This window comes from Falco peregrinus, chromosome 5 (genome assembly GCF_023634155.1).
Source record: "Falco peregrinus isolate bFalPer1 chromosome 5, bFalPer1.pri, whole genome shotgun sequence".
Lineage (NCBI taxonomy): Eukaryota > Metazoa > Chordata > Aves > Falconiformes > Falconidae > Falco > Falco peregrinus.
Window position 1 is genome coordinate 92,510,344 of NC_073725.1, and position 124,691 is coordinate 92,635,034.

The 124,691-nt window shown below is 44.3% G+C and overlaps 2 protein-coding genes and 2 long non-coding RNA genes across 5 annotated transcripts; all 4 read right to left on the reverse strand.

Annotated features, from left to right (window-relative positions):
- Positions 1-32,439: 32,439 nt before the first annotated feature.
- LOC114012901 (uncharacterized) lies at positions 32,440-35,690 on the reverse strand. Its single transcript, XR_008747479.1, has 3 exons — positions 35,554-35,690; positions 33,885-33,975; positions 32,440-33,266 (listed from the first exon to the last, which is right to left on the reverse strand). It is a non-coding gene; the product is annotated as an uncharacterized LOC114012901 (long non-coding RNA).
- Positions 35,691-59,524: 23,834 nt separating this feature from the next.
- On the reverse strand, positions 59,525-82,722 carry LOC106112674 (uncharacterized). 2 transcript variants are annotated; one of them, XR_008747606.1, is made up of 6 exons: positions 81,762-82,722; positions 67,821-77,181; positions 67,532-67,659; positions 65,566-66,141; positions 60,952-63,158; positions 59,525-60,383 (listed from the first exon to the last, which is right to left on the reverse strand). It is a non-coding gene; the product is annotated as an uncharacterized LOC106112674 (long non-coding RNA). The 2 variants fall into 2 exon arrangements; XR_008747605.1 differs by lacking the exon at positions 81,762-82,722 and having other exon boundaries at positions 67,821-81,755.
- Positions 82,723-84,535: 1,813 nt separating this feature from the next.
- Positions 84,536-99,793, reverse strand: EDEM1 (ER degradation enhancing alpha-mannosidase like protein 1). Its single transcript, XM_027790613.2, has 12 exons — positions 99,316-99,793; positions 99,112-99,184; positions 95,570-95,673; positions 94,557-94,728; positions 93,143-93,326; positions 92,454-92,628; positions 91,772-91,892; positions 91,167-91,337; positions 90,485-90,558; positions 89,361-89,457; positions 88,431-88,616; positions 84,536-87,564 (listed from the first exon to the last, which is right to left on the reverse strand). Exons 1-12 carry the CDS (start codon positions 99,690-99,692, stop codon positions 87,475-87,477), a joined length of 1,824 nt encoding a protein of 607 aa, XP_027646414.2. The 5' UTR covers positions 99,693-99,793; the 3' UTR covers positions 84,536-87,474.
- Positions 99,794-101,658: 1,865 nt separating this feature from the next.
- Positions 101,659-119,835, reverse strand: ARL8B (ADP ribosylation factor like GTPase 8B). The gene is made up of 7 exons (XM_055806758.1): positions 119,588-119,835; positions 110,218-110,298; positions 109,518-109,591; positions 108,999-109,092; positions 108,308-108,375; positions 108,014-108,084; positions 101,659-106,681 (listed from the first exon to the last, which is right to left on the reverse strand). The coding sequence occupies exons 1-7, from the start codon at positions 119,708-119,710 to the stop codon at positions 106,632-106,634; spliced, it is 561 nt and encodes a 186-aa protein (XP_055662733.1). The 5' UTR covers positions 119,711-119,835; the 3' UTR covers positions 101,659-106,631.
- Positions 119,836-124,691: the final 4,856 nt, after the last annotated feature.

Sequence of the window (124,691 nt, forward strand, 5' to 3'; positions counted from 1 at the left end):
AGATCACAGGGGATTTCAGATTGCTTTACGCTGTACCACATACAATGCTGAACCACCCTGCACTCTGAATAAAAGATTGTGCCAGGCAGGGGGACCGGGAAGCCTCCCAGAAAGAACTGCTCTGGAGAAATATGAGGAGATCCACAGGCACAGACAAAGCACATGGACATTTCAGGAAAGTCACAATTCATCACAGGCGATAACAAAGAGATGCCTTTGCATGGGAAGAAAACTTTCATTTGTTTTTAAGCAACTGAAAAAGATTTAATTGGCTCCGAACACAAGAAATTTGCAGTGAGACAGTTTATTCAAATTTCTTTGTGCATATACAGGCAAAAGCATTTTGTCTTTTCCAAGAATCATGAGACAAATGTAAGTCACTCCACAAAAGTTCATTCCATCCTCCGCAGTTTACAGGTTATCACATATATTTTCTTTCCAAAATTCTTGAAAGTACCACATACTATTTAAACATGCATAATTCAGCGATAGCTCTAGATGTTTAACAGAGCCTTTCAATTCATTCTTTACTCACAATTAGACTTTACACTTATTACTGTAGCCCTCAATTATGAACATACTTTGACTACATACCTGAAAGAATTTCAGAGACATTTTATCTCCCGATAAAAAAAATCCATAATTGTCTGTCATTCAAAGAAAATTAAAAATCATTTTGGAAGAGATATGACTTGAATTGCAACCTATCTCAATAATTATAACATATACATACACAGGGCTCCTCCTTGCAATGTCAGGGGCCTTCGCCAGACAGATGATGGACAGCACCCATCCCACGTGTCATTAGTCCCCCAGGCTAATTAACTATCTAACAGCAGCAGCAGGACTCACCTTGCTCATTGAGGAGAGGAGAAGGACCTGAAGTCTGTCCGCAGGGCACTTGACTTCACTGCAACCCAGAGCGTGGCACGCATCTACCACATCATTGGCTGGTTACATGGCTTTAGAAGTGAAATTTTACCCTCATATGACTTGTAACTAACCATGCTGCAATTCCCTACACCCATCTTTTTTTTTTTTTTTTTTTTAGTTGTTCTCACACAGCAGTAGCAGCAGCTCCAAGCCCTGGCAGCTCAGCCAGCTCAGCATTCCATCGATGCCAGGACAAAGCTGTTCTTAGCACACAGCTCCTGCAAAAACCTGGGAGGCATCAGGAAGTCACAAACAGGAATGATTTGGGACCAAAAAAATGGCACCGTGTTGGAGAACACTGACAAGGCACCAGAAACCTACATGCTCTATATAATAAAGCTGTTAGCGCTTTATGTAAAAAAGGAAAAAAATACCTGGGTAACACTTTAATCCACCCCATGTGTTTAAGATCTCCACAGCAAAGGGCAGCCTATCCTGCTGCGATCCACAGCGCAGGGCTTGGAGGGGGCCAGGCACCCCGCTAGCAGAAGGTCAGCAAAGCACGAGTACGGGCTTTTTGAACTCTAAGAGAAAAAATCTTCCTCACAGAGGGTATGGCAGGATGAAGGGCACCAATATGTCTCAGTAAGGAAACGCAAATGCAGATGAAGACCTTTCTGGCAGAAAAGGGGGTGGGAAAAAGATATTTGAAATGGCTTTGTAGAAACAGAACAGGCACATCCAAGCAATGATGTTAACTTCATGCTTAGCCTTGGAGCTGCCAAAGGAAACCCACTAAACACCACAGCTGCTCTCCAAAGGACAGAGTTATAGACTGAGCCCTGTGTACTTCTGTTCAAAAGCCTTCCATAACACACAGCTAAATTCTGTAGTCGCTCGAAAGGTTGCAGATATCACTAGACTGACATTTTAGCTGCCTTTGGACTATCTATCAACATAACTATTATCTCAGCTACAAGTCAGGAGCTGTGTAATCCAATTCACTCCAGGTTATTGCTTAGGGAGTCCCCCCCTCATGAACTCCCCGCTCTCATGAAGCGTGCAGCTGGTTTGTGTTAATGCAGCCAAACAGGTAAACAGATCACCAGAGGCTTTCTGTGCCGAGAGCATCACTGCAGCCTGGCCCAAAAGAGTGTGCTGGTGCAGGGCGGTAACACATATTTAAGGTTTTTTTTTAGTATTGCCTCTAAAACACAAAAGAACTCAAACACACGCTAGTTACATTTTCTTAAATAAGCTTCACTTCAAGCTTCCTCTCAGCCTCAGCAAACCAATATATGAGATTTCTTACAATAAAATCTAAATGAAGTTGTTACCTGCTCGTAGATGCCCTAGCAGCCAATAAAAATAATAAATTAATATATGTGGTAGCCACTCATCCCATCACCTCCTGGCTGCCAAAATCCTTCTGGAAGCCTCAGAGCACTGAATATCATTTCCCTGATGTCACTACCAACACAAAATTGTATGCACAGCAAAACTAATTCATCCTGAAGCATGTGGCTTTTCAGGCATGTCAGGGGAACTTTCTCACATTAATAAAACAAACCCACAAATTTAATGCCTGTATAAACTTCTTTTTTTCTTTAAAGGTTAAACCCAGAAGAAACTGTGTAGGTTTTCTTTATAGGCTATCTGGCCATGTAATCCATAACATATTTTCCTATCAGAAGCTACTCAGAAGTAATAAGAAAATATATTGATTCTAACAGGGAAATATTTTTCTAATTGAAGTGGTCAATGCTTTTAATGGCAGTGTTTATGTTTTACAGTCATTTTAATATACATACAGAAAAACACAGAACATCTAGTTTAAGGCACCCACAGAAATGCATTGCGTAACATTGGTCCTGCAATCTCAGCCCCACCATCGCATGCATCTTCTTTATTTATGTGTCTTATAATTATATCATCAGCATTTTCCCATGTGCTTCTGCCTCCCTGCACACATAGGATGAATCCTTTTTACTTAATGAGCGTGTATTTAATATTTTGGGTTTGCCTCATTTTTCAGTGTGTGTCTGGGGCCTTATCTCCTGCCTACTGTCCAAACACTGCTCTGAATAAAGAATTTTTCATTTCCTTTGGGCTTTTCTCTGCTGTTTGTCACTATCTGAATGCTTCACAACATTAATTAAACTGACAAGGTAACGCAGCAGTATTATCTCCATTTTACACATGGGGTACTGAGGCACAGAGAAGTTAAAGTCCAAAGTAAAGCTAGCCATAAACTTCACAAGAAATACTGTAGTTGAAATGCAAACTACAAAAGAAAGCATCGCCTTTAAATGAAAGATATTCATGAAGACCTGAACAAGAACCACAGGTTTCAGGCGAAGGAAGCAGGGAGAGTAAAAAGGCAGTCATTCCAGTCTGGAAACAGAAAATGGCATTTCCATTTAGCAAACATCTTTGAAAGTTTGAATTTAAAGTTCCAGCCTGGAAACAGAGAGTTAGGAACTTGTTCAGGTTTTGTGGTCCAATTGCAGTTTAAAATAACCGCTTTTGTTGGGTGTCCCAAGTAGGGCTCAGCTACACTATGTATTTAGAGGAATGTGAAGGGAACCAGCCCAAAGGCAAGCCTAAGGGATCTAAACTAAGGGTTCCTAAACCCCAGCGTGGATCAAGAAGCAAACTTCACGCTGTAAATTCAGCTAAGGGATTAATTCAGCATACGTGTCTCTGCAGGTGCCTCTGGAGCAGTGCAGACAGCTCCATCCTGGAGCACCGATGCTGTGATGGGACCTCCACCCTTTGCTCCGCTGTTCAGCTCCTCAATATTTTTCATTACCAGAATAAGAAGTCTGATGTAACCTTTGTAGCCCTGGAGCAATTGAGAGAATGGCAGATGTATTGTCTGACAGGTCTGTGACAGACCCCAACATCACTGGCAAAGTAAAAGCAATTTTATGAGCAAATGACAAATGTTCAGAAGCTTGCATCTTCACTTGATGTTGGCAAGGACTCAGAAATTAACCTGTAGGACCTAGAAAAATCAAGCCAAGCATGACTACTGAGGAGGGGTTGCATTTTTTTCAGCTACAATCAGCCACTGAGTATTATTGCAAATCACTGGGTCCGTTGCCAAATATGACCGTTCCTTCTTGATGCAGCGAGTGTCTACTCACATAAAAATTAATTGAAACAAATGAATCTAGTCGAAGTCACCCAAAGGAGGGGTAAGCGGAGGTGTCTGATTGTGCTTATGCAAGTAACAGTGATATTTCCAGACGCTCAGTAACTGCGGTCTCCCCCTGACAAGGCAGAGCTACACCACCTTGGCCCAGTATGTGACAGGGTCTGGTCTTCTGAAAATACAGTTTCTTAAGGTAATTTCAGACTTCAAAAGCCAACGTTTTCAAAAATAAATTACAAAATATAAAGGCAAAATCCTTCAAATGCTTGCTGACAGTGATGGCTTAATGACTCAAATTGCCAAAGAAATGTTATCAAAATTTCTCTGAATATATTTTTCACCTTACTACCCATAACCTTCTAATCTGTTCCAGAATCCTCTACTACTTTGCCTCTCTACAAAGTGCTATTAAAAAGTAGCAAGTTACTCATTACAAGAGTACACCTCAACCAAATCCCTTAGCAGCATGCCAAGTGCACAAATATTTTAACAGCTAATGGCAAATTCCAAATCAATACTTATATATTTATTAATTTCAATCATTCAGGCCAGGAAGGTATGAATAAGGACACTATCATTTAGGTGTGTAATTAATCATCCTGGACACTTCATTGTCAGTGAACATAAATCAAGAAGCAAGTGTTTCTCCTACCCGAGTGATGTGTAACCAGCATTAACACAGTGACAAAATCTAATGCTTGTCAGTAACTAATACATATTTTATCTACTTTTGACACCAATGATGCAGGGCTGTTTCACACAAGTGCCCTCCACCTCTGAATTTATTTTCTGGATGTGGAGCACATATTTTAAAAATATTAACAGAGTGTAACAAGGCTGAAGAAAGAAGTTGTCAAACACCAAGATATAAAGTAAAAGAAAAAATCTTACATGTCGATATAAGCCATAACAAACACATGCTAAAATAAGATGGGACAAATGACCACCTGCAGGACAGTGTAAGGCAATTACTAAATTGTAAAACAGTTGTAAGCCAGCCACTGGTTTAGCTCCATGTATGCCTTTGCTAGACATCCAGTGGGTCATTAAGAGTTTGCAAGTACAAACTAGGCTTAAAGCACTGCTAGCAAAAGGAGGAAAACATGAAGAACTAAAGCTTGCTTTCAAAAACATTTCTATGAACCTGCAGAACATCCCCATGGCCAGGACATTCCAGGTGCCAGTATAACTGGGCACATGAATCTGGAAGCAGAGGCGCAAAGATTTTCAACTCAGTGTGGTCAAGTTTTCCCAGTTCCTGAGATTCTTTAAACTGCAGTAATTCCCCCTTTTCAAAATTGTATTTCACAGAGACAATTAACCCAAAGAACGCCACGAGGCTACGTTCAGGTTGGCACTATTTTTCACCTGAGTTCACAGCATTCACTACAGGTGGACCTGGACCAGAAGGTGACCACCACAGAGATGAGCGAGCTCCTCCAGCACAGCAAACTGCTATAATATCTGTGCAGCTCACAACCCACTGCAGTAAGCTGCCACCCCACCTCTCACTCCCTCTTTAGCCAAGGCAGCTATATCCACCTGGCAGTGGGAGGCAAAAGCCCCAAACCTCCCCAGGACAGGTAGGAGGATGAAGCATCATAACACTGCCCCGGAGCCATCCTACATACATCTTGGAACTGCTGAACTGAATTCAATTTACTGGCTGAAGAAAGACTTAAAATTGTTGAAATACAATGAAGTATTTAATTAAATAAAGCAGAGAAGAATACAATTAGCATACAATGTTTTCTTTCAAAAAAACTCTCAAGCCTGACAACTCCTACTCTGAGCTGCAGTACTGGTACTCTAGTTCATGGCAGAGGTCACCACCATTCCCCTGGTACAGCATTGCCTATGTCCCACTCTCAGTCACATGAGAAACGTGAAATATGAACTACTAAAACTTCAGATTTTTATTTCTTTAAAATATTATTTGAAAATCTAGATATACAGGAGCATTTATCATCTTTAATACTTGCTTGGAGCTACCACAAGCATTGTAGAAGACACCTCCCCAAAACATCCACATACAACCGGGCTCATGAGAGATCAGCGTTTGAAGAGATGCAAGTCTTGCACAAACAGCTTATCTGAAACTCATTCAAAAGCTTGAACTACTGAACAAAATCTTGTTAGATTCTGGAAATAACTGTCTATGTCATTTTATTTGAAAAGGCCTTCCACCTCCAGCTAACACAACACGCTTCAGGCAACATTCAGAGCATCTCCTACCAGCGATACCAACATTCATCAAAACACAAATTACCGGGGCAATACTCTTATCTACAGTTAGGAGCTGGACTAGGTTTAGGACTGTTGCTAGTGTCTAAAGCACCTGAGAGATAACTGTAGTCGCAGGCAACTCAAGTAAAACTCAGATACTTTTAAGGTGTTTTTTTTTTTGAAGGGCCAAGCTGAACACAGCCCAGTCTATCTGCTTTGAAACGATGAAACATAGTCATGAACACAGCTCATCACTCAAGATTAAAAATGGTTCAAGACTCCCAAAGACAGCATTAATCCTTTGGATTTTAAATATTTGAGATCTCTGCACTTAAATTTCGCCAGTAATGATTCAACCTGTAACCTATTTCTCAGCCTACAAATTTTATATCCAAAATCAAACACAAATCTACTGATTGCAATCTGCTACAGGAAAAACATAGTAAAATTTCTTATTTAATTACACAGTTCTATCAACAATACGTAGAACGGGAAAATATATGTACAACTGTATTACTGTCTGTACTCTAAGTGCTAAGGTGGAATTTTGCCCATAGGCAATAGCTATAAACCCAGGTCTGAGATAATCTGTTTTCAAAATACTAAGCGTAAAACACTTGCTTTCAGCTTTGATGGAAGCATTCTTCTCCAAAGCACAATTTACATTTAAATTCATATTGTAGGGAATCAAATACTAAAAATAAGTGTCAAGGTTTTCTTCTTCATTGAATTGTTTCTTAATTAGCTTCAAGTGTTTTGTCTAACCATTTCACACTCTTGTTGCCTTCCAAAAATTACAAAAATTTCTTTAATTATTCATGATATCTAAGTACTGGGAAGTGCCTCAGATTGCTTTTGTTAAGAAAATAAGAACAGGTTGTTTACACCCTGCTGCTGGGGTGCAGAACATAAAAGGAAAGCAATTCCTACCAATGCAATAAGCACCAGATAGCTCTGGTGAACCCAGCAAAACACACGTACATCCACATCATCTGCTCCCCAGGACTTCTCCCCGCTCCAGCGGAAACAGAGCACTGGGAACCCTCCTCCACAGGAATGCGGTGCTGTAGGCAGCGACCCACCTGCCTTTGGCCGCTCACATTTCCCTTAACATCAACCCTAAGAGTTACCCTGGCTTACAAACCCAGGCACTCTGGACTCCTTGCAGAGGATAACCACAACATTTAAGAAGTTTCTGGCCACCCAAATGAAAAAAGCTTCTTAGCAACGAAGTAGCATTTCCCAAAAGGGAATACCTTCCAAATAAACTATACAACGGAAGAGCCTGAAGGATGCAAATAACCCGGATAAACCTGGCAGCTGGAAAGCGCAGCACGCGAGGTGTGCATCGCTGCCAGGAGGAGCCTGGCCCCCACCTGCCCCAGGAGGAGCAGCAGAGGTGCTGCTCAGCATGCATCTCCAAGCCCTGACAGGGAACACATGCACCCAGAGCACTCGTGACCTTGAAGAACCACCACATGGTCCAAGCTGTCAGGTTTCAAACCATTTTTGCCAGGGTAGGTAGGGAACAGGCATCTATGTTATCCTTTCCTTCAAGGGCTGCTAGGACAAAGAATAGGTATTGCCACGGGCTGACATATACACACCCTGAACAAATAAATATTTTAAGTGGTACAGAAAACTGTTCACTGGTTCCCTAGCAATGTTTTGTTCTGTTCTTGCAAAAGACATGGCAAGAACAAAGTCGAGTGACTAACTTCACAGTTAACGTAGAACAACAATTAAGTAATAAGATTTCACACACAGGAGCCACACAAAGTCCCTGATGATTGCACTTGAAAATTGCTTAAGTTAACAAAGCACTTTATACCACAACCCAAACTCCTTTCATTACCGTCCCAAGTACCGCAGATGAAAAGGAATCAAAGACTGTTTGTGCTCACCAAGCTCAGCTGCAGCTCCAAGCTATTTCAAAACCAGATGTGTTAAGAGCTCCCAGACTGATCAGGTTCATTTTTAATTCAGAAAAATCTATTTCTGCACCTGGGTTTTACACCCTATTATGCTTCTGAAATAACTTAAAACTGTATAGTTTTAGCCAGCTCACTCTGCCAAGTGCATGCTGCTGTAATTCCATTCCAGTTGATAGCATTACTCAGAGAAATTTGACTTATATCTCGTTAGAGTTAAATGTGCTGCTAGTTTGTGAAGTATTTTGCCTGATCTATCATATCAACTGAATATTTTCATGCCCTTTCTTCTTTTTAGCATGATAGCTAATTCAAAGACAGTTAATCTACTCCATTAAAACCAAAAGTCTATGTGAAAAACAATAGCTGTTAGAGCTTACATTGGACCAAGGATCGCCTCCCCAATGAAGCAGCCAAATGACAACAGAAGACAGAATGCCATTTATTTCTAAATTATCACCTCCTTCCTATTGATTTATTTTTCTGATATTTTACATGTGTCTTTTCCTGTGTTTACATTTGATCTAAAATGCCCCTCTCAGCATCCCAGTGCAATGGCAAGGAGCCTCCAACAGACACCTCCACCAAATGCAGGAGGATGCTTAGCAGGAAGGAGACATCCAACCTCTCCCTGCAGAGCAGATTAAGAAACCTTATCTGCAGGACCATCAGCTGCAAACACACAACTCTGTTCAAACATAGCATACCTTAAAAGCATCCAGAGGTCGTCACAACCATGCTTCCTCAATCAGCCACTGGTCAAGAGTCACTCATTCTAATCCAAAAGCACAAAGTTATTTTCCCAAAACTTCTGACTCTCAAGAAAGAAAAGAAAAAGAACAATAACATAATGCTGACAGATTTCAAGAAAACTCAACCAACTCAGCAAATCACTAAAAACAATTCCTAAATTAAGCAGTGCAAAGGTGAAAGGAAATAAAGACACTGACTTTACTTGGCATAAGCAAAAACTTTCCCTTTAACCAAAAAGGCAACAACTAAGTGAGGGATTTTAGGGTTTTTCCTTATATTCACTAGTAAAGCTTTAATTTGGGAGACACCTGTATTTTCAGCCTAAATTCCTACCTAACAAATGTTTATCAAATTATTAAAACCCTGTTATGTAGATAACATTAGCAAGAAAGAAGAAAAATCCAGGACCTCTTTTGCTTTCTCTTCACTAAAGGGCAAAGTACAACCAGACAGCATTAAGCAGGGTGACAAAAGCAGCTAAACCTCAGGCTGTAATAGAGACAGGAGAATTTAAAGGGCAGCTAAGTTAAATGTTGTCATTCAGTTTGGGTCAGATAAAATTCATCTCTAGCACTTGGGTCACTGGTTGATGCAATATGAGCCCTTAGCAATTACCTTTGGAATCTCATGAAGACTGGTCAAGGGCCTTGGATACAAGGCAAAAGCAGCTGATATCCCAGTTCAGGAAGGTGGCAGCAAGAAGTAGGAAGCTATATATTAGCCAGCTCCACCTCCATCCTTGGAAACAGCTGGGAAGAATTAGCTAACAAGAAAAACAAGATGTGCAACAGCTGACATAGTTTTGTCAAGGACAATTCACATCAAGCCCATCTAGGTTCCTTCTGCAGCCAGGTAATGGAATCGGTGGGTAGAGAAGCCTTCGGTACCATCAGGATCTTGATCCCGTCCCACACGATGTGGCCACGGGCCGGTGGTAGAAACCCCTGTCCTCAGGACACTGCGTGCGTGTGTGACCCACCAGGAAACACGAGGGGCCATTACAGGCGGCTCGCTGTCAAACCACTCACGCACACCAAGGGAAGCCCACGGGGGATTGCCCAGCATCCACTACTACTCCGAATCATCACTAATGATTTGGGTGATGGACCAGAGAGTATGCTGATTAAATCCCCCAATGCCAGCAAGCTCAGAATGACAGCAAGAACACAGGAAGACAGGAGCAGAATTTGAAATGACCTTGCCAAGCTTGAAAAACAACCTGGAGAGGAAAAAAAAACCCAAAACGACAGCACCCAAAAATTGGAGGTAACTCAATCAAAACAAGTGCAAAACTGCAAAATCTGGGGCTTGTGCAGCCAGTACCCCCATGCTTGCCGGAGCAACCCCGAGAGCTGACCACGTACCCACTGGCTCCAACAGCCCTGAGGCTGTCCCTAGCAGTGCTCTTCCCAGGGGGACTTGTTTCCCACGGGATCTACCAGAGGCCATGCAGCAGCCTGAAACAGCAGAAATTTTCCCAGCTTCCACCTCGGTCACAAAAGCTGTTGGTTAAAATAACTTTACCTCACAGGAAATAAGCTGTGGAGCCACTGTCATTAGCATTAATGCAATCTTGATTACCAAGCCCTGCCCTGGGGGATGCCTGCTGTTTCTCAATATTTCTGTCTCGTAATGCCATCCCAGGAAAAGTTTGCCTTAATAAACACTTACTATGACAGTTAAGAATAAGAAATCATACATCTCTTCTCCCTCAGCCTCACGCATGCATTGATTAGAACCTAATGAAGTTTATAAAAATCAAGCGATGTGGTTAGAAACACCAACTAGGAAAGCTCTCTGGAGTAATGATAAATCATGCTGCTAATGTCCTCATTTGTTTGCAAAAAAGAAATTATGCCATTAGCTGGGTAGTTCAATCCTGAGCAGTCACGGCTACAGTAACAAAATCTGAAACTTGCAAAGGCAATGAAATTCTCTACTTTTTAACAGTTATGCTGGTAAAAGTGAGCTCAACCTTAGGAGATAAACGATTCATTAAAAAGTGATGTTCTGTATTTTTTCCATAGATATTTGCCAAATCATTTCTCCAAACTTTAATCCCTATGTCACAAAGCTAATAAATAGAATTGCTATTTAAATAAAGCTATATTAGGAAGGGAAGACCTGTTTCCAAATTTAATTTGTTTATTTTGTAATACACATGTTTAACTTCCAAATCAAAACATGTGTAAGCACCAGTAACTAAAATCAGTATCCTGAAGCAGAGGTACAGCCGGATCTCGGTTTGCTTGAACAGGCTCATAAACTTATGCTGGCAATATGATGCTTTTAAATTTCAGATGGCATCACAATAAAAAGAGCTAAGCATGAAGGAAAACCATCACTGCATCAGGTCTTGTTGGAGCACAGGGAATGCTGATGTTGTCTCAACTGCTGTCCCCCGGCTTGTTTTGGCTGTGAAGCTTGTGCACACTTCGCGTGTCGCTCGGATGGCTTGCAGCCGTATGGCTCATACGTGGATCACCTGGAGCCTCCGCCAGAAGGTGCTGCTCCGTGGCAAAGCTGCAAAACCAGAAATCTGTGAAACCCTGCAAGGTGTTGCTGAGAATGAGTGGAAATGAAGGAAGGCTGGCAAAGGACAAACAGCAATTTCTAAAGTGCTGGAAAAGGAGATGTTGGAAGACATGTACTAATTGAGTATTTTCCCTGGAAAAAATATGAGAATAAATAATAAATTAGTGATAAAGGCATGTTCAGAGTCAGGGAGGAGATAATAACCTCCTCATTTAAAATGTTTAAATGTTTAAAATTAAACTAGAAAGCATAATAGCAAACTTATTTTACATTAAGAATGGGAAAACCACAGATTATTGAGGACTGTGTAACTAATGATGCATTTGTACAATATGAGATTTTCTAATACTAGTTTCATCAAATATTTCAGTCAGAATTATTTGTATTTCATCAGATGATGGTCTGCTTATTTCTAGCACCCATGATAGCTGCCAACAGAGGATGTTCAGAGGAGGAAAAACATCCTTTTTGTAAAAAAAGCAAATATATTTGGGGTGGTACCAGTTTAATCTTCTGTATCAAGCGAAAAAGGAATGACGGGGTAAGCAGTGTTTCGGGGAGACAGCTGACTCCCTTCTCTCTGTCATTTCTCAGCTGAGTGGTGTCACGCAGGAGCCAGGACCCGCACCCAGCACCCTTCCCTGTGGCTGAGGGTGCCTGATACGCACGGAGCGACACAGCCTTCACAAGTCCCCCCTTCCTCCAGTGGTTCCCATGTGGTCAGACAACCCATATACACACACCTTTGGCGTTTGGCTGGGAAGGGAAAAGGGGAATAACCCCCCCATCCCCCTGCTAGACCACTGGAGAGAAAATGACACCAACCCCATGCTTCACGTGAGAGCCAGACCCACCTTCTGCTGAAGACACCTGCCTGTGCAAACCGCAGTGTGGGGGGCATGAGCAGGTGGGGAGGGCTGCTGCCCCAAGTGGCGAGTCATTCAGGTGACATCAGGAATGGTCCTGAACAATAAAATCTTTGTTATAAAAGACCACTGGAACACAGCCTACATGTTTCCCCCTCCAGGTAAGACACAGATGTCCCATGGCTACGGTCAGATTTTCCATCCCACTTTGGAGTTACATCAGTGCAGGGAATTTTCATTGACATTTACTTGGACAACTTCACAGTGGAAAAATCTTGGGAGCTTCCTCCAGTGCTTTTTCTGAAATCATCTCCCGCTGTACTCATCACAACCAATTGTGTATCACTTCCCCATGAGTAATAAAAGCAATTCACTTCAGCCAGGCTTCCAAATTATATGGGAATCATGTTTATAACAAGTTTCTATTATTTGCATGCTTTTATTAGAACAAGAATATCACCGATGAAGAACACGGTGTTCCTTTAAAATCCTGCTTTCAGAGCAGCAAACTTTGAAGGCAATGTCTGAAATATGTAATTTACAAAATTACTGTAATTGATGTAACTGTTATATTGAGAGGTGTATGAGTTCAGAAGCTTCCTATATAATGCATTTCTGCTTTAAAAATGCTATCTTCTCTTCAATAATGGAGCCTAGCTAATAACTTGTCTTTCACCAACAACCCAAGTCAAGCAAGTGGCAGGACCAAGCTGCAGAGCTTGTTGAACATGTCATTTTCCCATTTGTCAAGTAGATAGATAAAATAATTCAAATTAAATAAAAATTAGACCAAACCCTTATGCAGTCATCAACCTTTTCTGAGGTGTGAAATTTCACTTGCCTTTGGAGTAAAATGTTATGTTTCAGCTACCTGAAACACCAAATTAGTGCTACAAATGGAGAGAGGATACAGATTTAAGGAGGAAGCTCAGTGAGTTTTTCCATTATGCCTCTGGGAAGTACGAAGACCAAAGAGCCCTCAGCTGCTACTACATTACTCTTTAATGGTTAAGGTTTTACAAATGTTAGTATGTGCCAGTAAAAAAATGGCCAGTTATAGTAAAAATTGTACCAGGCATGTGGCATACACACATAACAAACATTCTTATTCCATTTTATTAGAAACTACAGTCATACCTTCAAAACATTTAGTGAACTGGCATATTTCTGCTGTCAGCGCTGTCTTCAAGATTGTTCAGAAACCTCTGCTGTTTGAAATGGCTGCTGTTCATCGACTTGCATAAAATAATTGGCACTATAATTTTATACCTGTCAAAAATCCAATATACAGCATTGACTAATTGTTATTTTGTGTGCTCAGAAAGGTATAAAATCAATTTAACCACAATGGAAATCAACAGATTATTTTGTGAAGCTGCACAACAGTAAACATAATTATGTTTACTACTGCCAGTCTTCGTTTGTAGTCTTTGGGGTGAGGCAGATTTGCTTATATCATATATAATCTTACAACAATTCAGAGACCAGTCTTGTAAAGTGCTTAAAAAACTCTTACGTTGGTGAGAGGCGTCGAAACCTACTAGCTTCTACACAAGTTTATAGTTTGCATTGACTTCTGAAATGATGCAATCTGCCTGAATCCCCAGTGATTTGCAATTTCCTCTCCTGGTCTTCTTATCTGTGTCTAAATCAGAGCTTAAAAAAACACTGTAAGATTTATAGGCTTTGTATGTATGAGAAAGTGGCAGGACACATACAAAGCGTGCGATTTGACAGGCTATTGAAAATGGTGCAAAAAACACAGGAAAACACTCCCTGTTCCTTGTGCCTCACGTTAAACTGCCTTATTCAGTCTCATCGGCTGGCACGTACAGAGCATGAAACAATATTTACTTTTTCCTGTGCCTCCTGTTACCAAGCTCTAATACTGCTCCCACTGAAACAAGTCACAAAACTTCCCCTCTGAAAACACTTTCCATTAACGCTACTTTTATCAGACCCTGGAAAGAAATGAACGAAGCCTGAAGTGCTACCATCAAATTTCATGTCTGTGTATTTCAAAAAACAATGCGTGTCCTAATTTTACCACATGTTTGGGCAGAATGTTTTCTTCTGTGACAGTAACACTCCCCGCACTGCTGGCTGTGGGCTTTACTGGCAATTGCAGTGCATTCTTGTAGATGCAAGAAATAAAGGCAAAGAAAAAATAGTTACAAACAGAAATAAAGATGTTGTTATCAACAGGTAAGAAGAGAAAGGATGCCATTCACTGCAGAAAATGGTTGCACTGAGCAACTGGGCAAGCACATATTTCCACAGCTTGCAATAATAGTTTTGCCACAAAACAAGCAAGCAAGGGCACCGACAATCTGATAGCTGAGGAAAATAAACGTTAGGTACATTCTTTAATAACTTTCTGTTTCTGATATATCAGTAAGCTATCATACATCCAGCAGAAGTTTAAGTCAGCGTAGATCATAAAAGGACTGGCACCTGGAGCATCCTGGAGGCAGAGGCTGCGGGCGGAGGGATGCAGCGCTCGGCCATCACAAGGCTCTGTGCGCGGCGCAGATGCTGAGCTATGGCAGTACTAGCAGCGCGCAGCTGCAATTGTGCAAACAAATTTTACCTTTAGCAGGGTTGTCAGATTTCGTATGATAAAAAGCCCTTGCCACTTCACTACCCAGTGCTATACCTTTTTTAATATAAAGCATTTTACTGAAATGAACTTCAACTGCAAGGGCATTAACATACCTTGGAGGCCAAATGACACAACACAGAATTGCTCTTGCCTAACATAACATCCACCTTCCTCAGCGGTCCCACTTGCTAAGAGACCTTACCTGTTCCGGAGGGATTGGTCTTCAAGCAGAAAGCCACATCCTTTTCTACTCTTTGATATAACGCAACGTAATCTCTTCTTTTTGTATTTGCTGTCTTAATACATTTAAGCAATTAATGCATAACATGATAAAGGCAGCATGAAAACAGACTTACAGCTTAGTTTTAATAAGCATTAATACGTTTATGCTGGGTTTGGCAGACCAGACTCCTACTAATACTTGGCTTCCCAGATTACATCCATGAGAATTAGCTACCTGTCACCAGACTTGCCTATCTACTAATGAAGTAGTCAAGTACGAGTAAAGTCAGGTGTAAGAAGCTGGCTCTTCCCATCTGCAATAAAACTTTTCTCACTATTTTGCTAACAAATTAAATTATTTGGGAGCAAAAATGTAATTACTGTCATGCACCATCTTCGTATTTGTGATCAAATAAGCACATCTCTGTGAGCTTTGTAGTCCCTTGCTATACTGAAATGGGACAGAAAATAAACCTCACTGAATATCAGAATAGATTTATTATTGTTTTCTCTAAACAAAAATATTCTTGGGAAAAAAAGTTTTATTCCTTTCATTTAAATAAAAAAGATTATTTTAGCAGTGTGATAGCAGCGTTGCCATTTTGCATCTAAATCAGAGGAACACAACTATATCTGCCTAATATACTGTCCCGGAGCCAGAGGGACAGCGATTTAATTAGACATCCCCTTTCCCCAGAGGTCCACCCTTGAAGGACTGCGCTGTAGGAGACTGTGGAGGATCGCAAGGGCAGTAACCTACTGCTTAACAGGGCATCAGGCAGCACCGAGAGCAAGGGGACAGCAAGGGGACAGGGTATAACACAGCAATCTTCAAAACACACCTTCTCCGTGTCTTACCCACTGCTAATCCATTCCAGTCCAAATCTGACCTGGCCTGAGGATTTATCCTAAGACAGCTTTTCACTCACCAGCTATTTCTGCCCTTCAGGATGCTCGCACCCTTTATCCCCCACCGGGCCGGGGCTGGTTTTGTGCCCCCCACCCAGTGGCCAGGCTAGAGCTCCTGCCCCTGCAACCACGGTAGCTCACGTGAAGTTGGCACTGGGAGAAGGGCTTGCATTTTCCAAGCGCAAAACATAAACCGGAGATATTTGAGTTATGCAGGAAGAGACTGAGTCTTGTTTGTGTGGGTATGACTGAGGGAAGTATGTTGGAATTAAATCTAACCACGAGCTAATATACATGTTTAAGAGTAAGAGATCTTCACAGCTCGTGCCCCAGGAGGTTTTCTGGGACATATTGAAGTGCAAGAGAAGAAGGCTTTTGGAGCACATCTGCTCAGAGCTAACACACTTAGTAACTGTCTGAGGCAGAAACCATGCAGTGAGCCTCCCGCCTGCACCGCCCCGTCCCGCCGCTGAGGACCCTTGCTGCCTGCAAGCTGACAGTGCCCTAGCTGGTTGTTGTTTGGATGTCAAAGCCAAAAAAAGCTCCCTGAGGATCAAGAGTAGCATCATGAAGGAGAAAATAATGTTCAGTCCTCTGCTTGGAAAACAAGATGGAAAAGTAAGTCTGAAAAGCACCTGAAGAGGCCATCCTGCCCATGATGGTCTCACTTGGTTCATGTCAGCTGGCAAGAAGCTCCAGCCCTAAGAGCTGGGCTTCCCCGGGACGCACGGTCGGCACTTCTCCTGCAGAAGGACATTAGCTGCGTTGCACGCTCTCACTGTTCAATTCATCCCACTTACTGCCAAGGTAATGCAACTGAAAGGGCTGGAAACTAAAACAGAAATGAAGTATTTACTGCCTAAACACAGTACTCAAGAGAAAGCTTCTAAAAATGTGTGCTTATTTGATCACAAAAATATAAATGCTTTAAACTTCTCAACAGTTCTAATACAAATCATGTACAACATTAAAATGCCAGGTGACTGGCACTCCAGCACAGCACATGGTGTATCCAAAATTCAGAATAACCTCAATACACTCTACTTATTGTACTTTAAAATACATTACACTTTTCTTTGTAATGAAGGGAGCATTTGGCACTCATTTGTGCCATTTTCTTAGCAATCTCAATTAAAAAAAATGTCCAAGCAATTCTAAAACCTTTAATTTCTTGCTCTATAATCCTGTGAAAATGTTTTCCTCAAATCTGGTTTTCAGCCATACTTCTTCAACAGTCCCTGAAATCTCAGTCAAGACTTGTTTCCTGCACTATGAGGATATATACATACCATAAACATATCCCTGCCTTGAAGACCTCATCGTTTAAACAGATGTGACAACGTATTATTAACTTCCCCGCAAGTGAAACCAGAACTGTGTAAAACTGTGCTAGAGCTAACACCAGCACCTTGCTGACAGACAGCAGCCACAAATCAGCTCATCATGTAAACACTTCGCTGCTGAATTGTTCCTGGGTGACAACGCTTCTGCATGCACATAAAAACTGTCGCGTATTAACCCTGATTCAAGAAGTGTTCTTACAAATTGTAGGAATAAATCTAAGGGCAATTCTGAGCTAAACAAACTTGTTGACCAACACAGAGTTGTAGTGACGGGCTCCACCTTTCCCCCGCAGAAAGGTGGCGGTGGGGTTTGCATCCCCTCCTGCTGCTGCTGGCAGGAACGGAGCTGTGCTGGGACCTTCCCCCCAGCTGGGTGCCACCTCCATGTAACAGCATGGCACCCCTCAAGTCCTTGTGGCTGTGCTAATACCAGCCCAAGTATGGTGATAAACTCTACCCGCTCAGCTTGTTTTATTTTGATAATCAATTTTTCAACCTGTAATACGGCAGCAAGTCTTCACCCACAGCTTTCAGGAAAAGTAGGGAAAATAAAAGGGATATCACATTACAGTTCTGATAATTGCCATCGAAGCTGCCAAGCTACCACACATGAATTAACGCAGAGTTTCTGCCTTCTCCTTGCTGTTGGCAGGAGCTCACCGACCCCGTCCCTGCAGCACGGGCACAGCCGCAGGCAGCATTCACGCCGTGTCACCGTGGGTTGACCTTGAAATGCTGGCCAGCAATGGTGACCACGCTTGGGGAGAAGGTGCCAGCAAGCCAAGATGCACAGGGAAGGCAAGGAGGGTGTCCTGCAGACCACTGACCTCTTCTAGTAACCGAGGGAGCGATGGCCTGATGGGCAGCATGGGTACGCTCCATGCTTTGAAAGCAAAACCTGCAGGACTCACAGAGATGCCACCACATCCTGCTCCGGCAACTTCCCAGCTCTCATTACGGTTAAACTTCTCATGAATTATTGGGCTATGGTCCACTGCGCTCAAAATCTAAAGCTTTTCTCTCTACCTGACTACTCCCAGTCAGATCATACATCAAATAAATCCCCAGGGACAATCCCAACCCCATAAGCCTCCAAGAAGATCTTTTTTTTTCATCTGTAATAGCAAGACATTTCTAAAAGCTGGAAAAAATTATGCAGTTCTCTGCACTTTTCCTCGCTCTGGTGTGATGGCTATCATTATGTTAATGATTTTTTTTTTCTTTTTGTTTCTTTTTTCCCCCAGTGCTGACATGTTTAGCATTTCTCAAATCCTCTGTGCAGTAGGAGGTGCCATTTGGGATGGCAGAACTCAGCTAATGTACAACAGAGGAGACGCTTGGCATGATCTATTCTGAAGCCTGGAGTTTTACTTACTTCATTGTTTGTACTGGAAAGGAAAAGGGCAGACTAGATTTGTGGGTTCTTCATATCAGTAGTAACCCAGACATCACCATCCATGTGTCTCAATAACTAAACAGCAAACAAGCTTTCCCCCTGTAAGCCCATTGGGAGTTAGGTGCAAAAGAGTTTCTTTTTCCTTAAACACTGGGTATTTTCAATACTTTACTAAAAAATGTGTTAAGAAAGTTCCTTTTTATTCCCCATCTCACATGTCTACTTACCCCTTCCTAACTCCAAGAAGCACCTAATGACTTTAGTGGGCAGCTGGCTGCACGTCAGCAACACAGCTCCGAAGCTTCTCCTCCAAGCTCTACAGTGAGTCAAACACTAAGCTTTGCAGAACTAAAATTCAAAACATGCTCTTTACTCATTGACTGAAGCTTGGACAATCCTGTTACCACTTATGTCTGCGATAATCAGCTACCTAGAGACTGAAAATCAAAGACAATTGAGTGCAGAAGAATAAGCAGATACGGAAAGTCCTGCTCCATCCCTACGGCTCAGCACCTGCTCTGGAGCTTTCTTTAAGGTACATCTTGTTCCAGCCATGCTCCAAATTAATAATTTCCCTATGGACCTTTTTCTGTGGCACCAATCACAATGTTATCTGAGTGTTTCATATGCCTTTACTACATTTATTTCCACAACCACTCAGTGTGGTAAGGTCTAAGTTCTTAACATATGATTTTTCAGAGCATTTATCATTTTATAGTACACCACAAACAGAGTGCAGCATGCAAGCATTTTAACTGAGGCTGCCATGTGGTGGAAGGACCGAGATAAATGAGCACCTTTTGCACAGACTCTCCACATCAGGGTATTTTTCATTAGGGCCAATAGTAAAAATTACAGAGAACAATTCTAAATCAGCTTCCATTTCACCAGTTCCTGGGGGAAACAAACAGTTCAAACCCATCTATTTTCTAAAAACATCTCTCCCACCTTGAACAAACATCAGTTAATCCCGACAGGACAGCAAACACTCGGTGTTTAGACAACAGCAGAAGTGAAGCAGTAGGAAAAAATGGGATTTTTTAATATTCTCCTCTACCTCCAGCAGCAAAACCACAGCAGTATATTTTTCAAAACTTCTTTGTGAATATGCATGAAACACATGTAGCAGTGTGGAACGAGCTCTTCTTTCAACGGGTAGCTCATTTTTCACACACAAAAGGAAAAAACCAGCTTTTTTTTTTTTTCAAATAGCCACAGTACATGCCATTCTCTTTTAAATTCAGGCACAGTATATTACCAAATACTAATCTTTGAAATCCTTAAATTCAGATAACCCTATCAAAGATCATACTTCCCACAAAGCCAAACAGCAATGCAGTAAACCAAAAAAAGTCATTCAGATCTAAAAATCAGGGCTTGATAATAATATAAAATACAGAACTTCAGAAGTGGAAATTTTTTCTCCCAGAATCTTCATCGTCAGGTCTTGCATGCCTGCATCCCTCTCTCAGTCCGTCTGGACCAGGCACTGGCCCTGGGTCTCTCACCCACTCAGGAGGAATGGTAGCCCAAACCAGAGAAATGGGAGAGAGAGGAACCATCTCAGATCACTGTACTGCAAATCTCAGTGTGCTATTCAGAAATTCACAGGTTAGATGACATAATTTTTTCGTAAAATGTTATACAGTTCCTTCAGGTTTTTTTGCTGTTTATAGCCACAAGACTAGAGCTGCTCGAAGAAGGTGTCCTAAATGATGCCCTGCATAAGCTGCAATCATGTCACCAGGGTGAGTGACATAATGATAGGTAACCTGTTGTTGCTTCAAGAAATATGCTTTAGTAGCTGGAGAGCAGCAGCAGCTCTGTTTCAGGCATGCGCTGGGGCTAGAAACTTTGTTCTGTGATTTATAGCAGTCATTATATCTAAAGCAAATAGTTGCCTGGATACATAAGAAAAAAAAGAAAAATCACACATCCGTCACAGTTCAATTATCTACTTTGCCTAAAGGACTCTTACTTTTTGGCATTTTTCTTGCCCCTCCTCCAGCCTTCTCCATTTAGGATTCCACAAATGGCTTATTCCTTATACATTGCCATCCTGGACCGCAGCTGGCTACATGACTTGTGGTTTTCCTTTCTCTTATTGTCCCTGCTGCTGTAAAATGGTAGGGTTTTTAAAATTATTTTAAAATAAAAGTTCATAAAAAATTGCAGGTCACCAAAAGCCAGAAACTCAGATCTGAAATCTTTCACCTATCACAGCGCTGGACTCCCTGAGGCTTTCTCCATCCCCTGCATTTGGGATTCCACGCCAATCCTTACACCCAAGGCTCCTAAATCCTACACCACTGTCGTCTCAGAGAATGGCAGCCCAGTGTTCTAATGTCTTCAACTCTTGCCTTTGCTGCTTCAGCCCCAAAGCAAGGTCTGTCCTTCAGCTGTGCCGCAGGCCAGTTCCAACCCAAACATAACTAACAGGGCACCTTCAAGGGTCCTCTGCCCTTCTCGCCATGCTCCTCCTCACCATCACCACCCTCTAACAGAAGCAGATGGTGTCCTTCAGCTCCCTGGAAGATAAAGGTGGTGGTTTCCCCCTTATCACAAGAGTTTCTGGTAAGGAAGGATTGCTCAGGAGAATAAACTCTACCAGTTTTATGAGTGTATGAGCTGTTTTCCTGAAACCTCTTTCTTTTTGTCACATACCTAAAAGAACATGCACAAATCAAGTGAAGAGGACATGAGTTTCAAGTAACATATTTTTAATGCCCTCTAATTTCAATCCCAGGTACCACATCAGGTGATTTAGCAGAAACTTACACAGTATAAAGTGCCCTTAAATATTTCACTTCACTTTCATATAGTTGAGTATATGGCCTTCATTTTCATCTGGAATTGGCATAATGAGGGCAATGAATGGTGTCTTCAGAAATCATCTCAGAAACTCTGGGAAATTACTTACTGGAAACACTTTAACCATTGTACTTTATCATATAAAGAGGTGTTCATGTGATTTTTAAAGTCCATTTCATTTAACTGGTCATCTCTGGGAGGTGCTCTGAGCCTCTGCTGTCTGCTGGGGGGTGTAGTGTGAATGTTGGCTATTCAATTTGCAGGAGCACAATCCTGGCTCCTTGCAGCACCCAGAGAGGTGCAGCGCAGGATGCCAGCCTGGTGTGCCATTCACATGATCTCAGTATTTTGGGGGGAGAGAGGGGTGCTGAGGAGGATGCTCTGAAACTGCTGTTATGCTGGAAAGTTAAGGTGAAGCACAGAACAAGCAGCATGGAAGAGAGGGGGAAGCAGAGACTTCACCCGCATCGTGCATCACACACGAAACCCAGCCATGATGCTCTGTCATGCCTCCCTGCACATGACCGTGGACTTTTTCAGTCACAGAGACTATTGATAACGTGTCACATACCTGGCATTTTGCAAACATGATGCAAAACCAAAACTTTGCCCTGATGTGGTTAAAAAATCAGGCTTGTCTGTAACCCTGCCACAGAGCTGGGGAGGATCCCCGCTGACCATCAGTGCTGGAGAAGAATCCTCCCACTCGGAACATAACTCAATCATGTTTACCATCAAAGTGATATATTTATAATCAAGACAGAACTGGTTATTCTGTAATACACACTAACCAGCATGAACACCAGTGGGGAGCAGAGTTTATTGAGATAAGAAGCTTCAGGATGAGCTCTCAGCTGGTGACAAAAACCTCCTAGATCTCCTCCGTTGTAAGAAAACTTCCACATCTGCAGAAATGAAGTTGTACTTTTGGGATCTTGTATGGCCTCCCAAATAATACAGTTTCTCAGAAGGAAACTACACTAAATTACAATGATTAGGCAACCAAATCAGAAATTTTTCAGAGGGATACTTTGACATGGTTATTTAAACTCTGTTATTCATTTGTTAAGAAAGATGTTCAGTTGCTTTATATTTTGTAGAGAACAAATATTCCACCATGGTTTCTGTTACTCAAATGGTGAAATGATGTGGCCATTGTAAAGGTTAATTTGCACTTACACGTCACTGCTGTCAGCTGCTCCTTGGGGAGGAAGGAGGGGGAGAGGCATGCAATGTGGGAAAACATCCTGAAACATTTCAGTAAATTAATTAACACAGAATGCTAAAATATAATTAAGAAGCCATCAGCCTCAAATCTCATTTATAGTATTACTTAATTCTAGTATATTAAAAGATCTTAAATGAGCGGTGCCATCCAGGATCATGCCCATAGTGTGTCCCCTCATTTAGTGACACATTTTTAGGTCCAGCCTATTATCAGGTCCTGTTGCTCTAAACTCTGACCTGCCCCTCGCAAGGCTCATCTCTCACAACAGGGATTAGTTATGGGGAAAATAAAATTAATTATTGCTAAGCAAGGCACTTTTCAGAGCATGGACCCATGTGCCGTCAAAGCTGCTGGGAGCTGGGCATCACAGCTGAACGGTACCCAAGGTGTGGTCACCGCATCCCTGTTCGGTGGCTGTGCGGCAGCCTGGCCCCTGCACCTCCTGGCCCTGCAGCCCCCAGCCACAGGGAGAAGGAAAAGGCTTTCTTTTATATTTGCAGGCACATACCACAGGGTTTGGATATCTACAGGCAATCCAAACCCAGCACCACCCTGGACCCCACTCGCACCTTTCTGATATGTCCAGTGTGCCTCCTGATTTACACCAGAATGCAGGAACAAGAATCAAGTTCAGTGACACAAATTCAAGCCAGGCAATGGTGGGATGCATGGGGTTATGGGCACACGCATTACACTGGGTTCAGCAAATCCAGAAATCCCTGTGCAAAGCTACAGACCAGCTTTTCACTGCTTCCTCTGCTCCCCATTGCTGCATTGCATTGCTCCCTCAGGTACCGATGCTTTGTATCACGTATTCCTGTCTCACACTCACTGGATTAACCCACTCCCTTTGTTAAACACTAGACAGATTGTTGACAATCTGTATTAAATTTCTGAAAGTACCTCTTCCGTATCAAAAATCTTTGGCTTACTAACACAGAAAACATTTTTTAAAAAATCCTCTTCAGTAAATCTTAAATCTCATCAAAGAGACCAGAAGTATTTACTACTGCTGGTTTCAGCACTCAGTTCCACCAGTGGTGGCCTCAAATCTCCCAAGACTTTTCAGTCTCATTCTCCTCCTTTCCAAGCAATGAGCATCGTAATTCCTTGTGTTCACTCTCCTCTCTTTCCCTGTTCCCAATGACAGGGAGGGGAATGCAAAGTAATGCAGCAGCTGTTTTTGCAAGGAATGTTAGAACATCTTAGGCCAAATGCTTCTGAGGTTTCTCAACAACATTAGTGCGTGTGGCTCATTTGGAAGAGCCTTATTCATCGCTGGGAAGTGACACCTCACCCCAGCTGGGGAGCCCTGGCAGGAGAATCACTGTTGCTCTGCAGGTGATGCCTCTGTCATGCAGCTTGCAGGGGAAGTTGTCATCCTGTTTGCATAAGGTATCTGCAAAATCAGGGTCTGAGGTTCTTGGTAATACTTATATGTAAGGGAGCATAGCTGCAGATGTGGGTATTAATAGAAGCTGACACTTGGGGGGTTTTTTGGATAACAAATAATAGATGAGAAGCACATACACAGCCCTGCTCCGGCATCAGCAGCCCCCAGGACAGGGGAGCAGAGGACATCTAGAAATGGTGAAAGCTTTATGCCAGCATTGTATGGGAAGCAGATTCATGATTAAACTCTTTTGGGGCATAGAGCGTCACTAAGCAACCAGTGTGAAATCCCTCCCTCCTCACAGCAGATTATCTACACGCTCACCTGGCACCCACCCACCCCCAACACACGGACACAGGGACACACTGCCACGTCCCCAGCTGGGACCCTGCAGCACGCCTGGCTTCGTGGCCCAAGCAACACTGTAGAGGTCAATAGTGTATACGATTAAACCACTGATACAAAAAATTACGGGTAGAACTTTTTGATACAAGGCACTGCAAAGCTGATTTATGCCTTTTAATAAAAATAAATGTGAAACCTAAGGCAGCCTACCTTAAGCACAGACTCTAGTTACTAGCTTTTTTCCCAGTAAATAAACTGACAAAATGCTGCTGAATTTGAAGTGTTTGAATTGGTCACAAGTTCCATGGAAATACAGAAAATAAGCATCAAATTTAAAAGTATATTAAAACTGGACATGACCTTTAGCCATGCCTGTACTAGCAGCACTTGGGCAAGACACCCACAGTGCCACCCTGTAGTCAAGAAGTATCAAAACATGGGTGGAAACACAGAGTAAAAAACGGTGCCCCTACATCCACACTCCTGACGGGAATTAATTAAGGTACTTGAGGCATTTCTTGACACCTCACTTCAAATCCATGACCTATATAAGATACAGTAGACAGGTTGCAGACATGTCTGAATGCACACATGAATCACAGCAATTAAGTAAATGAAATAAAATGTTGCTTTTTTATGATCAGAAGGCATGGTTAGTTAGGAACTGTTGTTTTCACTTCAATAACTATTATATGTTTTTTAATTGAAATATTCATGTCTAAGTGGTCAAATGTTAATATTTCAGTAATCTTCACATCTATTCCTACTTCCTCTGTGCTTTTTCAAGTCCACATTACTATCCCTTTGGCTTCTTATTTTTCTATTACTTATCCTAAACAGAAGTTGTTCTGAAAGATCACCAGTAATTCCCATAAAATATAGAGCTGTTACTTTTCTTTTCTTAAAAGAAGCATAACTGCAAACTGCAACTACTGGAGCTGAAAATAACTCTCCAGACAGTTGCACATGCAGAATTAGATTAAAATGAGCTCATTTTTAAAAATGACCTGATAATTTGTAGGAAAAAACCAGTAAATACCTAACTATTTTCATCAGTAGAGAACGCTACAGCCCTTAAAGCATCAGAGGAGTGCCTTATCACATGCAGATCAGGCAAATACAACCCAGAGAGGCCAGATTAACTCAACCCAGCTACAGGTTTGTAGACCATGTTGAAACAACCATAACTATCCTCCTGTGAAAAACAAGAGAGGGCCAGAGGGTGAGACATCTTGTACCACTGAGAGGAGAAAAAATTCTAGACAACCTGACACAAAATGTGAGGAGAAAAGAACCAGCGCTTGAGGGTGCAAGCTGAGATCAGTCTTTTGTTTGCTCTCATCTTGCAAAAGCCTTGCAAACACCACAGCAGCTTGTACATGGCAGGAGCAGAAGACAGAAATGTTTTCATGCCAATGGTTTTCTCCAGCCGGGAGAGCAAATATCACCAAGATTTGAATTTGTTGGCCAACTCAATCCAATTTCCCTTCATTAGCCTTCTCAGAGCTCCCGCAGGTGCTGTGAGAAATAGTTGGCCAGCTGAAGGATGGAGCCCTCACTTGTCCAGCCAATGTAAAGCACAAACAAGATTATGCAGTATCGCCATTATGTATATGAAAGTCCTGAGTACATGCAAAGTACCAAGTCACTCAGACCTGCAAAGACCTAGCTGGGACATAGCAGTCCCTAGGAAGCCAGTTTTGTGAGTCATTAACAGCTTCACTCTTCTGGAGTGCCTGGTAAACCACAACACTGTTTTGACTAAACCCCCTAAAAGTACTTTGAACGAGAACCCAGAATGAGAAAGACAGACTGTTGAAACCTCAGTTTCCAGGGATTACTATAATGAATTGCCATTGCAGCCAGGTACAACTCCTTGCAATAATTAATTCTGACTAGTTTTACGGTTGACCTGTAGTATTGACAATATTACTAAAATCCCCTTGAGTAGGCTTTGCAGGTTTATAAATATATCCAATTATCATGTATTTGATGAGATTTAATTTAAATCTAGCAAAAAAACATTCCCAAGTGAGTCATCTATTATTCATAACTTAAGATGAATTCAGCCTCCATATCACAACTTTTCCTCCTCCTCCTTTTTCAGACCCATTGCTTCTACATAAATTAAATCATTCACTACATACATCCAAGTCAGATTTCCTTTTAGAACGCCAAACTTTAGAGAAACCAATTACATTTGGTCACTGATATATCACCCAAGCTTTCAAAGCCCCCCAGAATGGAAGAGGTCTTCAGATGTTAATTTGAAAAAATTTAACACTCTGATAATAGCTTGCTGTAGAAAAGAGTCTGCAATATCAGATGAGAAAATGGAGATCGTCACTTGATGTAGCGTGATCCTTTCAAGACACAGTGATGGGAGGTTTGGGGCTGTATATTGAACAGGGCTGAGCTACAGATGGTAGCAGCTGCCACTGCTCCCCATGACTGTAATGAATCATGATAATTTATGTCAACAAAAGTTCCCATCCGAATCACGAGCGCTTGTTGCTTCACCTCCAAAGCGCCCAGGTACGTCAGGGTGAACAGGCATAGCTCCGAGGTCTTCTGCTGACATTCAGGATCCTCCATGCACCTTTCTCAGAGGTCCTATTAGAAGTACAGCTCAAGAAGCCTTTATTCCTCCGTATAAAATAATATTTCACTTTACAGCAGTAGCTCTTTGAGACAGAACTGCAACATGTACAAATAACTTACAAGAAGCATCATTACGGTACATTCGCTGCAATGCTGTGAATTAAACTGTAGCACTACAGGAAAACACAACCACATTTAATTGAGTTAGGGAAGAACGATTTATCAACTGGCTTAGAGGACACGTACATTCAAATGAAGAGAGAAACATGACTCATTTGAGAAGTTGCACAAAGCAGAAAGTGCTGTTGATCTATAGCCTAGAGGCTGATTACAGTAAATACACACTTTGCTGCACATATTTTGGGATCAAGAGGCCTGTCATAGACACAGGCTGCTTACCTACAGTCAGGCCAAAGGCAGGAGAGGGTGGTGTGTGCTCAGCAGCCTCACAAATCTGAAGGTCTGGCCTCACTCATAGAGGGGAGGGCAACAAGGAGCAAAAAAGCATTAGTTTTCAGTTAAATCCTGCAACACACCCCTGTTTTCCTCCCCAGACCTTCCCTTCTTCTCTTGCCCCTTTATTTGTTTGTGCGTTGTACATGCATTTCTCATTTTGCTGTTTCTGTGCCTTCTGTGACCTTGCTGTGGCTGCCTACATAAGCCCCCGTGGAGGCTGCAACACATCTAATTTCCTTACATTTGACTGTGGGGTTTTCTTGACTGAAGATCCCATCTGGCTTGAACACCAGCCCGGAGCAAGTTAATTAACCCCAGTGCCCCCAGTTTTGTCTCTGTGATAATGCTCACCTAAGTGGTGGGAGACGGATGGGGTGAGAGGATTTATTATTATTATTAATTAAACACTGCTGCAAATGCCTGGCCCTCAAGAAAAAAAAAAATCACTGTTGTGTTCCTGCAACCAGTGGTCACTCTGAATTTCGTGGTGATACAAGGGGGAGGAAAGGAGCAGGGGGGCGGGGGGGGCAGAGAAAGACAGAGGACAGCCCCTCATGCCCCCAAGACAGCAGCGGGCTGAGCAGGACAAGCCCTGCAGTGGGGCTGAGGGGGACGATTCACCCACAGGAGATGGGGCAAACACCTTGCTTTTAAGTTGCATTCCATTGTCTGCTTACTAATTCATTTTTCTGAGCTAGGAATCATTCTCTCCCTTTCAGATTTCCAAGTTCTTTGCTACAAAGGTCCGTGCCAAATTCTCCACCACCCCTCCGCAACAGGAGGTTCCCTGTGGCTCCCAGTTTGGCCGCCCCACCACCACAAGGGTCCCACACAGCCCCTGGGTGGACATGCAGAGCACGGTACCTTTCGGCAGGTTTATAGCCTGCACATACACACACACAGAAGCCAGCAAGGAATGACTGTAAGCAGGAGTCCCTATGGGTGCAGAACGCAGGTTCCTCCCACAGCACCCTCCAGCCCTGCTGCTGGGAGAAGGGACAAGAGGAAAACCCATCAGCAGCGGTTGCATCAAATCTCACCATTGAGCCGCTGTAGTGCTGCTTTCCCGCCCGGCTTGGTGCGGGATCCCCACGGCTCCATCCCACCGGAGCTCCAGCAGACACGTATCCAGGCACATATGTGCAGCGGAGGGTTGTTCAACACAGGGAAACCACATTTCTCACAACCCAACACAGTGACTCATCCTTTAGTTGGCTATCTAAACCCAATACATGTGTTAAACATGAGCAGCTGAAGTGATGCAGGGTAATTTCAGATGAACATCTGCACAGGGACAGATCTTACCCTGCAGCCCGGAGTGTTCAGACCACAAGGTGCTGCTCTCAGCAGACTCCAGCACTCTGGGATTTGCATGGGACATCACCGTCGGCAGAGAAACATGACCACAGTGCCCCACAGCCGAGTTCCCCTGGCTTGGATACAGCCCGACAAGCTCCATTTTTAAAACATAAGAGCAGAGGTACACATATTTCATTAACATTAAATCACAAGCCAATTAAATAAAGGCAAAAACGACATGCTTTTTGATGATCCTAAATCAGAAGTAATAATTCATTCTCAGGACCCTTAAGTGAGAATCTTTAATAACATGGTGGAAAATGAAGCCTTTTTGTACCGAGAGTGGAAACATTGCATTCTTTAGCAGTAGTTACTGAATAATTAACCTGCACCCTTGTTATTACCTAAGAGTATTTGCCATTAACTCCAATAAAAGAGAACATATGAGGCATGGATGTGAAGAAGAATAATAAAAATAATGTACTTCTTAAAGACCACAGTACTGGTATAATATTCAAATTTCTGTCTGAGCCTAATATAGGATACATAGTTTAAACCATTCAACGCAGACAGCATTTTTTTATTGCTTATTTCAGCTTTGATTCTAAAGCCAAGACGTTTGACGCACTACTGCTGCCATTAAAAAACATTGAAAACAGGTTGCACTCTACTTTTTGACCATTAAGTTCAACTCATTTGCGCCACACTTGACCAGACACATTTATTTTTTTTTTTGTATGCTGCCAAGTTTACAACCTTTCCATGGAAAGGGAAGCAAGAGCTAAGTGGAGGATGTCAAAGCAGCCAGTGATCATCACTGACGTACTGCAGCAAGAGCCCTTTGGAAGCAATCGCCTGCGGTCTGCAGCTCACAGCATCCACTTCAGCAGCTCGATGGAACAACGGTGTCCGCTTCGCTTTTTCACAAACAAAGGAGTATTTTAAAACTAGGCATGAGAGGACTTTGACTCCTCTGGCCTTTTACCCACCAGAGCCTACAAGCCAACACAAAGAGATGTCCTTTTGTCATTGGACTCATTAATCTTTACTTTCCTGATTAAAGGTAACTGAAAATCTTCATGTCCTATTTACGCATTGCCTCAGTTTCTAACAGTTTCAGGCTAAGACTTGGAGCTCAATACTACAGAACCATCTAAGAGTCAAACATTCTTAGATGTTTGCACGCTAAAGTCAGTTATTATATAGAAACATAGAAGTGATTATTCAAAATATAAATTAACACATCCCATCAGTAATTATACCTCTATTTAAAAATTTATGCCACGTATATCTTATTCTATTGTCTCATTCTGTGCAGTTAAGTGACCTTCAATACTGCTGTTTAAGGTGGCCTGATAATTATTTGATTATTATTTCACGCAAATTAAGAGCTACCTTCCCTAAAATAGCTGATTTTCAATTTCATCCTTATTTGCACACTGCATGAAACCATGACATTTCGGAGCTCTCCAGAGTCTTTTACACTGCCTGGCACTATTATATGTTGTTATCCAACTCTTTTTTTCTTCTTAATTTACTTCCTAAATCATTCTTTGTTATTACCACAGCTGAATAGGTCCATCACCTAAACGCACACTATTTCATGCAACACAACTTCAGGAGGTGAACAGCGAATGGCCCAGATGCAGCAGACTCCTGGCCATCACCTCCTCCCAACAGCAGCTGGAGGATCAAGGAACAGAAATATTCTTGTAGAAATAGCAAACCACCTTGCAATAATCACAGCTAGGAACCAGCCAGCACAGACACACTCAGTTCACACCCTTTCCTCTCTGAGAACTGCCCACAACCTGGAGCATTACAATTTACAAATCAGTTGGCAAACTTGAAGCTTATTTTTAGAAACCTTTGATAAGCTGTCTGTCCAGACCTCTCCTGTTTGCTGCAGAGCCTTCAAACATGCTTCTCACTGAACAAGATGAATACACTACCAAAGAAATATATCTGAGTTTTAATTATTTGAACATCTCCACAAGATCCTCTAGTAAAAATCACGTTTAAGTGTGTTTGGCTGCTGCACCTGACAGTAATTCAATAAGCATACAAATTCTCAAATTCTTATATCTGTATCTTTTAAGACTTCTGTCAGTTCTTATCATCTGTAATGTAAATAAAAGCTTTTCTCTGGTAATCCAGCCATGTCTCCTGATGGGTTTATTCACCATTGCCTCTCAGCAGCATTCATGGCATCACCATTTTCCATGTAGGAAAGCAGCACACCTCTGCACAAGACTCCAGAGCTGCTTGGTGGGGAAGATGCACAGTGTTTATACCAAGCTCCTTGGAGTTGTTCTTACAGAAATCACCAATCTGGAAGTTCAGGATCCACAAAGTTTTAATTAAGTAAAACAGAAAAAGTAAACTAAACTATTCTCCTCCCATAGCAGTCAGACCCACATGCAACCCTTCCCTGCAGAAGCACTGCTTCTGCCTCTGACCGTCAGCAGGGCCAGGCGCTGAGCGGGTTCTGTGCAGCGTCAGGAGCAGCTGAAGCTGAAGCAGGACTCGGAGATGTGCAGTATCTCAGTGAGACTCCAATGAGCAAGGCACTTAAACACACAATTACCACAAATATAGTACCCTTGGCTTTGCCAGCAAACCTGGAATTGTTTCGCCGGGAAGACTGGCACTATAACCTCCGTGCAGACGGGGAAACAAATGCTCAGGGAGATAGACGTGACCTGCCAAAAGTTACCCAGCAAGGCCGTGGGAGAGCAGGGACATCCCCGCCTCTGCTTTGATGCTCTAGCTTATCACCAACTTGTCCCAAAAGCCCTGTTATCTCATTTTTGAGAGAGCTAGTTGGGTGAAACGAAGGCTCACATTTGCTTTTGATAATTCTGAGAATACTACTTTTGCAGAAGCACCAAAAGCCCACACTTGTTCTTCACCAAATAAAGGCAAGGGAAAAAGCTTACCCTAAGGACTACACAGGCAGCTCTGGTATTAAAAGAGCTGGAAAGCTGCAGAAAGAAAAAGTGATGCAGGAGGTACACAGTGCTGCCCTTCGTAATACCCTTTCCCAGACACAATAATCCAAACAAAACAACACAAATGCCAAAAGGTCCATCAAGCAACACAGCACAGATCTTCAGCAGTCAAAGAACTTAAATACCATCAACATTTGTTTATGAAAATGAAAGCCTTACCTTCCTACTCTTAAAAAACAAAACAAAACAAAAAAAAACCCAAACCACCAATTAAGTGAGAGGCTGGGGGTCTCTGACAATGCAAGAAAAATCTTATTTTTCTGCACAAGGTCCCCAGAACTCAAAAGTAACATCTACTTAGGAAGTTACGTCCTCTTCCCCAGGTTATTAGTATTCGCATTTGAATAAGAATTCAAAATCAAGTAAAAGCTTCAAGGTCAACAATCTTTTTATAGAAGCAAAAGCCCATGAGAGAAATTTAAGCAATTATTCTTTGCCAAAGGAGCAGTCAGTTCAAATAAATGTATCAAAGCCTCCAAATTATCAGCAATAAAATCTTATGTCTTTTAATAACAACAGTGATGACAATAATTACTAGGACAAAGACTTAAAGCTCAGCATTTCTACAGCGCCTGATTTAAAAAGTACAGGTTACTTATTTGTGCCTTTCCAGACTAAAAATGCATTTGTCTGGGTTTGTTTATTTTCTAAGACTAGACTTCTGGAAGACAAGGAATGGCTTCTAGAAATTATCACACAAAGTTCCTGAAGGAAGAGATGCTGACGAAGGCACAATTCTAATAGGCAGAAATTTTACGGATGTCAATCTGTATTTACAAAGAAAATGGAAAAAGGAAGAGCAGAGGAGCAGCAAACTTGTGGGAAACCAAGTCAGAATTTAGAAACCAGCTTTGTTTTCAAATCAACAACCATCCAAGTGGATTTCTCATGTGGAAATTGTTCAAATCCTCTCTTAGAGGCAAAGGCAGGGAAGCCTATTTACATGTGAGTAATACCAATAAATATCTCTTGCATCAAAGGAAATTCAGCACTACAGCCCTTTTGTGGCTCTGCATGCACAAGCAGAATTCCTTCAGGGTAACAGAGGAGGAACCGTGGCTTCAAACGCAGCTCGGTTCTCCCGGCTGTGAGCGTTCCTGGAGAACAGGACGTCTCCCGCGGTAATTTCAGCATCTGAGAGATCAGCGCAGAGGAGAAAAGCACAATCCCGCCTGCCCGTGGCACCCGCACGCCCCACGGTGCCTGGTGGGCTGGGGTACCTCGGCATAGCTGGTTTAGAGCCACGCAGCCCGTTAAGGCAGCACCGATCCAATGCAGCATCTCCCACACAGCTGGACCCGACCGCAGCCTGGGGGAACAAGCAGAGCCCTGACTCGGTACCCGGCTGTGCGGTGCAGGAGCTGCGAGCAGCAGGCACGAGGCTGCGGGGGCCCAGCGCTCTGTCCTTGCACAGAGCATCCGCCAACACCCGAACCCCACTGTGCACTTTTATTCCCCGTAAGGACAAGAAGCCTTTGAGACATGGTCTGAGGTAGCCAGTCCATGCTTTGATGGCAGCAGGCACTGCACAAGCCTGCAACAGTCCCAGAATCGTGCCCAGGAAGCTTTTTTTCTCTGTTTTAATCTCAGCCACTGTTTAAATGAGCCTCACTCCACAAACGTGGAGTTGGAAAGGCTGTCCATTTTTTGGTTTGTAAGCATGAGAAATAAAACACATTACAAGCTGCAGAAATTACCTCTTACAAGTACAGATCAAAGGCAGAACATTACGTTAGACCAATCCTGAAAAGTCAGCTTTTTGAAAAATCTGGACAACACTATGCCCTCCGCATTAACCTGTAACCCGCCAAAGCATCTGGCACAAACCAGTGTCGTGTGACCCATTACTGTTGCTCAAGCAGATAACGCCATCGACCTTTTGCAGCCAAATGATGAATTACCCAACTGTTATCTTCACTTGCCTTACCCACAGAAGAGGCACACTGGGGAAGCATGTGTTCAGCTTTCCTCCAGCTGTACGGGGAAAGGGAAGACGTAGGCAGCTCTTACATAAGGTCCTAAAATATAGAACAAAATCACCTTGAATCAATGAAGTCATCCCATTCACTTCAGTAGGTTCTAAATGAGATCCCCACCACCACCCCCCGCCACCCCTTGTAATTTAACATAGTAAAAGCAATGAATGATACTGCATTTGTCTGTGCACAGGGAGTCATGCTGAAGCTCCTAGCAGCCAGCTCTAACACCATTTAATTATTATGAATTCCAAATTGTCAGCTTCACCCATTTTTAAGCGCACCAAATAAAGCAAAATGCAACTGCACGTGCACCCAGTCCTCCCTACCCCTCCTCAGTTTCACAACACATGATGTATATTGACACAGCAAACAAAAATATGAGGGTCTATAAGAAAAGCAGGAGAAAGCCCCTGTGATTAGCAGGAAACCTTACAGGAGTTTCGCCCTGCAGGCTAGTGTCGCTAACGTGTCACATCGTTGGGAGAAAAAGTCACTTCTCCACGTACACAAGGGCACTGCAATTTGCTGGCGAGGACCAGACCCTGCATACTGCCATTTCCCTACTCCATAAAGTACAGCAATTACTTGCTTATACGATCATTTGTTTTCCACAGAACAAAAAGTTCAAGATGTGCTCTCTGGCATTTCAGCTGAACTTGCAGACTCCTGTCCTCCTAAGGAATTCATAGCAACACAGACACCTCACTCACGCCAACAGAGATATTCATTTCTATGAATAATATTCACATCATAACAATTTGCAGGACAAGACCTAACCCAGCCAATTTTTCAAAATATGAAGACTGGAAAATGGAGCATGGCTCTACCGGAGATGTCAGTTCTCTTGTCTAAAGCAGGACTGCATTCAAATGGTACTGATGTGGGGTGCAATCCTATTTTATGATTTACCAAAGTAAAGGTTTACTTTTGCCCAGCAAAGCTGTAATCACTGTATAACCTGCAATGCCCATAGAGACAAACTTCTCCAACAAATTCTGTATAAATATTTGATACAATTTTTATATAAATCCACAACATGTATCTGATTGCAGGAATGAACAAATCAGCACACTGTAGCACAGCTTGAGCATTTTCAAAGCCTCAGGCTGACACCTGTATGTATATATTCAGTATGATGGCTGGACAAGGGCAGTTATTTTTCCAGCTAAGGAACTTAATAATATTAAAATTCTGTATAGGTACCCGAACAAGGTGCTGGACAAAAAGAAGCTCCTAACATGCCATTCACCTTTCCTATTTCAAGGGGGGGGGGGGGGGGGGGCGGGGAGGGAATATAATAATAAATTCAGTTCTGTGTTTATATTTTTGAAATACTTGTGAGATGTTTGCAGGCAATGGAGCCTGCAGGTCGCTCAGCATTTTTGCAGATGAGGCCGTGGTGTCATATGTGAAAGACTGAATGAGTCATACAACAACAGTACACATGCATAATTATTGTAAAGGGAGGAAATTAATCTGTCATTGGGGAATTAATGCAGCCAACAGACTTTCTTTCATGAGACCTATAAGCAATGTCCCTGTATTAAAACCTGTAGTTGCATTTGGCATTACCAAAATGCTTGCTATACCTAGTAGTTAGTCTAAACAGTAATTTACCTTTCACTCATGGCCGGTAAAATGCTGTTAGTTTTCTTTCGTCTCATGGCAGGGTTATTTCAGCAAAGAAACAGAAGCAAAGCAGGGATGCTCTCTTAACAGCTCGGTGACACGACGGTCCTTCTGGTGCGGGAGTTTTACTGAATTTCACAGCAGAGGCACGCAGCAACATGCATTCATGAAGGATAACATATACACAGGAAATTTAAAATAAAAAGTTAAATATTGTTATTACTAAAATGTAAAAAAAACCCAAACAAACAAAAATAAAACAGCAGAAACTGAGAAGAATGGCTATGAATTTCTGTAACAGTAAAAAAAGGATTTTATAGCCAGTTTTCCTCAAGCTCAAAACGTTTTACATAGGGCTATTACCCACAGAGCCGCACCAGACTTCTCCGTAGGAAAACAAAATCCAGTACAATTTCTTTCAGCGCACAATGTTAATGCAGTAAGTCTATGCGACTATCGACCAGAGATTTCTCAGAGCAGTTACTGGTAGTGGTGAAAAATGGTTTTCTAAGTTATGTCAAAACAAAACCACAGTTTTAGGCAGTTTGTGTAAGAGCCGGCGCTGATGACACCAACGAATCTGGCTGCGGCCAACGCGCTGTTTTCAAACACTGAATTGAATTGAGACTGTTACTGACACCAGATCGGTATGTTCGCCTCGACTGTGAACAAGCGCTTGGCATGTCCTGTAAACAAGCTGGCTGCAGCTTGGCAAAGCCACGCTGTTTCTGTACGGAGTCTTCCTGCTTCTTTCAGAAGGGGGCTTCTCAGCGAACGTGTTTGCGAGTTGTTTGACTGCGCAGCCCAGCCCAGCTGGCAGGATCGCACCGCTCGTTTGCACGACATTATTCTTGGAGCAAAGGCTCCTACCAATGGATGCATGTCTGCATAGCTGAGGAACCACAGAAGAAGTTCTCGCCATCAGCTGCTAAACTACAACTCTGCTGAAGATGCCCTTCGAAGCAGCACAGGTGGCTGCCGGGAGAGCAGGCGGCTCCCAGCCGGCGAGCAGTGACTGCCGTACCTCTAGCAGGGAACACCGTTTAAAGCCGTTCCTTGCTGATAAGGCAGGTGGCAGAGGCCCACTTTTCCTTAATAATAAGCTATAAATCGTTCTATGATTTAGTGGCAATGCATGGATGAAATGTTTGCAATTGCTAATGAAGCCGAGCAGCTGCACTGAGCATGTCGGCCGTGCTACATTCAAAATCTCGCAGCAAAGTTTTCTCAGTTTTGTTGTATATTCAATATTCGGTCACTGACACGCACACAGAAACTCAGTCTTCCTGGGCCATTTCCACACACACTCATTATTTCAAAGCTCGCTGTTTCTAAACACTGGCCACCAGGGGACAGAAATTACACTCAAACCTCTGCTTCCCAGTCCTCAAGAAACAACCAGCCCAACCTGGCACTGCATCCCTGCTTCAGCAAGGGTCTGCAGCAGTTCTCCTCCCACCTGACACCAAAGGCAATCCCTCAGCCCCCATTTCAGCTCATTTACATGAATTTCAGAATGCTTTGTTGAAAGCATTTTCCTCATTTGATCCGAACAGGATAAGACACTGATGTTTTTCAAAAAGATTTCAAAAAGCCTTCTGCAGCTGGGCTGGCTGGGATGTGAAGAGGAGCACTCGTAGTGCCCGAAGTCCTCCAGGCCAGCTCTGCTGTTCGCCACAGCCTTCTCTCTTCTGGCTTCACAGAGAATCACTCACATGTGTTTTATATAATGGATCTTGTTCTGCCTAAAGTTTCCACTGACAGAAAGCACACTCAAGTTTTTTCCTCCACCTCGCTCTTCAGTGGACACCCATCTTGTACCCACCCCACCGAGAACACCACACCACCACCTCCCTCACGACCACTTGCCCTGATTCATCTGCACCTCCTATTGCTACCTTGAGGCCTCATTTTCATCTCAAGGGCGTTTCTGGTCTGAGCCAGCCACATGGGCAGCCACACGCCAAGCCACAGCCCAGCTGGCTCCATCTGGCACCAAGCACCCTCCCACCCTGCGTCCTGATGGAAATTCATGATTCCAACAAGTCCTCTGGCAAACTGTGGCTTTAGTCGTGAATCATATGATGTGTTTCAAATTTTTATTTAAAATATAACCATAGCAGGTACAGCTCAGCAGAGCAGTAGCCCCAGCAGCAGAAACCAATCTCGAAGCATTCGCAGTCCAGGGGACATCTGCAAGGAAGACTAAGGATGCAGCAGCCCTGATTCCTCCTAGGAAGAAAACTAACCATTTTAACAATGGCCACTGTGCTCTGTAGTTAATAATTTATCTGAGGCTTAGCCAGCATTATTTGGGAAGGAGAAAACCTGCATAAAGGAGCATCAGAGCCAGTCTTGCAAAGGGGGATGGACACCAGAACAAAGCCCCCATGGTCAGGAGGAAAAGGGTGGCTCACATGGTGCATATCTGCACCGATGCACGTACCGCTCTCTGAAGCCACTTGCCAAGCACGGACTGACTGCAGGCTAATAAATTATTAACTTCTTACATTTAGGAGATACCATTGACATTAATCCCGGAGTGCATTTTCAATGCCTTTGGCACAACACGTCCAGGAGAGTCAGTAAAAGCGGTCAGTCACTTTCACAGCCCAGCTAGCACCCGGCAGCCACTCTTCCCCAGGCTCCACGGCACACGCAGGGCTGCAGGCACAGCCGCAGAGCACACTCCCACGCTGGGAGGGCTGGGAGCACCCTGCCCTGTATCCCTGTGTCCCGGAGGCATGATGCCCTTCACTGGATAACCTGTCACCCACGGCACGAGGGCTCCTTCATTTGGAGCATACTTTTCTTTCTTAATATTTTTCTGCTTCTCCGTAGGTTAGGATTTTTCTGATTGCTCACATTACTACTCATTAACATGAAAATATTAATTTCCGTTTGGCAGCATTGCAATGAATAAAACATCACTGGGATAATAATCTGCTTGGGGCTATAGGTGCAGACCTTCAGAAATGAGGACAGAAGAGCCTGAGTGCGATTCAGAACTGAAAAAAAGACAGTGCCTTCCAATGTTCCTCAGTCTGGAGGAGACCAGGGAAAAATTTCCATTGCTGAATATTCACATTACAGGCGTTTTTGAACTAATCATTTGCTTTCAGAGTTTTTGCACACTGACTGCCAAAAATAAATTACTATGACAATGGAATGCTGTATATAATGTATATGAGCTGGTGTAACATGCACATTTTGGAGGTCAGCGCAAGAAAAGGAAAACACAAGCAGCCAGCCCAGACGAGGCATTGGCCCAACGTCAGCCTCTGCTTTTGGGAGGCATCCAGCGCATGCAAAGGAGGTGCAAGAAGCAAGAAGCTCACAGCAGATGAGGAGGGCAGGGGCTTATGCAATCATTTAAGAGGTCTCACCTTGACTTTTTGCAGACTGGTTGAACTATGCAGCTCAATATCCTTTCTGAAATAATTATTACTGTAGGTTTTCATACCACATAATTGCAATCCTTTTTTTGAGTCCTGCCTAATAAGATCCCAACATGGGTAGGAAACGCAGCTATTTGATTACAGGCTATTTCTTATTAACGTGGCATTCTGATATTCTCCATGTGATCAGGGTCTCAGGTCCATATTGGAAAAAGCTCAATCTCTTCACATTAAATATAGCTTTGGTAGTAACTTCCCTATTGTCAGTTCAAATAGGCACATGCAATTGCTTTTGCAACTCAAGACAATGTATACAGAAGTTCACACTCTGCTCCTGGCTGTTTGCCATATTTCCCTACAGCTAATAACGTTCCGTCTAGAAACAACCAAGCTGATAATTTGCACCCATCAACCTCATGTAACATGATGTGCCAGCTATTTAGTACTGCAAAATTTATCACTCAACAAGAGTCAAGGATCTTGTACTTGTACAATACTCCCACTTCCCAGTTCCTGTCATTTCACTTGCTCTACACAATTTGCCAAAACATCTCACTCCCTAGTCCCTCTGCAGATTTAAGACCAGCATTTATATGTATTAGAGTGGTCACAGAAAGCCAACTATAAATTTATCTATAAAAGCTAGGCACGCAATGTGCAACAGAATACTGGGTCGTGAGTAATATGTACAAATGAATATAAATATTGAACTTGGATGGCAAAGCAATTAGACTTTGTCACACTAACAACACCATCTCCTCCATGCATGGGAGGGGAGGAAAGGGGAGGGGTTTCTTTCTGCATGGGACTCTGCCATTTGTCATACGAGTGGTGCAGATGACCGGTAATAAAATGTGGGAAATTCATCATCATAATGAATGGCTGTGAACGCAATTCCTTTTCATAAAATGTTATAATTGCAGTAATTAACTACCTGGTTGTTCAGTTGCGTACCATTGCTGTTGCACATAATCCATCACAGCTTCTAGTGCTAACAGCACATTAAACACATCCTCAGCTACAAAATTCAACAGCCTTACAATGGCAGCCAGTTGCCAACCTAACTGGTCAAACCATAATCTCTCCAGGAAAATCTGAGGTGGAGACGATGGTTGTGACCCAAGTGCCCCAGTGTTTAAAAGAAACAAAAGTAACTGGAAAAAGACTTCAAAGAATTTGCAAGGAGTCAAGGCCACTCATTGCCATGTGCCGCGTGCCTGCCGAGGGCTGGTGACTTCCAGGTGAGAGAGACTCACCTCTCTGGCTCTTCTGGCACCCTGCCAGAGCTGCAGTGGCACGCTGACCTCGGGCATGGTGCTAGGAAGTCCCAGTTCACATTGCGTTTCACAGCCACGCATGACAAGGGTGCCAGCCCTCTGGCATGTCAGGCTTACATCCAGGGGGACCAGGTCCTCCCAGGGACAGCAGCCGAGACGGGGCACGGAGAGGGGCCAGCCTGGGAGGCTGCAGCAGGCACAGGCTTCTTCAGCACAGCCCCAGCGGCACCAGGGTACCAGTGTGCTTCCATACCTCCAGCATCTCTGGACAGAAGGACAGCCCATGTTTATGTCCTTCACATAGGCTACATATGTACGCCGGCTGGACACTGCCTGTGGCATGCAGGGAGCTGCCACAGGAGCTGGAGGATGCCCTGCCCTGCGTGATTGCAAATACAGTCTAAATATCAAATAATAAGCCTTACCATTATAATAGAGGACTAATAAGTTTGCGTGAATGGATAGCACATTTCTGTGCCACTCCGTATCAATACAAATGTATTGCTCCAGGCAATACAAGCAATTAATCTGTAATGAGCTGCATACATCCTGATCCTGAATTTCCTAAATTAAACTGTAATGAATCATGCAAACTGAGATGGGTTAACAGGGCACAGCACAGGGGACCTGTAGACAGTTAATCCACTTGTGCTTTTTCCTTTATTTCTGGGAGATGCTGGGATGGGCAGAGGGGCTCTGGGGCTGGTGAGGAGGAGGGACATGTGTTATTGATATGACCAAACCCTACGTCTGTCCCCACACACAGCACCACAAAGCGTGCCACCGAGGGCAGGGTGTTGCCACCACACCGGGTAGGCTGGGGACTGCTGCTCACAGATCCAGCCCCTCCTTTCCTGCATCCCCATCTGTGCAGCTGTAGGCGCAGCAGTCTGCGGCATGGGAAAGCACAGGCGACTTCAGGAACTGTTTTTTTTCTTTAAATAATGGAAAGAAGGTCAATGGCTTTTCTGTCTTACAAAGCTGCTTTTTTATACTTCTACAAATATATTAATTCTTTGTTTTCCATCCTTCTCAAACAGGGGAATCTGGTCATGCAACCAGCTGCTGCTACAGCTCCCACCTCCTTTGCAGCCATGAAGCGGAGCTTCGCAGCTGATCCTTTGCCCTGATCTTATATACTACTTTGATCTCTGAGAGTATTCTCGCATTTATTCTGAGCAAAAGATTAACTTGGCAGAGTGGTTTTAAATATCCCAAGCTCATCCCCATCTGGTTCATTTTCCCTAACACATCATTCCACCTCAACAGGACGAGTTCAACCCAAAGAACTCTCCAAGTGGTAGACAACAAAAAGGTAAGGATGAGAAGAAGGTTGTATAAAAGCACACACAATACAGTTACATGATCGCCAGGAATATGAAAAGAGTTGGTCATTGCAGACAAATAAGATTAACACAGCAAGACACTGGATGATTAAAACAGTTGTCCTTATGCAAAATTCAGCAGATATTCCCAAATGTCAATGCCAGACAAATTGCACCATCTGGTCAGCGAGATAAAGTCTTTTAACAAGAACTTTGTAGACTGAAGGTTCTCATCCATAAAAACAGGTCATGCTGGTACACTATGATTTTTCAAATTGAGGGCAATCTACTCTTCCCCTTCTCTCCTACTTCGTTCCAACTTTAAAAAGCACATATGGTGTATCCTTAAAGCAATAATGTCCAAAAAAAAGGACCTAATCTTAACTCTCTCCTTTCTTACAATGATATTTCCCTATTTCACCTGATTCCAGATACCAACATCATTGTTGAACAGCTATTAGTCCTATTAGGAAGCCATCTAAATAATAAATATAAAACAAATATATTACAAATGTAGATGGTATATCTTCATCTACACACTTTAATAATATATTCTTATATGCTATTATAAAATAATTGTATATTGTTTGAATAAATGTAACATAATAGAATAAATAATTAAAATATATGTTGCTTTTCAAGATGCAAGAATGTCTTAATTACCCATGTGATTTTGACCAGAACAATTTTATGATCTATTTGGATTACCTGATACCTTGAAGGCCTTATTTGTTATGCCCATCCCACAGCTCCCCTGATGCCCCACAGTGGTGCCCTGCATGGGGCTGCGCTTGCTGCGGCTCCTGCTGTGGCTCCTGCTGCGGCACGGCTCCAGCCTGGCTCTCTGAGGTTGCTGCAGGGTTTTGTCCTGCTGCTTCGCACACAGTGTCTGACATTTGCACATGTCCTCAGTAGTATCACAATATACAAAACAGACTTCAGGGTGTCTCCAGCACTTCTGGATAAGAGCTGGTGAGTGCTGCTTAGGAAACATGTCACCCCACTGTATTTTTGTCAAGCAAGAGGCAAGCAGAACTGCCAGAGCCACTGAATGCAGACCTGTGGCTTTCCATCGGACATTACCCCTTGGGCACGGTGGGGCTGCACCAAACCCTCCGCAAAACCACCGCACGTGTGTGAAAGGCAAACAAAGCTGCCCTCCGTGAGCCAAAAACACCATGAGAAAACTTTGCTCAGCCCTCGGGACACAGAGTATCTGTGAGGCACATCACAGGCATGTGAGGGATGATTTCCAAGCCCACCCTAGCATTTCTTACATTGAACAGCATTATTCATCGGGGAGCTCTGAACACCCAGAGGTGCTGGGCACTCCCAGACCGCCAGCAGCAGGCTCTGAAGCCCTTGCAGCACTGCCTATATAACTACACATGAATTTCTCATGCCACATCTGCAAAACGAGCCCAGGAATCAGGGCATCCCCTCGCGTAAACCCAACACATGAGCCACTTCAGCACAAGGCAGAGGTAATCCTTCCATTTACCTACACAGCCAGATCAGCTGCTGATGCAAAAACCTGCTAGCCTTCCCACATCAGACACAGGTACGTTGGCCATTATTTTGGCATGCCCAGACATGGTTCATAAGTCAGCCGATTAGTGAAAAGCACAAAGCCTTTACCTGAGGGGCAACTAAAGCCAGGGTATCTTGAGGCAGTTGTTTGTAAGGGGTTAAATCTTCAACATTCGTTTTGAAGTGGTGATGAACTAACACTACATAATAATCAAAGGCTGAACGTCAGGAGCACTGCAAGAAAAAGAAACAGCTTTATATGGTGGGGGGAAGTTCTATGTCATTTTGGGTTCAGAAATCTAACAGCTTTAATTACTGTTTTATACGTAGTACTAATTCCCTTGATTGTGCTGTGAAATCAAAACACCTACTGAAGACCTTTTTCCCCTCTATAAAAAGACCTCAAAGTAAATAAATATTCATACACATCTGCCCATTTGAAATGAAAGGAGAATGAATCAATAATTTTCATAGCTTAGTAACCTCCCACCAAGTGCCTTGTTATTTGAGATTTTTATGTGGAGTTCGCCTTTATGAAATTCTGTTTAATACAAGTTTAAAAGTCAGACAAGCATGGTACACTAAATCAAAGCTGTTTTCTAGGCGACATCACATGGCAAAATACCCATCTGTTCTCTTAGCACCACATTGCTGGTATTTCAACATTCATAGCAGAGAGTTATTTTCAGATACCCAGAGTACGGCTATAGCAGCGCTGTACCCATTAAGACGTGTATATATCCTCATTTCTATATGCTGAGTAATTTACTACGCGTTGGAGGCCACCCCTGTACATGACACTGGATTTGTCACCCCATCCGAGGTACAATGGAAGAGACAATCAGATGAGGAACTCAGAGATCTGCTGCAGATGATGCAGGTGGCCTCATTTCTACTGACACGCCTCAAGATTTAGGGTGCAAAGAAGTGGTATTTAAAGAGGCATTTGAAAAGGGAAGAGAGACTACAGGTGGTGCTTGTATTTCCAGGCGCTGGAGGGATGACAGACCACAGTACATCAGGAGCGTAACTACTCCTGGAGAGGCTCCGAGAGGACGTAAGTATATTTAAAGATTAATTTGCAGTGCAAATCTAACTACTCTTTGTCACACATGTAATGGAAACTTACACACAGTACTGGGGATGAGAAGGAATAATCAGAGCGCTAAATGCCACTTGTGGCTTATTTTTTTCTTCTCGTGACATTTGCAATAGCTCATGTTCTTCCTTCTGCTCAAACATCCTGTTGGGGCAGGAGAAGCAGCTGGATATTCTGCATCTCCGTACTGCCAGAGCCTCCAAGGAATTCAGGGGGAATGGAGGCGGTGGGGGGCACTGCAGATGAGCAAAACATTAACGAAGCAAAAGGCAAAGCCCACAGAATAAGTAGGACCTGCAGATTCCAACGGGAAGCCACCTCCACGGCACCATGTGTGTCAGATGTCCTGGCACCACATCCCCGCAAAGCCTGTCTGTAAAACCGTGACTCTGCCAGCGCCTCCGGTTCCAGGAAAGGGCAACAACTCCAGGCAGCCATCAGTGAGCATGCCAATACTTGTAAAACCCAGGAGCAGAAACTCCATCTCGAGCCCAAGTTTGCAACTGGATACACTGGGAAAAGTCAGTAGTTTCATGGTCAGGTTTATGAAAGCAATGGTATGGGCGATATATACACATATTATTTTATATATATATCTTCACACATATCTATCTCAAGAAAAGGAAAATCAATCTCACTCAGAACTAGGTGCTGGACATAAATTTATTAAGATGAATGAGCCTACTTCATTTACCTTTGGCACCTGGAGGTTAAAAACTCAGGCAATCTTACTTTTCCCTTTCACCAAAGCGCTCTCTTTCTCCCCTCCTAAGTTCTCAACAGTAATTCATGTCTCTGTGTCACATTGATCAAGCCAGTCTCTGAGATCTTAATTCTTTTGTCTGCATCTTCTCTTGTAATCAGCTCCTAAGACCATGGGGAGATAAGGTTTCTCATAGCAAAGGTAAAAACTATTTATTGTGCTGACCCTTTTGATTAATAGGTGGAGTTAGGTATAAAATCATTTTTATCATGTGAACATAATGACTTGCAAGACAATAAAAGGGCATTTCAATTTTTAATCAAAACCTGTAGGGAGAGCGTAATCCCCCAAGGTGAACTTCTTCTGGGACAATCCAAGTAGCCAGGAGTGAATAAACATCTTATAACTTTGGTATTAACTGAGAATTGATTCACGAAACAGCAGGGATCATTTGAAGGAGCCAGGCATTTTTTATCCTTGACTACGGAGAGCAGTGGCTGGCATCAACCTGTGCTGCAAGCAAATTAAACCAGGAGAGAGCCCTGTTTTAAGTGGAATCCAGATCAAGGGGTGCACAGGGAGCTGCCCCCCTGCCACTAGCCCTCTCCCGCATCTCCACCCTCCCTGCCAAAACCAGCTACCTGAAGAAGTACTACGTGGATTTACAGCACATCCCAAAACCAAACAAGCAGGCGTAAGCTCAGAGCAGCAGGAGAGGCGCGAAGCATCCCTCGGGGAGGCGAGTCGGGTGCTGAGCCCAGCGGGGATGGGGTGCTGCCGGGGCGGCAGAGCCCAGCCCCTGCTCCTGGGGTGCAGGAGCCCCCTGAGCCAGGCTGGACGTGCAGCTGCTCCGTGCCAAGCTGCGAAGCCAGCGGCAGCCCCGGCAAGGCGCACCAGGAGCTGGGTCAAGGCAGGCGCCATCCAAGGGGCGCTAACCAGGCAAGGTTTCGGCTTGTTGCAAAAACTTTGGGGCAAACTCAGAAACGCCCTGGATTTTCTAAATAACAAAGTTATCAACCATACCTCCGCTGGGCTTCACATTCTGAAGTCTTTCACTTGAGCCTAATTAAGCAGACATTAATCAGATCACAGTAGTGACTGACTGTGTATTAGACTCTAAAAACACGACAGTGACCTTCCATTTTTCCTACAGTACTGCACGAAACCCACTTCCCAACTTGTACCAAGTACACAGATTACCATGAAATCACGGAATTGCTTCTATCCACTTCTATAGAAACCAAATTAAATACGTACAGATGCAATTATAGTGGACATTTAATAATCTGCTACACATAAAAGTTTGTATAAGTAAAAAAATACTTTTAAAATCACTTATTGAATTCATGAGTATTCAGTATCTATTGACAGTTCCCTAGCTGTACTGACCAGAGGGAGGGAAAGAAGGTCGAGGAGGGGAAGGCATAGCATAGAGGAGACCCAGGGAGGGCAGCCACGGGCCACAAGTGCCCTACCTTATGATACATCCACACCATTAAGCTCTGTGCTGGCACAGTCTGTATTTTGAACTGTAAAACACAGGTACAGAAGTGGTTTGCATTGCATCAGCAAGTTACAATTCTTTTGCTGACCTAAGTACATCTTTCACAGCATTTCCCTTCCACAGTGAGATCACACAGGCTGGGGCTGGACCAGAACCCCAGGCAAGGACTGGTCTGTGATGGTTTTTTACTCTGAGAGGTATTGGGCAATTATTCAGAGGTGGGTACAGCGTCATGGTCCCCAAACACAGTACTGTTCTGCACAGCAATGATGATTCTTTTAAAAAATGGGGCAACCTTGAAAGTATCCAAAACCGCACATTTTCTATCATGTTGGCTGCTATTACAGCAAATTGAAGAGGACAAAAGAAAGCATCCGAAGCACTTCTGCTGCCAATGTCCCCTGATGCCCCCATCCCTGTGTGAAGGAGCTAAAGATACATAATTCTCCAACAACAAAACCTGGAGCCGTTTTTTCTGCAGAGCCTCCCAAGCCATGGAGAGGATCCAGGTAATGGGGGAGAGGAATCGACTTGCACATTTTAACCAAATGTTAATCTCTAAGCTCCCACCAAGCCACATGAAGTCTCTCATATCCAATGAACCAACATGCTTCACCAACTAAACTCACAAGTTGTGAGCATCACCTCATCAGACACACCCCAATTAGCACATTGAGACCCAGCTTCTGACAGCTGATGCTCTGCACCAGCCCGGAGAGCGATGCTCCCCTTTGCTGCCCTGTAGCACACAACAGGCGTTTCGTCACAATTTAAAAGTTGTCCAAAATGAACATTTCTGTCCAGAGACCTACCTGAAGGAGAGATTTCTAGCTGGAGAGGGGCTGCATGTACTGAGGCACTGAATTCTCCCAGACACTGGAAAACTCTCTGCCTGGGACTTAATTACCTTCCATTTCGATGCATCATGATTATGTGAACAGAAATGCACAAATCTAACTATGCGAGGCTTTAAAAAGTGACAGTATTTTAAGGCAGAAGGGGCCTTTTAACGACATTTTTAAGCAGAGCACGGCTGAGATTCAGGCTGTCGTAAGAAAGCAAGCATTCTCTGTAAAGGGCACTGTGTCAGACAGCATTTTGTCGTCTTTGTACCCACCAGTCTTCTAAAATCAGTGAGAGCAGATGATATGGCAAGCAGATGTAAAAGGAGGGCTTGCTAGATGGTCTGTAGGTGGAGGGGGTGGAAAGAGGCCGCAGAGGATTTGGACCATGCGTGGGGGGCTCTGGCCCCCGAGGGGTTTGCTGGTTCGGGGGTGCCGGCTGTGCGGGAGCTCAGAGTGGCTCGTGGCGCCGGGAGGGAGCACATGGCCTCTCGTCCCCACCGCCTCCTGCACCCCGAGAGGTTTCCAAGTCTCGCCCACTCAGGGGCATAATTATGACAACTTTAGAAATCATTCCTCTCTGCCCGTCTCCATGCATAATTTCAAATAAGCCTCCCAGGCAACCAGCAAGAAGAGCTCCACGGAAAAGAGTGGCAAGCTTTGAAGTTTAAGTCTCTGTTCTGTTTCCAGAAAGATTGTGATTTAATGATAGATGCATACCCTGCCAGGAAAGAATTTTCTTAATGGAAAGGAAGTTATCTGGGTATAAATATAACCCAAGTGCCAGCTGCAGCGTAAAGCATCCCCGGAGAACAGGCAGGACTTTGGGTCGAGCCCAGGTGAGCTCCAGCCTGGGCTCAGCCTTCCTCAGGCTGCACCCTGGGGCTAGAAAATGTACTTCTGTCTGGTTTTCCAGCTATAAGGGTAGTAGAGATAGCAGTAACCTGAGCGCAGTGGTGAACCGAGATGCCTGTCGGAGCTGGGTGAAGCACGGGCCGGTGCCAGCAGCCATGCCGCAGCCAGCCTGCCCTGGGCACGTTACCTTGCACCGCGTTTATTCCCTGCCAGGGCTGCCTATGTACCTCGCCGGTATTCAGAACATGGAGTGCCTATAAGATGTCAGCAAATTCTTTAATGTTTATTATAAGTTACTTTTTATTACTGCTTCAATAGCTATAAATTCTGTTTGGTAACATCAGTTATATTAATATAAGCACCCTCAGTTTACTCATTATAATTAAAGCAACTCCTAAACAACTAACTTAAGAAGAAAATGCCTTTCTTATCCCAAGTAAAGCAGAGCTTGGGTTTTGCCTCTCCCTAGGCATTCAGTCTCTTTAATAAAGCCATAGAAAAGTACACAGGGCTAATTACAAAAGCAGTAGTTCTGAAAGGCACAGCTTTCCACTAATTTAAAACAGGCCAAGCAATTAGAGTCAATAGAGCCTTTGCCTCTTGTAAAGGTTTTGCAGCCTCCACCAGGCATCACAATGAAAGGTGTGAAGCTGGCCATTTGTGTAGCCATTGGCCACTGATGGCTTCAACCCAGGGCAGTGGTTTACCCCATAATTGTTTAGATCACCTTTATGTTAAGGGAGCCTTTCCGTTCCCTTTATAGGGGCAATTTGGGATGATTATCTTTTTTAAAGAACTGTTATGAAGGCAATGAGAAGTGCTGGTGGAAGCTGCAAGGTCCAAACCAATCAAAGGTTTAGCCAGGCTTCGAGTACATTTTCCACATCTGTCCTTAATTCTTCAGCTCATCTCAGTCTTGCATCACTCTGCCCCGGGGCTGGAACCAGGCTTATCGATCTTTTTAAAACTGCTTTTGCAAAGGTGAGACCACCAGTCCGTGGCCAGATTTGAATTGCAGAAGCCAGAGGCAAAAGGCTGGTGCTCCACACTCGGTGCAGGGTATGTCCCAAACACTTACCCTCTCTTTCCCACACACACGGAGAAACATTTGCCACACTCTATGACTTTCTGGTCGGGCTATTCTTGTGTCTTACCTGGGTTTCCAAACCCTCCACCCTACCCGAAGTCCCAGGGACCACAAACTCACTGAGAAACTGCTCACAGATTCCGGGGCAACTGAACATGAACAAAGCCAAGAAAATAAGCCAGTTTTTTTCCTTCTGCTTGCATGGATTTTGACATTATTAAAGCAAATTCCCAAATGATGCAGAGGGAGGAAAAAAAAAAATATCCATATTCTTCACCTGAGCATCAGTACCTCTTATTTTTAATAGCAATTGAAGGTGAAACAGTCTGTGAGATCACTCCTTTATAAAGGAATTTTTTAATACGTACTGCTATAGCACTTGTGCAGAGCCCAACAGCTGGGACAGCCAGGGACAAAGCGACGCAGGGACAAACCCCTCTGCACGAGGGCTCGTGCACCAAGGCACACAGCTGGCCAGCACCGCTGGGCACAGCACCATCCTCAGAGCCCTGCCAACCCCTCATTACCACCTCTCCCTCCACAAGCTCCCCAGCCTTTTCCTGAAGACTTCGAGAAACAGTGATCTCACCAGGTTTGCCGTGCAAGGATCCAGCGTGGCTGTGGGCTGTGTGCGCTCCCCTGCCTGCACTGCTCTGGTGGGCACCACAGCATCCGTCTCCTCAGAGGGGTGGGCCAGTCACATCTGCCACATTGAGCTTTAATCACCTTCAACTGACCGGGACTGAAAAGCTCCTTTAACCCATCTGGGGGAGAAATAGCCTAAGAAACTGAGAAACTGCTGCAAATAGGCATCACCCAGCTGGTTCACGTGAGCTGCCAGAAGCTGGCTGGGGAGGAAACTCCTCTCCCAATTCCCCACTTTTTTTCCCCATGCACAATCACATGCAGCTGTAATTCCATTTGAGATGTGCCAGTGAAAAAAACACATCCCATATCTTTAAAGATGTATCTTCCAGTTCAGGCTTGTGGTGCTGATATTTATCTTAAATAACATCAGCAAAATGAACACACCGTGACTTTTGTTTTTCAGACACAATATTCTTGTCAGCAGTAGAGAGCTTAAGTATTCTTTCCTTTCACACCTACTAGGTTGGAACAAGTTTTAAAAGCATAAATAACCTTCCCCATAGCATAATGAAAGACCTTATTACAGCCCAGGATTAATTTTTCTAATCTATTTACAAGCAAAAAAGGTCAAACTTGAATTTGACACTGAGGGAGGGAGGCAGGACTCATTATCTCCAGAAAGTCTCAAGAAAATGGATGAGCATAAACATACGATAGTTCTGGAACCTGAATCCATGTCCTAGCTTCTAATTAAAAATTATCCATCAAAGCACTGCATTGCAAACGTCATTAGCTACAGGAAAAATGAAATTCCTAATTACTAGGCAAAAATGTTTTGATCTCAACAATTTGTTTGTTTTAAAAAGTCATCTTAACTGCTCAGAAATGCCTTCCATTACTTTCCCTTCGCCATGTCAAAACTCTGCATTACCCTCTCATTACCAAAGGATCAACAGGACATAACCACGCACAGCTTTTCCCAGGTGCTGCATCATGAAGGGGTCCTGACAAACCTCAGCTCCCTGCGCATGAATCCCATCCCACCGCCCTCTTGCTGAAGTGCAGGTGTGGGCACCACAGGCACGAAGGCAAAGCCCTGCCAAGGCGTACGAGCCTGCGTGCCGGGCGAGGCTCCAGACAGTCCCGCGCAGGGGCAGAGGGATGGGATGCTGCTACATGCCTGCTGCACACCAGCTGCCTTAGGTGAGTCCCCAGAAAGGGCATTTTTGCAAAACAAATCTCACCCCAGAGATTTAGGAAAGGGTTTGCTTTCTGCATGCCACACACGACTCTGCTGTTCCTGGGCCTGTGCCTCCCTCTCCAGGCAGCCCAGGAGCTGTAATTGCTGCTGGTTGTCGTTTCATCAAACCTTGCTCCAAGCAACAGTTAATTGACATGGGCTTAAGGTAGCCAGCAGTATCTGCTGGACAGCCCACACGATGGCTGCGAGCGCTGCTTGTTTCTGTCATGGGTAACGATGCGGACAGCCTGCCAAGCGCCTCTGATGGAAATCATCTCATGGAGCATGAGAGGTGCCATGCTGAGCTCCAGCTCAGGCTGCGAAGCCGCAGAATACAAAATACAAGACCGCTACCGGTGTTTTTGTAACTGGGTATTTGTGTTCTGTGCTCATGACAGCTTTGCTCAAGTCTTCAGGATTTCACCGTGTGATGTCTCAATCCACTGCATTCCCACATTGTATTCCCCAGCCCGTGCTCTCTGGAGGGTGCAGAGCAGAGGCACAGCACCTTCCCTCGCCCTCCAGCAGCCCTCCCAAGGCCAGGGCATGAATCCAACACACACACACACCTGAATATCAGAATCCCTTCCATGTCGGCCATCCCAAAGAATTCAGTGCCCCTGTGATAGGGATCTCAGTGCTCCCTTTCCCCTCCCGTGCGACAGGGACCTCACTCAGGGACATGCACAGGGCTTTTCCCACTCATTTCTCCAAACTTTGCTTGTAGGACTTTACACCTAATTGTATTTTTGTGAGGAAGCCCAGCAGGAACTACCATTCCTAGCTGCACAGCCTTGGGGAAAACTCAGACCCAGCCAGCTCTCTGCACCCAGACAACGTGAGCAGAGCTGCCACTGCCAAGGTGTCCATGGAAAAGCAACTCTCACTGCTGGTCATGTCTGGAGAGAAGTGCTCTGCAAATGCACCAGTGAATAACACTGTTATAAACGATAACAATTAAAACAATTTTATTTGGGGTTCAATCAATTTAGGTTGAGAAACAATAAGCAAAAACAGCGCTGGGTGCGCAGAGAACTCAATTGGTTCCACCACACGCACACCTGAGTCCTAAAAGCAGCATCTTTTATGCCCGGATCTTGACCAATCCCTTCTCGCCGATGTTCGTCCTGCCCTCTCCCCACCGGGCCGTTAGGGTACGCCTTCTCCTCCTACTGGCTCTCCTTTGGCACGCTTTTCCAAATCTCAAGGTCTTGGCCTCCTTCAGCGGGCCTTCCCTGCCATGGTTTCGCTTTCCTTATCTCCCTCGGCGGGCTTTTCCAGCAGCGATTGCCTCAGGGGAAGGGGGAGCCATCACATTGTCTTAAAGGAGAACCACACGCGCCCACTCACCACGACTGCGATACAGGTCCCAGATTTACACAGGGTACAACAATTACACTTACCACAGTACATTCTATTTTTGACATGAATCATGACTGCGTTTATCACAACACTGAACAGGTATTAAAATATTCTATGAAAAAGAAAAATATAGTTTCGCAAATATTACTCATTTTCCTCAGCTGCTGGTTAATATACTGAATTTTGTCCTGCATGCAGTCTTCACTGCTACTTAAGGATAATGCACGTTCATAAATACATGAAAGAGTGCTTGCCCACTATTAGCCAACGACTGTAATAACTCTGAGATAATCCAGCAACTGAGTAAACCAAAACCCCCTCGTCATAACCCCCTCCCAAAGAGCGCGCAGGGGTATGGTCACAGCCAGAGTGGGGCTGCACCACTTGATAGAAGTATTTGCATTAATATTCCTTGAGTAGCTGACTACACTCCTGGGACATCAGAGGGAGTCAATGTACAGAGACTGTAGGTGTTTATGCAGTGTGCTAACTGTATTTGTATGTGTTCATTGCATTTAAGTGTATACGTAATAGATTTATTTAATTCTATGAAAAATGTGCCAGGAGATTTTTCAGTTTGTATCCATCTTCACCAAATGTAAATAAAACCAACCTCATTATGAACCCTGCATAGAGCATTGCTTCAATTCATACTGAAAACCGCTGCTGCCAAAATCGGTGTTATCTTATTTCTGCCACAATAATCGTATGAAATTATGTTGCTTAACAAAGCAAGAAATAAACATAGAAGAAAAACAGCGTCCAGGACTCCTGGAGTTAGCAGTACAGCCTGTGCAGATCCCAATACACCACTGCATACAATTCCTACCATAAACAATATGCAGTATACCACTTATTTTTATGAGAAATTTCTTACCAGTGTCAGGCAGCAGGATGCTGCTACTGGGAGCACGGAGGATGCAAGTGCATCTCATAGTGAGCTGCATTCTGCAAGCAAGCTAGGGAATCTTATATTAATATAAACCAGGTACTTTTTATATTCTCCTTTCTAATACAAAGAATCACTTTTTATGCATTTGAACAGCTGAGCTCTGGAAAGGATGGGAGCGGGTGGCTGGGTCTCAACTGCCTTTTGCCTGAGAAGTTGAAATAAGGACCACAAAGCAAGAAATCCTACAGCTCCAGTCACAAGAGCTTCTTTGCTCTGTCACTCAGGGGAAATCAATACCACTCTCAGCTGCAAAACGCAGCCCGTTGGCAGCAAATTGCTCATCTCCCCAGCTCCTTCCGAAACCCACACTGCTGCAGACCCTGAGCACTGGGCGGGAGCTGAACCACACAGAACAGACTCAAATGCACTAATAATCTACTAAGACAAGCAAAACCATAAAATATCAATCTTTCAGGCTATGGATATATGCTTACATGGGATGTCTCCCTCCTTCTGCACTTCTCAGGCTCTTATTCCCAGAGAATTCAAATACGTGGAAAAAGAGATGAGGAGTTCAGTACTACTTCTCTGGCAGTCATCTTGGGTTTTATTCTAAATAGCTCTTGCCATTCCTTAATGTGGAAGAAAGGAGAAGGGGAAAAAATAACAAAAAAACAGGTATAGTGAGGAGGTTTATGTCCCAGACTAAATAAACACGCAGGATTATAGACACTGCCTGAACAGAACAGGTTTCCTGCCTGGGGCAAGGAAGGAAAGGAAGGTGAAAAACCCCTTTGCTACAGCACATCCAGTGACAGACATGGAGCAGCTTTTAGGTGCAATCTGTTTTTTTCAGGCACCAGCACCTCTGGAGCACTGAGTCTGGCCCCACTGCTAATTTGCTGGGCACACAGATGGGACTAGCAAACTGCTGAGCCAGTTTTCCAGATTTACTGCAGAAATCCTACTTTTGAAAACTTCATCCCTGCTGTGGGCATAATCAAGGGATAATTAGGACTTAGGGAAGCCTACAACCTTTCTGCCTGCTCTTTCTCTGCTTTTCATGAAAGGAGACAATAAGCGCTTGCACAGCATGCCGAAATCCTTTCCTTTAGTTTTGTTATCACCTTGCTAACTACTTTGTGGTTTTCAAATCAGGCTACAGAAAAAGGCTCCCTTTCTACCTCCTCCCCACACCCTTCCCCTAGCACAGTAAAAGTCGGCAGCAGATTTCTAATGATGATCACTTTTTCAGTTTCTAACATGATTATCAGTAAATGGCTCTCAGTGACTATTTGAAAGCATTTTCAAAATTTACTTTCAAATAACATTTATAAAGCCAATAAAATTCCTTTCAAAAAATCCAGGCATCCCTTTATGAAAACAAGTCGCTTCTGAAACAGCCTATTAACATCTTCACTTTTTGCCTTCACAGCTTCACAGCTCATTTTCTGACCTCTCCCCCACCGCAGCCAAGAGGACCAAGCCCAGAAAGCGGAGCCAACTGCTGTGGGAAGCAAGAGGACCTAAAACTTCAGCCCTGAACAGATTCATCGGATCAGCAGGGCATCACTGCTTCCCAGGCAATACACCTTTCCTCTCTGTTGGGCTTACTAGCTCCGCTGGGTAAGTGAACACACATGTTGGTGATTAAAGAAATGGTGTTGGGGTGCAGGGAGCAGCCAGGACCTGGGAGCCCCCGGACACCAAGCACCCAGCCCCGGGTGAGCGCAGAGGCATCCCGGAGCAAAGGCAGAGCTCTCACCCAAGCAGATTGCACCGCCTTACACTGGTCCTTTCCAGCAATCCTCTCAGCTATTCCAGGCCATTAGGATGGCTCACAAGGTGTTTAAACAGTTTGGCTGTGTCCTCTGGATAATTATAATGAGCTACAGCTACTACCCCCCCCCCCCCCCCCCAAAAAACAAAAAAGTGATTCTACTCATGCTGACTTCTCTGACTGCAGCACTCATCCTGTATCCTGGGAATACCTAGAAGAAGTAGGGGACCTCTTACCATAATGGGGAGGGGGGGAAGATAAAAGCAGCCCATTGTCACTGTTCGCTCCCCTTTCCACGTGCCTGCCTCCCCGAGATCTCCTGCAGCCTGGGAAAAACCACTCCAAGTCACAGCCGGGCGCCCCGCAGCAACACAGATGCCATTTATTACCAATTAATTCACTGTAAAGATCCTTTTGGGCTTGCAAATATGGAATGTAAAGTGACTGTAAGTGTGAATTATTAGCCTTTTATAACCTGTCTGTGTCACAAGTCGCTTCTCCAATGGCCGCTGCCACTGGCAGGTCAGCACACAGGGAGGGGAGGGTGAGCGTTCATTTTGCCCCCCGTGCTTTTCACTGCTCCTTGGTGGCAGGGCTGGATTTCAGCTCGGGTTTGCCCGAGACGGCTGCTCCATCTGCCAGCTCTGGGGACAGGATCGCCTCCTTCCCCTCGGCAGGGAGGCTCAGAGCCGGCCGGTGCCGACAGCCGCGGGGCTCAGCCCACCGCAGGCACCAGCTGCAGCATCTCCCCAGCCCGGAAGAAAGGCGCATCTTCCTCCCACCACAGCAATAAAACAAACTTTAAAAATCCTCCTGGGTGGGTGGTTATGCTGCGGGAATGGGGCTCCGGAGACACTAGAAACAGTGTGATCCCCCACGGGGATGCGATTTCGTGAGAGCTTTGCTCCCACTCAGGCGCTGCTGCTTTGGGAGGAAATTGTTTTTATGAAACAATCACTCAACTTACATTAAGAAACATATCAGCAGGCTCTGCTGTTCCCAAGATGAATTGGACTTGAGCTTTTCCATGGCATGCCACCTGCTTTTAGCCAGGGGCCCAGAAAGGACAAGGAAACGTGGAAAACACCTCATAGAGCAGAACAGAAATAGGGAGCAACTCAGCTGGCCAGGACCAAGCAATGGCAGAAAGATCTTTCTGCACCGGCAGGAAACACCAAAGGACACGCAATGTCACAGGGCTGGTAAGCAGCACATCCTGTGCAGTGGTGTAATTCATTAGTTGTTGTTGTTATTATTAATATTAATCTTTGTCTACAGCTGTAGTCATGTCTACATTTGCTTCTAGAAAAATAAAATAATATAACATTGTTGTTTGTATAATATAACATTATTATTTGTATTTTTCTGGAAGCAAATGCAGACATGACATACAGCAGTGGATAAAGATGGCATTGTACCCAGTACAGCACCATCCTTAATGGATTTGGCTGGCAGGGCACTGCAAAACAATTTATTAGCAATCCCTATCACCATCATCCTTGGCCAGCTATAATGACTATATTACTCTAGCATAAAGAACAATACCATAGATGCTTGATATATGAAGTACAAAATGTGTTTTCCTAAACATCTGCGAAGCAGGCAAGCAACAAATTAACTTGTTGTAATTAAGTCTGATAATGCAATGATTTGAGCATGACCTTCGTAAAAAGGGCAAAAAAAAATCTACCATCACTCATTAATGTTAATAAAGCAGTTGAACCCTTTACAAACTAGATGTCCATCAACGGTACATTGCCAAATTGCTACACAGGTAGTCTTAATTAGCAACTAGCAGGGCAGGTCACACTACACATGGGCTATATAGCAAAGAGTTCAGTTTTAGGCATTAAGAACTGCATTAGAAGCAAGGCAAGAGCTTCACTGGTTTGTCACCCAAATCCAGATGGAAACAGCCAGGGTAACCCTCCGCAAACACCCCAGGACAAATCCGGAGGAGATGAGGGAAGAGCTGCAGCTCGGAGAAATGGGGAGGAACTGTGGGAGGGGAACAGTGCGGGGTTTATGGAGGTGGCACCATCTGCCAAGTGACCAAGCACAGCCAACACCCACCCTGGGCAAGCAGCTGCTGAGGTCCAACAGAAACAGCCTGTGCGGGAATTCGTTACATTTGCCTTTTTTAAAAAACAGATGGGACATTGTCTGAGCATGACACAGCATTTTAACGTGTCCAGAAATTATCTGGACCTCTCCTATCTGCTACCCACTGCGAAAGGTGCTGTGGATTCAGCACAGACCCTCCAAGCTGGCAGGGGACTGGGACCCACGAGGGGCAAGCAGACAACCTAGCAGCCTGTCACACCTGTGGGAGCCACAAGACCACCCAAAAATGGTCCAAAACACCTGAAATTAGCCAGTGAGGCACCACCTCATCACAAAGCTGGGTCTTGATACTCCTCCCTGCCCTCCTCTGCCAAGCCCTAGAACACTCCTTGTCAGCATAGCAAGAAAAACAGATGGTATTAAAAAAGCCATATCTGAAGTGCTGGATCACAGCTCAGCTTCCCAGCTTTGGTGCACCCAGGGCTGCTGGAGGATTCAGCACCAGAAGACTGAACTTTCCATTTGGCATGCAGAGCCCAGCCAGAAACCATGGACTGCAAAACATCAGGCACCAACAAGAGACATCACAGACAGGTTTAATTAGTGGCAATGTCCTCTCTACATTACTCAATTTTGCAGGACAAAGATGTGGCTTAAATCATGTTTTAATGGGTGAATAACTAAGGAGAACTACAGAGCTATTAAAAAACAATCTTAGCTGTGCCCGCTGCACCCCAGTGCCACAGAATTAGGATCTGCAGTGAGCACACCATGCTGGGGAAGCAAAAGTTGTATTGAGAAATAACAAAAAAAAGAGCACATTAAATCACGCCTGTGCTGTGGAGGGTTGCAGGGGGTTTGTAAAGCCCAGTTTCTTAAAAAGTAACTTTGGCTGATAGCGCGGATAGGTGGCTGATGCCCCCTTGATAGGAAAGTTCTCCCCTGTCAGGGTGATCTAATATTTGTCGCTTGCTATTCCTCTCATTTTCCCATGGCATTTCAGTGCAGGGCCATAGCTATAAACAATAACAGGGGGTTTATGGCCAAACTTCAGATTGCTCTCGCCTTCTCTACCGCTAACTTCCTTATTTTCTTACTGGAGAGAGAAGGAAATGAAGGTGGTGGCATTTACAACACAAACCCAGCACTAAATTCACCTGAGAACGGCACCAGTTAAGACACCAGGCTGGAGTCACAAGTGCTTTAAAGTAAGAATGAGGCAAGAAGTCAGTTTAAAAAGTAGGAAAAAAAAAATTTTCTCAAAATAAAAAGAAAGGTTCTCTGGAAATCAAATAGGTTCACATCCTCATGTGCAAAACAAAAAACACCTTTAAAAGGGTGCTTTGTAGTATAAACCACAAATACATCTAAATTATCTTTAGTTAGTAAATTTATGAATATATTTTACTGCCCTAATGCAAACAATACCTTACCCTAGACGGCCCCTTCGAGGTCTAAGCAAGCTAAATCTTACCATCCTCTGTTTTAGAACGATAACAAGCATCTGCTTTCTAATTTCCACAGCAGAAACATGACCAAGGCCATGAAACTCGCTGCCACCCGGGAAGCACCGGAGCAGCTCGAGCCCCCAGCTGCCTCCCTGAGGCCGAGCGCTGGCCCCTTCAGCACAAGGTCCCCACTCCCCCAGGGCAGGGGTGCACACAGGGTACAGACCCTTCTTTCTAATTTAAAAGCAAACCAGGCTTTGGCTGCTTTTCTGAACGCACTTTCCACCACCACGGGTATGCCCAGCTCCTGTGCCATACCCTGATGGGAGGTAAGAAGCCTGCTTGCTTTTTTGCCTTGGAAAAAATAAAGAGAATACTGCAGACTTAAATATTTTTTTTCAAGGCTGGGCTGTGCAGATTTACCCACCCCAGTGCCTGGGGAGCTACTGGCAAGGGGGTCTGGGCACAGGCGGGCTCAGCAGCTGCACCTTGGTGGGAGGATGCTCGACTGCATCACTCGACATTTAACGATGCTACGTACGGCACTGCTGCCCGCAACCAGAACAGCCCTGCTGGAGCATGCGGCAGACTCCTCACTTCGCTGGCTTTCATTACAGCAAATTCCCAGTGACAGCCCAGACCCCCAAACCACCTCATCTCTGAAACAGCCAGAGGCTAAGAGGTAAAATACAAACATTGTCAGGACAGTTCAGTATTAGCAGTCTAACATCATTATAGAGCTAAGTGCTAGGGAAGAAATCCAATGAGCCATCTGCAGAAAGAATAGGTATTACACACCCCTAACAGGCACAGCCGATAAATATATTTATCAGTTTAGAAATGTTAAATGAGTCTATGAGTCTGTTCCATTTCATTTCTCTCTCAGAATATTTCTCTAGATAAATATAAGGAGGTTGAAAGCTTTTCATCTCTGCAGCTTGTTAAGGATCTAGATTAAAAAAAAAAAAAAAAAAAAAAAACTGAAAAATAAAAATCCAAGGGTCTCTGCAGGGTCTTTTTCTAAGGCGTGCTCACTATAGGAAAATGCACACCCAGCCCTTTGCAATCCCCTGCTTTCAAGTTCATGGAACACCTGAATAAGCTTGCTTATTATTAAGAGTCAAAATAATCCATGAGCAGAGGGCTGTGGACGGACACCCTAGTACAGACAAACTATCTCCCCGTTCTTACCAAGACCTACCCTCAGGCACAGTCCCTATCCTGGCGAAGAAGTGCTCTTACTGTAACTCTGTGTTTATCTCCCCCAGATTCCCACCCGCCCTTGCTCTGCTGGGCTGGCCAGGGTTACCGCAGTGTCCCCAAGGCCAAGGCCACCAGCAGCACCAGCCGTTCCGGGTGCCAGGTATCCAACCACACCGCCACTTTGTGCCCCAGCGGCACTACCTCCTGCTTTGCTGCGGGGTGCTCAGGAAGGAAAGCAGCCGGTGTCTTACAGTGTGTGGGGGTTAGACGCTGCAGACATGGGACCCCAGCTCCTCCGGCCCCATGAGGGAGCTGGGGAAGGGGAGGGATTGCTGGGACAGGGCTGGAAGGCACGCAACCAAAACCCCTCGGCTGTGTCTATGGCATGCATGAGCTACACGCTCCTATAGAAAAGACGGGAAAACACCCCACATCCAGCACCACATGGACACCATCACATTGAAGCCTTTGCCTCACCTCAGCTTTAAACCTCCTTTTGCAGAGCCTCAGCGGAAAGGCAGATGATGGGTTTAATGCTGGCAGAGGTGATACTTTATTAAGGCTCAGGAGCAGGTTTGAACCATAACGGCTGTCATTCACAAAGCGATCTGCCTTCCAGACCTGGCAGGAGACAGCCACCCGGGGGAAGGACAAGAGCTGACTCCTCAACCCCAAGCTTCTGCCAAATACATCAGCTATTTATTGCAAAAGATGGTGAAAAAGGAATGCTTAAAAAAATAAATTGTAGTTCATTTTTAAACTACTTTAAAGCAGCCTGTCCCCAGAAAGAATTGTTTAAACATGGAGCGTGTAAAAGTAATCATATTCATATCCACTTTGTCTTCAGGAAATGATTCCCAGGACGTTAGCCTTGTGTCGGGGATAGGAAACTCCCAGGACTCACAGCAAGCAGGTTCCCCCACCCCTTTACTTTAATTACACTTGCCTTCCTAAAACTGCAGTGTGAATGCTAGACATGGACTTGGTCCCACGTTGAACCGGTTTTGTAATCCCCAGCACCCCAGAGGTCATGCAGATTGTCTGGGGTGTCTTTTTATTCTCAGCCTTATAAATGATTGATTTAGTTCATCCCTAATACAGCAGGGAAAACTCAAGTTTTGCTTGTATGATACTCATAAATGATGCATCAATGCAATTCATGATTCATTTCTACATGCTTTTTACATACCTATCCATCACTTCAAGCATCGCCAGGCGCGGAAGCCGCACAGCCTCCCCAGGGGAGCCCCCAGGCACCTCCAAAGGTCGGGCAGCTGTAAATCAGGAGGACGCTTTGCCCTGGGAACTCTCTAGCTCGTGCAGAGCTGCACCGCAGTGCTCTGAGTGCAGGAGTGAAGCGAAGGTATGGTTTGCAAAGGAATCTGAGCGAGTCATACACCCCAGCAGCATTCCCAGGCTCACCCTCCCAAAGTTCACAGCCCAGGTGCTTAGACCCAGCTGCTCCGAAGCCATCATCCACCGCTGCCAGCAGCCCATGGCATGCAAACCTCGCCAGGCCAGATGTTTGGAGCCACCGTGCAACAGCTGGGATAGCTATCCAGTACATTATTTCACTTTTCACATTGGTAATGGATGAGGACTGTGTGTGTCTAATGATTTCGATCTGCACCAAGCTTTCTCCTCTCTTGTTACCTTCCTAGGGAATCAAAGGACAAGATTCACACGGTACAAGTCTGCGTTCCCACCTTGAACTCATTTGCTTCTGCAACCAGCTGCCATTTTATATGCAAAGCTAGACAAAACACCGCACTAAAGGAAAAAATTTGTAAATGCTAAATCGCAGTCACAAGTCAAAGGCTGTGAGAGAAAAGGGTCCTATGGTGAGGTATACATCCAAACCTCTTTCAGAAATGCATTTGTTTAAGCAAGTTAAACCACCTACAATTGTTGTTAGTAAATCAGACATGTTCTTGAAGTTACTTTGGTGCCAGGGTTTTGAAAATTATCCCAGCTTAACCAAGATACTTTGGCAAAAATGTATAATAGAGAGGAGCAGAGCTTTTTGCTGGGGAGAGGGGAAGCCTGTGTCCCACCAGCATGCCCCAGCTATGGCTGGTGATGGATGTCACAGGCCAGACTGTGAACACATTACCCACCTCACTGGGAACCACTCACCAGAGTCTGCTTAGGCTGGTACCAAAGCCTGCAGCTTGGCACCACCATTAGTGAGCTCTGCTCTGAACCGCTGCCATGGAGCGCCGGGGCCAGCCAGACCCCGCCGGTGCTGGACCACGAGCCACTCCGGGAGGGGATGGATGCTTCCAGCTCTTCGCACCACAACCAGGACCCTGTATGCTCAGTGCTTTTTGAAACAGGGACCCAAATAATCCATTTTTGCAGAAGAGATAGCCCTACATAATTATCTGTCCTTTGCACTGCCAGGCAATGTATATTAAAATGTTTGCATAAAGAATACTGCAATAAGTCTAGTTTTGATTTATTTTTTGCCTTCTGGAAAGCATAAAAACCAGAAGTGAATAGAATAACCAACAGAAGATAAAAATTCTCATCATCTTTCTTTTAAATTGAAGTTTACCTAAGTTACACAAATGCAGCATTTTAGCAGCACCTTTTACACTTCAAAGGGTTTCTATGTTTATATTAAAACCCTGATCAGTGGGATTTATTTTTTAACTAATTCCATTTGCAGGAACAAATCAGAGATATAGCATTTTAGTGAGGTTTTTCTTTATGTTTTCTGTTTGACAGGCAAAGGGAAAACATCGGTCACCAAGTCCTACAGTTCATTCTATCAAACTCAGAGCTCTGACTAAGCGTGGATTTGTAGCACGCTGTGCCCCACATCCAACCCTGAGAAACACAACTGCCAAAATTACTGAACATGCAACGTCCACCGTGCTTTGAATCGCAGCCAGCTGGTGCGGCAGTTCGGGCTTTAAAATTCACACGGAGTAACCAGAGTTCACATGTGATGCACTGACAGCGGCCGCGCCGTCACAGCCCACAGCTGCGCAGGAACAGCGTTCAAAACCACCTGTGTCTTTCTCACAGAAGATCAACAGGAACATCCTAATCCTTAGAAAAATAAAGTAGCATTTCAAAAGGGATATTTGAAAAACTGCACTCAACCATACTATAGCATTCAGAGTTTATCCACCTGTGTCAGCGCAGAGGTGCCAGTTGGAAGATGGGGCAAACCCCTCCGGGTCTGCCAGTCCTCACCAGAAGCATGTTAGCGAAGCAGTGGAGATAAATTGGGACAGACTGTGCTCATGCTCACGTCCTGCGGCATGGGGAAGCAAGTGTGCCTCGCCTGGCTTGTGCACAGTGCTCCTGCTGCCGGGCCAGCGTCAAAAACGGCAGCGACACAGCAGTCAGCGTTCGTGCCAGCGTAGTCTGCACTGTACAGTTCTGCTGTAATTAAACATTTAAGAAAAAAAATGAAAGTTATATAGTTGCTTCTTGCTGATACTAAGCTTTCTTTGAATGGACACTTTTATTTTGACATAATGGTATAAACATGTCATAATTCTTATTTTTTTTTTTAAAAAAAAGAGCAAAACCTACATAAACCATAAACCAGAACTTCACAGCAGTAAGTCAACATAGCTCAGCTTAGTGCAATTAATCTTACTCCACTTGCCAAGGCTATAGTTAACGTTAAAATGACCTGCTAACTGCAAAAGGACCTGTTAACCCATTTTCTCAAGCAGGTTGCCAAAAATCTCTGAGGGAACGAAGTGCTGAAGTTCCCCCAGTATCAAGTCACCCCCATGCTCCTGTGGCACAACTGGGCTTTCCCCGTTGCTGGATCACCCAAGAATAACTTGTGATGAAACACCAACATTTAATCGCTACCTTGGTCAGAATTTACCTCTTGGGAAAGCATGTTTGGGCAGGATTTGCCCGCGGAAAGGTTGCATATGTGCAGAAGCCCTGCACAACGCTCCCCGGGCAGTGGGTCAGCACTCATTCCCTCAGCCATTGACAAACGTTTCCCTTGTCCTTGAGATTTTTCCATTAAATACACCCCTGTCTCTTGTAGAGAGCAAGCTTGACCTTTTCTATAGAATTAAGAGCCAATTTATTGCATATTTTAAATTCATAATGAGATCAAAAAGGATAATGCTAAGATGACCTGGAGATCAGCCCAAGACATGAGAGATAATTGTTTCCTTAATTGCGGTGCCTGAATTAAATTACTTTTGCACTCTGTGTACTCAGATGATATGTAAAATGGAGGTGTCGGCAGCCCATGGTCATTAATACCCGGCTGGCAGCTCCTGCAGGATTTGGGGAGTTAACCTCTTGGCTGTGCTCAGGCGATCGCATCCCTGCGCCTCCGCCCCTCGCCCGCTCGCCAGCACGGACCAGACCGCAGCCCCCACTTCCCGCTCCCCACAGCGGCTCACCCGCGCCGTCACTTGTGCCAGAGCCACCAAATCCCAGCCAGGGACAGCTGCATTTCACACTCCATTCCCAGTAATTAAATTTAACCCAGACTTTGCTCAGGTGAAGGAAAAACACCCAAGCATACATATAGTGAGAGGTGTTCAGAGAAGGACCAGAGGCTGCACACATGACCCACCTTTGCTTCCGAAAGAAATTTTTTTCTCTCATTTGAGAGCGATACCTGAAGTTGTTCATTTTCGCTTAGAAAATAAACACTTTCTTAAAAACAGCCAACTGTTCTGTATCAGGAAAAATAAGCCACATTGCCTGTAGGGGAAGTTTTGTTCAATGATACAGATAGCTCCCAGAGAAACGGGTGCATTAGGGCTTATCTGGCACCCACAGGCACAGGGACAGGTGCTGACTTGCTGTAAAGCCAAAGACATCAGGCTTTACAAAAGTGGTTTACTTTACGAAGGCTTGATAAATTATTGTCTAAGGTTTTAATGAGTGGAAAATCAATAGTTATAGGCTGGCTGGGTGCTTATAAATGATGCTAATAGGTAAGCAGGCATCCTGCTGGTGCCCTTACGTCCCTCCGTAGCACGTAGCACACTTGGTAATGTTTTTGCAACACCTATGAACTATTTATTAAGCACTTGCACTTACATTTTGCAAGTCTACTGTTTTCCCAGTGAGAGTTTAATATACAACCAGGGAGTTATTCGCTAATCGAGCATAGACACGTCATGCCAGCTGAAACATCCTTTCCTGGAAAAGGGGGCTCCAGCCCCAGGGATTATAGTCACTGCTCTTCACTCCATCATTCAAAAGCTGCATCTTGATCTTTTGCAGATACCCTTTTTCCAAAATGCAATGGAAAAAATAGAATTATGACACAGAATTGCAAGCATAAGCCCACAGCTGACCATGATCATTTGTTTTGGAAATGCAGGTTAAAATTTCAAAAGGTACCAGGAGATTTTGACTTGAGACCCCTGCAGAGTCCCTGATTGCCAAGAGCAGACACAAAACCAACATGTTGCTGTTCATTAGACATGTTTGGAAAACGCTGAACAGTGTTAACAGCACACAAGGACAGACAGGTCTCACCACGGTGCTCCAAAACTGCAGTGAGTTGGAGTTACAGGCATTTTATGGTATTGTCACAGAAGCCTCTGGTTTCCTTTCCAGCTCCAAGAGCGAGCACTGGAAGCATCACGATGCTCCCAAAAGCATTGCTGGGTTCATCCCACCATCCCAACTGCACCAAGTGATGCTTGAAGACACCATCACCAGTGAGAGCTTCAGTGGTCAATACTCCACTATTTACTACACTTAAAGTTAGTATGGGATACAAAGACTATCACTTAAGGTTACTATACATATCTTAAATGTTGCATGCATGCAAAAAATGTCACTTACTGACCTGGGTACCAGGTGCCAGGTACAGGATCTCTCAGTCTTGAGGGGTAACGTCCAGAGGTGTCCCTAGCCAAGGGGAGATCGCTGCCGCGCAGCCAGCTGCTGTGGATGGAGAGCTCCACCGACCCTGGCGGCTGCAGACACTGAGAGCATGAAGTGGCTGATCCGTAAGTCAGATACTCTGCTGTGTTCGTGCAGTTCCAGGTGCTTATCAGCCCACTCTCCAGCCACAGTGGGGTTTGGGTTTTTCATGGAAAGCCTCAGACAACAGGATTAACTTTGCTGAGCATTCGCCTGGACCACAGCTCAGGTGGTTCAAACAGGAGAAGTGCATCCATCACAGGGTTCCGGCTCCCAGCTTGCAGGGAAGACAAGACAGATCAAAAATGCAACCAGGCAAATAGACACGGCTGCATGAAGTTGCATGTCCCACAGAGCTTCCCATGCTCCGTCCTGAGACAAAGCCACGTGGTGCTTCTCCCTTGCTTTGCTTGAAGGAAAAACTTCTGTTTTCCCAAACTGCACATTTTCAAAGACAACACCACATAATTTGTCCTGTTTCTTCCATAACATCACTATACTTGAAATAAAAAAAATAATTCATGAACCAACAAATTCCTACCAGAACTCCACCAGGTTCAGGCCCACACAGCAGGCAGATCAAGTACCCTGCTGCTTCTGCAGCGAGAGGCAGAGTCCCACCATGAACCCAGCACCGTAATTCTCCCCCAGCCTCACCTGACGAGTTGGATGTCCCACTGCCGTTATCCCAGGGGTCTCTACGTATCCTGACTAATTTAGACATAATATACTCTACTGCACCTCCAGTACAGCAAGTCATTATTTACAGGGGGGAAAATTAATTTACATTGAAGGTCCCCAAAAAACAGATTTTATCATGTCCTGGTTTCATGGTTAAACAATGACACGCTATAACTGTTTCTTATAAGGAATGCAAGCATCCCACCGAAAGCTGCCTGCGTTGGCATGTCATCGTTTGAGTACAGGCTCTAAAACAGAAATCCACCCCACTGGTGACACCAAATCCTCTGTCTTTTGCCCTTTCCTTGTTTAATCACTCTGCTTCCTCATCTGTCCTTCTGCACATCCCCAGTCATTTGCAGGACGAGCATCTCGTGCACTTGTACAGCACCAGGACAGCAAGGTCCCCATCCTGCTTGGGGCTGTAAGTGTCACTGCAGTGTACACAAAAGCCTCGTGGCTTTTTGCCCATAAATAATCTATCACTGGCCATTTGCCAGCTGACTGTAGCAAAGTGGTATTTTAAAACCATTCATACTAGATGATTAGCTAATACTTGTTGAGCCAGCAGTGTGAAAATTAGATGATTTAGCTTCATATGGAAGTCAACCCTCTAATCAATGTGCTTCAGTTCATGCAATTCATATTGAATTCATAAGTACAACAATAACTGGTGAAGATTACAGTTCTGTACCTGACAGCTCACAACAGCTTTACAGTAATAGAGCTGGGGCTTAAATAACCTTTTAAAAATAGCCCACTGCTATCCTCCTTAAAGAGTGAAATAGCTGCAAGAAGATCATAATTTTTAATCTGTTATTCCTATTGATTATTTGCACAAGAGCAGCAAGGAATGGATCATCCTGGAAGAAATATCCTCCCCCTGCCGGGGGGGGGGGAACAGGATCACAGTCACTGCAGCAGCACTTCCCTCCCGCCACACGTTCTCTGGAGACTTGTCATAAATGACTAGTGATAGGAAATATTTGGCTTCTTCCAAAATCTTGGTTTTCATTGACCAAACATCCCAAGAGTTACACACCCACCCCAGTGACCTGTGGTTTCTGCTCTGGCTGCAGAGAGCCACAGCTGGACGGGCCCTTGAGATCCTGCAGGGCTTTGAGCAACGTGAGAACCTTTCAGGTCTTGTCCCAGGTGAGTCCACTAAGAGTTTCCTCTAGTTACAGAGTACAAAAGAGCATCCTTACCAGATACCTGGCGGTGACTTCTCTGAGACCCAAAGGGGGTGTCAGTCCTGAAAAAATTTCTTTGCAGAGGGAGTAGAAGCATCCTTTGTTCTTCTGGGCCAGAAACACTTCAGGCAGCCCTAGTTTCCCTGTATGGCGAGAAAGCAACACGCCAGCTGGCTTTAATGGTCACATTGCCAGGAGGGTGCTTCTGCTCAGAATTTCCTTCAGTGGGGTTAGGGGTTCAGCACAAGGCTCCTTTAAGAGTCCCAACTGCAGGGAAACACTTGGCATTGCCGCCAAGTCCTACCTGTCTCCGGCATTAAAGCGAAACCAAGATGCGTGTGCCACGCCAACCCTGAGGCTGCTCAGGAGTGTCCGCAGCCACCGCCACGTTCCACGCCGGTCACGGGGCACCAGCCACCACCGTCCTGCAAGGGGCAGGAGAGAACTTCTCAGTCTGCTTCACCTTGTCCGCAGCCCTCAGCACAGGCTGCCGTGAAAGGTGGATAAAGACATTAATATGCTTATTACGCTGCTTTTTATACATCATTTATAAATGCTCAAGAATTTAGAACTGTTATAAACATTGGCAAATGTGAACAGCATTAATTTTAAATAGTTTGTAATAGCTATCAGGTGGTTACAGATTTTATTAAAAATAGCTTACGGATTTGCTGAGTTCTCTAACCTGCAAAAACAATGGATCACTTAATAAAAACATTAGTGTGAAGTGCAACTGCAAGTTATTAACCTGAATATGGAAATGTATTTAAGTCTTATTAAAAGGCCCAATTAAAGATAGAGAAGACATAACAGCACATCACCGTATTTTCAGTACAGGCGATACAAAGAATAAAGAATTAAAAGATAACACTAAAATGAATAATATATTAGCAACCTCTTGCATATGCCAGGTTCCAAGCTCACACCGGTAGGCAGCCAAATTACATCTACTGAGTTGCATTGATTTACACCTTTGCAAGGGATTTGGCCCTAGACAGATGAAATAACTCCACATGCCTGGTCTCACGGCAGTGGGAGCGCTGGGGTGGATGAATGAGCCCTCTGGGAAGTTTTAAGGTCAGGCAGAACCTCAGGTGGGAGCTGGAATGAATCTTCCAGGTGGGGAGAGCTGCAGGGGGGCTGCAGCCGGGGCGGGCTGGTTGCGTGAGCAGCTACAGGTACAGTTGTGAGGTAAAAGGACAAGTTCCTCTTCCCTTACACAACAGCACCTAGGTAGGGAAAAGAACAGGTTTTTATTGAAAATACAGCCATCAAAGCTTCATTCAAGGTAGCACGGCATCGCACAGCCCCGCGGGGGATGCAGCTGTGGCACCAAGAGACACGTGGACACTGGGAGGCAGCTACAGCCTCAGATCCTCTTTGTTTCCACAGCATTGCCACCCAACAGACCTGGAGACAAAGTGAATCCAGTAACGCTAGTGCAACACTAACACCCAGTGTAATGCTAGCAACCGGCTGGGAGCACAGGTTTAGAGAAGAAGCAAGACTAGAGGCTGGCATCATTCAGCAACACTTCGTGGAAGCCAGCAGAGCTGATCCCGGTCACCTGCTGGATTTCCAGCCCTCTGAACGCGCCCTTGTAACAGCTCCGCACGCACTGTGCACACTCACACCTGACGTTTTACAAATGCATTGGACATATATGCAAACCACAAGCAAAAATTACCTAATTTGTCTCTTTTCAACTTAGAATCACATTTTTATTCATTTTCTCTATCCAAAAGATACATTTTTATACACACAGTGTGGGAGCACACACAGACGTGGGTGTTACACATTCCCACCCACACCAACTAATGAGAAACCATTCAGATAGAAACTATGAGATCATATCTTATAGCTAACTAGGTAAATGGCATGGTGTACTGAAAGTTGGAATAAAAAACCTGGAAGCAAGGTACAAAGAAGGATGAATATCAAGTAAATTAAAGTGTATGTGGGAGGCTGATCAGAAAAAAAGCACTCAGACAACCATCACCAAAAATCCCCAAAGCCTCTAGCTAGAAGTCCAGCTTCGGTAGAGGAAGACAAAATCAAAGCATAAAACAAGACCGATGGTTCTAAGGAGCACAGAAATCGGCTATAGATCAGATAAAGATGCTGAGTTCCCCAAGAGGACTCTCTCTGGTAGCTTTTACCTACGGCAAGGAGAAAATAATTGCTTTGGAGGAGAGCACTCGAAAGCCCACTAAACAATATAAACAGCATTAAAATGCGAAGCACCATCAGCCCAGGTGAGGCTGGAGGTATACAGGAGATGCAGCAGATGAAACGCAAGGGCAGCGGAGCGAGCAGCACCCATCCCAGTGACATCAAACGATGAAGGGAATAATTAATAAAATTAAATGCATTGTTTGAGGTTTGACTTTAAGACAATTAGAACAAATGAGTTGTTAATGGTTAGTTCAAGATGCAAGCATTTTTGTATGTCCTGCTAAGCGCTTCGTTAAACACCAGCAAGTTCCTTGTTGAAACAAGGAGAGTACCGCCAGGAGATGAACGAGTTGACTGGCAGGTTACCACAAGAGGCACTAATTAAGGGAAAGGTAATTCCTAGAACCAAGCCCAAGTTGAGACTGAGCATGTGAACTAATTAACATGTAAAAAATGCACAAAAAAACGTGTAAAAGATGCACAAAAATAAAAAATAATCCCTAAATTTGAAAGCAAATGTGCAACTTCAGGTTAATTCAGGGAGCAGTTAGGCACACACATCTGTGGTAACAACCATCTGGTTCTGGTCCTGCATTTGCAGTATCAGCAGAAAAAGTATCTGTTTCAACAGATTTCAGTATTTTTTCCCAGCATATTACCTTGACCACAAGCTCCTGTCCCCATGCATTCCCTTTAAACACATGTTTTGACTCCAATGAGGAGCAACTCCAGCCAAGTCTTCTAAGACATGAGCTTCTTCATTGATCTCACTGCATTATAAATAATTTCCATAGAAACTGGAAATATTCCCTAAACCAACAGAGGCTTCCTTATTTCCAGCAATTATCTTAAGGTCTGATTTGCATTTTAAATGTCACCTGTATAAATTAAAACTGTTTACTGCTAACACTGTCATTATTCTGAGTCATCTGGCAATAGCCAGCTACAGGCTTTTTTTTGTTCCCTCCTGAAAGCTCTACTACAAGTACATCCCCGAAACGCTCACTGGGGCTGTCTGTGCCAGCCACTGCCTGCAGAAGGGGCCAGGCACTGGTTAAACTCGACAAGATGCCACCTTCCCCCGCTCCCCTGCTAATTCTGGCAACGCAACTATTTCAGAGTATCATCTGGGATACATTTTGAGGCTGTCGCTGCAGATTACGCAGCTGATCTTCACCACTGAAGGGGGATACAGGTATCAACAGCCTCACGTGTTTTCAGGTGCTGGCTTGGGTTCTCCTACATTCATATTTATTTAAAACTTTAAGTAATTTTTTAGGTTATAAATATTTTTTTTTCTGATACTAAACCTCTAAGACAAACAGAAGGTCTTCTCCACATTTGAAAAGTTTGAAAACCACTTAAGTCTGGTAATCAACAGGCTGTGCTCCTAAGAGACATCTGTCAGATGGGCTGGCTCGCAGTTCGGACTGGAAGTCTTCTACTAATGCACAGGGTCAGGTAAATCCTGAATTATGCTCCTTTTTCTTTGCCAGCGAGGGTTCTGCACCCTGGTTCACCGCCACCGATTTGGCTCACGGACATCACTGCTTCCGATCTCAAACGCTAAAGCCAGCGAGAGGCGAACCCTGCCCTGAACCCCGCCGTGCTCAGGCCAGTACGCTGTAGCGTCGGGTGGGGGAAAACAAAGCCCAGCCCCGTCCACCTGTAGCTCGTGGACAAGAAGCCGCAGTGACAATTTGCAGTGACACAACATCGTTTCAGCGTCTGACTCAAAAAGGCTTTACAACACCGAGAACACAGTTTCTAATTGTCTTTCTACGTGGTCTCATCCAGCCCGACGGCAGCCACGGGGCCAAGACCTTTCCTCTAAACTCATGCAACGCCTTGAGACCCCTGGGCATAAAGCAGAGCACGTTTCACCGGCAGCCTCAGACCCTTACTGCCAAGGGCACCTCCCAGCCTTTTACCAACAGCCACGTCACAAAGTCCCTTGAAGATAAAAGAAGCTGGAAGTGTAGGTCCTGACCACCTGCGGAGACCTCCTGGTGACTAGTCAGCAAACACATTCCCCCTGATTGTTATGATATGCTAGTAACAACTTGCTACATTTCTTTTCAATTATTATTCTGGCTTTTCCCATCCTTCAGACAAATTCTGACAGTTACACCTGTCTGCAGCCAGGACCAAAAACCAAAGAGCAGCTGCTAAAATCACAGTTCCTTCCTGGAAATTAAAATCTGGGAGGAGAAAAGACACTTGCCTTAAATATTCATAAACCAAGCCTTTCTGTTAAAAAATGAAAAAAACAGAAAAGCAGAAACAATGAAGGTCTTTGAGACCTTCCCATGAGGTCTGAGATCCACTTCAGCATCCACAGAGTTGTGCACGTGTGCATCGGAGACACAAACTTCCCACTCTTGTTTCTAAAAAGTAACAGCTACACATTTTTTATCATTCTTTTCAGATGCAGAATAAGCAGGTATCAGACCCCCACAAGGTTACTAGCGGATGTCCTTCAGCATAATTGTTCAGGAAAATTATTATTCTAAGGAAGTCTATGAAATGATTATTTTGTCCAACTTTCCACTTCAGCTTAGAGATCAATCTAGGTGAACTAATTTCATCTCCCTAATGATTAAATGCTTCATATTAATATAACCCCGAGAAAGCAAGTTCAAGAAGCCTGTTTTTTCATTCCGTGGAATAATTAGATCTTGAGAAAAATTTTGTACCTCCTTGGCTTTCTCCAAATTTGTTATTTTTTAAAAAAGCTTTCCCACACCTTCTGTTGCCACCTGTCCTAATAGGCAAAACGTTTTCACTCTGCCTAGCAAAAACATGTATGCGTTTGCAGGCTAAATAAACTAGAAAAGCAATGAAGAGCCAGGCTTAGAAAGCTGAAGTGACTTACACCAGCATCACCCAGCAGGGCCAGGACACAGGCAGAAATGCTCCCTCTTCTTTAAAAGCAAGTTGAAAATATCGGTCAGGGTTGCTTTCTTTGCCATGGAAATCATCAAAAGAAACAGATTTTGCCAGGCAGAAGGCAACTTCTGACCGGTGTGACCTGCCAGCACGGCACTTGATTCCCCAGCGATGCTGGAGGAGCAGGGCAGCACACGGCGGCTCTCCAGGGATGGCCTCCAGCCTCCTGCATCCCTTGTCCCACCTCAGGACCAAGCGGTGAGAGAGGCTGTTAAACCTATTGATGCTTTCAGAAGTTAGAGAAATTAAATAATACATGAGATTACTGAAAATAAGATCCTGTAAGGAGCTTGAGGATCCAGGGCCCCGTGCCGAGCAGACAGCTCTCCACCGACGAATGCCCTGCACACCAGTGCCACGGAGGGGGCTGTGGGGACCCAGCACCTACCACAAGCACAGGGACTGCTGCTGGCAATGTCGGAGGACTTCGTGCAAAGCCCTAACTTACAAACATATATCTGATCTCAGGCTTTTATTCCATTTTCCTAAAGCTTATGCTTTAATTTTGCACCACAAAGTCTCCGTATTTCCTCTCGCGGAGGAAGTTTTTCCCTGCTGGTGACAGGGCACCTCTGCGGCCTGAGGACAGTAGTTAAGGTCTGACCGGGCTCCATTCTTCAATATCTGTAAGACGAAAACGTCACTTGAAAAGGAATACTCCACTTGCCACTAACGAGTCCCTGCAAAGAGACCTCCACCCCACCAGCAACCCCTGAAAATCCTGCGCAGCACAAGCCTGGGAATCACAGCCTGACCCTGGTGTAAACCCAAAGCACTTTCCTCCTAACGCGGCAGCAGCACCCAGCACCCAGCCCGGCTGCGCCCAGCACCAGTAGGGCAAGGACGGCACAGGAACTCTGCAGAGTGATGCTGTCAGCCTCCATATCACGTCGTAGTTTTCTTCTTAAGCTATTAGAACTGATACAGAAGTTGTTAATTACGTCTTTGTTTCCTTTGAGGGCTCTCAGCTCAATTAATTTGTATAATGCACTGAGGTTCCAGTTCACTCTTAATGACAAGGTCTCCCTTCACATACCACCGATTCCAGCCAGCACTTAATTTTAATGATAGTTAAATGGGGAAATGACAGTTATATACTGCACACGCTCTGCTTAGGAAGCACAGTGTGAAATTTCCACTGTGATTTACAGCACTGTAGATCTTATCTTTCAGACATGAAGCTGTGGCAGTGTATAAGTTAATTGCACTGATTTCTGTCGGGAAATCTTGGCGAGGCCCTGGTGGGAGCCACTTTGTTCCACTGCCATTCACATGGAGACATCCCGCATTGCCAGCCCAGCTTTGTGCTGATCTATAATCCCAGGATTTCTTAATACCTTCAACCTGTGGGAAACACGACTGGCAGTGCAGGAGTTTTTCTTTCAGTAGTCTGGGATTAAATCTATGCAAGAGACAGGAGAAGAGCTGGGCAGAAATCCCATCTTTCATGTGAATTGCCACATTTCTTCATGGTCTTTAATGGAAGAGAACATTAGGGTATATTGGTCATTCTGGTCTCAACACTGTTTCAGGTTTTCACACACAACCAGGACAAAACCAGAAGAATAAAACAAAAAAAATAATGTCAGATACTTACTTATACTCAATTAAAAAAAAATCAACAACAATTTTTAAAAGCCTTAAAGTTCACTGTTCCTTTAGGCAAAAGGAAGATATCCTTTCAGTACCTTTTGAGTTAAATATATCAGCCCACCTGCATTCTCCCACAGCACCAGCTGTGCTGGGGTTTGCAGCACGCACCTCCCCACTGCCCAGAGCCCTGCAGCCCTCCTGCAACAGCAACGAGAAATCAAGCTCACACCTTCGAGCGGGACGCAGCGCTGCATTGTGTCGTGTACACAGCACACAGCAGCAAGGCCAACGCCTTTCATCTTTATTTTTAAAGCAAAAGTTACTTTTTGCTTTGAAATTGCACCTAGGAGCACCATCACCCCCAGGGATCTGGCTGCACGGGGTGATGCTCTGGCTGTAGCAGGGAAAGCCGCCCCCTTTTGAGCAATTTTTGGTTTTCAAAGCTTTTGTAAATCTGGGTTCAGAGGCTGTCTACAGACCCCACTCAGGGCTTGCAGCACAACTAATTAGGATTGAGTTCACTGAGCTCAACTGTATGATTCTTACAAGCCAGGATTTGCACTAACGGCAAGAATCCAGGGTTAGAATAGCCTTATCGATTGCTGCCTTACTGATAAAACATCATTTTATATCAATATACCCCCCCCCACATCACCCATACCAAGTCTGACCCCAGGATTACCTCTCCTTCCCCAGGTCCCAACAGCTATCCCCATTTCCCAGCCAGTACCTGAGCCCCGCTGGAGCCAGGGCTTTCCAAGGGGATTCCCTCCACTGACCTGGCTGCTCCAGCAAACCAGGGCACGTGTGTTTCCCCAGCAGGAGCGCATCCCCAACTGCAGCCAAAACAGAGGTGAAACCTGCTCCGTTTCAGTATAGCCTGCCCTAATATGTTTTTGTTTAATTTACCTTTCATTTTTGCTATTATTACAAGGCAATGCAACTTTCATAACCATGCATTCATTATCATTTGAGTTATCCCTCCAGGAAATTACGCCGGAGAATCTGAGAACCAAAGATAAATTACACATTGTAATTATAGTGGCAAGCACACTGCTACAATAGCCTGGGAGCTGCAACAGGGAAGCTATAAAGCAGACACAGGTTAGCGCTGCTCATAGCCAAAGAAAATAAGATCAGACCCCAAAGGCTCACTACTAGGAAAACAGAAATAGCAATGCGACTATGGTTCAGCAGGAGTCAGAGCATCGTACTGCAGAGGATTACAGTTCATCTCTCCGTTCAAAAAGGATTTCACATAAACAGATTCAAAATTAAATTGCTGTCGAGTATTTACTCCAAAAGCCATTCTCATCTGTTTGTACATAATGCTATTCGGTGCAATGGAAACAAATTCCTACTGATCAGGTTTTATGTTCTTTTGTCAAGGTTTGAGTGAAATCTAACGGGTCACACTGACATTTTCTTAACATTCTCTTGGTTGCAGTATGCCCACTAGTACCCAGGCTAGCAGACCTCTGAAACCAGCATTTCCCCATCAGCACCAGGAGCATGAAAGCTACAGAAGTGCTTTTATGTGTAAAGAAGCATAAGCTTATCCCTAAAGTCTCTTCACCTACCTCCCAAGAAAATAAACCACTCCTGCTTTAAGCTGTAGTTGATATTTAGAACGCAAATGAGAAAAGGCCCGAGAGTCAAAAGTAAGTGGGTAATAACCGGTGCAATTCAGGAAGGAAAAGCGGCTGCGGAGCTGGGAAATAAACCTCCTTCCAGGGACCACGAGCTTCCAAAGCAGCCAGAGGAGCAGAAGAGCACCCACGCTCCTGGAGGGACCCAGGTTCCTGCAGGGGCTCTCGGTTCTTCCTTCTGCTCAATGACTACAGCTGGAAGAACAAAAAAAACTTTTCTTTTTCACCGAGAGAAGTATCAGTAATAAGACCTCACGGCACAGACCTCAAAGAAGTCCTTAATCTAATAGTAAGGTTCAGAACAGTATTTAAAAATCATAACCTCTAAATTAAGAGGGTAAGTACAAACAACCTCCAGTATCGATTAAAACCCCACAGCTTTACCACCAGGTAAATGCTTCATGATCGGGTTTTCAGCAACATAAGCCTCAAACTATCCTGAATTTTCATTTCAGGGTACCATTAATTTATTGTGCCTGTTATTGCTACATTGCACAAGCTAACACAGTATCTGTACAGGTGTGACATCTGTCCTCTGGGCTTCAGCTCTATTCATTCCCCCATTTCCAAGTGACAAAACCCATGTTTGCCTGTCCCTGCGGTGCAATTCTGCACTTGCGTTGCTTTGCATTCCCACCACCTTCCCAACACAGCTGACAAAGTTGCTAATATAGAGGGTTATGGGGAGCACCACGCTCCTGCTCTTCGCACCAAAGTCCCTCCAAACCCATGCTCTGCCTTTGGGAACACCACAGGCCTGAGGACTCGGGAGCGTTTCCACGGGCCGTAAGTGAAGGTCGACAGTTGACAGCGTTGCAGCAGCATCCCTAAGAGTAGAAACAAAATTCCCTAGGTGTCATTGTATCAGAAAGTCTTTACATTTAAAGACACCCGTGCAGTGAAGGCACTTCATTCTCCCAAGCAGTGATGACCGGCAGCAACTATCCAGCCTGGAATCACAGAAGCATGGTGGTATTATAGAACAGAACAGAATCAGTGGTATTGGAGATCAACTGGTGTAAGGACTTTTCCCCCAGCACAACCACTGGGCAAACTGCAGTTTTCGGAAGCCTTAAACATGCATTTGTTATTTAAATGCCTCTTTCCCCATTTCTTAATGAATCTCGGCTTCTAAACCAAAATTTTCATTCTGTGCTAATAACAAGAGATCCTCTGGATTCCTTCAGTTATTAAAGCCCCAGAACCGCTCCAGCAAAAATCTCACTGAACTTGTATCGCCGCAAATCCCAGCGCAGTCCCTGGTGCCAGGCAAGAGGAAGGAAAGGCTAAGGCAACACCCTGGAAACAAAACAGAGACTCATTTTATCGCATCCCTCCCATAACACAGGAGGCAGCGCCACTTCATCCGACACTAACTTGTTCAAAACCTGTCAGGAATTAAATAATTATGCACCAAAACATACAGGGCAAGGATGGGATGGATGCATTCAAACTGTGTAAATTCTTCAAAACTATGTCTTTTCGTACAGCGCCTTTGGGATGGAGGCAGGTGTGTTCCCCACCGGAGCCTCCAGCCACCCTAGGGATAGGACTGGCTCTTCACCTACAGAGATGATTTGTTTTTTTCTCTTCTATGAAAAGCAGTATACAGTGTATCAGACTGGATTTTTTTAGTAGTAATACCAAATGCCTGGAACAAATTGATTTTGCTGCTCCTGTACTTATTATGCAGGAAGAGTTGTCCCTAATTAGATAATATTAGATTTCTTGGCTCACACAAAGCAATTCAGAAATAAGGCTCTCATTATTGATGGGACAAACCATACAAAGAAACTGAGCAGGGTTTAATAATGCAGAAAAATATTAAAGGGAGAAAGGTTTTAATTCTTAATAAGTAGATCCATGGGTTTCATTAACCAGCCTTCAAGATTTTTTTTTAGGGTCGCTTTTATTACCTAATTAATTAAAGCCTGACCAATAAGATAGATTAATCTAATGGAATCACATCTTGTATTAATAGCAATACTAATTAATCACCCAACTGAAACATTCCTCACCCGCTGAAGAGAAATCTTTCTGGTGTTAAGCTAGAGAGAACCCTGAAAAAGAAAGGGAAAAGATGGGCTGAGCACACTTCTCTTCCCCAAAACATGGTTTGGAGGAAACTAGGCACTGAAGGCAAAGCTACAGCTCTGCCAGTGAGCAGGACAAGTGTGCCGTGCCCGTGGCACCGCACCCCTGCCATTGCCACAGGTCTAGCATCACCCATGGCAGGCGAACACCGCCAGCCCATGTGACAAAAGCCAGCCCTCAGAGTTTTACTGTTTTAGAGCCTCCAGGGCTTTTGTTATCCACAAGGAAACACGAACCTGCAGGCAAGCAGGCAGGAAAAGGGGGCAATGGCTCCTGCGGAGTACTGTCACACGTCATCCAGTTCGCCTTTGCATCCCAACACATCAGCCCTACAAAAGCCATTTGCTCGTTTTGCTAACAAGCAGGCAACCAAAATACAAATATGCATTCAGCTCGGGATCGTCAGCATCACATTACAGCACAGGTCACCCATGAAATTACTACTGTGTATTTTTAGGGCTAGCGCATGCTAACAGACAAGGTCTATTTGTTTTTCTTTACCATCGTACTGATTGCTAAATCGCTTCCCCGGTTCAAAAAGTTCTGGTGCTCATTTGTGTTGTGTCAGTAGCAAAACAAATTCAGAAGCGGTAATCCTCCAAACCTAGTAATTGTGTGTCAACAGAAGTGAAAGCCTACATTTTTCACATTATAATACATTTTTAATAGTGTTTTCATTTCTGAAGTTTTAAATGTATCATCTTAAACCCCCTTCCACGGTCCCATCCTTGCTTTGCCTCTGTGTGTCACATCTCAGTGCAAATGCATTCCCAGGATGAAGGCAGCCATGAGTAAACCAAGGCTGTACTGAAACACAGGAGACCCTGTATTTTATTTTTTATGTCACTGATCTCCGTTCATACATGAACTGCCTGAACATCAATGAGTCTCAAAATTAACATCAGACCTCCTTTCTTTCTCCTTATTGCACATTTTCAGCCAGTGCCAGATGCTGAGTTTTCAGGATGTTTTAAGGAGAGTCATCTCAGGAGCCGAGGAGTCATTAACCTTATCAAAGCATCCCCCATTAGGAGGTGCTTTACAGCAGCCCCAGAGCCACAAACCCATTACCCCGATGTTTGCAATTAAAGCAAATTTTGATGGATTCAGATGGCTGCAGTCCTGCTGCAGTGCCTGGAGCTGCCCCGATGCCAGAGGAGAACATCAGGTTCAGATCCAACCCCTCCTGTACCACCAGCACCACTCGCTGCAGCCTCTGTGGTCACCATGAAGATCCCAGGCTGGCAGAGGCTGGAGGCACCTCTGGGGTCTCCTGGTCCCACCCCCTGCTCGAGCAGAGCCACCCATCTGAGCATCCCCACAGCTGCTCCGGGCAACCTGTGCCAGTGCTCAAAGAGGAGGAGGAAGGTGCAAAGCATCCGTGCAAAGAACCGACCTAACTCATACACTGATTTCCACCGGGAAGCACAGCTCCACGGGACCTCCTGGCTGGACAAACCAGATGTCAGATCTTCATGTGCAATGTCCTCTGGGGAGCATGAAATAAGGAAGAGGGCCAGGACCTCACCTGCATTTCCTAACAAGCAGGAACTTCCCACATCGATGGATTGAGCACTAACAGAGCACTTCCGGCCCTGGGTCTGCTGGTGTTTGAGCCAGGTGCCCCGTGTCCTGCTCCCACCGACTGCTACGGGTGATCACAGGTATGAAGGGTGGCACTGAACAGGTGTTTGTAGAATCCTAGAATGGTTTGGGTTGGAAGGGACCTCAAAGATGATCTAGTTTCTGTCCCCCGCTGTGGGCAGGGACACCTCCCACTGGACCTCGCTGCTCCCAGCCCCATCCAGCCTGGCCTGAGCACTGCCAGGGATGGGGCACCCACAGCTGCTCTGGGCAACCTGGGCCAGTGTCTCATCACCCTCACAGCAAAGAATTTCTTCCTAATATCTAACCTAAATCTGCCCTCTTTGAGCTCAAAACCATTACCACTTTTCCTATTGCTACAGGCACTACTAAAAAGTCTTATTTCAGGTTTCTTCTAGTCGCAGACTGGGATGCTGCTATTGTTTGAACTTCACCTGTGTTTAGCAGCTGCTGGGATCTGAGGAGAGGTTTTGGGAAGGCTGCCCTTCCAGCTCCCCTCCCTGCCCCCCCCCCCCCCCCCCCAAGATGATGAAGCAGAAAGCCAAGCTGTAATAGAAGCAGCAGAGAGAACCTTCTACCTACTCCAAGGCACAACTGTGTGTCTGTGCCATAATTCAACTATTTTTAGGAATTTCACCTATTTTAAATGAAAAGCATCAATTCCAGTATCCTTTCCAGTATCCTTACGGAGCTTTTCTCAGGCTTTTTTGCAGGTCAGTGTCCACCAGCTGGGGGTGGTGGCTGCAGCAATCAGCACATCACTCCTGCACAGCCCGAAAAATGTCTGGGGCATCCCTGGCTGAGCCGTGGGGTACAGGACAGAGCCACACACCCCACTCTGCAGCTGGCAAAACCAAAGCCTCTCGTTTCTAGCATGCCCCAGCCAGCATCTCCATCACTCACTATCTCAGAAAGCAGCCACCCAACCTCAGTGACCCAGCGAGCATAAAACTGCCATCACAGTGTCACCGGCTATTATCGCAGCTTTGCATAACATCCTGCAACCTGCCCTGCCCCAGCAGGCAGCAAAGGACGCCAGCCAGCCAGCCTCCCATCACTGTGCAATCGCGTGCAAAATGCATGGGCGGGGCTTATAGAGTGGGGAAAAAGAAATGAAAGAAAGCCAGAAATTTTAAAAACAGTAGTGGGGGAAAAGGGTTAGGAAAAGAAACAGCCCAAACTCTATTGAATCTGATTTTTCTTTCACTGAATAATGAATTAATTATTCTTACTACACGACGCAGAGTACCATACTGCCTAATGACAGCACATTACAATGGCAAAAAGCCTGTTGATGTGCATAAAATGCAGATCCAGGCTCTGCTGTGGTGTATCAGTGCTGCACTCAGCTGCAGGTATGGAAGCAAGAGGAAAGGAGGAGTAATCATTTGCAAAAAAAAAAAAAACAAACACAAAACTAATCTGTAGCTACCGCATAATTTGTTTTTTCATTAAGCAACATCCAAGAGCAGGGGATATTTGTTCTATTAAAAATGCTTATTTAAAAACTCCTTTTAGAGTTAATTTTTCCTCCTGAAGGCTGCTTTAAAAATCAATCTCCTCTGTAAAAGAGGAGGAAAAAGCAGTATTTTTTCAAAAACAGAGTTTTGTATTTCATCTGAAGTTAACAAAACGCAGCTCCTTGGCAAAACCATATAATGCTAGATTGCCAGCACTACTGGTACATGATGAAGATAATTGATTCATGGTACTTTCCAAGAGCTACTAATGTTAAGAATTACTTATTTCACCAAATTAACATTATAAAAAATTAATAGTATGCAGATTGCCATTATTGCAAAAGCCTCTGGGCTTTACAGGGCAAGTAATTGCAATTATTCAAAAATATTAACAAGTAAAATATTTTTTCTTTTTCTGATTTTTTTTTCACCTTTTTAGAGCACCTGCCTCAAGTGTGCAAATACCACTGCATTTTGTGATCTGCCTCCAACAACGCGCAGCAATGTCCTCTGAGGAGAGGGAGCAAGTCCACACGGCCTCCGCTCTCCCCAAGGGCAGGGGGCATCACTGGGATGCTCCCAGCCACACTAACTGCTCCTCATGGAGACTGGAATACGGTGCTCCTTCCCCAGCCTGGTAAATCTACACCCGATCAAAAAGCATGGGCCACGGCAGGTCCCAGCAACCCCAGTTCACCCAGCCACCACAGCAGCTCCTACCTGGGTCCGTCACCCAGCGCTGTCAGCAGCGTTCCTGCCCGTGCCTCCTGCAGCTTGCAGGTCAGGGCATCTTCACCCATTACGGGCTGGGACACACAGGTACCTTTTTCACCCTTATTAGCATTGCCCGAATAATTAAAAAAACCCAAAAAACAAAAAACCAAAACAAAACAAAAAACACTTTACCGAACTTCATAGTTACTATTTTAAGAATGAAATCTGCAGTTTCTTCCTGGAAAACGGGAGCAACCAACTTTGTGACCGGAACACCAAGTTGTGCTAGTGAGCCTCAAGCTCTAACGAGGCTAGACAGCTCTCCCAAGCTGTCATGTTCTATAGCCATGCAAAATTTAAGGCAACAGGAATTGCATCATCTTTGGAGGGGAAAAAAAAAGAGAAGATACTTTTCAATATAATCTTTCCAGTCAAATGGCTTCTCATCAGTGTGAGTTAAGTGGAGGGCAAATAAGGCAGAAGTAGTGCAAAGGATCTTTCAGCAAACACTTGCTAATCTCTTTTAGGTGAATAAACAATACAAGTGGTGACCAGCAAAACAAAATTCCTCTCTAAAAGAAGTTTCAAGCAAGATCAAAGGTAAGTGTCTCTAGGAGCTAGCAGAGCCGGAGCAGCGCTGGGAGCTGGGCTGCTGGCAGCACCACGCAGCCCTGCCTTGCGCACTCATCTCCCCTTAACGCTTTGCAGCTCCTCCACAAAGCTCTAAAACTACATTTTCCAACACTCCACCTTCAAGATACTGCTGTTGCCTTGCCGCTATAGACAAACAAACCTTCAAACAGTAGCACAAGAGTGGTCTCTGGTGGAAGCAGATCAGATCTACAGCGTCACCACCACACGCAGCAGCCCCAGCCAAGGCCCTCTGCCCACAGCCACCAGAAGTCACTTGTCACAGCCACAATACTACGTTTGCCCGATATGTTATACCCTACCAGAACATGCTCTCACTCACACTTTTGGACTTCGGGTCTTTTATCACCTATCATCTTACTGTCCTCAAATCTGCCAGAGCACCGAAAACGGGAAGAGCGGCTTTTCCAAAGTTTTTTCTTAAATGCGGACTTCCAAGAGGAACTGCAATCAACACACTCAGTCCCACTTCAGAGCTGTAACACTCAGACCAACCAACATTCTGACAGCAAGACAGGACAAGCAAAGACAGCAAACAGTAGTTGAGGGCAGTGACACCACTAGTAAATGTGCAACCACAGTGAAAACATCAGAGCTCCAGTTCTTTCCCCCAAAATCAGTATTTCAGCCCACTTCCACTTACTTCAGAAATGACACTTTGAAGTCTGAACCCAGCAAAAGCAGCACAAGATGGGCAAAAGTCTCATCACCCAGAAATTCAGAGGAACTTTAAAAATACTGCAAAAACCCAATCACTAAGGCGCAATACACATTTCCTGGTAACTCGGAGTTTGATCAAGACAGACAACAGAAAACATCCTGTCAGCCTCAACAGCCTGTGATTCAGGACTACAAACTAGAAAACAGAAGAGAGAACGTCAATCAAAAATAAAACAAATCCAGGAGGGGGAGGGGAACAGAAAAAATACATTAAAGTTATAGCTTTTTTTCACATTCAAGTTTTAAAACACAGCGTGAGCATAGACCGCAAAGAGGCCCAGCAAGGTTCTTGCTGCAGAATTCCCACCTGCACCAGGTTCTTCACGGACCCACTTGGAGCCAGTGGCATTAGGAAACCCAGCAGGCAGGTCAGTACTTACGCAGACTCAGCTACCCGCTCACGAGGCCAGCAGCTTGATACTGCCACACTTCATTTCTTCATTCCGCATCAAATCACTGCCTTGAGCGCAGGCTGCCCCTCAAAACATTATGCAAGGAAAACAAAAGGGGGATGGGGGAAGAAAGAGGCTTTTTGCTTTGGGAGGTGTGGGGTTTTTTTTTATTTTCCTGCAGTAAGGAGCCATCCCTTGTTCTAACCAGATAAAATCCAGTGCATGTAAAAAGGCATCTACCTCATGTCTAGTAACCAAGGCAAATGGAGCTGGTAAGAAAGCCCTCACCGGAGACTAATCCCTTCTCCAAACCACTAATTTATTTTGTGTGTTATTGCAAGGATATGGTTGAGAAGTCTCATTTCCCCCCGGGAAAAAAAAAATGAAGGCTATTTCTTGCACACCTCAATTATGTGTTCCCAAGCTCGCCAGGTCTAAGGCAGAGACAGAGCCAAGTTACCCCTGGAGACAAAGAACTGTCAAATTCTGGTGGAGGCAGTCTTTTCCTTCCTCCCCAAAATACCCAGTGGTACACCTAACCTCTGTGCAAGTGGAGTAACATGGTATTTGCTGTAACAGACAGCGATGCTCTTAGCAGCGACAGTTCATAACTAAGGCTGGCTCGTTAAAAAAAAAAAGTGAATTCCTAGCCCACCCTCTTCTGTGGCACACAGCTGGGGACGATTTCACACACAAGACTGCCACAGACATCGATGAGAGAGCTAGAGGGCTGATCAGGGACTTCTGTTATCTTGTTGAAGTCAGAGGTCTTGAGATCTTTGGATTGCCCAAGTCACAGAGAACCTGAATGAGCACCACGCATCTGCTTGAACACAGACTTCAGGTATGTTTTTTCCTCTACTCACCCCAGCTCCCTGAAAACTGAAGTTTTCCTGTCTAGTGAATGGCAAAAATCAGGTATACAAACTCAAATTCACCTTTTCCCTGCATTTCACCTGCAAGCTTCACGATGGCTTTACAACAACTACACTGTAAGAAAAACTCACATAGAAGTGGTCAAATACACTATTTTTTAATGCAGATTTGTAAAATTCAAGCTCAGTGTTGAAAATTTAGGACATTTCATGAAAGAGCATTTGGTCTTCTTAAAAATTTCCCATCCCAAATTAAATACTTCATGGAAAAACAACAATAAAGCACACATTGTATTTTTAATTAGGAAAAGTTGATATTGCACATTATACCAAGAAATACAAAAGTCTGTTTCAGCAAGTTATTCCAGCAGTGTTATCAATTTCAATTCGATATCGACTTATACAAAAATTTTAATTCTAGTGCATAACATGTGCCCTGTCATTACAGAGTAAAAATGTATCAAAGCATTTTTAAAACAAAGAGGAAGAAAAATTGGCTCTCCTTAAAGTCTTTTACCACATAGTCAGCACCAGCCTCCTTGCAGACAAAAATCATTCCTATGGGAAGATGACTGTCAGATCACCTTGGCAACACAAACTTCAATGGAGTTTCTAACGAGAAGCTGACCATATACTGTTTGGCACTGTAAGCAATGGTCCGAGTCACTAAGGGCTGAAAGGCCACGATACCTGCCTATACCGTTGCCATTCTACAGCTGCCTTTCACTCATTTCTGGCAATACACAAGAAGGATAAAGCACGGTGGCACAACAGTTGTGCAACTTCATTATAGTCATGTAATCCTCTGAGAAAAACTCCAAAACAGATAACACTTGGCTGGAACCCTTACCAGGGTTCAGGTGCTTCAGAAGGCACAAAGCACTGAGAGGCAACTGCAAGGCATGTAACGTGCATTCAGAGAGCTAAACTGCAAGTCAGGGAAAAACCATTACCAGAAGCAGCCACCAACACACCTAGGGCACCATCCGTCCTGGCATCCGCTGTGCCATGACTTTAAATGGCCAGTTGTGGAATGTTGCACTCTGCTTCCACACTACCAAGCACTTCTCATTTCAGAGGTACAATTAGAAGATCTGGCACAGCAGCAGCATTTCGGAAAGCCCAGACGTTTTGGGTTCCTGCCTCCCTCAGCTGGCAGAAAGCACTGCCTTTACGCATCCTCCTGCACTTCTTTACATGTTTACAAACTGAAGCATACCTGCATGCCCAGGCAACATTCACTGGTTAAGAAGCTAATCCTCGAACCCTGTCCAGTACCTCTTTGGATCGTAACACCTTGAATTTATGTTTTGCTTCAAAAGGTTTGCAACGCCAATTCTACAGGAGTTGGAATTGCCAGCTGCCTCAAACACCAAGGCAACCAATTCTATTGCAATGTTTCAGGAAATCTTAACATATTTCTCCCTCTCCTTCCAACCCTCCCCCCTGTTAAAACACACAGAATAAGACTAAGATGACAGGGTTATTTCTGTTTTGTTTTTTCTCCTGAATAAAAGATCCAGCTATTGTGGAACAGAAGATTCTACAATGAAGTCCCTGAGATGCATCTGTATACTAAAAGATTCAAACAATAGCCTCTTCAGCACTAACTTCATATTTATTAGAAATGCTTTGAGTTGCAACATACGGTTTATGAAAACCGATGTCGTTATAAGAAGATGAAAATACAGCAGATCAAGTTTGCCCTTATATTTAAGCCTTAATTTAAAAACAGTTAACCCAACAGTAACATTTAACTACTTCAACTGTAGTTAAAAGTAAAAAGCATGTAAGCAACAGGGAGCCACTGGAAAAAAGCTGTTAAAGGAAGTTGTTTTAGCCTCAGGGTTTTTTCATCCAACAGCCCTGCCTACATATACAGTCAGCATACTGTAGGCTCAGACCTCTTGCTAACTCCAACCCCAGGATGATAGAGGCAGCCACTTATACTAACTGCACTGACACAGAGAATAAATTCAGCCAGAAATATTCTTTGGGATGGGCACAGAAGTTGATATTCTCCCAGTAATCTTAAAAGAGAGAGAGAGAGAAAGAAAAGTCATCTCATATGCAAGTTACTTTTTAAGTTACTCTGGGATCCACTCTATTTTGTAACCAGCTAATCAGAAATACTTTATCTATCTTCTCAAGCAAGCTCAGTTTTTCCCGCTAGTGAAGAAAACTTAAGGCACTAACATATAAATGTTGTCAGGAATGTGAAATAGTTTGTTCTTCATGTACTGTTACACCAGTTCTTAGCAGCATCTCTCTTGAAAAGGCACTAGAAATATGGCAAACAACAAAACCTTGGGAACTTCTGCTCAGCTAAGCTGTATCAAGTTAGCTGCTTGGAAAGCTGAGTGGCTTTGCAATTTCCCCTTCCCTCCCCGCCCATTCCCTTACAAAATAAAAAGGCACCTGATTTGTTTTATCACTGGTGTCTGTAGCTACAGGCTCTTGCAACTGTGCAGTTCAATACATTTGTGTATATGAGGGATATCATGACTATACTGATAGCTTTTTAGATGATCATGAGTTATCTTTTCAAGATACTATTGTAGATAGAGGATTTTTGCTTCAGCAAAACCCATTACCAGTGGGTTCCTACCTGAGTAGTACTTAAGGTTGAGTATTGCTAGTCAGAATAATTCAATGATTAAACTTGGCCTAAGAAAATTGCACTTTCCCATTCCTTCCCCAATCCCAAGATCATTTCAAATTAAATACTAGACCCTTTTCTAAAGGGATGTTTGTAATGCAGCTACAAAGAGGTAGCTAAGTGGCACATGCCAATATTTTTTTTTTTTTAAGTCTATTCAAGCCTTCATTTGCAACATTTTTCATAGGAAGTCTTAAAATAAGAAATCTCTGTTCAGGTGGCATGTGAGATTACCACAGTGCAGAAGACTGAACTAGTAAGAGAACCTGATCTCCCCTTACATCCATAATTGGAAACTAACAAGCACGGGGAATACCCAAGTGACTCAGCATATGCAGGTACGTAGCTGAAGAGGAGAGGAATGTCTACAGCTGAATCCCATGCTCCTCTGACATAAGACAAAAGTTACTCTGAAGAACCATTCAGATTAATCCCACCATTCGATCAATCTGTCTCATGTAGTTACTCTTCAATGGCAGCAAGTATCTCCTCTCATCAGGAACTCTGTTACACTGTTAACAGAAGGAGAATATTTTTAAGAACTCGAATACAAACCCAGGCAATCCCATACCCTCTGTAATCACTTCAGCATCTGTAAACATAGATTTCCTCCAGGTACAGAAAATTGTACCCAATAGCACTTTTGGTCCCTACTTTCCCTCACTCTTTGCAAACTTACAGCACAAACCACATAAAAAACGAGCAAGTGTTTCCTTAGTGCAGTCTGCAAGCTTCCAAAATACACACCAAACTACTGCAGCTTGTTACTCAACCGAGACTTCCTTCGCTATGACAACTGTGAATGTTTAAAATAATGCTCTTTTTCTGGAGGACCGGGGGAAGGAGGAAAGGAACCATGCTAGAACCTACTAGCAAACATTTTTAAAAATTGTTCTGTATTAAAAATGTTATCTATTTTGGTTGGTGACAGGCACTGGATCCACAGGTCTGTACTCAGTTGATGTCTAGCTAAAAAAGGTCACTGTTACATGCCTCAAAACCATCCTGAGGAAAAAAAGCTTTCTTTAAATGAACTGTTTTTCACCATCACAGCATCATTGGAAAACTTTAAGGGCAAAGAAAAGGGGACGGGAAAAACAGTTGGAAATAAATTAACAACAAACAAATTGCTGCAAAATACTTAAAAAGGGGACAGGTTTCACCTTCAACATAATCATTCTCACATTACCCTAATCCACTCATTCCATTACTGAACACGTTTTTCACAAGGGAACTTCAGAGATATTTGACATTTCTAAGGGAAACACTACAGAGCTCTAAAGTAACACTTCCAAATGGCTTTTTCTACTGCCTAACCCAGTCCAACATACATCACTTCTCCAGCAACACAACCAAGCACAGTCTATGTATTCCTTACATTAGAGCTGAAGTTGACTGCCTTTAATTCGTTAGGTTTAATTTTTTCTGCGCTGTTCTCTTCTCCAGAGAGGATGTCTTGCCACAGTGAGTTACGAAAACGTTCATCCACAGATACAATATGCCCCTCAGTAGTAAACATATACTTATTTCCAGATTTATGCACTGGATTCTCTTCATCAAACAACTAAACAAGAGACAGGAGAGACAGCTGTAGCATGCATGCAACATTCTTTATGTGCCATCAACAGTAAGTTTAAAAGCACACACTCATGCATTTGAAGGATCCCACAAAAAGCTACCTTTTAGCGCTAAATGGGTAACTACTGTTAGCGCAAATGGAAATAAATAGTTTTAAAGCAAGGGATGTATTTCAGCCATTAAAAGGGGAGAGCGAAAGAAAAACTTCTGACATAACTTAAACTGCCCTTATTTTTCTAAGCTGCACTATGCAGGCATTTCTAGGCTGGCACACACTGTTCCCATTCAGTCACTGATTTGTTTGTTTTTCTACGCTAAAAGAGATTGAGAACAGTAGCTTAAGCAAGGTTGGCTCAAATGCTTTCTCCTGTGACTGCCAAAGCCTGATGGGGAGAAATCGGAGGCTGCTGCGAGGCAGGTAAATTGGCTGCAAGCAGCCATTTAGCTCAGAGCTGCACAGCAGTTCCTTCAGTCTTGCTCCCGCCTCTCCTTTCTAGCCTCCCCTCAAAAGAGCTGCCAGCTCTCACGCTTAGGCAGCTGCCCAACTCTCCAAGATTGCAGTGGGGTCAAAGAAAGAAAAGTGCACTGCTCAACACTCCAGTACCTAAACCCCTCTCTTACCCAGAGCCCAGCAGAGTTTCTAATTGATACTGTCCTGCCTCCTTGCTGTGCCATGTCTGTGCACAGAGCATGCAAGACAGTATCTTTGAAATGAAGAACATATACATACCAGGTACAGATATTTACATGTTTCACTGAGAAAAAAGCTCTCCATTCGATCTTCCTTTGTCTTCTCTACAACATGGTGTAATGTGGCATAGCCACACCTGCAAGATTTAAGATTAATTTGCATTTAGTTTCCATGCATTCTGATCTCAAAGTGCTCCCTAGATATTCCCTAACTTCAGGCAATTCCAACTGTCACTAAGGGTGAAGTTAAAATGAAACAAGTCTCTTCTACAACTGAATATTGATTCTTGGTTTCTGGTATTCCAATGAGACTGTAATCATTGACCCTGTAGTTCATCTATTCCATCATACAGATTTATGAAGAGTCTTCAATTTTTTGGTTCAATTGAATTATTGGCTTCAATGAAATTACCGCACAAAACAGGTAATTTCCCCATACTGACACATAAGAAACCTAGGTCTGGAAGCCTGGTCTCATGCAGAGGTTTCTTCCCCAGCTACCTACTCCTCCCTCCCGCCAACACTTTATCAAATGACAAAGCTGCAAGCTGTCACACAGTGCACTTGTAATTCTTTCCGTCGATCCTCTACACAACATCTGAATCCTACTTAACTGCAGAATGGTGCTGTTTGGTACTGTCCTACAGTTAGTATAGACCTGTCTACAAAATCAGTAAATACCAAGAGTTGAAGAAAAATTTGCTATCTTCCCTCTGAGTCTTGCAAGAAGTTCAGATACCCAGTATTACAGTCAGGATTCCCTGTCACTGTCTTCAGATGAAAGCTCATGTGCAACAGCATCTATCTTAGAGGCCATCCCTCCAGTTTAGTTTAACACCATGGGCTCACGATGTTAGAAATATTCTTGCAGGATCCATTATAAAAAACCCAATCTATTAATTGTACCAATTTTTAGCAACTGATCATCAAGAATGCATTTTGAAAGGTAATTATAAAATTCTGAAGGCATGAAGCTGTCACTAACTATAATTTCATTTTGAGATGGAAAAGCAGTAATTGCTCAATAAATAGATCATCATTTGTGGCTTTCATAGAAGGTTTGGTTTTCTGGTTTACCTACATTTGGTAGATTAGATTCTATATAATACTTATAAAATATACACATGTAGCAGTGAAAAAAGACAAAGAATGTTGAAGACTGACTTTGCTTTTGTGTATTTTTCCAAACTCTGCAGAATATCCATTCCAACATGAAGGTAAAATGGGTTCTTTGTTGCCTAAGACAGACAGACAGACAAGGGTTAAAGTCAGCAATTTTGAAATCTTGTAAAAATAACACAACAAAGGCCGAGCAGCATCAGATTTTTGTGTATTACGGTAAACTTATCTTTATAGGAACATGACTTAGATTACTCTGTGCAAGCTCCTCACATTTGCTTTAGTGCAAATCCTAATAAAACTTGTAGTAAATTCAAAACTCTGACAGCTTTCTTGCAGCCAGGAAGTTATTTTGGTTTACTGTATCTTCTGCCTGTTGGACCCTGTGCCTAGAAAATATAGCAAGGAATGCTATTAGACTTATTTCAATGGCTTCTATTAAGAAGTCAAAACTCTCCACCCTGTAAAAATCTGCCAGCTTTTTTTCAAAAGGTTGTTCAGTCGCATTTTTGTTTATCTTATTCAAAAGCCTATTTTTTTAAGCAAACAACAGAACAAGTACAATGCATCACAATCCAGTGACTAAACAAGAGACCTCTATGTAAGAACAGGCAGATTCACAGCTACCAAGTTTTAGCAGGCCAGAGGCTAGGGGTAGAAAAAGTGACTTTCTGAACAAAACCATTTTTGCCGAAACACAAGCTGTAAGCTCAGAGAAGTCAAGTACCTGATAAAGAAGATATGTCGATTCCACCAACTCTGGCCTCAGTGGGTAAAAGGGAACATCTGGTGCTTGCAATTGCCAGTTGTATCTTTCTGGGAGAGCTCCGTATCGTTTCCATATGGCATAATAAAAAGCATGGAGACAAATAGCATCTTCCACATCTCCTATCAATACCTAGGCGTAACAACAGCCATAAACATGCACGCTCAATACTGCAAGCCAGCAAATTGCTTTCCACTCTGTATAAGAACATGCTATACAATAAAACACTCCCCTCACAGAGACACAAAAAAACCCAAAACAACCCCCGCAAAAAAAAGCTAATGTATTAAATCCTTCGCATTAAAAGCTTTAGCGGAGCTCAGCCTCACAGCATGGTATACAAACGCTGAGGTTAAATGAGAAAAGTTGAAAGTATCTCAAATCTAGTAGAGAGCAGGCCAGGCCTTCCAATATTGTTATGCTGATGAGAAAGCTGAACCAGGTGTAAACCCACAGGCTGCAGCTCATCTGGGCAAAGATGCTTGGACTCATTCAGAGCCTAGGATTAGAACAAGCCTGACAACCCTCTACTGTGTCATTTAGGCTTTAGCAGAACGAAAGTTTACCTGTAGTCCAGGAAAAAAGGCTTGCAAAGAGTCAATCCATGTGTTCATCAGCTGGCCTGTGAACATGTTTACATTAACGTACAAAGGAGGGTCACCTTCACCTTCATTGCAAGCTTCTCGACTGCCGAGCAACAATAAACACGTGTAAATATTCACTGGTTCAAAAGAATACAATGTATGAGTCATTTCACAGCACTGCTACCAGCAAATAGAATGAGCCACAGATTGTCATGCTAGGCTCAAAGCCATTTTGAAAACAACCAAAATATCAGTCATGCTCACCAAAAATTCTTAAAGGTATGTGGCATCGTATTCTAAAGTTACGTCAACAGAATCTCTACCAAAAAGTCATGCAGGATAAGCTTAAGTGGTACTAAACCAGCCAGTTTAATATATTTCCTTTGCAGTTCTACAGCCTTCTCTCAGCCTCACATTTACTAACTTGGACAGTAACCAGGTTAACTTCTTTGCACCAATAATGCTGTACAGATCAGTTGACTAAGCAGTGAAAGGAACGTTAAAAATTATTTCCACGGTGAATACCATGGAAATAAGATTTTGGTTTTTGAAGAAAAAGAGAACACAGATGTTCCAGAGCGTGACACAAAACACTACACAATCTCTCATATCTTGCTGGAGTACTCATTTCTTAAGGAACTGATACTCATATGAAATAACATACCCTCTTCTTAAGTGGTTCTGAATGTTTTGATAAGCATCATTGAACATCTCCAAGTCTTCCTTTTCTCCAAAGAGGATGTAAGATTTCAGAAGGTATTCATAGAATGAATCTGATCCTGCTCCCAATCCACTTTGCTTTCCAACCCAATGACCAGTTTGAATATTCACAACATTTCCTTTCAGAACAGACAAAAAGTTTAGGCTGAAGTTGCCAAGTACATCAGAAAAAGTATTCAAGAACCAGGACTTAGAAACATGATATCTTCAAAAAGTCTTAAGGAAGAATGATCAGAGATTACTATCAAAATAGAGCGTTACAGTGCATTCATTCAAGGAACTAGCAAATGCATGCAGTTGTTTTAAATACCTTTAGTCATCTGCCAATCTAAATTATATTAATGGGGATACAAATGCAAGAACTTCGGTTTCATTTCCCAGTTACATGAAAAATTTGTTATGGAAACCGGTGCCCCAGGTAGTCATTCAGATACTTCATTTTTCTTATGAAATGACAAAATGCCATTTGGTCAACACAAACCACGAGTACACAAGGAGAGCGTGCCTTAACAGCTACAGAGGAAGCAGATCGATAGTTTAAGAAACCTGCAGCATGACGGCATTCTGCTACAGGAGACTGAGGTAGGTTAAAACATGGAGCCAGTCAATATAGAATCACCTCAGAGGAATTACCTAGCAGTCCAGTGTTATTGCTCCTGAGACTCCAGAGCGCTTTGACAGCTCTCCTGGCCACCCATTCAAACGTGGAATCGCCAAGCAGCCTGCTGAGGATACCAAACTCCACCAGCAAGGAACCAGCTCCCGCAGTACAAGTTTCATTATTGCTGTCTGGAGGCACCCCCTTCTTCAGATTGACCTGTGAAGCAAAGAGAGTCCTAACAGCCAGAAGGCAGGTTGCACCTCATATAGTTGTGCTCTCATCTGCAGTCTTACGTTTATTATAAAGCCTTTTGATTATTATTAATAGTAATTATGAATAATAAAACAATTGTAATAAATTATAAAATTATAAATTAATTCTGCAATACGTCGCACGCAATGCATGTGTATTTGGAAAGGCAGCATATCACTTCCTGGTCAAAAAGCTTTCCTGAATAATTCCTGAAGTTCATCTTCTAACTTTATAACATCACACTCAAGACAGGCAATCCTTATTTTGCTACTCTTATACACACTAATCCTTCCAAATTTCAGTCTGCTACATCATTTCTACTAAACATGCAGGTTCTTCCAAGGGTGATGCAAGTACTGCTTCCCCTCATTTAGTGCTCTTGAAACCAAGGATTTCCTCAGTAAAAGCTCAACTTCCCCATCGAAAAAAACACCAAAGGGAAGTTACACCACCCTCAACTGCTTCACCAGACTCTGAACAGAAGTGAAAGTTCATGTTTCTAAAGCTTGACAGGTCCGGAGGAAAAGCAGTGCTGGTGTCCCCAGAAATTATAAGTAGTCAGGCAAGCGCTAATTAGTTTTACATTTTAGAGTTGTTCCACTGAAACTGACATACTTCTCCCTGTGAACTGCATCTGCTTAAAGTGAGCAGACACCGCATTCAAGAATACCACAGTACTCTTGAGCACCCCCTGAGCAGTATTCAAGAAAATTACAAATCCCAAGCCCAGTATGACAAATATAAGTTTTATTTTATCACAATCATCTTAGTACCAAGTCACCAATAAAGTCACTTTCCTAGGCTATTTGCCTTTACAGTATTTCCTGTTAATCTTCTTAATGACAACATTGTTCGCTGCTGCATGATATATAGGAAGAAAGCACAGGGTAGAGCACGTTCCAGCCAAACAGTACAGGAACATATGACTACTGACCCGTGCAGAACAATATATACAGATCGAAAAAACAGCCTGAAGAAAACATTTACTAGACATAAGGAGCAACTTCTACATCGTCCATGTCACCATAACTCAGTGCAGTTTCCCCACCATGCCATCTTAATGTAACTTAGAGCAGGTTCAGTACCCCCCAAGTGCACATATAAAGGCACACCCAGGGCACAGAATCTGAGTTGTAGGACAGGTGAATTACTACTTCTAGATTATTTCCCCACTGTGCAGGTGTGCTCACTTACCCGAGGATACGGAATTCCAGTTTTGGTGTTCTCAAAGGCTGGAAGTAGTCTCACTGCTAGGTCATGAGCCATATGCAACAGTTCATTGTCATAATCCTTAATGGTCATATCACCAAAAGGCTGTTTGGTATCTGTAATTATTATGTGGGCAGAAAGCAGGCTTCCCAAAACCCTACGGGAAAAGGAAAAGATCTTCAGTTTTTAAACCTGACCTGAACATAGTTCTTCAGCTAAACCCTTACCAGTACCATGTTTAACAAAAGTATTACTTTGTGCACCTTACAGGCACTACAGAAAGGGATCTTTTTTTCCCCCTCCAGTAGTCAAAATGTCTAGAAGTCATGTTGCTTGTCAGCCACAGGAATCACAAAATCCTGTTCTGCAAAATTTACCTAACCCAGTAGCTCCTTACAACACACCAAGTCTATTTATGAGTGAAGACCTCCTTGACCCTGCAGATTGCTGTAAAGGTTGTCATATAAACTTAGTATTCAGAAAAAAGAAAGCCTAGCCAAGTTAGGCAGCAATTGTTTAGGCAGCACAGTTTAAGGCATTCTGAAAACGAAGCCATTTAAACTCAGACCAGTCTCTTAAACTCATCTCCAAGACAAATAGGCCTGTTTTTCAAAACAAAAGTGAAAGTAAGCAGAAGGTCCACCAAAGAAAATCAAACTGGGAAAACCCATCAGCAGGGTTGTTTGCTGTGCACAGATCTGAGCCTCTGCTGCAAGAGCAACAACAAAAGAAGTAGCAGTCTGCAAGCCAAACACACTTGCAACTACCACTGTATCACTGCTCCAAGTCACATGTGACTCATTAAAATAGTTTTAATTATAAAACCATGGAATATTTTCAGAAAAGGTTAAAAAACAGTTTACTTAAAGAACAACTACAGAATAAAGCCTACCAAAGACATGCTTATCAGTGACTTGACTTTGGTTCTCCTGCATATGGACACCAAGTGTTTAACCTTGTTACTGTTTTTAAGGACAGAAACTTTAAGAGTGACATACCTGATTGTTGCCTCAAAAACTTGGACCGTCGAATCTTTATCAAATGAAACCGTGTCAATCACCAACTTCACTGCTTTCTGGAATTCTGAGGAGTTTCCCATTACCTTTCACATAAAAAGAAAGCTATTTTGTCTAATTGTTGCTGCAGAAGAGGGTTGGGGAAGAAAACTGCAAGTTCACACTTTAAACCAACAGTCACACTAACAAGATACAGAACACAGTACTCCAAGCTCCTGCTAAAAAGGCTTTCCAGAAGGTTACCCGTCCTACTGACATGTAAAAGTGAGCTTTACAAAAAGTACATTAAAACAGGGAAATCCCCGAAGATGTATTTTATCTGTTTCACTAATCTAGGCACGCAGGTATTCTTGCACCCTAGCATCAGCCTTGTGGGTGATCTCTTAGAGCAGGAGTCTAAAAACTCTTAAGATCTAGCACACTGAGAGTTTTAACTACTTAAGCTATCAGTTTCAGAGTTAAGTTCATCTTTAAAGGCAACACAACTTGCAAAACCATGACATTTATTTGACTAGGGAAGTCCAGCCTTTCGGGCTTTTGACTCAACGCTGCATGCCATGCCCAGGAGCTCCCTCAAGCCAGTTTTCTATAGGTATACCTTAGCAGTTTGCTTCCATTATATCCAGAGACAGACATAAACTCAGCCCCAGCTACAAGGAAGCAGGAGTGTGGAAGGAAAAAAACAAGTTCCCACTTGCATACGTTAACTATAAGGCTGAGTGTACACGGAACCTGCCTAGCTCTTTAACCACCAAAGCACCATGTGCCAACCAGCCTGCTCTTTCTATTACCCAGACACAAAAGGAAAAAAAAAGCATTCATATGCTTGATCTGAGCAGATGAAAAGCGAAATATGCTTTCTCCATGCGGCAGCCTCTAAACCACAAGAGACTCTACCAGAAGTTGTATATTTGAGCAAGAAAAAATTATGTACTGCCCCAAAAGGTATGGACAAGACACTGAGCCATTGGTGAATGAGTACAGGAGGGCAACTGTTCAGCCAACACACCATCAGCCATATAGCACAGATCCCCCGCTGTTGTTTCGGTTAAAACCAACATTTTCCTCACTTCCTGCTTTCGGTTTTGTTCATTACTGCCGTGTTCAGTTGAACAGCTGAGACCTCCTCACCGCAGAGCTGCAATTCCATTGCAGCAATGGGAAAGCTTTTACAACCCAAAGCACACGTACAGCCCTTGCACACACCACCTTCTGCACAAAAAAGAAACACGCCGCAGATCCAGTGCATCAACGAGCTCTGGCACTCTGAAAGGCCAACAATCTGCCCTGACTGCAAAGATGAGACTAATGAAACCTAAGGGGGTCTCTAAATATGCATAAGGAGTTCAAGGAAGGGGCTCTTTTCTCCATGATACCATATTACTGGTACTACTAACATAAAAATGAGTTGCTTCTCACACTATCTTCAAATTTTATCAGAAATGCATGTAATGGTTTATTTTACAGGCAAGAATCAGCTTCACAGATTTTTCCCCTCCTTCCTTTCACTGCTCTTCATACAGATTTATGTGTTGGCCAGCCCCTCTCTGCCAAGCAAAACAATCAGAGCTCTTACAGTCACCTTGAATAATACGAACTCTCCTGCTGACATGTCTCTCAGCAACCCATGCACACCCCAGTTCAAATTCACCCTTCCTGAACACCAGCAATGGCAGTAACCTTAAAGAGATCTCACCTGAGACTTGGGGAACATCTCCAAAATTTCCTGTCACTTCTGGAAATCTCTGCCAATACATCTCCAAGCACTCTGGCCCTTCCCTGCACGTTTAACATGGCTAGCTGTTGAACCAGTATACACCCAGCACCATCTTCTCCTCAGAAGTGAAGGATTCAATAAACTCTCACAAACTATGAGACCTTTTACTTCATATTGCTGAAGTTCATTACAATTTCAACTGGTTCCTCATGATGCCATCTTGCCTGCCCTCCATGTTAAGAATTGATCTCTATCAGCAGCTCAGCATGGAAACATCAGCACCGTTTGCATTAACAATACTAACAGGCAAAGACTGAACAGCACTGGTAATGTGGAGTAACTCCCTCCAATTTGAAACTTTCTGTTGCCACCTTTCTTCAACTTCTCACCAAGTTTCTCTACCAAGTACACCTCCTCTATGGCTCCACCATTTTTTTTTTTTTCTAGATCTGGAGCTGATTCAAAAAAGCACATCTACCAGAGTTAAAAGTTCAACCTCAAAGCAAGAGACAGTACCAATGTTGTTCGGTACCAGGGCAGATGAACCCAGCAAGACCCATCTTCAAAAGAAGTTTGAATAAAAAATTCATGCTGCACTACATCTTCATTTCCCCTCTAACTCTTTCCAGCACACTACCTGCTGTCGAGATGACAGCTCATAGCCATGCTCCCACCTCAATCCAGCCATCCCACAACTGAGACCTGCCATTTCACAGCCCTTCTAAATAACGCTCTGTGCCTGAGAGTGAAATTTGACTCCCAGTTTCCCACAGGGGAAGAACTCATCCAGTGAATTGCAACAGGCGTCCGTTTCACTAATAATGGCTAGACTAACAGAACAGAGCATGCAAGACTCTTACACGTTCAAGAGCATCTGGGGTTTCTCATCTCTCAAAGCCTGTCACCAACTGACTTCAGCCTTTCAGACATTTATGTCCATATCCTGCTAAGGCACTGCCTTCAGAGTTTAATTAGCTGAGGAATTACTCTCTGACAATACACCCCTGCTACATTAATGTGCCTTTAAACTAACTTACACAATTACCAACTGCTGACACAAACCTCCTGAAGTTCCCTCCTAATTAAATTTAACGGGACAACGCAGCAACTCCGGAGCCTTCCCATACAGCAAAGCACAGCCTCAGCAGCTGGACAAATGGAAGTCCTCCTTGCAGGACCACCACCTGGGAAGCTCAGCTAAGATATGCCAAGTACCTCAGGGCAGGTTTTGGAGGTGCCCCTCAGTCATCAAAATCAGGAATAAGAAAACTCCTTAACACCAACGTAGCATTAAGAAGCAGGCATTCCGTTATCGCAGTGCTGGATGCACGGGAAATCACTCCACCTCATGCGCATGTTTCATTCAAGCAAAATTATATAGTCCACACATAGGTTTATGCGTTCCATTTCTCTGAAAAATCCTACATATTCATTCAGTAGGCAATACTACGTTAATTAAATGTTGTGCGTGTTCCTTACAGGTGTGTTTCAGAGTCTTCTAGGGGGTCTCAAACAATAGTCGACTGTATGTAGTTACAGCTGATCGAACATCGAACCTCAATTACTTCCCTTACACAGAGAGTCGTAGTTTGCTTCATTGGTTACCTATCCAACAGTGTCCTCGGGTACCGTATGGTCTCCTCTGTGACTCTTGAGTTTTAGACGACTCCTTCCCTCTTGATATAAAATTATCCCCCTAAGGTCAGTTAGCAATCTCTCTACAGCGATTATACTTAAACAAACAATACAGCTGCAGAGCTAAACCAAACTAAACCGTGTGGTAGCACCACCGCCCTCGAGGACTCACCGCCAACGTGTCCAGCGCATCGATCAGCGTCAGCGAGTAGTTTCCCAGCACGTCGTTGATGTTGAGGTTGGAGCTGGAAGAGAAGAACCGAACGTCAGGGCCCGATGGGTCCTGGCCCAGAGCCGGGCCCAGAGCCAGACCCGGCCCTGCGCCCAGACCCCGGCCTCAGGCCCCAGGCCCCGAGTCCCGCCGGCGGTGACTCACGGGTCGTGGCGGTCGGGGCCGCGCCCGCGGCAGTGGAGGGGGTCGAGCTCGTCCCGCGGGAAGGCGTGCTGCATGTAGCTGTCGTAGCCGAAGACGAACATGCCGCGGGCAGCGTCCCGCAGCCGGGCCCGCAGCTGCGGCGGGAAGGCGCCGCTGTAGCGCCGCTCGTACTCGTCGCCCCCCGCCGCCCCGCCGCCGCCGCCCCGCCGCAGCAGCGAGCCCCAGTGCGAGGAGCCGGGGCCGGGCGGCGGCGGAAAGGGGAAGGGGAAGCGGCGGCGCAGGCAGAGGCCGGGCGCCAGCGCGGGCAGCAGCGCCAGCAGCGCCTGCAGCCCCAGCCTCAGCAGCAGCAGCCCCAGCACCAGCGACCGCCATTGCATGGTCGCCCGCGCGCCGCGCGCATAGTTTAAAGGGGCCGCCCGCTCCCCCCGTCCGCTCCGCAGCCCCCGCCGTGCTCCGACGCGATGCGGCTCCTTTAACAGCGGAAAGGAAACACGGGCACAGCGCCCGCCCCCGCCCTGCGCCTATTGGCCGAACTCGTGCGGGGGCGGGACCAGCGGCCGTCACTGCGCGCGCGGCGGCGGCGCTCAAGGGCCGGGCCCGGGGTGCCGGGTGACGCGGAGGAGAGACGCCGCTTCCGGGCCGGGGCCTGCAACGAGACACGGGGGGTTCCACACAGACCCCCACGCAAGGGAGCGCGCGGTGCTGCAGCCGGCACGGCGGGGGCCCGCTTACCCCGCGGGCGGCGTGACGGTACCCCCCTGCGAGGGCCGGGCCCGCCGCCCTCCGCGCCTGCGGGTGTGAGGGGCCGGGCAGCCCCGCCGCGCCCCGGGCCCGGGAGGCGGGGGAGGGCCGCAGGGTCCCGGGGCGGGTGAGCAGCGAGGGTCAGCCCTGGGCGGCGGGAGCGTCCGGAGCGCGGCATAAACAGAAATGCTGACAGACCGCCCCTGCCCGGTTGGAGATACGGAACTGCAGATAGGCTCAGGCAGTACTGGTGAAACCAAAACCCTCAAGGGCAAGGCAGAAGAACAGAAAAGTCAGTAAGAAACCCACAGCTGGGGGAGGTAGAGGAGAGGCGCATCCCTGAGGCGCCCCAGAAACCCAAGCAGCATCACCAGTACCTGCCTGGGGCACCACCTAGGTCACTGCCCGAACCAAGGGCTGACCTGCGTTCTGTCCCACTAAACGGTGAAGCGCATGACTCGTTATGCAGAGATTAAACAGAAACAACATGAAAAAACTCCTACAAAGGGTAGGAAAAAGTATTTAAAGACTTAGCACACACTGAAAGTACAAGATACAGGGTGAAAATAAAAGCATAGATGTCTGCTCATCTATTTCAGAAGTCAGATCTTGCTCTTTGTTTTCCATTTGTTGCAACAGAAGCAATAGAACAAATAAATAAGGGGGGCAGAGGGAGGGATAAATAAATTCACAACTCAGTGGCCCATCAAGACTTCTGTACGCTGACTCCAGTTAAAATCCCCTAGCCTGTTCCAACACAACAGCCTGACAGTGCTTTTTCAGTTCCTTTCCTCAATCTATAGAATTCACGCATCTTTTTCATGTTTTTCCCCTTTACGCACCAGAAATATTATTCACACCAAGAAGAGGATTCATTTACTGACTACAAAATGAGGAAAATTCCTCATTGTTGAGAAGACCGAACCACCCTTTCCCATCCCGAGTCTGCTTCTATACAATTGTTACTTATCAGTTTACTTCACAAAGATTCTTGTGAGAGCAAGTTTAGCTTTACGTTTCACACACAACAGCTTGTTCTTTCTCTGCTCATGTATTTGCTTCGTTTTGTTTAATAATATGGTTATGAGCTTCTACCCAATAGGTCTTTTCAGACAGAAAAACAATTAAGACCAACAAATGCTTCCAGCATCTAAAGCAAAGCTGTAATCGAAAATGATAGTTTGACAGACCAACTGCTCAAAGTTGTTCCCCACCAAGCACAAGGCTTACGGTCACTCACTCTCATCAGGAGGAAGTTATGTAGTTAATGCTCCCACCGGTTTCCAGAGAAACCGCTCTGCTAACGCACAGTGTTTAAAACACGAAGCTTCCCAACAGGGCCACGGAAGACTTCTTGAATTTACTACTTGAACGTATCTGCCTACATGGAAGCAACACGACTTTCTGCATCGTTAGAAGAGTGCTTCAAGGAGTCCAGCTGTCTGCTCCTCTCACAGACCATCTAAAGAATCAAATTTTAGCATAGATGTGTTTAGTTCAGCTTCAGTGTAACAATGTTCCCCACAATGTGGTAACCAGGGCTTCTTATATATTTCTAATAATAAAAGCAGCTCCACTACTACAGATGAAGATGCAAAAGAATGGTTTTCAACAACACTTTATTGAAGCACTTCAAAATGATCACATTGATAGATGTTGCCTTTAACAGAATAAACCCTGTAATGTCATAATTGAAAGGCACTAATCCTGGCATGAAGGTCTACTTACCCACCTTCCACTGTGACGGAAATAAAAACATCAAGGATTTTACTTCTCCTGTAAAAGAGTATGTGCATACCCCCTTTGAGTGCCATTCCGTGTTTCTCATTTAAGTGACATGTAAAAGAAAACCCCAATGTTTCACCAAGGCATACTTTTAACATTCAGAATCTGTAATCCTAAAGTAACAGACTACTCACTGAAGGTTTATGATCTAGTGAGACAAGTCATTCTACACTCATGTTTTGGGAACAAAAGTCCTGAAGCACGTACTATTCTCAGGCACTCACACGTTACTTCTCCTTTAACACAACTCATTGCTTTGCTGTTCATGCAATCAGCAATGCACCGCTCTTGGCAAGATAGCTTAAATAACCTGATTTACACCCCCCTACTCGGAATTCATACAGCTTGCTCTAGTCAGGGTCAGTGCAAAAGCAAGTCAGCAGGGAGCAGTGCTGGGGCATGCTACCAGGAGGAAGCGCATTTCTTTCACATTCAGTAAACACGCACAAAGCAAATCATGACATGCCATTGCACAGCCACAGTAACTATAAAATTAAACCTTAGAAAAGTTAAAAGCTCAATAATCCAGCTAAGCCATACTTCAAGTTATTATAGATCCCTGCACAACATTCCTATATTAATTTAACAAGAGAGACTGTTTAAGGCATTTTCTTTGGCCTCTTTTCTTTTACCAGAAAGTGAAGATTATGCAGTTTTATGTGTCAGCATCCAAAAAGGACCGTCTTTCCAGCCCGTTTCCATAAAGATGCAAAGAGATAGCACAAATCCATAAGAAACTAGATTATTAGCTCCACAGATCATGAAACAGCTCCACATTTGCGCATCTTTCATGTTGCCAACTGGTAGGACAGAATTGCTCTGTGCAACTGCTAAGACACTCAGCTGTACTCAGAGCGATGATGAGAATTATGCTGCACTGTAATTGCACTTAAAGAAACCAGCATCCACCCTAAAGTTGATAGGGCACTAATAAATACTCTAAGGAAAACCCTCGCACAGCCCAGCGTTGTGGGTGCACGCACAAACATTTCTTCCCCATTTACTCTAGAGACTTGCTGCTCCGTGACCAGTAAGAGCGATCACTTGTACTGAACAAAACCGACACCAAGTATTTAGAGTTGATGGCTATTTTAAATCATCAGCACACCGTACGATACCAACACATCATGAGATCACAAAGGTATAACTGATGTCTAACTCGCATGCATATTCATGACCAGGAGTTCTCTCTGGCTCAGTAATTGCCTCTGCGCAAGACCGGGTAGCACAGTAAGAAAACCAGTCAATGCCTCCTGCAAATACATCAGAAGAGAGTTTCAGGACTATGGCTATTGATGTTAAGTACAATAATCTATGCTACTAAAGTGCATCCTCAAAAGCAACTTTTAAGAGAATGGGAAATTTAATCAGTTTCTTTTTACTGTCCAAGCTCACTACAGAGCCCGAGACAAGTAATCATTGAGAGAATAGATTGGCTCTACAGATTTCTAGAAGCAGAACACAGCTATAGCATCCAAGTTCAGCAGACAATACTGCTAACGCCTATCTTAGACTCCACACCTTTATCAGAACAGAAAAGACTTAACCTTGGACGGAACTATGCCAGATGAGCAAGTAGCTTTTTCAGTCCAAGGCTGAAAGTGTTGAAAACAGCCTCACTTCTCTGAAAAGACTTACTGTGCTTCCCTTTGGTTTCAAAATGAAGGTAGCTGGCAAGTTAATCAAGCCCTGAAACAGAAGAAGTGTCATCCTCTGCCCTGGACTCAAATAGTCACTCCAAGGTCTACGTTTCTGCCACGTGAATAACCAAGGGCATCTGGAAGAACAGTACAAGAATAGCTGTGAAAACCTAGGTGGAGTCATTTTGTGAAGTTAACACAAGTGTACTTTTCAGAGTACGCACATCCTAAGTGGCCAGCATAGCTCTCCTTGCTATTTACATTTAGAAACAGAAACTGTTACTGAAATACCACAAGCAAACAGCTGTTGGCCAAGTGCATACCACAGCTGATTTAAGCTATCAGTACTGGTATCAGACCAGCCAGGGTGACAATCTTACAGCAGTAACACCATTTTCAGATTTTGTGTCTAGAGGCATTTTGCTTTGAGTATTAACTCCAGGTAGCTTGTTTTGCATGCAAGAAACTCCCATCAACTGAAGAACTACACACATGATCTTTTACTCAAAGAGTTCATTAGTCCATTTCACCAGCCGAATTACACGTGAAGGATGCTAAGTGACCAGTACTCAGGCCTAAAAACTAACCTGTTACAGCTCAGTAAGTTTGAAAGCTTGAAAGAAACATCCAATTTGTTACCATTACTTGGAAGATGTTGACATACAGTCCTGTAAGTAAATCAGTGATCTATGAGAAATTAATGCAACAAAGCACTTAAAAGAATAGTCACTGTAACTTCAGATTAAAATCACAGCAAAGATTTTGGTCAAGACCTCAGTCAACAAAAGTCCCACTTTCCAATGAGATAAGAATTTTTATGCTTTAATTGGTAGTGAACGATCAGGCACTGATAGATCTGACACTTGTGCTAGAAAAGCTCTAGGCTTGACAACAAGAAACAAGCTTGTAGACACATGCATTTTTCTCCTGAAGACAGAACTCCAGAAGGCTGCTCCTACTTAAGACCCTCCAGCTGACTAATTAGTGCTTTTCATAAACATAGTAAAGCACTGAGATCTGCTGAGACCAACTAGCGCAGCTTGCTCATATAAGCCCAGAAATCCCCAAGCCTGAAAGGTAGTTTATAAGCATTTCACTTGAATAGTTGAACCACTGAACATAAACTCAGATATTTACCAAGCCTTCTTCCCCCAGTGTAATCCTGTGGGAATGGAGACAGACAGCCCATAATGTATTGCCATGGGTTAAGCCACATCAACTCAAGTCAGTCAGTTAAGTGTCAATACAACCCTCAAAACATAAGTTTATTGAATAAAGCTGAAGAGCAGTAAACCAACATATGCATCCACCTAAATTAAAAAATTCACGTATTTACAAAGTTCAGTAATTGTATAAGTTGTTCACATGCAGAGAGTAATGCACAGGTTAACAATTGGTAGTGTTTGGATGCCATAAAAGCTGAAAGCAGTGAAGTATATAAACACCAAACACATCAAGTTTAGCTATAGGCCAGTTAACTAAACAGTGACCTGGTCCCCCACAAAGATTCACACATTCTAGTTTAGTTTCCTTATTTTAGGCACAAGCAAGTTTGCTAAATAAAAGTAACTGTAGCAGTTCCTGGTGAACTAGGGACTACAGCAGCAAGGTTAATATACCCTTCTCCTCTACAGCACCAGAGTATGAATTAATTGAAATCATGCTTCAGAGAACTGAAAGGGGACAAAAAGTTAAAATGCAAGTTCAGACTGAATGCAGGCAGCACGTAGTGTCTGTGCAACAGTGCGATAGTTGGTACAAACCAGTAAGGCCATGGCAGTCTAAATTAAAACTGGCTTGTCATAACTGATATGGACTAAACAGTGTTTCCAACCAAAGACTCCGACGTAATGCAAACTCTACATTTAGGTGAAGAATCACACACAGTGTGAGGCAACACAAGCAGGTGTACCATGTATTTGCATACACTAGAAAGCTACACTGACATTACTGTATGAACAAACCAGTCTTAACAAGTCTGTCCCTTTAAATATACTGAAGTCATTGAGAAAGTAAAGCTACAAAAACATTACAATCTTTAGTTTATACATACTTCCCTATACTGCAGGAGCTAGTCAAGAAACAGGATCAATTCATTGGCTCTCTTGTGCTTTGACACAGTAGAACATTTCATCTTGCAACTTACAGACTTTGCACATGGTTACATCAAGAAAGCAGGCAGGTCTAGAGTTGTCACAATAGCCTGGGTATTCCGTAGCACCAGCTGAAACTGTGCCCAGCCATTTCATGAGCAGGAGAGACACTAGACAATTACATAGATATTGTGCTAATGGTCAACAGCTGACTCTATACAAAAACATCAGTAATTTAAGTGTCATGCAGCTGCTCAGAATGCGTGTTCTGGTTTCAGATAGAGACCACTAGGATCTGTAGATAGAAAAATGTAATTGAACAAAGTCTGATGTTCCTAGCAATTTGTTTTCATGCTGGAATACTCCAATTTTTGAAAGCTTGACAGAACAGTCCATTCCCATCCCCCACACAAATGTTAAACGGAAGCAACAAAATGATTTTAAAGAGTTGACTCTTTCCTAATTCACCACTGGAGTTTTCTTTTTCAAGTGACAGGATAAAATCTCAGCTGTAGATTAGTGATGCTGATCTATGCCTTGTGCTCCCCTCCACAGTTTCCATTTCTCTGCTTACACACACACATCACATGCATTTGTGAGATAAATCAGTATCCCACAACTCACGCTTAAATGTTTTCTAACTACTGTATGTGGCACCTTACAGAATCTTAATGCTGTCAAGCATCAGCATCTTCAAGCCACTAAACACTAGAAATAAAACACTTGCTGAAAATCATATAAAAACCTGGCCCTGAAAAACCAGAACAGAGTGTACCATCATAGTTAACATGGTAGAGAGATTATTTTTTTTGTTAAAAAGCCCCCCCACAACCCTCCCACCATAGATGGTTGTAAAATAAATATTTGTGCTGACTTTATCATGACAACTCTAGTTGTTTTGTGACAGAATAAGAATACAAGTCTTCAGCAGTGCACATGAGAAATGAACCGTGAAAAGGCAGATTCTTGATACAGGATTTTTGGGTAATATCTCATTATGGAGGGAAGTGGACAATTGAGATTATGGCCAACTGGTACTGGAGATTCCAAGAAGACTTCAGCTCCTTCTAGATTTTGAATGCTGAATAAGCCACTGAAGCGTGATATCTAAAGAGAGAGAGAAAAGAAGTTCCATATTCAAGTGTCTATTTGTATTTGTATAATTGGCATCGCTTTGGTATGCCAGTGTCCTCAAATACATGACAATTCCATACAAAGGAATATCCAGCCATTCTCTAAATGTCCACGACAGATCAACAGAATGATTTTATTATTTTTTTTTTCCTGAACGCTTGCTGTCTGTGCTTTGGTCCTGTAACTACCTAGCATCCTTTTTTTAGATCAACATTGCTCTACTTAGCCAGTCTGCCACTTCTCAACTGATGAGAACAAAGTTAGTTTACGCCTACAATACAAAGCATCAAGCACCCCCCATGCCTGAAACGGGGTCTCCTAAGGAAGGGAAATGCACTAGCATTATACCCATCAGCGATGCTTAGCTGTGCTGTAAGCCTTGTGCAGGAAGTGTCATGGAAGGGAGTATCTGCTTCTCCCATCTACCATGTTTGAATCTAACTGATGGCAAGGTGATAGGGGCTTCTTGGGTAAGCAGCCAGAAGAGTTCCACAGGCTGTTAATTTCTCCTGGAAAGAAGCAAAGTCCTTAATACAAAGCAGTTCTGGTGTCGTCTATAGCTTGTTCCCGTTATTACCAGCCTGAAGTTTCCCTCATTAGTAAACTCATGTTAGCCTCCCAATGAACTAGTGTTAATCTCATGGCAGCCACAAGAAGGCACCAGGAGAAGGATGGTAAGTGTGTGAAGTACTGTGTTTTCATTCCGTTGAGATGACTCCATTCACTTGCAATACTATTGTCAAGTAGTACTTGGTATTACACAGTGCCATGGTTTCTCCCTTTGAACTCCAGAAATCCCAAAGCAATTGATGTCAGCACCAGAAAAATTTACTGTTTGGCTGCACGGAGTAGTGACTAGCACAGGCCACAACATGAACCACTTTGATAAAACAGCAAGGGAAGAGGATTATTTCAAGGGAGTAACTGTTGAGAAACAACTTGCGGCGACTACTTGCTAACCTCATGCAGCAAGGCAGAGTTGAGAGTACCTGACAGAATTATAAAACCATTTAGGCCAAGCTAAGAGTGAGACCAGTCAGTTATTTGCTGCAAACTAACTCAAGGCAGGCAGCAGATTCTGCAGGAGACTGACATATGTTTTGCCAACTACACCCCCTACCACCTTAATACCAGTCCTCACTGCTATAAGGAGTTACACAGAATTTAGCCATTGCACTTACACATTGTCCTTTGATTTGTTACCAGTTTCCTGAAGCCAGGAAATTTATGTTTAAGAAGTCACAATCCCCCAATCCATCCTCTGGCAGCTCCTCATAATGCTTAGCATTTTAGATTAATAGTTACCTATATTATCTTTCTCTTTGCAAGAAATTGAGTAGCAGCAGATTTCTCTGTCCTGAATAGCAGCAAGGTTCCTACGAAAGAGAGAACATTTCAACATACACTTCACTTGTAACATGGAGTCTTATACTGACAATCTAAACTGTTCCCCTTCATCTTCTCCACATAACTTGTTTCAGCTACCTCCCATTGCTGAGTATTGTACTTATAGAAGCAAGCTTCTTAATCTAACAACCCTATGTACAGAAATTAATTTATAGAGTTAAAGTAGCCTTTCTTAGGACATGTTAGACTTACATCTTTTCAATTAGCTGTTTCTCATCCAACGCATTAGGAAGGTCTCTCTTATTTCCAAGTACTAAAACCTGAAATCCAGAGTAAAAGGAAACAGTTGCAGCTTTGCTTAAAAAAAAAAAAAAAAAAACCAAAAAACAACAAAACAACACACACCACCCAAAAAACCCCACCCAACACAAGCAACAAACTTCAGGGGAGTCTGACAAGCAGTCTGCAGTAGGCTATTAAGTCTAACTCAATGTGACAGATCAAGAAGGAAGAGTGACCTAATCACAGGGGAAGAGGGGACACAAGAACTGCTACGTGCAAAAAGCAAGTATGAGAATGCAACAGCTGATAAAACTGAGGAAAATCCCTGTAGACTTTCAGCTGAGATTCCCCAAAGTTGCTCTATACTTCTGTACTACACTCTGGTTAACCTGTGCTATAGCAGACCCTCAAAGAGAACACAAATTCATACTGTGGAATACTCTTAAACTACTGTTCTCCCCCCCCCCCCCCCCGCAACAAAAACACCTGAAGGATTGACTGAGGTCATCAATTCAATTTAAGGCACTACTGTTCATGCTTGTACTAACCAGGAGGGTTAGGCCTTACACTTGACTTAAGAGTTCAAGCCAGACTTCAGAGCTGCTAAAGTTACGCACATTCCTCAAGCAAGTTTAATACTGTATAAGGCAATATTACTTACAGGGATTCCTTGTAACTGTGGCTTGTCTAGAAGATTGTGCAGCTCATTTCGAGAGGCTTCTATTTTTTCACGATCTGCAGCATCTACCATGTAGCTTTAAAGAGAATTTAAGGTTAAGTCAGTGAGACTTAACTACTTCAGAAACAGCAGTCTTTCCTTTACACTGTCAGTTTTGAGCACATTCAACAAGGCTTTAAACAAAGCTAAGTCTTCCAAGCAAAGAATTTGGTTCTTCTAAAAAAATAAATCTCTAAGATCAGAGTAGATAGAAGATTCTTTCAGTTAGACAGCAGTGCCATCCAGTTCAGACAGGAAGTAGTTAGTACTCCAGATCAGACACAGGTAAGAAAATAACCCATCTTGAGCCCTGAACTTACAGGTAAAAAAGGTCAATATGGTTGCAGTACTTTCAAAATTAAAACAAGTACTACCAAGTCAAGCATGCACTGTTAGAAAGGCTATACACAGAAGAAAAGCAAACCTGAAGTTAAGCACTAGCTGAAGGAAGGCCACACTTACACAATAGCATTAACTCCTCTGCAATATCGCTCCCACATGCTTCGGAATCGTGGTTGCCCTCCTATATCCCAAATCTTAAGGCAAGGGGAAAAAGACAATTTAGCCATGCACTATGTTTAAACATGTCACACACAGATAAGACAAGAAATCAAAACAGTTTTTCCTTTCTCCTTAGCCCATCTGCAGGATCTCTCATATTAGAGCAGAAATAATCCCTTGTACAGCTGCTCAAAGCTTGCAGGCCCAATAACATAAGATACAAACTAGAATATCTTACACCAGATGCAAGAACACATCGGTGTACTAAGTTTACACACTGTGGTATACAATAAAATATACTAATTTAAAGCCTTGCTTTTGATGTAAGCCTTCCCTTAAGCAATACCGATAAGCAGAAGAGGAGGATTTCTGGGTCCTAAACATGTGAAAATTAATTCAGATTAAAGCCAGACAGCATTATCACAACATTGCTTAAACTAGTCCATGAACTTGGAAGTCACACACACAGATACTCATTTAAGAAACCCCATAAATAAACACAAGTATATTCTTAAGCTGTTTGACAGATTTAGCCGAGCCTCTGCAGTTTCCTATATTTGTCTCAATGGTGGAAGCAAAACAGAGCGAACAAATTTTAAACCAGAAGCTGAAAACAACCTTGCTTGGGTTTAAAAAGAGACAGTCAACAATGGTAACATACCTTTATTGTAACATTACCCTTCGTAACTTTCCTCATGTTGAAGCCCACAGTAGGAATCATATCTTCACTGAATTGACCCGACTGGAAAAAAAAAAGAAAGTTAAATTTAGTGCTTATCTGATGCAGCTAGCTTACATAGTAAAATTTCATAAGCTTTTTCTAACAATTTGCCTTCCAACTGAATGCTTTACAACCAAGAAGTCATAGATATTATATTCATGTCTATTGAAGCTTCTGTGAAGTCAGTCAAGTAATTTCCTACATGCACTTAATTTTTCAAGCCTTGAGGCAGTCAGGGGAGTAAATTTACTTGGGGAGAAGTGCTTTGCATAGCTTAACAGGTGGACAGCCAGGGCAAGTATAGGGAAAGAGCCATTCCCCTGCTTCTGCTGGAACCAAGTTTTGTAAGTCAGGATCTCCTAGTTACCTGGAAGCTAGAAATATCCAGAAGATTTTCCTCTGATGCGAGCTACTCTATGGACAACATTTACAGCAATAAATCACCCTTGTGGAGTAAGCTTCCAACCCACAGGTATGGGCTAACTTCCTGAGGAGTTTTAAAAGGCTTGAAAGTGGAAGGGCCTGACAGGTCTGCTTCCTGCTAGGCTAGACAGTGCCCAGCTTGTTCAGCAGTGGAAGAGGCAATCGAAATGCAACTGGAGTATTCCAGCCCAGCCCATTTTCACCAGAGGTTCAGTGTCACTTTAAGCTCTAACATAACCTCTGCAAATTAGTGTTGCATTAGAGAGGTTCTCTAGTAGCAGCTGGTTTACTGTCTGTTACACTTTTATCTGTAACAGCTTGAAAGCCAAGTTCACAGCTATCTCCTGTAGCTAACCCAGGAGCCAAAACAAGTGTTACCAACACTAGCACAGATCTCTCCTATGCTCCCTTAGCTGTTTGGCAGAAGGTGAATCTCCTTCACCAAATAGTGGTCATTATGTATCTCACTACATCCATTATGTGTAACAGAACCAAGACAGTCAGGCAGATTTGGAAAAAAAGGTCGACTCAAATGCATTCAGTAAATTAGGGTCTGATGTCACAGCAACAGAAAGTCTGCTTCTCTCCCTGATGTTGCACAGAGAACCCAGCCCTAGTTAAAGTGCTTTAGGATCTACGAAGCACACATAGCATCACCATAGAGTTAGGGCCCAACTGCTCACAAGCTGGAAGTAGTAACTACATCTTCTTAGTTTTGCACGCTTTGTATGCTTTGAGTACATGCTGTTCAGAGGTTGCAACCAGAAGACCATCAGCCAATGCTTCGTCATTCACTTCTGTGCTCAAAAGCCCATGCTTTCCTTCAGCTTGTTCCCTCAACTTCACACCCCTAAAAAACATGTGATCTTCCACTAACAAACCAAAGCTGCAAGCTTCACACAGTACAGACTCCAGTATAATGTTGATAAACATTAGAAGTGAAAATATACAGATTATAGCACTCTCATTTGGGCTTTAACTGGCCAAGTCCTTCGTTAAACGGCACATTGAGCTTGCTGGTGACCTCCAAAACAGAAATACATCCAGAGCTTAGATTTGAAGCCAGCAGTCCCCTGAACAGGTGGCGACTTTTCACATTGAAGATCCACCTTCCAAATGTATGGCTACACAGACTAACAGCTTTTTAAAAGGAGTGAAAAAAACCCCAAAACTAAGTCCTTGAAACCAAGGCATGCAAAAGCAAAAACATTGATGACCTGAAAAATGGACATCTTAAACCTCATGAGGCAGCTGTTCCACATTCTCATTTGAAAAAAAGTTTCACCTGTTTAAGCTACACAGAAGACAATGTATCTGAAATAGTGCTGGATGAGACTGAAACTACTCTTAACCTTTCTGCTAACTTAGCAAGGTAGGCACACAACCTGAACGCCTGTCCTTCGCTTCCCATTCCTGCCCTGAAAGCCCAATGTATGAGCTGTCCCCTTCAGCCAGTTTGATTATATGTAGCTCAGCAGCAGATGGTTAACCGTGCTTTCCGTGGCTGATACAGTTTAGTTCATAAAGTGTGCACTGCCAATCTTGCCTTTGAAGGGTCAGCTTGCTTTGGTTGCTCAAGCACCACTGCATTCCTGCCTCTGCAGTCACACCCTACACCCACATCTTCTAACCAAACATCTCCCCCAAGCGCTCCCTGAACCTCCATCACTTTGTGCTGCTTCATATTACCCAATATGCCGTCAGCTATTCCCACTCAGATACTTCCAGATTCTTCGCTCGAGAGCTGTTCCTATCAATAGTTCATGCTCCCATAGCTCTTTTAGGATATAGATTCTTTCAGATCACAGCAGCGCCTCATTTGTCACATTTAATGTAGTGTTTAAGAAATAACTGTAACCCGCCACAAAAACTTTTACAGAATCTTCAGAAAAGCTGCTGTACCTTATATGCACTCTACCCATGCTACACATCCAGGTAGCATAAAAACTTGTTCTGACTTGCTTAAAACCTACACTACAGAGTGCTCAAGTTTACAACTCGAGTTTCAGCTTTCTGTACTCTGCTTTGTTGGCGAGACAAACAAGTGCTATCTGACATACTTTCTGAACTGTCAGAAATGCAAGGAAAGGGGAGCAGATGCCTTAACCGAGCTGCCTCCAAAACACAAGCACACCCTTCCTCTCCATAGGAATTTTGGAGGCTGTAGATTCTGAGGCAAGGCGGGCACTTTATAGCTTTGAGAGGCACACCTGACTACAGATTTTGTGCAACTCTGATCTTCATTTGAAAGATCTTACTCTGATGATTAGGTATTCCTTCATTCACAGTTAGCGTACCTAAAGAAAGCCGCTGGCAGTCACCTTACCTTTTAAGACAGGTCCAAAAATGGTTAAAATCATTGTAATGAATTTTGCTAGCGGGCAGTGATCTCCTTTGATACGTTTTGCTATTGTATCCAACTGTCTTGGCCCAGAAAATAAGTCTCTAAACCCAATATTTAGAGGGCTTTTGTTTACTACCTTTACAGAGGAAAAAAAGCCAGGAAGTCAGCTGCATCTTAGAGTATTCATATGCAAAAGCTACTCATACAGTAGAACAGGAATATGCTTTTATTAGTAAGCAGTTCTGTTTGAATCAGACTTCCCTCTGTACCCCCTAGAGCAGATTACTCAGCCTTATCACTGTGTGTTCACAATACAATGTTTTCTCCTTCTAAAATAGGCATCAGCTTTAAAACAAGTTTGATAAGCACAGAAATATTTTCAATTCCCAATCTGAAAGTGCTTGGCTGTTGTCATACACAGTAGCATTGCTCACTCACCAAGGACAGCAAGAGTAGCTGCTTACAAATCTAGCAATAGCATCCGTTTTCAGCACTTGCAAATATTCCAATAGGCAGACACTGCACTTCACCCAGGACTCCTGGAAAATCAGCCTTGTGTACTAGAAGTGATTATGAATTAAGCCATTAGCTCTGAGGTCACACAGACTGCACAGCATTAATACAAACTGTTCAGTGAAGGTCAGAAAACAAAGTGAACTCTAGCCCCTATGCAAAAGATAAAGAGGGAGACTGAACAGACCAAATTTCAGAGACCACATGCAGAAAGAACAGGCAGGACTACTCTTTAAGCCTCCTCTTTAAGAGATGCTCCCTTTTCAACACTCCAAGCTCCTGGAGAACCCAAACATGTGATTTTAGTGCAACATGAACCCATTTACCTGCCTGAGTACTTATGTCGGATAAGGATTATTCAGAGGAGCAAAACTGCTTCCAGACTAAGTCCCTACACTGTATGCCAGCACAGGGCCAACACCTACCTGCACCAATTAGTTTGGGTTCAGCTCACCTTGTATCCAGTATTAGCACTAACTCCTGCACAGACTGCAGTGTTTATCAAGTCCACTCCCCATCTCGCTACTCGGTCCAAGCCTAGCCCACCTGTTACACACCAACTAGCACTAGCTGTGGTGCGTGCTCTGAAACACCACCATACATGCTACATTCACAAGCACTGCTTCTTACCTGTAACCCTGGCAGACTGCCTCTCTGGGTCTGCGCCCTCACCCACAGCTCACCCACAGGCCAGGGCAGCTTTGCCAACCAGCACCCACAGAACTCTTGCCTCAGTGATGAGCCAGCAGCGTGCTACTTAACAGGAACAGAGCTCCTTTCCCAGAGGGCAGGATCAGGCGGCTTCAGACAAGCATTTAACTTATCACCTAAGTTTCCAGAACTGTACGAAGGATGCAAGTTTAGTCTTTTTTAATACTTAGTTAATATGACAACAAGCTGCTTACTAAACCTACCATTTTCAGTTGTCTTAAGGCAAAATAACCCAAAACAGACCATGCCACATTCTGGCTACCTCATCTGCTTCTTCATAGTCAACATGCTACGGCCAGAAGACTACCAGCTTCCAGGGAGTTAGGCTTACGAGACTGTCAGCACCAAGCCCTAAGCAGCTTGATCAAGTAGAGTTTAAGACTGGAATTCCTGCTTCCTGTATCTTCCTTAAAAATTCATTTTAATACATTAAAGGAATCATTAATGGCAGAACTCCAACTGCAGCAGTAGAACTGCTGTTCCCTTGTCTTTCTTTCAAGCCAGAGTGGTAGCTCTCTACTGCTGGAAAGCACGCTGCCTACAATGGGGGTCCATCCGCATGGCCCTCAACCACCAAGCCACAGCCACCAGATTTTGATTCCACAGCCTGCACAAGTTGATTCTTCGTATCAACAGGGAAGGTCAGGGCAGCCTTAGCTTGCATCTCATAAAGCTAACATGAGTCATTACTGTTACAGGACAAACTTCTTCATATAAGCTCTGACAAAGATTGTATCTTTACTCAGAATACTTTTCATCCATCTAGAAGAGTGCACAAACAAGTTTAGCCAACTAGGAGACAACATCACTGGAGTATGGTTCCCAGCCAGGACGCTTCCAATCCACCTGAACCAGCATACTACCTTCAGCCCCACTGTTCATCCCTAAATTTCTTTCTTTTTACACTAAAAAAAAAGCCTAATCTCTCAGAAATCTCTTCTTAAAAAAAAAAAAAAGCAGAAAAGCAGACTCATTTTAGCATTATATAAAGCTACCCCTACACTAAACCTCCTCTGCAACATACATCACTTTAACCAAGAAGTGCATCACATGGGCAAATCAACTCTCTACTGTAGTCGAGCTTCCTTCTTGAAATACTTCAGTGTTTCAGCTACTTGGGGTCACATTCAGAAACTTGAACTCTAGTTTAGAAGCTTCAAACCTCATGATGTAACTCTCCTTAAAAGGTTTTACAACAGCACTTCTACAAATGATTGCTGCAGAAAGCAAAACAGCAGTATCTGGTAAGAAAACACATTTTTGCTTCCCCAACCCCAATTTCAATGGAATATATAAAAAGACATGGTCTGCTTATCATGTAGCAACCACACAGCAGTGAAACAAGATCTAAAGAGGCATATTTCTATCTAGAAGTCAGTCACATAAGAGCTTAGGACACTTCATGCCTCTGATAATCATGAAAGCATCTTTCTCCAGGTGTTACTGCTTAAAGCTCTTCCATTTCTTAAAGAGCGCTATACAGGAACTTAAGATCACAATGGAAGAAGTGGATTCCCATTTCAGTCACCTGCTTCAGACCATCTGGGGTACAGCAAGCAGAACCTCAAAGGGTATTAAGTGGAGTATGAGTCACCTCACACTAGCCTTATTACCTAATGAAGTGAGGCAATCCGTTTCAAGAGACTTCTGAGATTAAGAAACACCTCACTTGAAAACATATCAACCTTCTCACTTAACTACTGTGTGTATGAAGTGACAACACACACTATTTATGAGCTACTTGGGTGCTTCAGAAGGCACTAAAGCAGCAGCAAAGCTCTTTAGAGCAATCTTCCGCACTTCTCCAGTGTGGCTTCGTTAAGTCAAAGTTACTTCTAACAGTCATGAGGACAGAAGGAAGTCACAACTCCCACCTAGCCAAAGGGATCTTTTTTTGAGAGGCACTTCAAAAATCACCTCTCTCTAGAGACCAAGGCCTCATTCAAAGGCTCGTCAGATGCTCCAAAGTTTTAAAAAACACACCACGCTAATTCAGGTGTTGACACAAATACTAAAGAGATCTTATTTATCCTATCACCACAAACAGAACAGGTTGAGTTTCGCTCCTAAACCTGACAGTTGTATCAGGAAAGTCTGACTCCCTCCCAGCCCTGCAGTTCTCCTCTCCTGTCCACTGTGGATCAGACTATCCAGCTTCAATATCCCAGTGCCAAACACCTGCATCAAGGATCCTATCAGGCTTCAAGCAAGACTTCACAATAGCAAACACCACTCTTCCATAAAGTACTTTTTTGAAACTGAACAAGTGTCCCATTATTCACCAGCATGCACTGCCTGCAGCCTGGAAGCAGAGTCAGTTTACTTGAGTCATGTTTCAGTTGCATCACATGGCTGTGGAGCTCGGTTGCTTCTTGTGTACCTCCCCACACCAGCACGGCTGGGACTCCCAGCTTTGACAGCAAGCCTGATGAAAGTCTGTTAACAGACACTAGCTGCAGAGATGCAAACAACAGAAGATAATGCAGACTCCAGTAAATAATGGGCATTGCAAGCCCTCAGATAAGAGGCTAACAATTCAAGATGCAATACTGGGATGACATGCAATTTCTCCGAATATGAGCCATAGGCCATCTACATTATGGAAATCAGGACCAGGAAGAAATGACATCCTCCCTTGTGAGCAAGTTTACTCATGCACACGGAAAACTTAGGCTTAATACCTAATTAGAGACAGTGACTAACACAGAGCCTTAGCAAAGCAGAAGCTGCATTAGTTGTACCTAGCTATAACTAGATTTCACTGCTAAGGCTGGTTTTTAAACCTTCTAGTCAAACTAAGTTTGGTCTGATTACAAACAAAGTGCTTGTTTACACACCGGAGGAATAAATATGGTCCAAACCATCTACCAACCTAGAAAAAGATTATTCTAGAACTGGACTGTCTGCTTTTCATGGCCTTTCCACTTCAGTGGCAGTCAAGCATTGTATCAAGCCTCCTGTGTAATTGGCTTGAGTTTTTAGTCTAGTTACATATGTCTGATTTGATTGGCATAGATTACATTAGAGATTTATATTAGATTAAACTCACTGTTATCAAGAGACTGGTAACAGCCCTTCGTAAGACAGAATGCAGCCTTATAAGCCATACCAAGTTCCTGGTATGCAACCCAGCTTTTAGAGCTACTCTAAAGGACAAGCATCTTGCTGTGTCATTCCTTTCATTTTAGTTTTAAGGAATCCCAATGCTTCACAGCTACATCTATCCAAACCATTAACTGGCCTGCAGAGAGTGGTTATTCTTTTCCAGCACTCATTTCCAAATGCAGACTCTGAATTAAAGTCAGTCAAGGAAGCAACTAACAAGAAGTTGGCTCTTCATGCCATGGATAGCACTACTTCTGTGGGAAGCACTATTGCACTGGTAACTGAAGCTCACACTATTATTTTATTAACACCAATAATAAAGAGCTGAGCAAGTCCCCTCAAACTGTTTTCTGTAAAAAGTCACTAAATTTCCTAATTAAAAACTTCATAAATTTGGCTTGCTACTTCCAAACCTAAACCAGCTAACGAGGCTGTGTCATTATGCTTAACAACTTCCTCATTTCACTCAGTTTTGCAAGGCTATTTGAATGACACTTACTCAGATAAATGTCTGGGTGTGATCTTAACATGCGGTTGAAACCTTGCAAGATTCAATCCCTAGCAAAGCAAGCTGGATACAGATATCAGCTTTACTGAAGAGTACTTTCACCATTTGAAAGACCTGAGACAGACTAAACTGATGTGCAACTACTACGATTCTGTACTACTCCACCTATCAGCAGTACGGTTTCACAGATCATTCCCCAAAGGAGATGTGCTGCTGGTATCACACAGGCAAAACAGCAAAGCAGTACTTTGTCAAGGTTCATCACCATCTAGGACTCCAGAAGACAAAAAACCTGCAGAGTAACCTCAGTGCCCAAAGTTGCATCAGCTCAGCCACCACAGATTGAGGTCGTTCAACAGTTTCAGAGTTCCATTTTCAGAAATGCAAGACCAGAGATAGTGGCAACCACTACTGTATGTGAAGGAAAAGGCTTCTGGCATCCTCAGGTTAGGCCAGCAACTTTCACATAACATAACTAAGCAGAGGTAGAGTTACCTTTTATGAGGGCTGACCCATTTCCCATGATTATCATGAAGCCCACAGAGTGCTAACATCCTCAACTACACAAAAGCTTGGTTACATTTTGACAGCTAGTCAGTGTAACAAGGATTACGCCTAACTGCAAAAGAATGAAAGGCCTTTTTGTATCCAGTAATTCATTCACCTGACAAATAAATACATTCAAAAAAATACTCAGTAATATTAAGATGACAGCCTCCAATGAAAAACAACAATTAAAGGTATGTGCAATCTAAGGTTGAACACATCAGCTTTCCCCTTCTAGGTGCACTGGACTCAAGTCAGTCACGCTCCCTGCAAAACCAAAAGATACCCTGGTTTCCCATCTCAGGTCTCCCTACAAGGCCTTCCAAATTCCAGCTTGATTCTTTGAATGTTTTCGGTCGCATGCATCCGCAGAACAGGACACTGATGAAGCTGAACAAGCCACTTAGGCAAGCCACTCTATCTTGTTAAGCAGTGGAAAAGCTTCATGTAGGAGGATTCCCACACCCTTCCTTCAACTGCTCCAGGCAGATCAGCAGGTAAGTTCATCGGCCTGCTGCTGTCAGGCTTGGAAGTTGTACTTCTTAGTGCATACCTTAAGAGAAAGTAGATTATTTAATTCAAGTTTCAGCGATCAGGATAAGTGAAAATCTGAGAGGAACAGTGAGTGGGAAACAGATCATTTACTGAGCACTGGAAAAAAGGTCGAATGGAAGAAAGTTACTGAAGACGTGTTATGCCATCCATCTTCACATTACACTAACGCAAGCCCAGCCATACCAATATGCTGACTTCAACAGGCCTTCCAACCACACCGTAGAGCTGTGCTCCGATATGGCTATCGGTGTCTGCACGGCTCCCATTAGCACACAAAGGTTTATGGAGGCTCAGGCACGCTGGCTGGCTCTGCCGCCTCTCCCGCCAGCCTGCCCAGCAAGGGCAGACGAGCTGCTTCCCAGCCCAGCGGAACAGCTTCACCCCAGCGCTTCAGCTCAAGGCACGACCCGTCCGAGACCCGACGGCGCACCGGGGAGCGGGAGGGGGACCCCAGGCAGGCTCCGCCGGGAGCCCAGCAAGACACCAGGCCGCTCCCGGCCCGGCCGCTGCCCCAGCGCTGGCCCCCCGCCGCCGGGCCTGCACAGGCCGGGGCCGCCCCCCGGCAGGCCCCGGCGCGGCCTACCCCCCCGGCGCGGCCCGCTCACCGCGATGACGTTGACGAAGGTGGTCTTGCCCGAGTACTGCAGCCCCACCAGGGTGAGCTCCATCTCCTCCTTCCAGAAGAGCGAGCGGAACCAGTCCAGCAACCGGGAGAGCAGCGCCAGCATGGCGGCGGCGGGCGGCCCAGGGGCACTGACAGGCTGGGCCCGGCGACTGGCTCCGGCGGCGGCGGCTGGCGGACACCCGCGCGCTCCCACACGGCCCGGCTCGCCCCCGCGCCGCGGTCATATGACTCTTCGGCATGGCCCGCACGGCGCAGCAAGAGCGGCCGCGCCGCCGCCAGCGACCCCCGGCACGGCGCCGCAGCGACCCCTGCCGGTAGCCTCCCGCCATGCGCCCGGGGAGGACCGGCGGCGGGAGGGCTGGGCGGCGGCGGGCCGCGCGGGGCGGGGCGCGGCGGGGCGGTGGCGGCCCGCCATCTTGGGAGGGAGTGGGCGAGGCGGGCGGTGCGCACCGCGCCATCGCGGCGGGACGGGACCGCTCGCATCCCTCGGCCCCGCCATCCCGGGGTGAGGGGACCGCTCGCACTCCTCAGTTCCGGAATCTCGGAGCGCAGAGGTGGCTGCTCGCACCCCGCCATCTCGGGCTGAGGGGCCACTTGCACTCCTCAGACCTGCCATCTCAGGCAGCTTCACTCAGGACTCTGGCGCCTGAGGGCTGCCCCGGTGCAGTGCCATGGCGGTGTTTGACGCCCCAGCTTCACAGGCCGCTACTTTCGCTGGCGCAGGTGTCCTGGAGGCCACACTGCACTCTCAGCCCACAGCCCCGCACCCAGCCCCAGCCGCCCTCCTCGCCCCACTGGCCCCACAGAGGTGCTCCCACCGCCCAGCGAGGCCCTCAGAGCTGCCCTGGCCACTCTGCCACCCACCGCGCTGGAAGGCAGCACACCACCAAGACTGCGTCCTGGGGTGGAGTGCTAATTGCACATACGATTGTGGGGGCTTTTCTTGATGTGTTCTCCAGTTTGTTAGTCTCTCAGGTTGGCCGCATGAGACCTTCAGGTTTGTCACCTGAGCCACTGGGGTGCAGCCGGCCTGCAGGCAAATCTTGGGCTTGCAGAGGACTAGGGATTAAGAAACATTAGCCATAATATATTTCACATGGCAAATACATTTTAAAGCAAGTGAAATACCTTCTAAAACCCTATGTATGCTCTTAGAACTTGCAGAAGCCCACATGACCTCGTTGTTCTCAGTTATTCTCATGTAACTGGCCATTCTCTAGAAGTTTTTGCCAAAAATCCATGCACTTTTTCAGGTGATTCACTGTGGGCCTTGCTGCTGTGCCAGTCAGGTAGCTGTAAACAGGTTATTTTCAGTCCTGGCCAAGTTAAGCCTGGTTCTATAAAGTAAAGCAAATAGCATGTGGAGATTAGAAATCCCCCAACTTCAAAGGACAGGAGAATAAGAAAGCAAACCAATGCACACGTCTGCATGTTTTTTAAAAGGGAAGGTGATGGGGGTGATACAGATTTACAAGCTGTAGGCATTTTCATTTGCATAATAAATTCCAGTCCTTTTCTAAACATCTGTCCTCCAGAGAGACACCACTGAGGATCCCAGTGTTTGTATCATTCACAAATTGTGTAGCTCCAGCTCTCAAGGTAGTTAAGTGGTGACTTTTGCAGCATGAGGCCAAGGCAGGGGACATGAACTGAGCAAATTAAGATGTAGCTGAAAAAAAAATAATGAGGCATCTACAAGATGCCCAAGGAATAAGAACGTTTCCCATTCACCTGAACTACAACCTTTTTCTTCAGGATTTCTTATGATGTTGCAGAAAAATGTTCATAATTCAAATTAAGAGATGGCAAACAGGATTTATTTGTTGTCAATAGGCTGGAAAACAGCTACTGTTTTGCACTTGGCTGCAATGGTCCTCAAAAAATTTTACAAATACCAAGGACCTAAGCCACTGCATGAAGAGTGGAAACAGAGTCAAGGCTCTCTGCCACGCTTTATTAGCTTGCTGTGCTTCATTAATTCTGCAGCATTTTTCAGGGCACCAGGATCAGGCTGAGGACCACTTTCCTCCCTAGCAAGAGCTGAAGTGCAAAACAGCCCTGGCAAAGCTGGAAACCTGCCTCCGGACACTCACCCACCCCAGCCATGCAGCAGCCTCTGCAGCCCCAAGGGCTCACCCAGCACAGGCCAGAGGCTGGTCCTCCCCACTCCAGCTCCTCACTGGGAAGGGAAGGACCAGCACAGGCTGGGCTTGGTTCCTGGTTCTCCCCCTCACCCCAGGCTGAACTACCTGCTTATGGACATCCCAGCTCTGAGGGGAGACTAAGAGGTAAAGTAGTTTTATGGAGGCTGAGTACTGAAGTGAGAGTGGGCAAGCAGCTCAGGCGGTGCAGAAGAGCAGACAAGGAAGCAGTACAATCAGTACCTGGGAATTTTGGGCATTGTTTGGCATTGCTCGGCATTGCTCATACTTGCAAAGAGCAGAAATACAGCAGCAGGTATAACACAGTGCCATCAGAAGTGAACAAGCCTTTTCCTTTTTTTTTTCCATGGAATGCTGCAGCTTAGCTAGCCTCGTCCCTGGCTAACCAAAATCACATACAGGAACTGCTTTTAAACATGGGCAGGCCGTGACATAATATTTGCAGCTGGCAGACAGCCTTTCTACTCCTGGATAAAGAGAGAGCAGCGGTGTGTACAGCTGATGAATTTTGGGCAGCCAAACGCTGTGTGCACTGCCCTCCCGAGGCTACCTGCCATGTCTGGGACACCTACAAAGGGTTCTCCATCGCTGTCAGAAGGAAATTTTCTAAATCATACTGCATTATTTTTCTGAGCCAATGGGTGAGAAAAGGGGGGGGCGGGGGGCCCAAATCTACTCCTGTTCAGAACAATGTAAAACAGGTGTACAAAAGCAACTGCAATCAAATTGGCATAAAACCACTGGGACTGTGTCCTAGGGCACAATAGTCTGACATCAGCTATGCAGGCCACATCAGGAGGATCCACACCACCCTGACTGGCCCTTCATCAGCTTGGCAACTCTCCTGACCTTGGGAAAGCTGTACTAATTGGTTTCTCTCTGCAGGGTGTTACGCAGGAGGAATGGTAAGCACTGCATGCAGAGAAAAAAGCCCATTTCTGTGCTTCTCGGCTGCATGGGCTGCGCAGCGTGCTGTGGAGCATTTGTGGAAGGTGCCTGCCATCAAATGCCACTGATCTGCGGCACTGAAATGAGAAACTTCCCAGCTCCCGGGTGGCATGAAGGCAGCTGTGCATGTGCTTTTCCACCCCAAAACGTGGCTTTCCTTTGTATCCATAAAAAGCCAACTAATATACTCCTTCCAATTAAGCTGTGATATGAACTGCACTTTGAAACTTCTTAATCCATTTTATGGTTCATTAACTCAGAAAATTTCATACCCATGGTTAGCCGTATCAAAGAGGATGGAATGCCTGGCACCAATTAGTTCTAATAACGAGCTAAATTGTGCACGGATTTCTGAGTCTGTCATTAGTATGAGAAAATAGGACAGCTCCTCTCAAAATAGAATATCTTACTGGACGTTTCTTTAATTTGTCTTTGGCTAAAGAGTACTCCCACTAGCTGATGCAGACAAAGAAACTAATTGATTTGATGAGTTACAGAAGCCTGCTGTGTGGCACTTCCCCCTGCTGCTGAGCAAAGAACCGTGGCAAAATAATAGTACCAATATTGCTCTGAGATTTTGCATTTCTGCTTGTTCACATTTTGTACGCTAAGGAGGCAAATACACATGGCCCTGTTTGTGCCGTCAGGTTGCTTTGACACTGATTTTCTTTCAAGAAGGACTGAGCCAGCTGTTTGTAAAATGTCGTAGAAACTGTGAGTGCCTTCCAGGTCAGGCATCCTCCCTTGTCGAGCGGTGGAAGAAGCTCTCAGAGCTGGGCAAGCGAAGGAGGACCTGCACATACAAACCGGCCCTGGCTGGGGGCCTTGCTCCGCAGTACTGGCAGGTGGGGTTTCTTTCCAGCCCTGCATTCTCAAGTCCTCCTTAAAATATTAGCAAAAGAATCAGAGGCAGATGATAGCATATATGAGGTATGCATCATCCTTATGCTACAAATGCTTAAACAAAAGGATTAGCGGTCACCTCTGAAGGGATGAACACTAAAGTGGCAGATGGTTCCTAAATCTACCACACAGCAGATAACACTGCGTCTTCCCGTAGTTTTACTCAGGACTTGCTCTTTTGCAAGACTTTTGGGTACTGCCACAGGATAAATACTCACTAAAAAACCTGAAGAAGTGAAGGAAGGATTTCACTGTGTCTTCCCCACAGTTTTCCTGAAAAAGAAACATGTCTTTGTGCTATTACTGCTTGAGCTAAACCAGAAAATACTCCTTTGCCATTAAGAGGGAGACATGCCTTGAAAACTAAAATACAACCCTTATTTTCTTAGAGATGTTTGCTTGCTGCTAGCATGCCTTTCGGTCCTGTCTTTTCTGCAGCCCAGGATGGCATAAAGCACACCAGGGAGGAGAGGAGAGGCACAGAAGGGGAGGGAGGTGCCGGGAGGGAAGCACAGCCCTGCTGCCCCAGGAACCCCTGGGGCTGCCAGCAGCTGCGTGACTCCTGGGTGAAACCTGATGTGAGCAGAAGTATCTTGTTTCCCAGCGTCATGTGTGTTTGTCTGAGAGACGGACTGGTATGTCAGAGGGGTGCATGCTTGCATCCTCAAACAGTGCTGCTTATAAGTGAGCCCAGGTGAAAATCTGCAGGCTGTTGTGCCACTGAGATGACCTGGTGTCAGGTTTGTTGGGTGGCATTACCTTTCATGAATCTCCTTTACTTTCTAGTAGTCTAGCCGACTGGAAACGTGGCAGCTATGAGGCTGGCAAGGTGTAAGATTTTCCATCATTGACAGTGAAAATATAAATGATCGCAGTCGGTTTAGCATTTTGATTTCGTAGATGCTGGCAAACACTTTGCAGCGTGAGCTGCTGCATGCAAGTGATGACCTTCAGGAATGCTGGCATCTCCCCGTGGTGAAACAGCAGGAGCATGAATCAGCAGAAGGGAGCAGGGAAAAAATGATGGTTAAAAAAGAGCCTGCTGTTAGCAGTAAGTTAAAAAAAACGGTT

What these genes read in the sequence shown, in the direction of transcription:
- EDEM1 (XM_027790613.2), bottom strand. Translation starts at nt 99,692, where the DNA reads ATGCAATGGCGGTCGCTGGTGCTGGGGCTGCTGCTGCTGAGGCTGGGG. An exon ending in CCTTTTTTCCTGGACTACAG is followed by an intron (nt 91,338 to 91,771) that starts GTAAACTTTCGT and finishes TGTTACGCCTAG; the next exon opens with GTATTGATAGGAGATGTGGA. An exon ending in CATGTAAATATCTGTACCTG is followed by an intron (nt 88,617 to 89,360) that starts GTATGTATATGT and finishes TCTCTTGTTTAG; the next exon opens with TTGTTTGATGAAGAGAATCC.
- ARL8B (XM_055806758.1), bottom strand. Translation starts at nt 119,710, where the DNA reads ATGCTGGCGCTGCTCTCCCGGTTGCTGGACTGGTTCCGCTCGCTCTTC. An exon ending in CCTTCGTCAACGTCATCGCG is followed by an intron (nt 110,299 to 119,587) that starts GTGAGCGGGCCG and finishes TTTTTTTTCCAG; the next exon opens with TCGGGTCAATTCAGTGAAGA. An exon ending in AAACAGCTAATTGAAAAGAT is followed by an intron (nt 108,085 to 108,307) that starts GTAAGTCTAACA and finishes TCTCTTTCGTAG; the next exon opens with GAACCTTGCTGCTATTCAGG.